At 41.5% G+C, this 113,432-nt stretch overlaps 1 protein-coding gene across 6 annotated transcripts; it reads left to right on the top strand.

The window, feature by feature from the left end:
- The first annotated feature begins 4,658 nt into the window (after positions 1-4,658).
- On the top strand, positions 4,659-93,057 carry LOC101485350 (transcription factor COE1). 6 transcript variants are annotated; one of them, XM_023152443.3, is made up of 17 exons: positions 4,659-5,461; positions 6,261-6,417; positions 7,128-7,191; positions 8,348-8,403; positions 13,499-13,572; positions 17,651-17,719; positions 61,212-61,293; positions 62,783-62,924; positions 64,183-64,316; positions 68,065-68,191; positions 76,459-76,547; positions 84,782-84,847; positions 84,932-85,094; positions 85,992-86,174; positions 86,906-87,103; positions 89,143-89,211; positions 90,595-93,057. In XM_023152443.3, exons 1-16 carry the CDS (start codon positions 5,334-5,336, stop codon positions 89,208-89,210), a joined length of 1,800 nt encoding a protein of 599 aa, XP_023008211.1. In that variant the 5' UTR covers positions 4,659-5,333; the 3' UTR covers position 89,211; positions 90,595-93,057. The 6 variants fall into 6 exon arrangements, with proteins under 6 accessions (XP_023008211.1, XP_023008210.1, XP_023008209.1 ...); XM_023152442.3 differs by having other exon boundaries at positions 85,989-86,174; positions 90,598-93,057; XM_023152441.3 differs by having other exon boundaries at positions 85,989-86,174.
- Positions 93,058-113,432: the final 20,375 nt, after the last annotated feature.

Raw genomic sequence — 113,432 nt, 5'->3', positions numbered from 1 at the left:
GAAAACAAACGCTGTTGTGACAGTGATGTACACTGTTCTGATGGTATATATGTATCAATCTATCAATTGTTTGTTGTAAGATTCAGATAATTATTTTTTTAAAGCTAGACATTTTAAATGAGAATAAGAAAGAAAAGTATTTCTTTGTGCCCCCCATTCCCTGTGTCTTTTTTATTCTAGCTGAAGTACGGGGACAAACTGTGTTCCTTTTCACCTCAATACGAAATGCGTAATAATTTCTCTGAATACGGGACGATTCCGTTTTTTATGGGATGGTTGGAAACTCTACTAACTAACCTTATGAACAAAAAAAAGTTCAACATCAGTAACATAGCACCACCCAGCTGTATAGAAACTCGGTCAGGCTAGCTAGTACGCAGTACGAAAAAGTCAACATAACGAAAATAAACTACACCTAAACTTGGTTTATAGGTCATATAAACCAATACTGCTGTTATTTTTAGCTTGTACAGTCCCGATCAGAAGTTTAAGACCACTTGAAAAATGGCAAAAAAAATCATATTTTGCATGTTTGGGTCTTAACAAGGTTCCAAGTAGAGCTTCAACATGCAACAAGAAGAAATGGGAACATTTTTTGATCATGCAATTTATTGAAAACAACACTTGAGCTGGACTCCCTCAAGGTGGTGTCGGAGAGGCGGATGCTGTCCAAGATAAAGACAATGTTGGATAACACCCCCCACCCACTCCATGACATGCTGGTCAGTCACAGGAGCACGTTCAGTGAGAGACTGAGATTACCGAAAAGCACCACTGAACGACACAGGAAATCTTTCCTGCCTGTGGCCATCTCCCTGTACAACGCATCCACTTAACACACTGTTTGCTGCTATAACTACACATGTTTCTTTTTCAGCTATTTATTTATGAGTGACTTATGTATGTATAAGTCACTCATAAACTGCTTGCTTGCAGTGACCTATTGACCTATTGTATTAAATTCTCTGCTATCTTTCCATTATTGGTGTCTTTTATCATGGTGGTACAGTCTTACCTTGCTATAACCTATGTGCTGCAGTTTACTCTTATTGGTGGCTTTTATCTGTGAACATAATTCGTTACCTTTATGTATTTGATGTTAATGTGTGAACTGTTTTATTTTTTATTGTTTTATGTAAAGCACTTTGGTATGCCCAAGGCTTTTAAATGTGCTCTATAAATAAAGATTGTTGTTGTTGTTGTTGTTGTTGTTGTTGTATGTATGTATGTATATATATGTGTATATTGTACTATTCTTAGTTAGTGTATTGTCTGTCTTGTCTTAATGTTGGTTTATAATGGAGCACTGTAACAAAAAATAATTTCCCCCAGGGATCAATAAAGTATTCTGATTCTGATTTGTAGGACCTTAATTTTTTCGGGGACATTCTGGCTACAACAGTTATTGTATGTAAATATGAACTTTTAAATAAAAAAATGTATTGTATTATACAGCTCTTCTGTACTTTTTCAATAGGAGACTGTAATCAAGCTTATTAAAAGTGTATATTGACAACAGATTTACATCATATTACTTTTTTATTTCAATGTAATTGTTGTACAAAAAACAACAGTTCACTGTTTACATTTATCAACAAAGTATACCATTATGTATTCTGCACTTAATTTCCACAGTAACATTCAGGTAAACAACGGCTGCCAGTAATTTACTGTAATATTGAACTTTTTAATATTTATTTTATACAGTTTCACTGTATTTAACAATGTAAGACTGTAATCAGGTTAATGGAGTGTATGTTGTTTTTACATGAATTACCCATAAAGAATTTTATAATTTATTTTTAAATTCATAGTTATTTACTGTAAAAAATAAAAAATACAAAAAAAAAAATATAAAACTCTTTACTGTGAAATTCAAGGTTACCAGAATAGTATACCGTTTCGTGTTCTACATTTACAATTGATTTTTCAGGTTGAAATTCTGGCAACCACAGCTGCCAGTAATTTACCATAAAGTCTACATTTTTTTACAGTGTTATTACAACCAAGTAATGCAGAAGAGCATCTCTGAACAAACCACACATCAAACCTTGAAGCAGAAGACCACACTGGGTGCCACTGCTGTCAGCTAAGACCTGGAAACTGAGGCTACAATTCACACACGGTCACCAAATTCTTACTCAAAATTACTCCTTCATGTTCAAGAATCATTTTACCCCTCAGCCACGAAAGCCTGGAAAGGTATGGTCAGGGGACACCCAAGTTTATGACTGCGATAACTCAAGAAGGAAGTCACCTAGGATTTTCACATTTGTACCACACGTGCATCTAGTAGGAGGCTGAGGGCTGACAAAGGTGGCTGCCGGGATGTTGTTTTGAGCGTAGGATGAGAGGCGGCACAAAGCCTGAACACGTCACCAATCTGTCGCAAGACAGGTGTACCTAATAAAATGGCTGGTGAGTGTATGTAAAGCAGTTTTGTACTTTTGTGAAGGCAGGGTCATTCTTGCTAGTAAAATAATGTTAACATTTAATTGTACTTTGTGCATTAGCGTTCTTACACAGGACACTGAGTATTTCTACTTTAACAGACTAAATAGAGTAAAAAGACTGTTAAAGTGAAAACAAACTGACGGCTCAAAGAATTTAGTGATTGTGATGTCGGCTTAAGGAGATGTTGCACCATAATCACAGGTTGCACTACATCCGTTTAATTTTGGCGTTACAACTTTTGGGTTATTTCTGCAATTGCACGATGTGAACACATGATGGCGCAGTTGTGTTAGTTTTTAGATTAGCTGGGCTCTAATCTAAGGCCACAGCGCTGCTGGACGCACACACACACACACACACACACACACACACACACACACACACACACACACACACACACACATTCCTTGGGCTACTTGTGTCCCCGCACTGTTGGGAATCACTGCGCGCACTAAGTTAGTACCGGTGTTTTCTCTGAGCGTTTTTCTTTAATCTGACATCTCCCGCAGTGCTCATGAACATTCCTGCATTAACTCAAAAATGTCTATTTCTGAATGCGTTTTATTAAACACCGAATTTTGCCTCAGAAATCTTAAATACTTTAACACTTCCGTATTAAAAGCCCCACCTGTGATGCCCAATTACACCTCCGTGGCCTTTTGATACCGTATTTCCTTTATAGTCCCTCGAGAGCAAATATACCAAACCTGACTTTAATGACCTGAAATTTAAAGAGTCCTTTTTTTAAATCGATATTTCTTCCTGAAACCTCACCAATCATATCTGATATTTTGAAAATTGAAAAAGTGACTAACCAACACTGTTTGATTACATTCACAAGCATTTATTTCCTCCACAGTTTAGCTGTGGGCCTACATGAGCTGACACGCGGTGATAAATATGTTCGTTATTATTTTTGGATAATCTGTTCCTGTTACACGTGTTTGATTTCTTCCCGATCGATCCAAACACCTCTCACACCTCTCAATTTTTGATTCATTCCATTATATTATTATTATTTTCTCCTCAGCTATGAAATTCTTTATATCCCACACGGGTTCATCCGCCACCGTCTCCTTCTTCCTCTATAAGCAAGAAAACTGAAGCATAAAAGACTCTTATTCTCCATAATCAAGGTCAAGAGCGTTTTTCAATAACCTTTGGGAATAAAAGCCTGGAACGGCGCCAGTGCGCCCTGCCAGTCATTTTCACAGCCAGCCGAACACCGCTAAAGTTGTTGACCTTTTGCACCTAAACAGATCAATACGCCGCAGTTTATTCTATTAAAAAAATAGTCCACCGAATTATCTATTAATATTTGTATTTAGTTTAAATCCCCCCTCGGCGGCGTGATAAATTGTTTCAAATAACAGATGGTGCTAAAGGGAGAAACAAAGCGGGGAAATCTGGTAGCAATTATCCTCAATTATGTTCATTGTTATTTTGAGCTAATTATTGTTATTGTCACTTTTGTTTGTGTGTCTTGCGGCGCTAGGCTGCAATAAGCAGGCCCGAGGAAGACAATGGGGGGAACAGGGATATGTTGTGACGAGGAAATGTGGCTTTTATAATTGAGCCTAACCAGCTGGTGTAAATAAAACTTTGATCTAAATGTAGAGGCTGCGGGTCTGCCTCGAGAAATAGACTAATAGGATGTGGACTCGGGACTATGGTCGAACATACCTTATTTTTCTTCTTCTTTTCTTCGTGGGGGTGTGGGGTCGCTACATTATTTAATTACTATGATTTTAAACAAAAACTAAATCTGCGACTAAGGTTTGAGTCATGGAGACAGAAAGATTAAAATCGTGTTTTGGGGCGTTTGTTCTGTTCTTAGATAGACTAGAACGAAACTGCCCACGCTGGTTAAATGTCTGAGATTGCCCTGTGATGTCCACTCTGCTGAAGTGCCGTTGCCCCCCCCCCCCCCCCCCCTTTTTCAGCTCCTCTATCTGAACTTTCAGCACGGATTCGCGCAGGACTTCATCTCCACATTTACAGAAAACCTTCTAAACGTTTATTAGAAATCCTCCCCTCAAAAAACGAGGAGAAAGCGGACCGGAGGAGGACAGCGGGAGAAGGAGTTCCGTGGCCACTGCACGCGGGGCAGACCTAACTCCTCTCTATTCTTTGTTTGGGGGCGTCTCCTCGCTTCTCTTCCCGTGCTGTCCCCTCCCCTCATTCCCTTTCCATCCCAGCTCTCTCTCTCTCTCTCTCCCCCCGGGGCGGGAGAAGCCGTGTTTGGTTCAGAGAGGGTCCTTTGGGAAGAGTCACAAAGCGGTTTCCTCTGAGAGAGAGGGAGAGCGAGCGAGAGAGAGAGAGCGGAGTGGCGAGAGCTCGGGAGTCTTCCGCGGGAAGCAGCGCAGCTCTGGACATCACCGACGCCAGCGCGTCCCGGACCACTGAGCTGAGGCAGAGACGAGAGCGAGAGCAAAAAAAAGAGGAAGAAAGAAGTGTCAGAAAATGATGACATCTGATCCGGGTACTAGCTGATCTCTCTGTTTTTTTCTCTGTGACAGCCCAAAGCGGTGGGTTTCCACGCGCACCAGGAGTGACTTTTTCCACCCTACACACATATTTTACGCACAGGGCGTGCGATTTTTAACCCTTTTTTTAAGTGCTTGGATGTTCTGGATTTTATGACTTATTATGATTCGCCTACCGTTTTAGCACCAACTCCCTCCTCAGGACAAGAGAAAGTGGAATAAAGGGTGCACGCTGGATTGAGGTCTTTCTAAGCGCACGCAGCACCAGCAGCAAGAGTGCGTCTCAAGGTTCCTCCGCTCGAGTCACTGAAAGGGATCCCCCAGAGAACAAGTGCAAAGCCGGGAGGAGAGAGGCAAACGGAGGGACTTGCATCGAGCTCAGGAGGTTTGTTAATGTTTGGAATCCAGGAGAGCATCCAGAGAAGCGGCAGCAGCCTGAAAGAGGAGCCGCTGGGAGGAATGAACGTCCGGAGCTGGATGCAGGGGGGCGGCGTGCTGGACGCCAACACGGCCGCCCAAAGGTGAGCTGTGCCTAAGTGAGGAGCACTTCCACCATCACTCATTTACCGAAAGATGGAATCAGCCTGCGTGTTCTCCTCCAGGATACTGCAGCTGTACAAGAATTGAGACTTTGGGAATGGAAGTGCAGCAGTCCGAAAAAAAATCTGTCCATTCAACTGCTGATAAAATCATCTGTAGAATTAATAATCTCATTCAGAACAATTCTACCACACAAGCTGTCATTAACTAAACAGTTGTAAGCAGCATGTGCTTGGTCTAGAGATTATTTTTTCCGCATATGTTTCAGATGCGATTTATTAAGGATTAAAACAAAGAACAAATACATAAATGCAGTCCTGTGCTAGAGAAAAATAAATCCTGTACTTCCCCCCATTTTCAAACTTACTCGTTGTTTTATTAGAAGGGAATAAAATTCTCCAACTGAACCACAGCCAGTCACAGTAAACGTGGATCTATCACGATCTCCCCTTTACGCGAACAGCAAGTTTGTGCTTCAAGTTGGTTTACAGATTCAGGAGATAATTAAATAAAACAGGCAGCTTTCATAATCACAATCTTTAAAATAAGAGGAAAATCTGCCAAAAAAAAAAAAGAGCACAAGCTAGATTTTATACTTTCAGTGCTTGTAGGCCCTTTAGGTTTGTTTTTATTTATTTATTTTAGGTTAACTTTACATAATTATTACTATTTAATTTGCTTTCCTTCTTATATTAATTTTGAATTTTTCTAATTTTTACAACATAAAAACTTTACATCCTCTGACTGCTTCTAACACCCCCTCCGTCTGTGTGTCTGCAGTGGAGTGGGTCTGGCTCGGGCTCACTTTGAGAAGCAGCCGCCCTCCAACCTGCGGAAGTCCAACTTCTTCCACTTCGTCCTAGCTCTGTACGACCGGCAGGGCCAGCCGGTGGAGATCGAGAGGACGAGCTTCGTGGACTTCATCGAAAAAGAGAAGGTCGGTTCAGAAATACACGTTGGTCTTAAGAGTTTTTAGATGAAGGAAGATTACTGAGATTTTGTGAAGGCCTCGAATATTAAATTTGGTTTCTGACATTATTGAATGAATTTTTAACGTCCCATTTTAATGAACTACCTGTCCTTTAATTGTTTGTATTATTATTCTTATTATTTATATTATTATTATTATTAAAAACTAAAAATACAATATTATAAGCATTATAAATTTACTGTAAGGCACAAACCTCCTTAAACCCTCGTGTGTATTTGATAAATTAAAAAAAATGCCTTTTGGAGTTTAAATTGTTTTAATTTACAGCTCCATTCAACCCAACCACTTGTTCTATATAAACAACGGCGCTGCAGCCCGGGCTTCTCATCAATTATGACTTGGCTTAAATTAGATGAAATGTATCGGGAGAATTCCGTGTTGGATTTATTGGCCCTCCGAACACAACTAGTAATTACGCAGGAATTAAAAATCCACAATAACACCACGATTACACACGGAGAAATTACAGGGCTGCACTCCTCTGAGCATAAATCAGCTTTTATTTAATGCAAGACCGCTGTAAAGAATTCATTAAGTTGGATGTATGCTTCACTAGCCTACATGTGAAAAGAGGAAAAAATTAATTTCTTGCTATTTTTTAAAAATGGTGTTAAATTTTCCATAAACAGCTGTGTGTTTGTTGTGTGTGTGTCAAGGAGACCAGCGGAGAGAAGACCAATAACGGGATTCATTACAGGCTACAGCTTCTTTACAGTAATGGTGAGCAGACTGGCACACTCACACACACACTCACATATATATATGCATGCATAGTTAGAGTCAGCTTTGCCAGATCAGCTTCATGTCTTATTTTATCAGACACTTAATGATATTCACACAGGCAGCAGCTGATTCTTGAGGGGGGGGGGGTCCTGTCCTCAAAGTAGTAAAAAAAAATGTTGCAATGGGTTATCAAGGCTTCCAGAATTTATGTCAACGAAATTGCAGGGCAGAGATTCACGATTGTGTAACGTGACCGACTTCTATTAGTCAAATTTCAAGGCAGCTGTTACAGGATGTGACCCAGCTTTGTGGCTTCATTGCTGTCACTGTCCCTAAATTAGTTTGTCCAGTTTTATGTGCTCTTTATTTTTCTTTTTCTTTTTTTTTTTTTAAATAATTTTTTGACAGTGTGAGCTGCACTCTAACCCAAGCAGGGACATCACAGCACCAGCCTCCTGTGTAATAAACAATAGCTACAATTCGTGTCTCGCATGTGTTGATATTTGGGAGTCAGAATAGGCACAAGCAATTTATCAGATAAGTCAACAAACAAGGTGTTTGAATCTATTTACCACCTTAACACGGGGCTGAACGCCCAAGGTCTCGTGTTGTGTAAACTATGCCGAGTTAAACGTGTGATTTTCGTGTGATTTGGGAGCTATATGGATACAGCCGGCTTGGCGTAAGGCTTGCATCGCAGCAGAGAGAAATGCAGAAGCTGAACAACATTTATTTTCACACTGAACTGATGAGCAGCTGCTGGCTGATCTTTAATAAGCCTCTCACCTTCTTCACAACCCCTTTCTGCCTCGTTAAAAAGGAGCCACTGTGTGTCAAGTCGCAAGTGTGAGCGTTTAAAGCGTTCTGCTCTCAGACTGTTCTCCACTGACTCATATTTCAGGCCTAAATAGGAAACATTAATAAAAGCTTTAAGAAGAAAGAATTTGCAGTCAGAATTACGTTTGCCCCGCTCCTTTGTTTATTTATTGCGAGCTTATTGCTGTAAATGACGTTAATCTCGTTTCCTTGTTCCCGCTGCTGCCACTTTGCTAACCTAATTCCACGTATTTTAAATGCCCTGCAACGTGCTGCACTGTGTGTTAAAATATGTGTAAAGTTTACAATATTTCTCCCTTCCTCTGGATCCCAACAGGCATCAGAACAGAGCAGGACTTTTATGTTCGACTCATAGACTCCATGACTAAACAGGTAAACACACACCCTAACACACTCTCAGAGCGGTCTGTCACCTCTCCTGTTACCTCTCTGACAAAGAGCTGCTCCACTGATCCTCTTGTTCTCCGCCGCCCTCCTCTATTTCACACAGAAATGAGTGTTTATGCGTGTATGATTCAATGGGTGGGTGTTTCCACAGTGTATGTGGGTGGGGGCACACACACACACACACACACACACACACACACACACACACACACACACACACACACACACACACACACACATACGGCATGGCTCCAGGCGTTTTTGCCTGTGCTCCTCTCGCTGTGATTAGAGTGAGGAGGCAGCGAGCGGGTGTTGAGGAACAGGAGCGTAATTCTGCTGCTCGCAGTAGGAAGTGGAAAGATATAAGGGCACCTCTGGGATTTGGTCTGCTGCGTATCAAGCATTCCGATCAGATCCAATTTTTCTGGTAATGCTCTTGTTTTTGTTTATGTGTACATTTATAAGAGGGAGGGAGAGCGAGAGAGAGAGAGGGGGGGAGACAGAGAGAGGAGCAGGTAGAGTTTGAGGAGAGAGGCGGGAAGACAGGGATGCATTTTCAGTTTGTGCGCTCCTGGTCCCGCAGGTAAAGTCAGGATGAAAACTGATTGTTTTTGTTCATGAAGAAAGTGCGAGTGAGAGTTATCTGCCTGATGGAATTCAAAATGTGTGTGTGTGTGTTGTGAAAGCCAAGGTATGAGGAGCCAAGAAGCCCACCATGCACTGAATACTTACTAATGTGACTCCAGGCTCTGACAGTCTCACATTACTGCTGCCACGTTGCACCACATACTGTGTGTGTGTGTGTGCACGCTGGCAGGCCTAAGAGACCACACTGTTTCCTAATAACACTCTTTAGGTTCGGCTTGGTGGGGTGACAACCAGCTACACACACACACACACACACACACACACACACACACACACACACACGCACACGCATACACACAGTTGGGACTTTCTCCTGTAGAGTTTGAAAAAATTAAATACATGCACACTTTTTCATGCTGAAAAAATTAATGGCTTTTTAGAATTTCAATATTTGAAAAGGGGGGGAAAAAAGGATGGAGGCAGGTGTGCTGCACCTGTGGTGCCTTCCTTGCACTGTGTGAGTGCTGCTCTGTGGCTGTGTGGATGGGGAAGGGGAGCAGGTGTTTAGTGCTGTATGTATACAGTAAATGTGCAAAGGTGCTTTGGAGAAGGCGTAAAGCATGCTCGCTTCAGTTTGTGTGTGTGTGTGTGTGTGTGTGTGTGTGTGTGTGTGTGTGTTATTCCCAGTAGTGGAGGAATGGAACTTTAACAGGTGGTCAAACCAAAACAGTCGCGAGGTTGGCTTAGCTGGTCAGTGATGTCATGGCCGCTGTCTCTAACCGCACACACAGGCATTTGTTCGCACCCACTGTTGTCTTGCCAGGCGGGGGAAAAAAGAAAAAAAGAAAAGAAGAAGAAGCCACACAGAAGACCAGAGGTTGCACTGGTGTCGCTCTTATTTCACTGGTTGTTAACAAGATGTGGCTTCATCCACCAAAATTGAAAACACACGACCCGAGCCCAGCATGCCCAAACACATTTTTGACAGGAACACACAAAATAAAGAGCTGCTGAGTTTGTAACCGTGATAATGAAACAGGCTTTCTGTTTTACAACTTAGGAAATAATCATCAATAGTTACATTTGTCATGATGCAAATGCTCGAAAATCCAGCCTTATTCTAGTCTCGTTAATCTCTCTTGGTGCCGTAGTAGCATACCTTTCACACATTTCACTGTTTAAAAGCCCAGAAACAGAAGACGATAAAAACAAGAAAGCAAGAGGGTCATTTCTCTAAGATTATTCAGAGTAAACCATAGAAACATAGATTTGTTTTTAGTATGAATTTCTCAGTTTTAGTAGTTGATCAGCGGTGTAAAGTATTAATTTTAGTTTTACTTAAATATTCGACTCTGTAATTCAGAGTATGTGCAACACACTATAATGAGGCAAACGGCTTTTATTCTGTTTTTTTCCACCCTTCTCACTGTGATTTAACAGCCAGTAAAGGAAAAGCCTACTCCAACATTTGGCATTTAAAAGCTGCTGCCTGTTTCTGTTCTATTTCTGTAAGTCTACCTGTTCTGTGTTTGTGCGCTGAGGGCCAGAACTGATTGTGTTAAACGGAGAAGGAGAGCACCTCCTAGTCTTCAGAAGCAGAGCGTGGAGCTCGTTGATCACGACTCTGTCCCGGAGAATAAAGCGTCTGTCACTGCGGCCCTGTCGGATCACTAGCTCGCTAGTCGACCTGACACTAACGCAGGAGGAAGTGTGTTCCCCTGCTTAACGGATCCTTGTTTACATGCCGCACATATCACGCCACTTCAAAGGTGGGGAACAGAGAAGCAAAGATGCTGTGTGAAAGGCCTGCTGAGGTGGAGAGAGGAAGGAGACAGAGGAGGGAAAAGCAGATGAAAGAGAGGAGCAGAGCAGGCAAAGTGGCAAACGTGGGCCGTGGCGGTAGAGGAAGGTACACACTAACACAAGAGGCTGTCACAGAGGGTGGATGAAGTATCTTTGCATTGTCACTTTTTCCTCTTTGGAGCTCCAGAGGTCTCCAGCTGCCATGAGGGCAGACCAATTAGAAACTTTAGACCTTAGTTTCATGCAGTTCTGCTGTAAATACTAATGTTTTGTTTTATCTTCCGTAACGCAAGACCTCTCTCGAAAACCAAACTGGTTTAAAAAAGAAAGATTGTTGGCACAGGGCGAGCAGCAATCAGTCAGGTGGGAAAGAACTGGATGTCTTTTACAGTTACAAACTTTTACTTTTGCTGCATGACCCAGACTGTAGCTCATCTATGCTGTTGACCCGATCGCCTTAAATAAAGGAGGTGGGCTGTTATGTGGTGGTACGTGTCACGGGCGACACGGCTGTTCTGTTTAGAAAGATCAATGCATTCACCCAGCCAAAGGTTTAATGGTTTACTTGTGTGTTTGCGTGTGGGCGTAAGACAAGAAAATAGCAAAGTGCAAAAAAAAAAAGGGAAGAGATGATGGTGATGCGCGCTCGGCGAGGTTAGGGAGCAAGCTCATTGCTTTCTCCTGGCCCACTCTTTTCCCATGGCGCGAGGAGCAGGACTAATCACAGACACAACTGTGGTTTATAAAACACGTTTCCTCTTCAGATTTGCTCTGTCAGAATTCTGTCCTTCTCTGCATTTCCCCACACTTAGATTTGGCTTTCATTAAAGGGCAATCAGGGGGATTTTACGGTTCAAATGTTGATGAGTGAGCGTTTCCAGAAAGAGTTTCAGATGTTGGATGTCGGATCAACCTCAGTAGTGTGTTAATGGGAGCGTTTTTTTTTCTTCTTTGTCTGAGGTCATTTAAAATATTTACAATCTGAACAAACGCTTATTTTCTTTCCTGCGTATTTGAACTTGCGTCAGACGCTTTGACAGCTTTTGGTCAGATTGGCTTTTCTTGGAGAATGTCAGCTTAGCCTGGTGCAGATTCCTCCATGAGCTCATTTTTGTTTCATATTTTCACCCCGTGCTTGAATCGACTGTGGGTGCACATCCCTGGAATCCTGGACCACCAGGAGCTTTTCGGTCTCCAGGTTCACATATCGATAGATTTCCTGCAGGCGTGGGGAGGAGGGGTTCAAATGGAATATGCACATGCATGGAAAATTGTAACTGACAAGGGCCTCGGGGCCTGAAACACATGGGGGCTCCAATTCCAGAAAACACAGCTAGCTATTAGTATGAAATGCTTTAGGCTACAATACTGGGGCCCTCAGACAGTACAGCCTCTGTCACTGCTTTCCATTAAGTTTCACATAGTTGGTACAAATGAGAGGTTCAGCCTACACCCTTTGCTCATCTTGAGGCCCCAATAAGAAGCCACTGGGAGGTTCAGAGCCTCTCCACTGTGCCCCTGAATCCTGTTTTATGCAACCAGCAAAGTGTGCCCCTGTTAATTTCACTTCATGGAGAATGACAAGGAATCACAGGTGAAATAAAAGCACTGATTATTCTTCTTAGAGGGTTTGCATTTGAGTTTTGGGCCATGTGTAGTATATCTGACAGTCCATAAGCTTTAAAGCTACTTAGACATAACATAGGTATGCATTAACATGTGAATATACATGTCTCATTTTCCAAGTATGGCGGTGTCAGTGTGGCCTTGTTAAGTGGTCTTAAAATCAGCTTTATTCATTCATCATTGTTCACTTGATGGCAGCAGGCAGTCTAAACATGAGCCAGAGATGATTTTAAAGGGCAGAGAAACTTCCTGGCTGCTCATGAGGAAAGCGATCTTGTCACTCAGTCAGGCTCGCCGCAGTTTTCGGTACGACACATCAAACCAGCTTTTGCAGACCAAAGACTGACAGGGCGTGCGTATTGATTGATAGGTAGCTTAGTGGTGTGTGACTTATGCCGGTTTATTCTGCTTCCATAGCAGCGCGGGAGTGTTGTGTAACAGAAGCAGGTGAAGCCTCGGCAGCAGAGGCAGAAAATGTGAGGACCATTCTCCGGAGCCGATGAGATGATGGTTGTTATTTTGAGGATTTTCTAAAACAATGAGTGTGAATCAGCTCCGTGTGTGCGTATGTGTGCATGTGTGTGTGTGTAAGGAGGGGTGTGAGACACAATGGGTGTGAGTGTATGTGAAGTAGAGGTGCTACTGATGAAGGATGCGTTCATGGAGGTGAAGTGGGACCTAACCTATTATCTCAATAACACTTTGGCGCTATTCTTAGTGTACGGTGCAGTTACGTTACAGAAAAACTACAAGTCAAGGTGCAGCTTCATGCTCGTTATGATATAAATCTACTATTAAGATAGTAATTTCCTCAAAGCTTTTTTTTGAAAATGAAGGTTTAAAGTTCCCACAAAAACAATTCACTGATCCCATTAACAAATCTCATCGGTCCAACTTCTGATGATTGCTCTGTTGTTGTATTACATATCAGTTAAATGGATCTCTGTGAGCCACTCACACACCGTAAATAAAAACAGTAAGAGGCTTTGGTGTGCTGTGAAATGAGCACGCTGGAGCCTGCGAGTTTAACTCTCCGCTTTCTTCTTCTCCTCTTTCTTTTCAGCCGATTGTTTACGAAGGCCAGGACAAGAACCCAGAGATGTGCAGAGTGCTACTGACACATGAGATCATGTGCAGGTGAGAACAGATGCATCACATCTCTCCTCTCTCCTCCAGCATACTTTGCCTGTGAAGTTCTCACCAATCACCGCTATGTACATTTCTTATTTTGTCACCCTCATTAACCCCCCCGACACGCACATACGCACACACACCTGAAGCCCTATCTGTTGAGGAAGATGAGTTTTGGCTATCATAGTTGTTGCTTTAATTATAAGCTTAAGATGAATTTCTTTGGAAGTAGGTTGGGAGGAAAGTTCTATTTATAGGGACGTTTTGCCGACCTATCCTATACAATAGGAAACGTGCGCGCGAGAACATGTGTATTTTGTGTGCGCATGTGTCTCTGACGCCTGGTTAATTAGGACACAGAGAAACTCATTAGTCAATCTGAACCCTTCTGTTGTTTCATGGCTAACAAATGGGCCTTGCTCTTCAATCTGACTATAAAAAATAGGCAGGAACTCGCGCACACACACACACACTCGCACACACACATAGATCCGTAGACACAAAGAAGTATGCTTGTGTATTCAGAGCCCTGCACAGCGCAGTTATAAAAATTCAGATTTAGCACATGAATTACGTTGTTCTTTTTCCTTGACCTTGTCACTGAAAAACTTTAACTGTACCAATATAAATTGGGGTTCATCTACATGCGCACACAGGGACTTTAGTTGTGAAATCAGGCCCACTAATACTTCATCGTATAGCTTGGTGAATATTCCTCAGGCAGTTCAGCTGGAGAGGCTCATGATAGACCAATTGAAATTCGGATTTACAGTGAATATATAAATAAACAATTTGGCAACAGATTTTATTGTAAATTATTGCCGTTCATCAAGTGGAGGATAATTGCGGACCTGAATCAAATGTGCTTGCGTAACCTGTACGGTATGACTCTCGTACAGTAGAAGGTGCTCGTTCTGTCCTGCAGGATTTTGTTTTAAATACTTCCTTTGGGGGAGCAACAGTGCAGAAAGTATGGCTTCTGCAGCGAGTGTAAACAGTCGCTTGTCTTCAACAGCCGCTGAGGTCAAAGTTACGGCTGTTGCCTCATGTTCTCACATGCTGATTCTGCAGCGGGGGCTTTGCACACAACACAACACGCACACACACACACAAAGAGCTCAGGGCGTCCATTAATCAGTGTGGCTTATTGTCACGGCAGTGCTATTAGCCATATGCTCCCAGCCAATCTGCCACCACAAAGACCTGCGTTGCAAAATTGGCTGGAGCGCTGGCACGAATACGTGAGTGATTTCACTCTAAAATTGGACAATAGATGCTTCAATGAACGCGCTTAATACAAATGTTGGTCGTGCTCAGTGTATTTTAACATTTGCCCTCTTTCAAATCAAGAAGCTTTATGGCATTGTAGATATTTTATTTCACTCTGTCTGACAGAGCAGCCTCGGTATAGCTGGTTGAAATTGCTTTTATTTTTAAGGTGAGTTTAATTTATTGTGGACATTTTAGCATAATAGTTTTCATTTCTTTGGAAACTCCAGGACATGAAATATACTTTTAGACAAATTTCTGTGAATTTGGAAAATCCTTGGCTGCTCAGCTTCTGTGTAAGCAGACGTTTATCTGTTATTATTTGTATCTTTTTTTTTAAACAGACATTTGAATGAAACATATCTCTCCAGGAATAGAATTATGGATTAGTGATGAGCCTGTCACTTATGTTTTTAAGTTATTATGTTTGCTAAACTAATCAAAATCTAAGGCTAATCTCTTGACTTTATTTATATCATGTGATCACTGACATGTTAACATAGCTGCTAATCATTCTGACTATTAAAATTAAAGTTAAACACCCATTATCTAATTAGCTTTGATTGGCCAACAGTCAATATCCAAAGATTTTTCATTTACAGAGACAAAAAACAAAGTTTGTAAGTTGTGAATTTATTTTGGCATTTTCCCTCCCAACACATGTAAATTGCAAGTAAGAGACATTGCATCGATTTGGACTCATTGTTTCAGTGATTAAAGCACAAAGATCAGGTGAAAATCATGTCTTACGTGTGTTTGGTGGGAGATGCATGTTAGAGCAGATGATTAGCTCACCAGCATCTACAGATATAGGTCCTGCATTACTCCCATCCCACCCCTTCCTTCTCCTTTCATAGCATAAAACACTCTTCTCCTTCCTCCACTTCCTCTTCTGTCCCTTAAGTTTCCTTCACATCTATTCCATCCCCTCTGTTTCCCACGCCATCACCCAACCTTCCCTCTACCTCTCCCTCATCTGGTTTAGCTTTCCTTTTTCACCCCCCACCCCGGTCCCTGATCTCCTGCTTGATTCCTCTCTCTAACCTCTCTCTGTTGCTGCGCTCTGCTCTCCAAAGTTACAGTGTAATGACCCAGTTCATAGAGCGGCAGAGAGCAAACGACAGCGAGAGCAGAAAGAGCGGCAGATAGCGGAGACAATGAGAAAGGTGTAACGTATCAGTCGCTTTCTTTCTACCTCTGCCATCTGTGACAGCGGGAAACCCGAGATGTCTCCCCTTCCTCTTCTTCCCACCCAGACCCCTCCTCTCCCCTCCCTCCCCTTCTCACCCTCTTCGTTTAGCTCTCCATCCCACGCACACCCTCTCACTCTTTACCCCCCCCCCCTCCCCACCCATAGCCATCTTTATCCTCCGCCCTCCTGCTTACACCTTTATTCATAATTGATGCATGGAAGAAAGCCTTTTTGACACACTTGTAGTACACGTGTGAATTTCGGTAACCATGTCAGGTGTTTTGTTTTTTTTCTCACATATGTGCGTGCGTGCGTGCGTGTGCGTATACCACCCACATGTTTTTGGAGCCTCGGGCTTCTTTTTTGTTTCCATCTCCACTTTACCTGATGGTTCATCAGTACAATTAGGATGGACTTTTCGCGCTCGATTTCCAGACGATTATGCTGTTGGTTATGTTGCCTTTGGAAAAAACTTGACTATAAGCATCTAAATGATCTCAGCTTGTTAATTACGTACTCATGAAACATTTTCTTGCAACACATGTGGAGGGGATTTTAACTAATTAACCTTTCATAACCCCAACAGTATCATATTGACACCAGGAGAGGTTATTATTCTGAGACTTTACAAAACCCCAGAGTTACAATCATATTATGCAGTCACCTTCATGGGCTATGAAAATAGGTGTAATGCCCCATTACAATCTAGTTTCATAGGAAAAAGTGTTGTGGCTCTCCACAGGTGTTTTACAATAAACGCTGTAAAATTGTGACCTAGCATGTAATGTTAGTATATGCGTGTGTAATGTAGGGGCAGGAGTCCTGGCAATCTTGCAAAATGGAAAATGGAGCTTTGCAACATCTGGTTAAGGTTGTTAAAAGATCAGTTTTAAGCCAAAACACGATCTTGGTGCCTGGAGCTCTGGAACTTATCTTTATATTATTTTGATATTCAGCTAAATTACTACCTGCGTAGTTCTTATAATGTGCTGTGCAAAATTAAATCATCTATTTGAGCCCAATCCTAAAAACCTGAATGTTTGAGAGGTTGTTGGGATTCGGATGAAACTACTATCTTAATAGTTGATTGTTTGAGCCAGATGGGCAAACTGTGGTTAAAGGTGCACCTTATACTGGGAACACTGGTAATGAATATCAACCAGCTCAGCAGTAAAAAGTGGAGAAAATGGAAAAAAGAAATGCTAGGCAGTGACCACAGCAACAAATTACCCACTAGTGAGACAAACCACGACCAACAATAAATCCGGCAGTGTCTTTTTTAATGTATTTGTTAAAGCAGCGATCCCACAGTGTATTTCCTTCAGATCCTGCTATACAGTCACTTTCCTTGTCTTGCAGGTCTATTTTTATCCTTGCTTTCAGGGCAGATTTCTCTGAAAGACTTTCAGTAAAATTCACTATGGCCTGTTTTCGACAGATTGGGACAAATTCTGCAGATGTTGTAATAAATTTGTTTTATCAGTGCAGACGAAAGGCACGCACTGCAACACTCCCACTTAAACCTCTAATCTGGAAATTCCATAAAATGTACCCTATGCCCAAATTTCCCCCCACTTTGCCCTGTGTCTTCTTCCCTGACGGTCTTCTTTTCTCTTCCCGTAGTCGGTGCTGTGACAAGAAGAGCTGTGGAAACCGTAATGAGACACCCTCAGACCCTGTTATCATCGACAGGTACTGTCTCTCACTTTGCCTCTTCTCTCTCTCTCCTTACGCACACACTTGCGCACACCCACAGACACACAGTGGACGAGGGTTTGTGCGCTGACCCGTTTGAACGGCGCGGTGGGACAGGATGTTTGTGTGTTTGGATGAGCTGCTGTCACTCCTCGATAGAATCAGCGGCCTCAGATGCACGGGAAGCATTTGAGAAACCAATTTTGCTTTTATAAGTCAAACAGCAGGACTCATGAGTGGGTGGTGACAGTGTGGAATTACACTTGCAGACACACACACACACAGGTTTTATCTGCATGTACATGCGCACTCTAGTAACGTAATCATCGATCTTTGCAGAGGGGACACAAATACACATCAGCTGCTCTGTTACATCCCAAAGGCGCACTTTCAGACTTGAGTGCTCAGATGAATGTGTGTTTCCTCTACGTCAAGCGAAACACAAAGCAGCTCACTAGCAGGAGTCGTCTGTTGTTTTCCTGCCGCTCGTCTCTGTCTGTCTGTCGCTCTCTTTCTTCCCTTCTGTCTGTCACAGGAGAGGACTGAAGTTATCCCTCCCTTAACATCCACCCCACCCCTCTTTCTGTCTCTCCTGCAGCAGCACAGAAAAGTGGGTCATGAGCGAAGAAGAACAAAAAAAAAGTGACAGAGAAAAACTGAAATAAGATCCAACCTCATTTTAATCTGATTTCTCCTTGGCAGTTGTTTTAACCCTGTGCGAGCAGTTCTGTCGGTCTGTCTGCATGTGTTTGAGTAATTCACAGGAAGAGGAGTGAAATATTCTACTCCCTGTCACCACATTGTTACACAACTTAAATCACTGTACAAAATATCATATTCCTGCAGATTTGTACCAAGTGTTTCTTTTTTTTCTTACTTCACCATGACCAGATGTTTAAGTTTCAGTTTGTGAAAGATTTTTGGCAATTATAATATAAGCTGATCATCTGCAACATTAAAAGCACTGACAGATGAGGTAAATACCTCAGATCTTCTTGTTGCAGTGCAGCGGGTGCCGGCATTCATGTGGATATTACTTTCACAGCATCTAGACACTGTTGCAGTCCAAGCACACTCCCTGAGGCACTAGTACTCTTGCAAAGACTTCTCTGGAATGGCTCAAGAAACACGACAAAGAGTTCGGGGTTTTGACCCTGCCTCGGGATATCCAGATTTCCAGATTCCAGTCCAATCATACTGCATGTAAGATGTGCTAGACCAAGTGAGATATACGGAGGAAACACTCCACAACTTACAGGACCCAGACGATCCACTGACAGTGTTCCCATGCCCTACCCTAAGCATACCCCCATTGTGTGGCGTGAGGAACCACACAATTGAAACTGAGGTTTAAATATTGTGGCTTATGAGCGTCTGATGAACAGTAATCACACCATAGACTCTCAGCTTTGTATCTACAGACTGTCCTTCAGTGCTTCTTCACTAAAGGTTCATAAAGACAAACATCAGTGTGATCAGCGCCGCAAACAGAGGTCATAAAGGTTATTACAGGGATAATTTGGCATGAATGAGATTCTTTATTCTCGCCACTTTGGAGGGGATGTACAAGGTTTCGCTCTATACGGTGCAAAACTCCTCTTTCCTCTTTTTCTTTGTGTTTGGAGAAATCTTATTAAGTGCACAAACGTGTGCGTGTGTCATACGCTATACGTGCATTTGTGTGTTCGTGAAGGATATTATAAGTATTGCCACACCACCGCCCAATTCTCCTGTTTTGTCGGCTATCTCAAACGTCTCAGCTTACAGCCTTTTATATATTTGCCTAGAAAGTGTGTATGTAATCTGCGTGTGTGGATTCATGGCTAAGGCTTGGGTTTGGCCCCTAAAAGAATAGCTGATATATTAGACACAAACTGACAAAGTAATAGCTGCATAATCATAATACGTGTGTCACTGTTTGTTACATTGATGCTTGATGACTATTGAAGTGTGTGTGTGTGTGTGCGCGCACACACAGGGGGTGTACGTCTCATTTTCCACGGCAGGAGGAGAAAAGCGGAGTGAATTGTGGGAGATGTCAGGGAACTTGGTCAAGATGGAATGTCAAGGTTACCGTGGATACCGTGGGATACTTCCTGTTGCCCCCTCCACTTTGCAGTGGTTCACAGCCTCTTGGTGTAACATCTGGAGCTCTGCTGTTTGACGCAAACATGTGGAGAGAGAATGAGGCAAAGTCAAAATGACAGCTTAAAGTGTCATTGATTGTAAACAGAAGTAGAGCTCGAATTAACTCACCCACTCCAAAGAAATGTTCAAAATGTAACTTTAATAGTTATTTTAAACAGTTACAATGAAAACATTAAGGGCTTAGCAGATATATCCCCCTGCATCTGTGGTTATACATACTCAAGTGTATGCTGCATTTAGTTATAATAGTTACAAAGGTACAATCCGGATTGGTTGACAATTTGGCTTGAACTGAAAGGTAATGCCAATGTTTCGGGATGAAGAAGAAATGAAACAAAAAATGGCGTCTTCGCTACAAAGATGTCTGTGATAAATTCCTTCTTTTTAACGGCTCAACTAAAAGACCAAAAACAGCACAAACATAAACAAGAGTATCCCACATTCTTGTCTGTGATCTGTTTTTTTTACACTGCCCTCTGGTGATAGTATGAAGCTACAACATGCAGATGTGCACGTGCCAAGCTCCGCATTGGATTTATAGTTATGTGAAAATGTGGGATGATGGACGCTAATGCACTTAACTGACCGTCAGCAGATGTGAGCGCCTCTATAGAAGAAGACGTTTTGGCAGTTTGGTGGTCTGGGGCGTTTATTCACGGCTTGGGTTTGCAAAGTTGCATCTGAACAAACCACAAAACCTCTGTAACAATGTCCTTTGGACATATGAGACCAAATTGGAGATGTTTGGTTGTAATGCACAGCAGCCAAGCCTGACAGCTAAAGCTTTGCTGAAAATGGATCATGCAACAGGACAATGATCTCAAACAGAGCAGAAAATCTACAGTAGAATGGCTGAAAAAGAAAAGAATGAAGGTGTTGCAATGGTCAAGTCAAAGTCCAAACCTCAACCTGACTGAAATACTGTGGTGGGACCTTAAGCGAGCTGTGCAAAAACCTCAGTGAACTGAAGCAATGCTGTAAGGAAGAGTGGGCTGATTTTCCTCCACAATTAAGTCCTTCACAATGCAAAAGGCTGACAAAGTCATACAGACATACGACAATTTAGTTTTTCAAAGGAATACATAGAGTCCTGTAGAAACTTTCTTTTCCACGTGAATGTATGGACCACCAGTCCACATACTTTGCCAGGCACTTTAAGTAAGTGTGCTATTAAAACAGCTTGAAACCTTGCTCACTAGCGTTAGAAGCCTGTGATGAGCTAATCAGCATCATCAGAGTCAGTGCGATGTGTGTCTTGGCCCCTTTGCTTGACATCATGGGAAAACCAAAGGAAACTGCCCCGACACTGGAAAAAAATTGTGACGTTCCAGAAGCCTTGTTCATCCTCGTGAGCAATTTCCTGAAAGATACCATGTTCATCTGTACAAACAATAGTATGTAAGTATAAATACCATGGGATCGGGCAACAGTCGTAATACTTAGGAAGGAGATGCATTCTGTTTCCGTGAAACTAATGTGTGAACAGTGCAAACGAATCCCAGAACAACAGCAAAGGCTTTTGTGGAGATGCTGGAGGAAAGAAGAGTATCTGCACTCACATTAAAACGAGCCCCATATCAGCATAAAATTGGAAAGAAAGCTCTCAGAAAGAAAAGAAACCACTGCCCTAAGACCTGGATACTGTTGCATGGTATAAATGCTGCCCAACGCTTCTGCAGGGATGGTTTCAGCCAAGTGAAACTGATATTACATTATAGCATATACAGCGCACAGTAGAGAGAAAAGGCTCCAAAATGTTGCTACAGCCAAGTCTGCAGTGGGTTACTGGCAGATGAAGAGATATGCATAAGCACACTTATTTACATACCATTTAAACATTACATCGACATGTGAACAGAGTTAAGGCTCACGCTCATTTAAACACATTACTCATGCTTTAACAAATTCAAACATTTGTCTGTGCGAACCATTAAAGAGAGTGACTGACAGCTCATTGCGTGTCTCTCAGTCCTTGTGCGCACATGTGTGTGACTGACAGCTAGCCCATCGTACCATGTACGTATGAGTGTATCTGTGAGTGTGTGTGGCCCAGTTAATCCTTGTTATAGCACACTGAGCATCCCACTGCCTCTCAGGGTTAATATAGGGTTAACGACATGCAACGCTATCCTATCATACGCCTGCTTGACTCCTAAAGAGCCACAACCACTCTTCTCCTCTGGGTGTGTGTGTCTATGTGTGTGTGACTGCCATTCAGTTTCTACTTGTAACTCTTACTGTCTTTTTTTTAATCACTCAGCATCCTCATCATCCCCTTTTCTCTTACTTTCCTCCATCACTTCCACTTCCCCCTTTCTCGCTTCCTCCTTTTCCTCCCTTTTTTCTGTGCCTCTGCTTCACCTCACCCTCTCTCTCCACACCCCTCTGCTTTGCTCCCTCTCCCAACCTCCTTTTTTCTTTCTTTGACTCTGTTTTCGTCTCCGTGGCCCTGAGGGGTTACCTACCTCACTGCTCAGCTTTGTGCCTGTTTAGACTGCTACAATTGGCTTAATAGGCTCAGACTGTGCGTGTGTGAGCAGTTTGAGGGGGTTATAGTCTCAGGTGGTGTGTGTTCAGGGCTTAGACGAGTGTCGCGGCGCGAGGAAGGCAGTTTGAGTGTGTGTTTTTCTGTGTGTAGGGGTGCTACAGATACCAGTGTGTGTGAATGTGTGTGTCCTCTCAAAGTCTAAAGGGGCCCACATAAGCCTCGGGGTTTAAGGGGTTCCCTGTGTGTGTGTGTGTGTGTGTGTGTGTGTGTGTGTGTGTGTGTGTGTGTGTGTGTGTGTGTGTGTGTGTGTGTGTGTGTGTGTGTAATCTATAGGGTTAAGAGGGGTCAGAGCTTGAGCAAGAGATGATGGGAAAGAGGAAGGGATGGAGGGATGACAGAAAGAGGAGGTGAAGATGATAAGATGGCATTTAGAGGGAGCAGAAGGAAGAAAGGAGGAGTAAGGGGGGGGAAGGGGGGGGAGAGTGGGAGCTTGTCTAGGCAGACAGAAGAGAGAAAGGAGGAGGAGCAGAGCCAGGTTTGTTTCAGGGGGATAAGAGCCTCAGTCTGGGGAGTCCTGTCAATCAAAGAGCACAGGGTGGGTGAGGAGGGGGCGCTGTCAATCAGATAGAAGAGGAGAGAGGAGGAGGCGGAGGAGGAGGGGTGAGGTGAAGAAAGGCGACAGAAAGTGAGAGGGATCTTCTAAACGATCTCTTCATCTTTTCCGCCTCTGTCTTCCTCACTATTGCTCTCTCCCTCTCACTCTCACTTGTCCTAGTTACCAAAATATCTCTGCCAACCTGGTATGTCACTGTTCGCTCAACTGTCACTGTCTGACATGTAGCCCACACACACACACACACACACACACACACACACACACACACACACACACACACACACACATCTAAAATAGACTGTGAGAGAATATGCCTCCTCCTTTCTTGACCCGTCCTCATCGCTCTTTTCTGTCTTTGCCCTGGTTTCCTTCAGATCTTCATCCTCTCAAATTCTAATTTGCTTTGCTTGGCATCAGCATAATTAGGTACAGGTACAATAATGAACTGTACAATGTAAGAAAATTGCATTAACAGCACATTGGATTTCTTTTTCTTTTTTTTTAAATTGAAGAGGCAGCTGAAAATCACAGATGCTATTTTTAAGGCATAATCCAAAAATTAAAGGTTCCAATGTCAGCTATTGATTTTTTTTCCTGGAAAAACGCCAATGCTTGGTTGTATATATACTGAATAAGACACAAATGACTAAAGAAACTTTATATATAAGCCAACATGACAGTGCAGTGCAGTATCATGGTTTTACACTGTCGATGGTGAAGAAGACATTCAAAGTGGTGGTTTTTCACTTCTTCTAGTTCTTCTGTTTCTCTGAGATAAATCCCGAGAGTTGTTTTGGTCTGACAGAGTTAAATTTCTTTGATTTTACTTTCATCTTGTTCTAAGAATTTGCTGTTTTTTTGTATCTTTACGAAAGATGTAGTGTTGTCTCGTTTTTTGGGGGGAGAAGTGGCATCATTTGCCTTTGGGTTGCCAGGTTTGTCTGCTTCCATCAGTTTCACTGGCTCGGTTATGGTTACTTAATTTGAATTTTCTTAATTTCCTATTTTTTTCTATTTTTATTGTCACTGCCATTAGAAATGGTCAGTTTAGTAAACACGCTTCCATGAAGTTAACCTTTTTGGTGCCATAAGTCCTGTGAGATGTTCTCTTTGTGACATTATTTACCGATACAGATTGCATCAACAAATATAGTCATTTTTAGGTGGTTATAAAGTTTATTGCACTTTTTTGGGAGGATAATGTAAATGAATTTAACCAGATAAACTTCTTCATCATTTATTCTCGGTGTTTCCGTGAGTGTGGAGGATGACATTGAGGTTCTTTGGCTGGTTTGTGAAGATGTCTCGCACTTCATAAACACACACTTATTTAATTATTTGAGGCTGATTCTTTCTTTTCAGCTCACGCTCTGCAGTATCACTTCCTGTGTTAAAGGTCATCGGTGCTGGGAATTATTCATACTATTGACATAATGCCACTGTTCACTTCTCTCTCTCTGTCTGTGTTTGTGTGTGTGTGTATTTAACAGTGTATAAGAGAGAGGGAGAAAGAGGCAGAGAGGACTATGTTTTATTCATTTCTCTCATTTAGCCTCTCAGTCTGCACCTGTCCCAGCATTTAGAAGCTCGGCATTCACATTACTTGCTGATTTAGTTTGACTGCTTGTTTTAATGGACACACACACACACACATGCATGCACACACATTTTCATTTCCTCTAACTGTCTAAACTAACGCAGAGGAGCTTGTTTAGGTTTAGAGATGGAGATATGTGTTGTTGTCTTTGTCTATCTACTTTTTCTTCTTCTTTTCATTTTCCCCCCGAACATTTTCCTTTGTATTGTCTGTAAATTGGAATAATTCTAATTCCAACTTATTTTTAAGAGCCAAGTTTCTCCATCAGGCTTGTGTGTGTGAATGGGTGGATGACTGGAAGTGTAAAGCGCTTTGGGGTCCTTAGGGACTAGTAAAGCACTATACAAATACAGGCCATTTACCATTTACCATTTCTGTATCATTTGAATCGGGCGTGGAGTATCAGGAAGAAAACTGCCAAAGGGCAAAACTGAAGAGAGTCCACACAGATGTGTAATATGTACCCCCCCACACACACATACACCTTTTTCCTTTTTCTTTTCTCCCCATTTCCTCCTTTTTCACCTCTCTCATCCTCCCCTTCCTGCTCCTGTCTCCCGGTACTCCCCACCCCCCACCCCAGTGCACATAACCACCCTTAGGCAGGGATCACGTTACCCTAAAAGCTACAAACACGACACGAGGGTCTCAAAGATTTTCCCATCTGTTCCTTTCAAAGCTGTTGTGATGCCTCGATTACTTTAGGTGTCTGCTTGTTGTCAAAAACTACAACTGTTTTCAGCAGCGGGTGAGTGGTGCACTGGATTTTTTTTTTTTTTTTTGTCCAGTAATAAATATTTGACTACTAAACTGCACAATGAAAAATGTGCCCATTGAGGATGTAAAAAACCAAGTGTTCAAATATTTCAATCTCTGACATAGTAAACGTATAAATATTTAAAGAGGAGTTTAATTGAATTTTTACCCAAATTCATGTTCAGCTCTGCAAAGGCGATGAGGGCATGGATTTAAGCTACTAAAAAAATTTTTTTTACGTAGGCACGTAAAAGACTTTTGAATCTGTAGAGTCGACACATTGTCTCAGAAATTAGTTCAAGCCTCACAGTGCACTGTATAGACGCCATAGTGTGTTATCACATCAGGTAAGGGGAAAAAATCCCGACGTGGAACAGAAGGCACGCCTTTTCATTTAGTTAACTGACAAATTAGCTGAATGACTAATTAACTTGGCTGATTGATCAACAAACTTACTGATTAATTAAGTCAGAGAGTGATTATGTAACCTACCAATGGACTGACTTCTGTGGCTCTCTGGCAGGCTAACAAAAGACTAGCTGTCGTGTGAGCGCGTGCATTGGTGTGGTATGTGGATAACCTCCAGGTGGGCGATGAGACTGTGGCTAAAGGCCTCTGGGCTCCTACACAGAGATCTCTCTTAGCATGCTCCTATTACTGGACAGCGATTAGTCTCTCTTCCACACACACACACACGCACACACACACACACACACACACACACACACACACACACACACATGGAATTGAGGTAAGCATACAGAGTGGCTCATTCATGATAGGTGGTTGGCGGTGGCGTGTGTGCATGTGTGTGTGAATATCTTAAGCTCTGTCATTAAAAAGCAAACACATTTAGTTTATCTGGAAACTCCCTGCAGATTACACACACATACATATATATACTTGTTAACTGACACACTGATGAGACGTGGAATTTTTTCCCCCCCTTTACCACAAAGTGAACTTGTGGTTGATGTGTTTTGGGAGGCTGAGCAGGAGTGTGTTTACCTACTGTATGAGAGTTTGTACAACTGTAAGAAGGAATTTGTAGAAGAGAAGAGAGGAGAGGAAAGGGGAGGAGAGTACGAATGTGCCAGCCATGCATCATTTCATTATTAATAGCCGTGTCGGAATAAAAACGCTAACCTTGTCTCATCTAACGGACGGCTGAGTCTGCAAGCTCTACACTCTCCTCTATTTGTGTGTGTGTGTGTGTTTTGAAGGGACACTGGTTTGCTGTTGTTTCCCTTTGTTTGGCTGTGCAGGGCGAGCTGGTGAAGTCATTGCAACCCATACAGGTATAAATATCTGTGTGTGCCTCTGTGTGTGTCTGTGTGTGTGTGTTGGGGCAGTGTTTCCCGTGTAAAGCAAACCAGGAAGAGAGCACCAGTGTCCTGCCGAGAGGGGCATTGTTATCTACCTCCTAACACACACACACACACACATGAACACACACACACATCACCCCTCCCAGTCTGAGCTGCCTGATCTGCGCACCGTCTGTGTCACCACAGTAACACATAGCACACGCCCAAACAACAACAAACACTATGTTTTGCGCTGCTATTGACAAGAAAAAAAAAAAAAAGAAAATTCCTTGACTCACATAATCACACATTTACTGTACATGCAAGTTCACGCATGTGGGGATTATGAGATGGACCACCCTGCTTTGAGAGATGTTTCTGTTATTTTTGTTCCATTGTGGAGACAAAAAAAATAACGAAAACCCAAAACCACACACACACAAAACGAGGCAGGCGAATGCAGTCCTATGGAACTGCGGAGGTGTAATCTGTCAGACAGGAAGCTAGTGAGGTCAGAGGTCACCAAGCACTAATTGATTAGCCGTCAGTTAGTGCTGCGCTCATGAGGAGAGCGCAGCTGTGGCCAGCTCTTCTTCCACTGTGCCTGTGTGTGTGTGTGTTACAGTGAAGTGTTTAGGTTTTTTTAGCTTGTGTGCGCTTATTAGGGATGGCTCATGTGTATCTGAGTGCTGATGCTCATGGGTGTCCTCCGTGGCAGCACTGTGTGGGTGTGTGCATTTCTTGGACATATTGATCACAGAGAATTTCAGCTGCTTTTTTATTTTTTCAGTCTGACCCTCTGAGGTTAAATGCTGCTCTCTCCCTCTCTCTCCCTCTGCGTCTGTATCTTTCTCGGAGCGAGAGAAAGAGAGATAGAAACACTTGAACTCGGGTCAGGCTGCGTAGGTGTTTGCAGGCTTGAGTCTCAAATCCGCCTCTATCATCCGGGTGTTTATTTAAAATGAAAGAAGTTTTCTTTTATTTTTCTCTAAATCTGCATTTCTTCTCTGTGACCTGTGGGTCTGGCATAAACTTAACTGGTCTTCTCATAGTATTTATAATGCTGGCTTTTATGAGAAACTGCCCCTAAAGCCGAAAGGTGGCAAAAACTTGGTTCCTTGCGTTAACAGACAGAAAAACAACATTCAAACACCTTAGTCATATTAACTTCCACAAAATTATGTCCAAAACTATAATTCAGATAATGATGGCCACATGTAATGTTTTTATGATGGACCCATTTTTATTCTTGTTTCTATGTTAAGCATCACAGTCTTTTTATTGGCTAAAAATACCACCTGTTATGTGAGTTTTATGCTGCAAACGCCATATTTCTGTCATGACGCTGTGATACTTATACATAAAAAGGAGAAATTGTTTCTAATTTTTTGCCTGTAAAATTAAAATTGATCATTTAATTAATAACAAAAGCCTAGAGGGTATAAAATAATATGACTTTCCTTTGAGATAACAGAGAAATACATGGTAACATAGTAATTGAGAACTAGGAAGTAGGAAGTAATTACTAAGTTACTCAGTAGCACGTATTTACTCAGAAATAGGGATGTACTGGTAATTACAGCCTCTTTTTCCCTTTTATGTAAAGTGAGGCATCATAGTCATAGTTTTTTATGATTCATAAGTAACTACTATGTATGATGTTTCCCTCCTCTAGGCAGCAGAAAAACAGCACCTTATCATGGAGTGATGAGTAATTAATGAGCAATTACAGTTTTAATCGCAAACGACACAAGAAGAAGAAGAAAGTGTTGAGTTAAATCGGTTTGTTTAATTATGAATGCATAATTACCTGGTGATAACTCACTAATATGACATCTCCTGTGTGGTTCTTTAGTAAATAAACATCAACTATGTAGTCGTGGATAAGGAGATGTTAGAAGAGCACTGGTGAATGTCTCACTGTCTTCCATGTTAGTTCTGATGCCTTCGTCACGTGTCTTTATGGAAACAAGATCCTCCTGGAAGCACTTTCAGCTGGCAACATGTGATATTTCTCGGCAGGGAGCAGTCACCACTAATTCTTACCCACAAACCTCACTGCTGACAGTTCTTGCTGAACGTATTTTTTTTACAGACGTTTACCATAAAAACTGAAAACCCGAGTGATGTCATCTCATTAGAAATATAGTGTCCTGTGCTACAGTCACACTAGGGAGACCACGGCACAACCAAAATTACTGCGACCGTGTGCGATGAACTTGAGCTCTTGTTGCTTTTGAAATGGTTGCTTAAAAGATGGGCACCAGTTGTTGCCTTCAAAATAATAAAATAAATCAATTTTGTGCAATCAGTTTACAACAAATTGGTGAAAATCACAAATCTGTTGCCGTCTACACATGCAGAAATTAACACTAATTACTTACATTCAGAATCCAGCCAGAACCTCACAGATGTGAAACAGAAAATCAGAAGTTCTTCCACAAATATTGTCAAGGTGCAGCTGCAGAACGGTGACATAGGGGCTCAGCAACCTTGCTTCAATACTGGGATATGACCAGAAACCAAGCAGGTGGCAACTGGCTGAGTCGAGTCCCCTACTGCAGGAGACGCGTCGCAGTTGCACTCATCAGCACAGACTGACTCAGATTTCACACCTTTGCCAGTCTGTCTGAGAGTGACTGGAGTCAGTCTGAGTTGGACCTTAGTCGTATGGAGAGGTTGCCTCCCATGAGGCGACCTGTGCAATCGAAAGCAGTTGCCGCAACTACTTGCAACTGGTTCTGAGTGTGAAAAAATTCAGCGTGTAACCTGCAATTTTTCCCAGCTACTTGGAGGTTACAGTCGTATTTGTTCTCTAGTCATTTGCTAATGATGCAACATGATGCATCAAAAGATTAAAGGACGAGAATTTGTTAGACTGAACTTCAATGACAATCTAATGAAAAGAACTCCCATGATGCTCATTTCCTCAAAAGTCAGAGTTCGGAGTGACGTCATTGCTGAGATGAGAATGTTCCAGTGGTAAAGTAGAAAACGTAAGGCAAAAGAGGATTTGTTTGGAGCCATTCAAACAACACTAGCAAGACAGGACAATGCTTGTGATTTCAAAGCACAGCTGTGGCATGTTCATGGTCAGTGCGCTGTGCATGGCTTATTTTGCGAGTCATAAATAGACAATAGTGGCTGCAAAGATTCACAGTTTTACTACTATTTACATGCACTGCTGCCATGTTGGATTGTGAAGCCGGGGATACTCCAGTTGAAAACTCCGATTGGAATCTGAGAAATTCCGACTTCTGACTTCAAATGGAACACACTGATAGATAGCCTAACTGTTTACCTGATAGTTTAGTTGACTCACAGGAGTGTCTGTCCTAACTTTTTACATTAAGTATTGTCTAAATGTGGTCCATAGTCTTCATTCAGTGCTGAATGAGTCTGTATTTCCCATATCCGTGTCCCTGTGTCTAATTATGAGACCCCTGCAGTCGGCGGGTCTCATGGGAGGCTGGTAGGTGAGAGTGTGAGAAAGAGGCATCAGGGGATTAGTTTTTAGAAGGTTTAGAAGGTGACCAGCTCATTATAAGACTACATGTTATAATGATTTGTGGTATGTGGTGTCTGTGTATGTGGGGGGTTATAATGATGCTCAGAGCGGGAGCAGCAGTATTTGTAGTGTTTCTCCAGGGAGTCGAGCTCATGACCTTTCACCCTTCAGCTACACCTAAACCCTAAGATTCCCCTGCTTTGAGTTTCCTCTAACCTTCCCCCATACGGAAAAACACAAATTCTCTCTCATGACTTGGAAGCAGTTTCAGAGCAATTGCAGGTTCTCAGCAGCTGAAAGTCAGATTTATCCCCATCAACGACTATATGTGTGTGTGTGCGGTGTCTGTGCCTGCGTGCGTGCGTGTGTGGCGGCTGTTAAGCAGTAACAGATAGCCTGAGCGCACTGCGTGGCGATGCTGTCATTACCGTTGTGCTTCTCCACTGATGTGTCACGGCTGATGTCACACGCTCAATTGGCCCCGCCGACAGCCGCCATCACTCAGACTGTTTACTACACTTTTACTACAGTTATCACTCACTCGCTGTCGCCACCACCGCTGTGAGGACCAGACGCCCCGCACCGCTGCTGAAACCACGCGCTGAGATAACAACAGAGGCACACAAGCCTTCACACATACATACACACACACGCATTGGTTACTGCATGGGCTCTTTGTCTTGCCCATCAACACACGGAAACACTCATTTAGGCAGGAGTGTGTGTGTGTGTGTGTGTGTGTGTGTGTGTGTGTGTGTGTGTGTGTGTGTGTGTGTGTGTGTGTGTGTGTGTGTGTGTGTGTGTGTGTGCGTGTGTTGGCAGGAGGTAGAGGAAGAGAGGGAAGGTGAGGGAGGTGCCTAAAACAAAACATCTGTGCTTAGATTCTGTGTTGCATTGTTTTTAATTTTGTGATTACTTTGTTTTGTTTGTGTTTGTTTATATAATATATTGTTTTTTCAAGCATGTGTGTATGTGAGTGTGTATCTGGAAAAGTGTGTATTCAGAAAGGTTTACGATGTGTTTTATTGGTGTGTATGTGTGTCTGCGAATCTAGGTTATGCTTCTTATTTCCACATGATTAACTAACTCGCATCCCCGGGACTGTTCCCTCCACCTCGGCCCGTGCCTACCCATAAGGCCGTGTGTCAGTTGGGGAACGCTTGATTTATGCTGGTTGAATATGTAACGAGAGGTTGTAAATTCAGCAGCCGGGGCCACATGCATCACTATTCTGCACCGTCGTAATTTAGATGCCACCTTCATATCTGAGATGCTAATTGGTTAAATTACTGGGTTAGTTCTGGAGATTTATACCCGGCTAACGAGAGGGGTGCGAGGAGAGAGAAATGGGGGGATGCAGAGAAGGAATAACTGAGGGTTGAGGAAGGGGAGTCATGCTGAAAAAGCGGGAGAGGGCTGAAAAATGCGAAGGCTTGAGTTCAGCGGGAGGAGAGGAGAAGTGCAAAGTGCACAGACAGTAAGAGAAATAACTCAACTACAGCCGAGGTTTAGACTAAAGGAGGGCACCAGAGCCTGAAAACAGCACACAGATTTAATTATTCCAAAGAGACGCTTTGTTACATTTAGATACAGGAAAAGTTAGTTTGAGTGTTTTATTGTCTTTTTCAGGGGTTTTTTTTCCTCTGCAGCAGCATTAAATATTTTGACTTGACTTGTAGGAATAATTCAAGTATTAACAATTGTTCTGCTCTAAGCAAGTGTCTCCATTCATCGCCTTTATTGCTTATCTGTACCCTGTATGCTTATTGTTACAGGGTCACCGTTTAGGCCTCAGTCACTGGAGAAAAAGGTGTATTTCCCAATTGGTTGGTGAGTTGTTGCTGGAAGTTTCTGGCAGTTGACAGGTGACATTGGTTGTAAAGAGGGCACTGGCACAAAAAACCTCCTTGCATTGCTTTGGTTGGGAGGTTATCACAGTCACTTCTAGTTTGCATGGAAGCTGCAGATTTGTAAGCAAACCGTCCCTGACTAATTACCAAATGGCAGTGACACTTGGAAAATGTGTGACTTAAACCAGAAAAGTAGAACTATTGCCTCAGAATAACAGTTGTGCCTCACTGCGGCAACACATTTCAAATAGCACAACTTTATAGTTTACAATCACACTACTGCTTAGAAACTAGTTGGTGAGTGTTTGCAAACAAGCCAGCATCTTCCATGCAAACTACAGGAGCCAATATTCAAGAGACCAAAGCAACTGCAAAGAAGTTTAGGTGGAGAACCGAATACTTCTTTGTGACTGATCAGCAACTGGTTGGGGAATATATATATATATTAGTCCAGTGAAGGGTGGATGGCAGGGGGTTTGCCAAGTTGTCTCTAGGCCTGCGTGACTGGAGCCTTAGCTTGACTGAGAGGTGGGATACACTGGGCTGGTTGCCAGTCTTTCGCAGTGAAACAGAAAGACCACTGAAACCGACATGACACATACAACCAATTTAGAATAATGAATTAACCTAACAGGCAAGTCTTTGGACTGTGGGAGGAAACCGGAGCACCCAAGGAAAATCCAAGCAGACGCAGGAAAACATGCAAACTAAACAGTAAAGCTCCAGCCAGCGAGCATGTTCACAGCCCGAGGCACCGGTGCTAACGACTGCATTACCGTACTGCCCATAAGAGAACCACTTATTCACATTTATCAATAGACAACAAGCAGACTTCCCACTGATTTTTTTTATTTTTATTAAGCAAGATGTTTATTGATAAAATAAAGTTCCAGTTTGGATACACCACCTACTCTTGAAATGACCAACACATCTCCCAAACACACAGTGTTAGTGGTGGTGTATCTTACTACTTTCAGTGTTTCTGAAACAGTGTTTCCAGTCTTAAAAGAGTGAAACAGTATGAAAACGGTAGAATGCTGGGAGAACACTCTGAACATTTGACCAGGAGAAAGTTAAATAAAGTTAAAGTTTCCCTTTCATTTTGTAAACTCTGTTTAGTTTCAGTTCACTTTATTATTTGGCTAGCTTTCAGCACTTTGTTAGGGTTAGTGAAAAGTTATGATTTGTCTCATTTGTTGCTCTATTTTGTTGGTTTCTTAGCACAGAATTTCCAATCTAATAGTGACATAAAGATATATATGCCACACATTATATATGCACGTATTCACACAGCCACTAGGGGCTGCAATAGCTGGCACATAGTGCCTATGAGGTCATTTTCTTGAACTAGTGCATTCTGACAACCGGTCAACCTAAACACCAACATATTATCAACTTTAGTTAGCGTGAAGTTTCATATGACTGTAGTTCACAATACTCATGACTTAGCTTGGTGTGCACCAACACCTGATGGTGATATCTGGCTTTTAGCTGCTAAATTCTTTACCGTGTTCGAAAACTACTTGGAAACCCTGCTAGTCTGCTAATCTAGTCGTTGTTTAGTTCCAGACAATGGCACTAAATGGTGACATTTCAGAAAGTACCTGAAATGTATGGCTGAAAAGTATGGTACATGTGTTGCTTGCTGATGTGAGAAAAAATGCTTGCATGCTTTGTTTTTTCAGAGGGGGGAGGAGGAAACGGCGTACAGTTTAGCTTTCTATTCACAGAGACATGAAAGAAACAACAAAGGAGTAATCTACTGCTCTGACATTGTTGCAGAAGACGAATGGAGTTGGCATCAGACATCAGTTAGTAATGTTTAGGCAGTCCTTTTGTCTGCTGCAGGGTGGATGATAATTATTGACGCAAATTAGCTTATGTACACCAACTCACACACTCACGTATACACTTGAGCGACAAAATATATCTTCTCTCTGCCTCCCTGTGTACTCCTTCTCCACCTCTCTCTCTCTCTACCATCTGTCTACACTCAGTGCCAGCTGGTAATTAGTCCTTGTAAAGTCAGTGTAGTGAGGAGTCCCTGTGTTTGGATACTGCTGTCTAGTCAAACACTGGGGAGAGGGGGGTAAGGGTGTGGGTGTGTGTGTGTGGAGGGTGCTAACAGCCTGTGTTTTATCTGTCAAGTTTGTTGCTGTTATGCAACACTCTCCAGGGTTAAGGTTAAATCTCCGGAGATTCAGCCAGAGTGTTGTGACTTTATTTACTAGTTAAATCAGTCTGTTTGCCTCGGCGAACAAGCAGCCGCACATAAATGGCGAGGAGTTTAATTTCTTTGTTTTATTTTATGCTAATTCTCATCTTTGAACATCTTGCGTTTTGTGCTGTAGCTGTTTATTTATGTGCGGCGTGTATTCTGCTCAAATGTGTTACTGACGTCATTAAACACACGGGCTTTGTGTGGTTTTGGGGCCACTTAAAGCATAAATAAAAGGCCTGTGCAACTGAGTAAATGCTTGGCATCAAGTTGAGAAAAAAAAAAACCCTGAAATTTTCACAGATTTCTCAAGTTTTTATCTAAAGGTTTCTTTTAATGGAAATTGAACATTACATAATATAAATTTCAGCCGCTGGGTGATTACAGGAGCTAAATCAGATCAACAAAGCTCCATGCAGTCACCTTCTTCCCTCCAAAGTGCCGCTTATTTTGACATTATGGCTCAGAAAGATTACTCTGTGTCATCATCTCTTCATTACGCCAATTTAGTCTGTTTACAAACAGTTTGTTTTTAAGCAGCTTTCTTCAGATTACAAATAGGTGAAAAGTCTTTAATTAGTCTCACAGGAAAACTCTGAAGCTTGTGCCCTGACCTTTATTTTCATAATTTTTGGCATTACTGTCTTTATTTGCACTTTTAATGTAGATGATAATATAACAATGCTTGTTCCTAATGTGCATATTTTAATCATTAATTTGATTTTACAGAAAAAACTTATATAATGCATATATGCATGCATGTTTACTGCAGCTGACAAGTGGTTGATCTCACTGTCATCTCCAGATTTTTGGTTTTACTAGAGTAAGCAGACTGAGATCTTGTTTAAAGCTGGCTGGTGTAGTTCTCTCATCATTTGTCACAGTCACTACCTTCAGTCAATGGTTTTCCCCCTACTGGTTCATGAGTGGTTGCTGGCTGTGGAATTTGCATTGAAGATGCCAACATGTCTGCAAACACTCCATGCAAACCACCAGCAATCTTGTAGGATCCAAAGCAACCACAAGGAGCTTTTTGGTGCAGCGCCATATATCTCCTAGCAACCAGTTTCACAGCAACCACTCCCCAACTGGTTGGGGAATACACTTTGTCGCTAGCAAACTGAGGTTTCCAAGGTGTGCCTGGGTTATTACCCTACTGTGCTCCAACACGCATTTGCTCCCACATTAGTAAAATCTTGTGATAATTCCACAATAAATAGGTGGAACTTGTTGGTAAAACATACCACACCTACCACACACTTATTCCTACCAGGACTACAAATAACATTTATTAATAGTGGTGTCGGCTTATAAGAAGAGCACAAACTCGCACACACACAAAGAAAAAGCCCCCTAAGCAGTGCTGGGCCGAGAACAAAGAGTTTGTATTTACTGTAGGCTCAGGTGACAATACATGACAAACTGAAATAGACTGGGTGTTGGTTTGTGCTGTGTGTGCGTGCGTGTGTGTTTTGCTCTTCCATATATTTGGGCTCCAGTGCGTATGTGTGGTAACACCCTGGGCAGCCTGCCCTGCAGATGAGATTTCCAGCTGAACAGGAAGTGGATTGCTGCCACTTCCTGTGCAGAACATTCAGGACATGAATACTGTTTCACACACAGACACAAAAACACATCTGCGGAGCGCAAACGCCTCGCGCGGTCATTCTTACCGAGATGACTGATCACACCCAAAGCGTCTGTGTATGTGTAAATGTGACATGACATTTCCTGAATTCTAAGACACACAGACAATAGGAGGTGATGATTCAGACCGATGTTTGCATCTTTTCACTGTCTGACCTTTTGCCTTTAAGCCCCTCTCTCCATTGTGTTCAGTCTGCTCTCTACATCTCCTTCTGTTTGTGGTATAAGCAGTTTGTGTCCACTGGTATTGACTCAACAACTTGATAAACATTAAATTTCTGATCGTAGCTAAACAGACAGTCAGTCCCACTGGCAGGGTGACACAGTACAGTACAGAAAGACAGACAGACAGACAGGCGGGCTAACAGGGTGTGTGAGTTACTGTTGTTGCCTTTTATAATTATTTCAGGAAGCTTCGACAATCGTCTGTCAGTAACAAGAGGCGGTATCAATCTCCGTCTGACAATAGCAGGAAAGACAAACACACACACACACACAGGTCTGCATTCTACCACATTCCACCCTGTGTATGTGTGTGTTAATGTGTGTGTGAGCAAATACAGTATAGGCCAGGATACCAGCGTATTTACCGTTTGCCCACACCGATGACGGCACTCACTTCTGTATACGCAGTTTCTCAAGCACTTAAGTGAAAAAAAGCGCCTCTGAATGTCAAAGAGCAAAGGCTCTCCCTCTCTGAGATCAAATTAAACTTTAATGATGCCCACAGATAAGCTTGATTACACTTCAACACTGCAGTAAACAATGATGGAACAAACCACCAAAAAGAAACCAAATGTACACTAGGATAGTGCATCTGTATGATGGACTGGGAGCAGATGGCATTAGGCATTGTTAGGCTATGAAAAATGTAAACATCAGTGTTGAGGTTGTAATGTATTTGACACAAAGTATGACACTATTCAACCATCAAGCATGTATATAATCAAAATAACCTGTCCCACAACCACCTCTGAGCCAGTTGCTAACAAAACTCATCATTCCCACAGCTTTTTATGAAAAACATTAGTCATATGTTGTTAAAGCTAACAATGTGGCTCTGTGAAACAATCGGTGTAGCATTTCGAATCCTGCAGAGTTGAATCATCAGCTGCCAAATCAGGACAGTTGTAAATGAAACAGATAGACTGACCTGCTTCAATCCACACAAAACCTTAAGAACAAAATAAAATACATTTGAATGAGAAAGAAAAATAAGATTAAACCAGTACGAGAGGAAATCATCAGTATTCATTTCTAATTTGTAAAAATGCAGGGGGGTACCTCCACAGAAATCTGGGTGTTATTATTAAATTAAAAAAAAAAACTGTTCATGTCAGCACTACCTTAAATTCATTCATCTCAGAGAGATTAAATGTACACAATCTGCAGATTTGATCTCCTCCCTTTCGTTTCTCTCCCACCAGAGCCAAGCTCCTGCACTTAGACAATAAAGTGCAAATGTGTTTTTTAGGAACTGCTTAACAGCGATCCCATGCTGTGTTTATGACTCCTCTTGCCCAGGAGGAAAAAAGTTGAGCCAACCCAGCAAGGAGGCAAAAACACAATCCAGGAAGCAGCTGAACTCACACGAAAAGTAAAGGAGGAGCAGTTCTCTGCTTCCTTATCGCCCTGCTAATAGTTACATTCTTTACATGCAATCTGTTTGTATGTGATAAATCGGCAAAAATTGCAAATCCTTTGCTGCCTGTATATACACATAAATTCACATCAAACAGAAATCCACATTATCTACATACATTCAGAGGCCAGTTAGTCCTTCATAGATTTGCAACAGAAATTCCTGCACAAAAAGTGACATAGGTGGTGCAGGATAGCAATTTTACCACAAACTGACATACAGTATGTGTTTGGACAACCGGTTAGCAATCAGCTGAGTCGAGTCCCCAGACAAGTTGCACTAATCTGTGCAAACTGACTCAGATTGCTCCACGTTCGCAATCTGTCTGCATTTATAAATTAGAAAGAGATTATTTGCAAACCTTCATCCATCTGTCTCAGAATGACTGCAGTCACTTCAAGTCGGACAGCAACTGCACCTGTGCAATCAAAAGTCATTGCCCAGAGGTTGTCGGTACCACATGCTCAACCTCTGGGCCCAGTTGATTGTTGCAGTCCCTTGCAACTGATCACTTAATGCAAAAAAAAAAAAAAAGTAATCAGAATCAGAATCAGAATCAGAAAGGGTTTTATTGCCAAATGTTGAGCAGGTTTACAACATTAGGAAATTGCTGCGGTGCTTCAGTGCAAACATACTGTCATAAATTACGCTTAAATAGACATGAAAATAAAAATAAGAATAAGAATTAAAAGTGCTAAGTAGATAGATATATACATGAGTGCAGGTGGTGATCAGTGCCAAACATGGAATGATGCAGTGAACACAGCGTAGGGTCATGTGTTAGTGGTGGGAACAGGCGACCACCAATTTTTCCTATCTGGAAGGATGTTGCCGTCCCGTTCTTTGCTCTAGACTGACTGAGCCATATCCTCCTGAGACCCAGCCTGTTCATGTATGTCCTATGCAATGGACATTTGTTTCTGATATATATATTTTGATCTGATATCTCATGTGTTTGGTCAGCCACTTTTAGCTCCAAAGAGGCAGGAAATCACAAAACCAGCAACAGTGAAATAATATTTTTTTCCTCAGTTCTCAGGAGGATAAGAGGACAAGCAGGTCCAATCCATGCCAGTAAAATGTCACCTGTTTAACCTGTTTTATCATGCACCAAAGACTTGTCAAGACAGTCTCAAATCATAGAAGAACCTGGTAGCTCGACACCGCACTAAAGTCTAAAGCTGAACTGTTTTAAACATTACAGAGGTCTTTACTTGCCAGGTTCAGGTGGCCAGTTGTGCACAAACGAGTGTCCAGTGAAGCCACAGTGAGGGAGTTGATGTCACATCCTGCCTCCAGTATCCACTCACTAGATGGACACTCAGCTCAAATGGAGCGAGAACACATCTGAAGTGGACCATAACCTGCAGAGTTCATGTTTGCAAACAGCTCGGGGTTTGTATAGTTTTATTTCTTTAATTTGTATATATCTGCCTCCATGTATGTGTATGGGAGCTTGTAGGCGCTCAGTGAAGGTATTCATCTCATCTCAACAGGGAGTTCAGCATCCTCAGCTTCTCCTAAACACAGGAGGGAGGATAGATACATCTGCTTTGGTCTAGTACGACAGTTCCAAGCCTCTCATCCTCCCTCTCCTCTCCCACCACCTCCCTCACATTAATTCAGAGAGGTACTAAATATTTCTTTTAGTAGAAAAAGCTATTTCCCCCCATGGCCGCTGCAATCACCAGCGCTTTCACTCTCTTCACACACACCTCACCCCTGCACACATGGGAAGTGCTGTTTTCTTTTTTTTATGTACTAGCTAGAATTATAAATGTTCAGCTGTGTTTATGGCTTATTAGGCAGTTACAGGAAAGAGGGAAGCATGTGTTTTATTGGCTTAATTGGGAAAGAACAGCTTCCTTGCTGCATTAGCACTATTTTCCTCTCATCAACGGCCTTGGCTGGTGAGGCAGCGCTCTGTGCAGTCAAAGGGGCCCTCGCCGTGCCACTCTTTCTGCTGAGGACGACGAAAGGGCTCCCGCGTGTGCACGTGCATTTGTGTGTGTGCGAGTGTGAAGGGGAAGGTGTGAGTCATGTGAATGTGAGCTAAATGTGTTTATGTTTTTGCTTCTTTTTTTTAAAGTCTAAGAGTATAAGTGTGCGCACATTCATGCACGCGTGTGTGTTTGCAAGTAGGCATGCGTCCTGGTACTTGACTGTGAAGCTGCTCCTTTCATTAGTCGAGAGGAGAGACGATCCCGGATACTCCTTTGAGCCTGACAACGGAGAGCGATCTTGTAATGTGTTTTATCTCCTTCTCCATCCCTCCTTCCCTTCTTCTACCACTTCACCCCTCCCCAATTCCCTTTAATTCTCCTCCCCTCCACACACACCCTCTCACCTCCCTCCCTCTCCGTCGTGTGTTGCGCTCCGTTGCTCTCCCAGCATCTGAGGTGGAGACTAAACAGCCGAGTTATTTATTGTGATGTTTTCGTGGCCGCCTGGTTTAAATAACAGTTTGGTCTCTCTGCAATCCTCCTTCTCATCTCTCTGCCTTTATCCTCTCTCTTTTTTTTAGCTGCCGCTCTCCTCCTCGCCCTCTCCTTCTTTTTCTCCGCTCTCTCCACATGTACCCCTCCTTCCATCATGCTCCAGATAATGGTACATTGTTAACGGGCTGTCTATTGTTTGTGTTGTGCACTTGGCTAAGTGGAGGCTGAATAGTTTTTAGATGACAAACATGTAAGTTTGCTGCCAGCCATTCTGATCTGCTGGGCTGGAGCTAGTTATACACAAGAGCCGTCTGAAGCTTGCTTACCCTCAATCAGCGGGGATTTGCAGTGTGTCACAGCGAAACTTTAGTGCGTGTGTTGGTCTTTGTGTTTTGTGTGACACTGTTAAGACTACAAGTTTGAAATACAGACTTGGCCCCCGCTGATTGGCGTTTAAAAGCGATAGCGTTGTTTAGAGTCTCGATTTGCAGATGGGTATAACTCATCGCTCTCATCTCCGGGGACAAAGAGCCGAGACAAGAGCCCAGTTTCATTCAGTTCAGCCCCCTCGTAAAAGATGACACAATTACATTAGTCACAGCAAGCAGGTTACCAACTCTTATTTACACTCTCACTGGTCATCTGCAAGTTTTTATGCAAGAAAGATTCCAAAAATCCTGTTGAGTTATAACTTTTCCATCAGTTTGGATCAGGTTCAAATCCAGGCTGGAGCCTTTCTGCATGTTCTCCTATGCTGTCTCCCTGGGTACACCAGCTTCCTTGCAAGACATGCTTGAGGTCTGGCTAATTGGTGATTCTAAATTGGCTGTAGGTGTGAGTGTCTATGTATGACAGACTGGCGACCTGTCCAGGGTCATCTCTTGCCCTTTGGCAGCTCAGGCTCTGGCACCCCCACTCCCACAATGCTGATTTGGATAAGCAAGAGCAAGAGGACAGATGGATGCATAGTTCATGAGCTCGAAATAATCAGCCTAGTAAATTCATCAAATTGTGGTTACTTGCTTGTAATTTGTATAATTAACCATTAGTAAGTATATGCTATCATCTTCTTTCATCTGCTCTCTTATATACAAGGGCTAACCACAGCAGATGGGTCCACTTACTTGATTTGGTGCAGATTTTTATACCGTTTGAGGTTCATGACACCTCTCATGAACCATTGACCTTTCTCATGTTAGGTAAATGTGTTAACCACTACAGTAGACGCTATCCTAATTATTGTTTGAATTGTGTTTTCAGGCCTTCTATCCATACTGACACTACACAGAGTGTGGAAGGTGCAGTTAGTCTTTATTTTTGTCCTTTTGTTTTCATGAAGGCTATCAATCAGGTCTTTACGCCATTTTATTATGTTTGAAGCCGACCGTAGAGGAATAGTGCATGGAAACCTTTGTTGAAATTCACCCGTGGGAAGTCTAAAATTGAGCAAATTATTAGGTTTAGCTCTGAAAATTAGTTTTATGGAAACATATTTCACATGTTCTATAAAAGAGGGGAATTCTTATCGCAATCGTTAACTGGTGTATTCACTTTATAGCATCATTCCCGGCTGTCCAGGGTAAATCTTATGCATCATTCACGTCACATTCAATTCTTCACTGTCACACACTAACGCTTGATGATCAAATATAAATTCATACAAAAATGTGACACAATTCCAACAAAGGGACACCGCACTTGCCATTTACACACGCACACAGTATGCAATAAAGTGACCCACCACAAACCTCCAGCCTCCGTCTCTTTATGCCTGTAGATCTAACATAGCTGAGTAAATGTGTGTGTGCACACGCACACGCACAATAACACACACATACACAGCATTTATAGCAGCAGCTCCACCATGGATGTGATGGAGGGTGTGAAGCTGCATTTTAATGGATGATTATGTTTTATGTTTTCTCGACAATGACCTGAACTGGCAGACCGGTATTATTCCCCTCCCATCCTATCCCAGCCCTCACACACACACACACACACACACATTTCTGCCTCTCTGTAATATCCATTTTGCCCCTCACCCCAACCGTTGTGCTTCACCCAGGGCTGTGTTGGAGTGACATGAGGTGCTCTCCTCTCTCTTTGGGCCAGAGAGGAGCGTGACTTAACATCCAGCCTTTATAGTAAAGGACATTCTCCTCTCGATTACCTACTGATGGAAAGGTCAACCAGCATGAATAGAAAGGTTGGGACCACTCATAATGTAAAACGCATGCTCTTCTCTTCTCTTCTCTTCTTTTCTCTTCTCTTCTCCTACATGTCCTGTCAGCACTCTCGACTCCTTACCGCCGTTAATCTGACACACAGAATAAGTGTGATAGACCGACAGACTGACAGGACTCTGTCAAAGTCATATTCTTTGAGAATGAAGGCAAAGGAAGAGGAAGAGACAGAGATACCACTTCTCTATCAGTGCTGAGTGGCAGAGCAGGACAAAGAAGAAATTATTTTGAATTCTGAGAACCATTAGCATGACTATAGATGCATTAAAATGCTAGATAACAGGAGCATGGAGAGGAGGTGGGTATGGATAAGGTGGGGAAAGTGGTAGGAGGAGCTTGAGTGTATTGTAGTAACTTGACTCCATCCTTGGATGCTTACTCAGTTTATTCCACTTTTTTTAAACTATAGAGTTGATATAGCGATTTGATTTTGCAGGAGAAACCTAATTGTTCAGATTGCATTTAGTTCTGCCTACAGACAGTTCATAAGTGACATTTCTGGAGGTTGGGGGCTTACAGCATCTAAGAAAAGCTGACAGGAGGCAGCTGATATGAAATAATATCTAATCACATTGACAAAAGCATGTTATGCTACCATAAGTACAGTGTTGGGTGCAACACGTTACAAAGTAATGGCAATCTTCGCATAGACAGATGTATAGCAAGCATCTACACAGACAACATGCTAACACAAAGCTAGCCAAGTGTCCAGCCCAGCAGCCAGACCCTGATATTCAACAGGTAACAAAGGCAATGAGGAGCAGTCAGGCCTGTAGGTGCAGTGTAAAAAACTTTAAGTTAAAGGTTTTTTTGTGTTGCAGCGTGAAATACCTCCAAAATTGCTGTCTCTCTGCTGTTAGCTCCCTCCATGGTACATTAGCTCTGGTGCTAACTGCTGCTGCTGTGTTGAAGTAACCACAGAACAACATAGAACTGGGGTCATTGTCTAATCCAGCGTTTTGGGCCAGATATGTGATCGAAATTCCAAAAAGGTTCATGGTTTGAATCCCCCAGAAGACCAGGAGCTTTCTCTGTGGTTTGAATGTTCTCCCTATGTCTAAAGACTTACATGCTAGGCTAACTGGTAATTCAGTATTGCCTGTCGGTATAAATGTGAGTTTGAATAGCTGCCCCTCTCTCTGTGTTAGCCTGGCAACCTGCAGGGTGTAGCCCACATCATGCTCTATGACATCTGTGATAGGCTCCAGCCCCCTCTAGTGACCCTGAACGGGGTAAGAGGTCCAGAAATTGGATAGGTGTGTGGAAACCATCAGATCCTAAATCCACGTAACAACAATCTTCTTGTTTACGCAGCTCTAATCTTTACCTGAAAATATTTGCAAGTTTAGCTCCTCTGCCTGGCTTTCTCCACCAGCTAGTTGCTATCTTTAGCCATCTGCTGTTTAGTGCTGGGAAGAGCTCACAGTGGGTTTATATTTAGATGTTGTTTATGATTGCACTGGCTAAAGAGGACTGTAAATGAAACAATGAGCTTAAAAAAAGGCTGAATACCATTGTTCAGAGTTATATTTTTCTGCTGATTTGCTGAGACCAATGAACATGTGACCTTCTGATTTGGTGCTAATATAAAATACCAGTTGGTGTAACAAAGTTTCTTGAGTGGAAAAAAAGAGCATCCACCTTTCTGCCAAAACAGCTGGTGCAGCAGAGTGAAGGTAGAAAGCCTCTGTGTACTTTCATTACATTACATGTGTGTGTGTCTTTGCGGACAGATTCTTTCTCCTGCATCTGCTGTTAGCCTCTGCTGTTGTCTGTGTCATAGCTGTGAGCTTTAATCTAATGAAGTGTGTGTGTTTGTGCACGCGTGTGTCTTTCTCTGTGTGTGCAAATCAATAGTGATATATAATTCACTGCATCCCAGCCCCACCACTCTTTATACCCACACATACTGACTATTTAATATTGCATGAGGACACACACGTACTGAGCTGGGTGCAGGGGGAGGGAATATATGTGCGATATGCGTGTGTGCAGCCCCTTAGGATAGTAAAAGAGGGTCTTTTACAGCCCTCTAACCTCCTCTCCTTATGCGATCACAGGGCAGTTTTACCTCTTTTCTCACTTTTCCTTCTTTCTTAGGATTTTCCTCATTTTCTTTCTCTCTTTCCTTCTCTCTTTCTACTTCACTTTTCCTCTCGTATCTTTATTCATCCCCCCTTGTTCTCTCCCTCTCTTGCTCTCCTCCTGTATTGTTTTGAACCTTACCCTTGGGGTCTTCACGTTCACTCCTTTTCTGTGTGAATAAATAAGAATTCATCTCCACATTTAAATAGCTCCGGGGGGTTTGCAGGACACACACTCGCACGCATAGTGCACACATTTCTCAGTCGTGTTTATAAATCATTAGAGTCCGGGGTCACCGGGGGTCACGCCTCTCTCTCTGGCCACCACGCTCCATCCTGATTGGTTGTTGACACTGCGGGCCACTCACTATGCCTGTTAGCTTAGCTGCGCTTTTTACCCTCACCTTGCCTCCAGTGTGTGTTTGTGTATGCTGAATTATTTAACAGTTACTGCCTCTGTGTATGTATTTCCATATACGTATTTGTGTGTACGTATGTGGGTGTGTGTGTGCAGGAAAAACTCAAAGGCTCAGATGCCCCCCGTCCTCCTCATCTTTTTTGTTAGCTTGGAGTTTCGTCAGATTTAAACTAATTTTATTCCCACTCAGTCTCGTAGACACACACACACACACACACACACACATGAATCTTTACACAAACACGCATACACACAAACACACACACACTTTCTCCTCATCTTTGGAGCCTCTGCATTCATATTTCATCGCCTTATGACTCCCTATGAGTTGCTTCAGTGTGTTTTATTGCAACATGAAAGAGCCGCTCCATAAACATGTTAATGGCTTTGATCACATAATGAGTTGAACAAATAGGAAACAACAGTGAGATTAAACAGAGAAGGATAAAAAACCTGTATGCACACAGCCTGTACAATCTTGGTTTGTCTGACTGAGAGATAATTAGTAGTTTACACTCTGTCATTCTTTTACACTGCAAGGCTCGGCATAACAGAGAGAAGCAGTGGCAGCAGACTGAGAGTCAGCTGTATCGCAGACACTTATAACATGGAAACGCACACACACACACACACACACAAGCACTCGTTAGTGTGTCTGTGACTTCCACCAGGACTTGCATTAATTTCCTGGACACTAAAAATTGAAAGATTTGTATCACAGGGACACACACACACAGGTATAGTGCAACACATACACACATGCCATCATGGTGTCTTCCACCCATGACAGAGAACAAAGGGGGAAACTGTTAATTGAACAAAGGGTCTAATTAAATTGGTTCATGTGGGTTTTTTTTAATTATTAATTGTCTGTAGTTTAATTGGTTGAAAGAAAGAAAGAAAGAAAGAAAGAAAGAAAGAAAGAAAGAAAGAAAGAAAGACTTAGTATTTTGTTTGGTCATTGTTCATTTACAATAAGTAACAATAAAACCAACCACGCCATGTTAAAATCCCATGTCCTTGAGCAAGATAAGCTCAAGTTGCCCCCTCTGGATACATGTAAGTGTGTGAGCATTAGGTTAAAAGTGCTTAAGCACAGAATAAAGCTCACAGTAAGAAAGTGCCTTGAGTGCTCAAATAGAGTAGAAAAGTGCTAAATAAGTACCAGTCCATTTACACTCAGTGGTTTCAGGAAATTTATAGACATTTGTTTGTGGTAAACTCAAAAAGCATCAAAGGCTTTCTTGTGAAAAGTCTCACCACTCGTTCCGAATCTTGGTAAAACCTTGAGGCAGTTATTTTGGGTTAACATGATCAAGCGGGCAGCACGGTTGGTAGCACAGCAAGAAAGTCATGGGTTTGAATCCAGTCTGGGACCTTTTTTTGTGCGGAGTTTGCATGTTCTCTCCGAGTTCACAAACAAGCCCAGAATTTTTATTAAGCAAAGGTGTAAATGTGAGCATGAATGGTTGCAACAGATTGGCTACCTGTCCAGGGTGTATCCTGCATCTCACACCATGATGACTGTGACAGGACAAAGACCCCTACAGCTCAGACTTGGATAAGCAAAGGGACATGGATGGATGGATGGATGGATGGATGGATGGAAGGAAGAAAGACCAAGCAGCTTGTTCAACATGTTATGGTTTCGGGTTTTATTTCTATCATGCATGTGCAAAGTTTCATAACATTACATCTTAGGCAACTGCCCAAACTAGAGTGCCAACATGATCCATCTCTCTAGCTACGTCAAGGAAAACAATGTTTACAACCATAACAAGCGCATACATAGGATCAGGATTGTCAGCTGAGCTCTTCTTTCTTATATTTATCCATGTTGCGCTGTTATAACGCAAATTATTGGCTGACTCTTTACATTTCTGTTTAGAACGCTTTGAGCTAAGAGCTTCAGTACGTATGGATTTTCTTTTTTCAGGAGTAGAACAAGAAGTTGTGCTGTGTTTCTTACAGACTGCCAAACCATGATCTTTTCCTGAGTCTGCTCTAAACTTCAACCACGAGAAACAAGATGTTAGTTGTCCTGAAACAACACTTTTTGTCACTTTTTCTCTAAATCGTGCCAGATGAGTCTTTTATTAATTAAAAAATCTGATTCTATTATTGAAGCTGTTGATCTTATTAGCAGTCAGAGTAAATTTAATAATTTGTTATTGATTGTGTGACACTTTTAATGGTGGATTTAAAGTTCCCTCGTTATTGTTAATGTAAAGAAAACATAGTAAGGAGATGAGTGATGTAGATGAGTAGAGGAGTGCAGATTTGTTTCTATTTTCATCATTACCCAGTCCTCTGTACTCCTGAGTGGAGCTCCTTGTTTAGAAGTGTGCGCTTGTTTTGTAGTCAGAACGTCTCTTTTCTTCTCGTCTCTTTTTCATGTTTTTGTCGTGAGTCTACCTTGTATTTCTTCTTCTGTGTTCTTGATCCTTGAGGTGTTGTGAGTTGTTTTGTCTGGTTAATTACCTACACCCCAGTCGGGAGGTGAGTGTTTGACAGTTGTCACTGCAGTGTGTGTGTGTGTGTGTGTGTGAGTGTGTGAGTGGAGGTGCAAGTCTGACTGTATTGCAAGACCTCACTTATGTGACAGCATGTAGACATGATGGCTTTGCTGTTGTTCAGGTACTAGACAACATTGTTCTCGTTCTCCTACTTCTCTCTCCTGCACGCGCACACAGACACAAAGACACACACACACAGTGAGGAGTCTCCCATTGTACTCCATCTCTTGCTGTCTCTTTCAGTGGAGGTGGTATTTCTTTGATCACAGCAGCGACACTGATTAAAAGGAATGATGCCTGTCGTGAAGGCAGCCGTATTTATAAGACTAAAGGAGGAGACAAGGATGCATCCCTCCCTCCTTCTCTATCCCTCTCACACATCATCTTCACCTTTTTGTCTCCTTTTCTCCTTCCTTCGTTCTCTGGGTTGACTTTATTACTCTTGTACTTATTTATAGTTCACACTCATACTTATTGCCCAGTTAATATCTGCACTGTTGGTGATGCAGCAACTCGTTCAGTTTTCATTGTGAACATGTCGGTGTGTGTGTGTGTGTGTGTGTGTGTGTGTGTGTGTGTGTGTGTGTGTGTGTGTGTGTGTGTGTTCCTGCATGCTAAGTGTGCCAGATCAGGTAGTTTTAAACAGGACAGCAGAACCTGTCTACTTCTTCCCCTTCATCTCTCTTTAACAAGTTCATTTATTCATGAGTGTGAACACACACACACACTTACACATGCTTGTGCACACACACTCTGGTTGTGTGGCAGGAGGATAGACTGCTGGCAGATAAAAGAAAGAGTTCCTGAGCTGTTGTTAAATAGTCTGTCAGCATGACGTGTGCACAGACACACAAACACACACACCAACACACACACACACCAACATACACACACGTAAGCACACAGAAGGTGAAAATGAGCCTCTTTGTTTTCAGATTTATAGATTTTAATTATTAAAAATTTAAAAGGGAGAAAATAATAAGTATTAATTATTCATACACAGCATGTTAATTGGTTCTTGAATATTCAAAACAAAACAATCTCATGAATATTCAGATGTATAAAGAGAGGATTAGAGAGCTCAAATGAAGAAAAACATGTTCCTGTAATGAAAGGAAAGGAAGGAAAGGAGGAGGAAAGGAAAGGGTCAGCGAAGCCAGGAGAAGAGGATGAAGTGATTGTAGGGGGAAAAGGGGGGAAGGAAAATCAGTAAAAATGAATATAGAGCAGAAGAGGTGCTGTGGAGGAAAGAAAATAAGAATAAAAAGCAAAAAAGAAAGAAAAACAGCAGAGAGTCAGGGGCGTCTTTTGTGTTCTCACCATGATGGATGACAGTGTTGACTAAACGAGCTAAATTAGAAGCTTTTTCCTGCAACTCTGTTGAAATATTATTAACACGCAGCAACTTTAGTGAAACATATGATTCAGCTGCACATAATGACCTTGGCTATTGATTTGGGAGTAGAGGGAGCAGCGGTGTTTTTGTACTGAGAGAGCGGGGGGGCGTGTCAGATGGTTTGTTGCAATGCAGGTCTCTGTTATAGACTGTCATTATAGCATTAACTCATGAGATGCCTTAATATACATACTCTCCTCTACACACACACACACACACACACATAGGGACACACACTTAATAGCTTTAATTAGCTGGGCATGTGTCCAGTCTTGTAATTAGCTAATAACAGCAACATGGATGTGGTTAATTAGTGGTGGTAGGAGGTGCTTGTGAATTAGAAAGCTAACGACACCATTACTGTGGCAGGAATAACACAGCTATATGAAACACATGAGCATTATTAAATTAAAAATTATATAGGTTCTTTTCAGTGCGTCTTGTTGACTGAACATTCATAATGATAAAAACTGTGGCTCTGACCACCTCCGCTCTCTTTCGCCTCTCATTTTTTTGTTTTAATGCTCCCTTCCCTCAAAGGTAAGGGAAGTTCCCTGTTAGTTTTCCCGCTTTGTAGCTTTAAAGGAACGCTGAGAGATTTCGGCTTAATCTCTCATTACACATGAAAAGGAAGCGATTATCTGAAGAGCTTGTCGCCTTTCTTCTCTTCATCCTCCTCTCTGCTCCTCCTCATCCTCTACTTAATTGGAGCCCCATCAACCCGTTAATCAAATTACTTCTGAACCAAAATTGACAGTTTTCATTAATTATAAAGGATTATTCTAATTGCAATTCAAATTTATTCATTCACAACAGACGGCGCTCAGTAATATTTCAGTGAATTAGCATATTAAATGGAGTGGTTCGAACATCAGTTATGGTAATGTATGCATATTTCCTTATTTGGACCAGGGTGAGCCATATGCGTGCCACACGGGCAGTTTATATATATGTGTGTGTGTGTGTCTGTGTGTGTCTGTGTGTGTGTGTGTGTGTGTGTGTGTGTGGGTGGGTGCACGCACAGGTGAGGAACCTTGACAGTATTTAATTTGTTTGACAAACGTAGCGGGAGTTAAATGCTCTAACTTGCCCTAAACATTTCCCTCACCTTCTCCTTTTTCTTTCTCGTCCTCATTTCTCTCTTCTGTATCTTTTCTCGCATCCTTTCTTTCACCCTTCACTGCTCACTTTTCTCAGAAAAGTCCCAAAGTAATCTTTAGGCTGTTGTCCCGCCAAAGTAAAAGCTCTCACAGTCAAAACTTTAGGTGAATACCATGAAAAATAATGATCTCAATCCTTTATATGAAAGGAGTAACCAAGTGAAGGACACCGATATTAGTGGTAACACCCTCATATTGGGAATTCGGGTGTTTTTCTTGTGTTTTTCACCCAGAAGTTCTTTTTGTGAGGTTATTTTTTTATAGATTTTCACTTGCTTTTTACTTTCGCTTTTGGTCGTGGTTAGGTGTAGGCACAAAAGAACTGCTTGGTTAGGTTTAGAAAAAGATGTGGTTTGGATTTAAATATACCCTTTCACAACATTAGCATGACTGGAATGAGCTGTGACTTTTTGTTTTGTTTCCTTGCCTCTCTGTATATTTAGAGCCAAAGGCATTATTAAAGGAGACACCAGATGCAAAGACAGAAGCTGACGCAATTTGTAGCACATAATGTTAAAGTGGCAGCCCGAGTGGACAGTGAGTGCTCAGATCAGACTCCAGCCAGAGAGATAGCAACTTAAATTAAATAATAATTCCAAGATGTTGTGACTAAATAAAAAAAAACATCCCTTTAAATATACTAAATATCTAAAAAAAAAAAACAAAAAAAAAACACATACATGTGCATAAGTGCTGAAGCGGCACAAGAATATACCAAGTGGCACTTAACGAGTTAAAGATTATTTTATATTTTATTTACAGTACTGTACATCTTATACAACATGCTTCTTTTATATACAGTTGTATACAGTTGAAGGAATGTTTTGCAGTATTTTCCTGAATCTGAGGAGAGAGCACAGCCCTGTATGCTTCACAGTTCATCCTCCTACTACTATCAGCAGTCACATCATCAATAAATGCCAGTGCTTCCACCGCATCCACCATGGTTGACAGATGATGTGGTATACTTCATATCAAGATCCTTTTTTTTTTGCTCCTTCTCCATACTTTCTTCCTCTAATTATTCTGGTCCAAGTTCATCTTGGTGTCATCTTCCCAAAAATTATTTCCAGAAATGTTCAAGCTCTAATCCAGCCTTCTTGTTCCTGAGTGTAACCAGTGGTTTGCACATTGTTGTAAACCTTCTGTATTTTCATGTATGAAGGCATCTCTCACTTGGACACTTGTACAATGACACTCCTACCTTGAGAGTGTTAAATGTTAGAAGGTTTCTTAACCCTGGAAATGGATCTACCATCCTGCACTCTATGTGTCTTCTGTGGCCTCTCAGATCTTTTTATGCTGCTAAGCTGGCCAGTGTATTCTTTTTTTTTAAAGAATGAACCAAATTGTTGATGTTGGCTGCTTTTATATGTCTCTGATAGGCTCGAAAACAAAATAAACCTAAGTAGAAGTGAGGCCTCTGTCAATTGCAGAGAAGACTTTGTATTTTGAGTGCTACCAAATAGATGTCAGTCAATTGTCTGATTACTTTTGATCCTCTCAAAATGGGGATCTATGCATTTAAATGGGTGTAAATCATAAAAGTTAATGCAGTACTTTTGTAACACCACTTGAATTGAAGCTGAGGTTCGACACTTTAGTCACATCTCGATCAGAAAAACTGTGATTCCCCCAAAACGTATGGACCTAACTCTATCACCCTCATTCCTCCTGATATTAAACAAATGATAATTCATAGTTTTTAATGAAATGTGTGCTCATGTTTGCCCACACCTGTACACAAAAAAGGTAAACACATACAGAAGGCTTAAGGTCTTTCAATCCATTAGAGCAAATTGAATAATTAAATAAAGAATCACTTCATGCAAGTGTTTTCTGGTTCTTTATCTACTGTACATGAAAGGTTTGAGTTTAAACTATGGCAACTTTGTAACACTTTACCTTGCTGAGTTCCCATTTGTGTGAAAACAAGAGGTCATGAAACATAAATGTTGAATTTATTGAAGACGGACCAAGCAAGTCCAGCTTGGAGCAACACATGCATGCATCATACATCTGCGTGGAGAAGAAACTTATCAACGTCCCCTCAATCATTACCATCATATCTCAGAAATCTCTAAGTAGGCAAGAGATGCATTTTTACTGACAGTGAAGCTGTGTGTGTGTTTGAGTGACTGACTGATGGAGAGAGGAGGAGACAGGAGGAGAGAGGAAGAAGAGGTTCCTGTCAATATCACTTCCTTCATCGCTCTCTTCCTGCCCTCTGTTCCTTTTCGTACCCCCCACCCACAATCCCAGCCCCCCTCCGACACAATCCATGAATTATTTCTAAGAGCAATGACAAAGGAACAGACGCTCACTCAAAAACAGCCCCACAAGTTTAGTTCATCTGCTGAAACCCCCGCGGCACACTGGCGCTGTTGTCTTGTTAGTAGGTAATCACCGAACGGAGGGTGTATCTACGTGTGTGTTTTTCTTTGGTGGTGCTGATAAACTTTATGTGTGTGTGTCTGTGTGAGAGAAAAAAGAGTAAAAAGAGTAAAAAGCACAGAGAGCCTGAGCTTCAGTTCGATTTGAGGTAAGCTGTCTGTGCCTGCGCTCCCGCGCACGCATGTGTGTGTTTGTGTGTGCATACTGTACATGTTTGGCCCAGAGCGAGCGATCCTTTAGCTGCTTGCTCCCCACAACTCTTGCCTCCCCCCTTCTCCTCTGTCCCTCCTTCCACCTTTTTCTCTCCTTTTTTTCCCCCTCCTCCTCTGCCTCTCACAAATCAATCTCACTCATCTATAATTCAACAGTTTGCCTTCAGCCTTTAAAATATACACCACAGTAACCTCCTCCCTCTGTCTGTCTAGCCCCTCATCTTTGCCTTTACCTCTTTGCTGTTCTCCCTTGTTTCTCCCCTCTTTTCTCTCCCTCTGGTGAGTCGGACCTCTGACGGCATTTGTAATGATGTTGTAATTTAATCTTATCATGGCCTCTAACTGTAGAGCAGCATCAGAGAGCCAGTAGCGTCGTTTTTGTTCAAGTATTTAACAAAGTTAATAACACCAAAAGCCACTAATCTCTTCAAGTGCATACAAGTAACCCCGGCAATGAATGTCTGGGATCATTTTTATATCAGTGAGGTTTTCAAAACGGCCGCGGCCTCAGTCGTTAAAGAAATCTTAAGATGCTGAAATGTTAAAGATTTTTTCACACAGCACAGCTTGTTTTTTTATGCGGCAGAGTATATTGTATTTATGTAGCTCCTCAGACTGTGTTTATGTAGTACTAATCTCACACTCTTATGGGGCCATAGTCAACACACACATAGAAAAACAAGACAAATTGCTGACTTTGAAGCATAAACCCTGATAATTTCAATATGTTTGCCTAATTTTGGTATCGAATTCATATTCTTATTAAATATCTCTCCAGTGATAATAAACTGTTGTCATCTAAGTAGCGTCATACAGGTTCATCATACAGAATGCAGTATCATCACCAACAGGTTTCCTGACTGAGAGCAGATCCTGTGTGTGTTTGAAACACATGACATCATTTTTCCTTCCACCTATCTGATTCAGGGTCAGCTGGACTCTATCTTAACTGTCAAAGGCCAAGAAGTGGAGTGCACCCTAGGCAGGATGGCAGTTTTGGACTAAGACAGAGAGACATGGAGAGAACATGCTTGCATGGACCTTAGATCTGATCGTGACCACTTTCCGTTGTTAGACTCCAAATGAAGCAGTTTCACTTTCATGTAGCTTATCAGTTGGCCTGTTTACAACTTGTCTGGCTGACCGGTCATGAATGTCTCATCTTCTGCCATTTGTCTGAACAGGATTTGCAGTTTATGAGTCGTCTTCTCTTCTCAGTCGTTCACTGACTCAGAGACACAAACACACTGGAGGTTCTCCTAAACCTCTGTATAATTTTGACCGTTAACCTCCAGTAAACCGGCGCTGGATCGACGTATCGCAGCATTTGTAATGCATTACTGGGCTGTGCATCGCTCTGCGCTGCCTTGTCATAAACTGATGACATCAGTGTCACCCTTACATGCAACAATGATGTAATGACACTTATACAGGTCTGAATGAGTGCAAAGTAAGTACGCCGTGCAAGTTATTAATTCTCAGTCTATCTCAGCCCTGCAGACATTACAAGCCCTTTCTCACAGACATCATGCACACTGGCTATCACCACTCTGGCCTGTGCTGTCATTTAAATATGCAGAGATGACAACAATGACAGCATTAATAGTAATGATAGCAATATGAAGCTAAGCCCTCATCATCATCATCATTAGCATATCTCCAGGGAGATGAGCCGTGATTGACAGCTAGCTGGGTGTTTTTTGGGCTGCAGCTCAGCTATCAATTACCTCTGTGCATATCAACCATCATTATGTAAAATAACTCTGCTTCGCTCGGCTCTCTTAAGTCTTGTTCCCTCGCATAACTCTCTTTCCCTCTCCCATGCATTTCCTCCCTCCTCCCCAGCCCCCTCGCTCCCTCCTCCGCTGCCTTTTTTCTTTCTTCCGCACTCCATTTTGCTCTTCTCCCACCCACCCCTGCACCCGCCCCACACGTTTTGAATGTTGCTCAGCCGCTCTGCTCTTTTTCCTCCACTCTCACACTGGAGTTACGTTCAGCACCGCTCACCCATGGCCCTGAGTGTTTTGCATTTGGACATCTTAGCTACAAAAGTTACTTAATACGGTAAATGTGCCTGACGTGTATAGAGAGATGCACAGTGCGTTGTTGCAAAGCAAATGGAAACACACATTAGCCCTCTGTTGTTCATTTTCAACCAGGTTCCTGTTTCGTTATCTTCAATAAGAGATGTCTTCAGTTTGTGTGAAAATCAGCAGAAACGCTCTTTGCACTTCGTGGACAAATTATTAAACTTTGCTTGTTAGATTTTGTAACTGCATGTAGAAAGCACAATATGAAGATTATCAGCTTTGTGTTAGGCAAGACTTCACAAAACTCACATATTAGTGAACCAACCAAAATACATCTTCCCTCCAACTCAGATCCTTCTGATTTCCTTACATTTCTGCATCATATTAGTCTCTCTAATCCATTTAAGACAACTTATCAGCATTTAAAATACTAACTGCCTTTAATTACCACTCCTCCGACCTGTAAGTCAAAGTGGATGTAAACATTTAAAGAGATTTGAACTGAAATCTGTGGATTATAGCACTGAGCCCTGTATCAGCACCTGTTTAATCTGCTGAAGTGCCCCTGAGCAAGATAAAACCACAGCAAAGTAAAACAAGCATTCCTCCAACAGGAAGCAATATATTATCACATTATGACTGCAGTAACAGCCGAACAGATTGCCTAATAGGATTTTATGTCCTTGTTTTTCCTACCGAATACTCAGATAGCAGGCACGGGGCCCAGCAGTGCTATCTGATGTCATCACATTAAACAATAACAAACTCACAATGTAAACAGGAAACAGGAAGTTGATCTCTGTGAAAGATCAACAGACTGAGAGGGAAACTCTCACTACTCATATTAGCTGCAGATTAGCTACTGACAAATGAGAATAAAGCACATTTAAAGGCCGGTCACTAATGCGCCGCATATAGCGATAGCATGAACTTGTGCTTCATTTTTTTGTATTTTTTGCAACTGGTCCCTCACTTTGTGCAGAAAATGATCAATTATTTGGCTGTTACGATCGGTACACATACATTTACGAGTTGCTTCGCACACACACGCAGACGGAGAAAGTGAATATCATTCTGTCAGAAAGCTTTGCCAGGAAACTTGGCAGCTAGGTAAAACAAGATATCTAAAGAAAGCAGTGAGACAGAGAAGAGACACAGGAGGCAGGAGAAGCTAAAGCACTGATCTGTTGTTCAGTTTGTCTGCACAAACTGACTCACTGCAATTTCTCCACCTGTCAGCAACAACTCAGAATACCGTGTGTGTGTCTGTGTGTGTGTCTGTTTTCTTTCTCTTCCAAGGCAGCATCGTTATTCTTGGCTCGGTAGCACACCAGGTCTTCTGGGAATAAAACGGACACAGAGATTCAGTCTTAGACGCTCACGATCTTCTTCACACATACACACAAAGCTGGAATTCCCCCAGATGTCACCCTTGCCCCGTTGGTATTGTAACTATTTAAATGATGGGAGAGTGGTCGAAACAAACTCCCATAATCCTCTTTCCCGATTCTCTTTTCCATTTGTTTCCCCTTCACACACTCCTCCCCTCCTCCTCCTCCTCTTCCTCCTCATCATCACTGTTTCTCTCTCTCTCTCTGCATTCAGCCATCTCTCCATCCCCTCTCTCTGTCACTTCCTGTCTCTCTGTTCAGGTCTGTGTTAGCCCTACATATTAAATATTAATGTCAGTTGTGCTCTGAGCCATAATTGCCATCTCAGTCCCTGAATAATGGATGCTGCTGTGCTGTTCACCACTACACTATAGCTAACAAAAAATAACAGCATCCAACTGTTGTTTGCTATATTACTACAACCAACGCAGTACAGTGCAGTAGTGATAAACCTGTCCACCCTCAGATAACTTCCCAACAGTGCTGGTACGAGCAGCTGTAGTTACCTTTTCACATTAAATGATTCGTTTTTTTTAACAGTCTAAAAGGGTGCATTTTAACCCTAACTTAACAGTTTTTTGCTAACCAAACAGGAAGTGAAAGAAAAAAAAACAACTGAAAATGAGACCATCTGCCTGCTTGTGCTCGTTTTATGTGTCCGTTTGGACGTTAGGTTCCTGTGCAGTCCTTCAAAAACCCAGCAGCAACAGCTCGACTGTGTGTTGTTCCAACGCTGATCAGTGGACCGCAAAAGAGAAGAGAGCTTCAGCTTTTCATTTTGTATGTTATAACTTCATTCTTTTCTGCAGCTGGCTGACAGAACAACAACAGCACAAGCTAGAGCAGCCCACAGACAGGTCGCACCACATACATTGGAAACTGCCTCCAACAGGCAGCAGACGTTCTCTGCAGGTAGACGGGCTGTCTATAGCACCCTGCCAATGCACTGCCAAAGGAGAACCATATTCTACCCATTATTCACACTTTGACGTCTCATAATATTGAAAATAATTCTTACAAGGGTAATTTAAGCTGGCAAAAATAGAGATAGTTGATTGTTTATATAATCTGGCTGATTATATTTTACGGTTGCCTAGCACTTTGTTTTAGTAGCATCAGTATTAACAATATAGCATGCTAACAACCCAGCAACATCTTTTATATTTAAGTTTATAAAACAAACACACTAAAAAAAGTGCTCTCCTGTTGCAGAGTCTTGCATGGTTAAGAATACCTTAGTAAAGCTAGCATTCAGCTGCGAGCTCTCCCTGAATACTGAAGATGAGAAACACAGAGATTATCCTGTATACACTGGATATTGTAGTCTTTTGCACCTATGTCTTCATCCACACTCTGACTCTATAATGAAAAATCACAAGTGTATAAGACAGTATTACTTTTGCATGTTAATGTTTTTGTCTTTCTTCTTTTATTAGTTTAAATTACTGCTCCCCCTGACTCCAACACTGAAGAGCTGTGTGTGCATGTGTGTGCATGTGTGTGTGTGTGTGTGTGTGTGTAGCAGGCAGGACTGGTGTCAGGTCAACTCTGTGAGTGTGGTACTCACAATATAGCAGCAAAGGTCAACAGCGCCGTTATCACTTGAACATGATCGGGCCTCAAAGAGGGAGAGCAGTAGCGGAGGGAAGGGGAGCGCTCTCCCCTCCCCCACAATCACTCAGACCCTTATAATTGCCCATTTTAATTGGAGGCCTCTTAACGACCAGCGACTGGACCAGCCAATCAATTCACACAAGGTGTCTCTGTGCGTGTGTGTGTGTGCGTGTTGCTGCAGGGTCTCTTTGTAGCACAGTTGATTAGGCCAGATGGGGTCAAGTGAAGGGGAGAGAGGATCGCTCCCATACTGCATTAAAATGTAGAATATGTACTTTTGACAGTCAATGAGAGAAAACACTCACACCGGAAAAGGACAGAGTCGAGTGGAAGATGGAAATATGAAAAATAATGAGATCACCAATAAGCTGAGCCAGTGATAGAAGGAATGCACTGAGAGGGGGGAATTATTGCTGTAATACTGATGTGGTGATTATTAAGGTGATGTTTAAACCGTTCCTATCTTTCTCAGTAGAGCAGCAACAGAGAAAGCAGCAAGAAGAGCCTGCAGCAGAAATATTGTTACAGTAGCTGCAGAGCAGAAATAGAAATAAAGAAGTTCATTTACTCAGAGCACCTAAAGGAGTCCTGTTGCGCTGTAGAGGAGTGCCTTGCTGAGGTTTTATTTCTGTCTTCCATTTTATCGATGCAACATACAAGTGCGCCAACGGCTTGTTGTAAAAGTCAGCTGCAAAAGTCAGCTAAGTCCCAGTTTACTAACGATTTAATGAACTGGGACATATAACATAGCAGAGTCTCAGCAATGGCAGGATGATAGGAGGTTTGTTAGGACACTGTGGAGACTAGTTGCTGGTGATGGCAGCTCTCTCACCGACCAGTGTGAGGTGGAGATGGAGGAGGCAGGATGCAAGAGTCTAAAAGGCAGAATGACAGGAGAGTATATGAAACAGCCTGATTGGCTCACAGAGGCTGGGTAAGAAGATGACTGAACTTGAGTAATGATGACAGAATTGAGCTGGACACTGTGGGAAAGTGAAAGAGTAGACTAGAAGCCCAAACCCTCAGGAATACACACCTTCCTCAGTGAACTTCTAGGGCTCATTTATAAAATGGTTCCATATTCATACTTGGAAGTCTTCTGATCGTTCCCAACAGCCTGCTTATGTTTTATTCATTAAGGAAAAAACATACGCTTACGAAAGAAGGCTGTAAGGTCCGCGATAAATTTATTTAATATATAAAATCAACTTAATTCGACAGACCCTGCCTTGTTATTTATTCTCGACTAATGCCAGCTTGAATGAGAGATTATGTCAAGAGCGAGAAAAAGAAAAGAGGAAGTCAAACATGGAGCACGAAAATGCATTGATTGAGATGGGACACATAGTCAGAACTGTAAAGTTCACTGCCAGCTTGGATGCATACGTGTAGCAAAGTGTAATACCCTTCACACCAGCAGTGGGAAAATCACTCATGGTGTCTAAACTTTACACAGAGATAACATTGAGGTCAAAGCAAGGTTTATTTTTACATTTAAAGCAATTTAAACAATGTTGTTTGTGGTTATGGTTATAGATGAGACCACAGTGACAGTGCATGTAAAATCCATTCAGTTTGTTTTAACTATCAGAGTAAGACACATGCATTTGATTATGAGAATCCAAACTTGTGTTGTGTCTCCCGAATTCATTGTATCTGCTTTTCTATTGTCTGAAACTCTTAAAAACTTATAAATAATTCATATCACTTATATATTTGTGTTGACTAAAAACCAAGACAGCATTAAAACTAGATGTGTAGAGATGATATTCTTGGTAAGATCTGCGTTATATACTCTTCCATCAGATCAGTGCTTTTGAACAACTCCACAGTCTTTATTTTAATATTTTGTCCTTTATTATACTTTTTATCTTATATGTATGTTATACAACATTGTAGAAGCAAATTATGTTTAAATTACCGTTTCCAGAAGCAGACGTTTCAATTACAGCATCATTTGCAAGAGTTACATTAATAAAATGCTTATAGTTTTACACTATAAAGATGAATTTTTTTCTCTTTCCCATTGGGTTTGTTTTTTGTTTGAATCCATATTATTTTCAGTCTTTGAAATTTAGGTCTTTTACTTGTAAATTATTGCGTTTTTTTTTTTTTTTTTTTAGTATATCAGACAGATGAGCGGGGAAGTGTGTAAGCCTCCCAGTCGCCTCCTTTACGCAGAGATCTACAGCACAGGGTCAGCTGAGGCGCTCATGTTAACGCTATGCTAGTGTTGTGAGAAGGACTAGACAGTGGGAGGTCAGCAGGGGTCACCGTGGCTGTCCTCCGCTGTGATAGGCTGTCACCCGGAGGTTAAGGGTCAAGATAATTAGGTATGCAGAATCCCAGCGCCGGTGTTCTAATGAAGCTTGAGCTCGTTAATGCAGAGTTCTACACTCAGACCTGCCACTAGGCTGTGCTGCACCGTCACACACACACACTCGCATGTGGACTACATGTTTGCGCGCACACACACTCATGCCTCTGCTTTGTTCTGGTGGTCCAATTCAAGGGCTGTCACCTCTTGAACAGCAGAGCTTCGGGCTCAGCCACCAGGGAATGGAGATAATACAGACATATTTTCATGAAATCTAACATAATGCAATAGCTCTGCAATCTTAATGTTATAATGGAGTTATAGTATAGGATAGTATAGTATTATATTCAATAATTTTCTGAGATATAGAGGTGTCTTTTTCAATCTTATCTTTAAATATCTTGTGTTGGAGGGCTGTAGTTTGTGTAAATAGTCCTGTAGACCTTTGAAATGGCAAATATGGTTAATGTAAAAAATATTGTATTGGATTGTGTTACAATTTTCATGTGGTGCTTTAGGTTTTCATCCTAGGCTAGTAACGCTGTTTGATCTCATTTCTTTGTTTCTGTAAAGAAATTCCTCCCGGATTAAAGTGAAACTGAAGACAATCATCTGCTGTTTATTAACACAAAATATATTTGCAAAGTAAAAGGTTTTGCATGAGTGCAGAGGAAGGGAAGTGGCGGTCTTCTTTGTGTTTGAGGCTGTGTGATGGGGTATTGCTTTTGTTGAGCTGTGAGGAGCACAGATGTAACACAAATACACATGCAAACATGAACATGTGTGGGTGTTTGTGTTTTTCTGTGCAAGTGTGCCTTGTTGCTTCTGCCAGGCTGGCCAGCTGGCTCACAACAAAACACAACCTGGATGTGTTTGTTTGCCGTTGATGGCCATCTGTGTGTTTGATTTATTCTGTAATATAGATTCATGACATATGGTCCCATTTCAAACACCTAATGTCAACATAGCTCCACTTTTTAATGGCTTGACATCAGGGTTAATGTTAAGAAAGTAGATCCTGAATCTTAAGTTTTGCAGAAATATACAGTTGCTTATTATCTTTAACACTAACTGGATTTATGCTTTTTCGTGACTTATGGAAAGACAGAAACAGCGGGAATTTTGAGAGCCGAAATTCACAAAAAGTGTAAAACTTAAGGTCAAACTTATGATTTCCTCACAGTCACGTAGTTTCTGCAGTTTTGCTACAATACTATAAAACTTCCCTTCTCATGTGCTCATCCGCTGTCTTTTTGTGGACTTTTCAAAGAAGCTGCTGTGGATTTAGGAACAAAAAAAGTTCCTTACATCTGCAAGCAAATTCCACAAGGAAATTCATTTTGACTTTCACACAGTATGAAATATTAATTTCTCTCTCTGTTTATGTGGATGTGTCTGCACTGGGCCTGAGCTCGCATTCTGGAGGAAAGCAGTCTTCACTCTGGTCTATTGTCAAGCTGTTAACCTCAAATATGGCCTTATCCTCTTTGTCTCCACAGATTTTTCCTCAAGTTTTTCCTCAAGTGCAACCAGAACTGTTTGAAGAATGCAGGAAACCCGAGAGACATGAGGAGGTTCCAGGTACAAACCGCAAGATTTTCTTCACTCTCGTAATTCATTCCTCATTTTCTTTTGTCGAGGCTTCTCTCTATACCTCGCTGTCTTTTTTCTCTCATTCTCGCCCTTCCCTTTGTCTCCTGTGGACATACCACATAATGACACAAATGCATGGCTGCTGCAACACATATACGCAGGAATGTGTGTATGCGTGTGTTTCTGTGTAAGTAAATAAGCTATCAGCGCCTGTACAGGAAACATGAGATCCTGACCCTGAGTAGTTGGAGCATAAATATACACACAATGCAGGGGTATAGAGGGGAGAGGGTAAGAGAGCCAAGCAGTGTGTGTGTGTAAGAGAGAGGGAGAGATAGGCCACAAATTGGCAATGATAAAAGAAAGATGCTAAAAAAAAAAATCATGGCAACCAAAAAGAAAGAGATTATGCAGTCTGACAGGTGAGGCTGGGACAGAGATGGGGGTCCAGGGTGTCCCCCACCTCTCACCCTGTGTCAGCTGGGATAGCTCCAGCTGCCCAGGACCATAAGCTGGGTAAGCAGTGAGAAAAATGGGTGTATAAATAGAATATGGAAGAAGCAACTGAAAAATCCCATTTTTATTATCAGTCTAACATTCCCAGTATGCATCGGCATACTGCAAACCTGAGGGACCACGAGTGACAGAGACACAGCACGCAAATGCATTGCCTGTGACACTGTATCAAGAGAGAAAGAAAGAAGGTTGTGAATAAGATTTCAGGCAGTGCACTCAGTATTATTTCCTTATCTAAAGGCCACAACACAATCAGGAAGACACCACTTGAGCATGAATAGAGAAACTGGACGCCCAGGAGATACTGATAGATTTATTACCGTGGCACATGAGTATGGGAGTGTGTGTGTGTGTGTGTGTGTGTGTGTGTGTGTGTGTGTGTGTGTGTGTGTGTGTGTGGCGTGCTCTCTTGTGTACAGACTTGTGTGTGTGAGAGTGAGATGGGATGGAGAGAGTCATCCAGCACCAAGTGTGTGACGGTATCTGTGCCTCTAATTGTGCAGCTCTATTGTAGTGGAACCAGAAAAGACAGCTCTGTTTCCCTGGGAGATAATTAAGGGCCGGACCCATCAGGAACTATTGGACAGAGGAGGACACACACACACACACACACACACAGAGTGTACAGTGACTTAGTGTGTGTTGAGGGTGCTGGTAATAGCAGTGATAACAGGTTACATTTAAAGAGCTTTTCACAGTTTCATGCTTTTAACTCCTCCCTGCGATGATCCCTCGACCCCCGACTTTATAATTCCTCATTTTTTCTTTTCTTTTTTCTTTTTCTTTTCTTTCTCTTTCCCTGCTCCCTCCCTCCCTCCCTGCCTACCTCCTTTCCCACCCCTACCCATTTTTTATGTCCACCTTTTCCACCTTGTTCCCCAATCCTCTCCTTGTTAATCACCTTATTTTCTCAATTGTCCACCCAACTCTCTCTGCCACTCACCCCCTTACCTCTCTCCAGGTGGTCGTATCAACGACAGTGAGCGTGGAGGGACACGTCCTGTCGGTCTCTGATAACATGTTCGTTCACAACAACTCCAAACACGGTCGACGGGCCCGCAGGCTCGATCCTGTGGAGGGGACGCCGTCTTACCTAGAACACGGTAAGGAGTGTGTGTGCATGCATGCAAGCACGTGTGTGTGTGTGTCTGAGAGCATAAGCAGCATGGCCACCAGATGGTTGATGGTTTAATCCTATCAGGTGATTCCTGCCCCTCCATCTGGCTAATCCAACTCACTACACACACACATTGCATGGTGTGGTGCTTTCTGTGTGTGTCAGTGTGTGTGTATCGGTCTAATATCATTATGCTTTTTTTCATACTCAAACCCAGACTAAGGGGTGTTGTTGTAATTCAGCTGCATACTGATAATCACACACAAACACTTACACTGAGATGAGAGCTGGTTTTTGACAGACGGGTTTTTGTTGTTATGATATAGGATTAGATCACATGAGCTTAAACACACAATACTCTGTCATATTGAAGTGACATAAGCTGACTGTATCCATTATGTTTGAAGTCATGTGATGTACACCAAACCGTCTGTGTGTGCTTTTATCCATGTAAGATCATTAGTTTCAGAAATGAACTGTCCTAATCTCGTGCCAGTCAAGCTTTGGGATCAACAAACTGTAAACACACCAATACAGATTGCGTCCAAATGATGCTTTTAAACTACCTTCAATCAACGATAATGGAAAATTACACAGTGAAACAAGAAGTGAGCTTCTGTTTTTGGGGTTTTTTGTACAAGTCATTTAAATAAATCTCTTTTTTACCAGGAGTAAATAGTAAACTAACTGCTGTTGGTTCAGAGCTTTCAGTGATTTCTTTTAAAATTTTGGTTAAATTCTATTATTATGACAGTCTATTCTTTCCCACTCAAACACTTCTCAGAAACATAAATAATGGTTGAAACTGAAGTGAAGAGAACCCAAAGACTTTACTTGATACTTCAGCACTCGTTTCCTGTGTTTATCATTTTACTCAGCAGAATTATTTACAAGGGGAAACCCTTCTTTTTTGCACAAGGACCCATTGAAAAAGGACTCAGTCTTTGAATCTGCAGTGTTTTCAGTGAATAAGTGTGATGATCTGGAACACAGCCAGAATCCGCGGGTGCAGCAGGATGAATTATGAGGTGCAGATGCAACAGGGATGAAAACGCTTCAAGCCAGATTTCCCCTCCAGTTTGCAGACTGATTTGTGTTTTTTTACAATAGCAATATAGTTAATATTTCATGTCTTTTTCAGCTGCAGTTTATTGTGGATGCATGTTAAATACCAAAAGTACCTAATTCTTTTTTTTCACCCTTTTACTCATGGATCTAATCATGCTCTCATCTATATGCTCCAGGAGCAGCGCCCTGCATTAAAGCCATTAGTCCCAGTGAGGGCTGGACTACGGGAGGTGCTACTGTCATCATCATAGGAGACAATTTCTTCGACGGTCTCCAAGTAATCTTCGGTACCATGCTGGTTTGGAGCGAGGTCAGTTTACCAGCCGTCCTGCCCCAGTGTTGTTTCAACCCCTCAACTGTGTGTTTTTGCCTTCGGAGCTTTGGAAGTAATTCAATATGAAAACACACTTTTCGTCATGGTCAGGCTCTTAACTGTGCGTGATCAAGTGCATGTTTGTGTGTACGTGTGTGTTTATGTGTGTTAATGTTTGTCTAAATGAGGTTTGGCTCTCTAATGAGTCCCCACCAACGAGCGACCACCGCCCCTCACTACCTTCCTCACCCACACTCCCTCTGTCTCTTTCTCTCTGGAATACTGATCAAATCAGCAGATTTTGATAGCCATCAGCTTAATGCTCACAAAAACACTCCCTCTCTCTCACACACACACATACAGCTCACTATCATACTTTTCCCCAGCTCCACTCCTCGACTGAATGTTTATTTGTCTTTTGACTCCACTCACCGTGTGTGCCGAGCGACCGTGGCTCTTTTCCAACAACAACAGCGACAGTGTTTCTGTGTGTGTGTGTGTGTGTGCGTGTGTGTGTGTGTGTGTGTGTGTGTGTGTGTGTGTGTGTGTACACACACACTGGCAAACATGGATGGGTGTTTGTGTGTCTGTGTTAAGAGCTGAGGGGTTTGTTTACAGTGTTGAGAGCCACACTTACACTCACTAACATGTGTACAGAGTCTCAGTTCAGTTCAAACTGACTCAGCTCTCTTGGCGTTCCTCATTCCATCCTTCGAATGGATTTTAGCCAACCAAATGCTTCATTTGCACTCAACCTGATTATTGATTTCGAAGCAAGAAAACACAGTTTGAAAAAGGTCCGTCGGTGGAAAGTCATTACATGTTTGCCAAGTGGGGTTTGTCTGTATCTCTCCATCCTGTCTACTTTTTTTTCAAAACCCTTAACAGATATTTTGAAAATCATCCATAAATATGTTATAACTGGTTCAAGTGTGTCTCGAATATGGCTCAAAAACAATGATTTATCTTCCTCCTGGTATAAACAGAGATGCTGGAAGGTCAGGATTTAGTTCATTTCTATTTTCTTTTTATTTACCCTAAACTTGTGGTCCATTTCAAACTAAGTCATGTAACATACTGTCATCATTGTGGAGCAATTCTGTCATCGTCATTTATTGAGGTTTACCACAATTAGTTCATGTCACAGCTCCATTAAGGTCTCGCCACAGCATTTGAACCGAGTTGAGGTCTGCACTTTGACTAGGGCCATTTCAGCACCGTTGTTCTGTCCATCGTCTTCTACTGGAACAGATCCCAGCTGTCAGTGGGCGATAGGTGGGTTACACCTTGGACAGGTCGCCAGTCTACCACAAGCTATACACAAAGAGACAGGCAATAAATCACACTCACATTCACAGCTACGGACGGTTTAGAACAGGGGTGGGCAACTCCAGGCCTCGAGGGCCGGTGTCCCTGCAGGTTTTAGATGTGTCCTTGAACCAACACAGCTGATTTAAATGGCTAAATTAGCTCCTCGACATGTCCTGAAGTGCTCCAGAGGCCTGGTAACAAACTAATCATGTGATTCAGGTGTGTTCACCCAAGGTGAGATCTAAAACCTGCAGGACACCGGCCTTCGAGGCCTGGAATTGCCCACCCCTGGTTTAGAATCACCCGTTTATGTAACATGCATGTCTTTGGACTGTGGGAAAACCCAGAGTATGCAAACTCCACATGGAAAGGCCACATCATGTGCATTCAAATCCAAGCCTTTCTTGCTGTGAAGTGAGGGTGCTAACTAATGCACCACTTCACAAGCGCATGGCACAACACAGAAGAGCCACCTCCACAGGACAAGACTCAGCAGTCCATCTGCATCTTAAGGATAAAGGACACTCTTTCGAGGATGCCAATGTTCACATTTTGGACAGAGAGGACAGATGGTTTGAAAGAGGAGTGAAAGAAGCCATCTATGTCCACTGTGAGCGACCATCTTTGAACAGAGGCGGTGGTTTACGACACCAACTCTCTGCCATCTATAATCCAGTTTTGAGTTCCCTTCCCAGACGCCTTAATGCCCACTCACATCCTGGGCCATCTGACCTCAGGAATTCGCATGATAAGGTGGGGCCAGGTTTCACAATGAACACACCCGAAACTCTGTCTGATTGGGGCCCACACCCAGTTTCACACCTTGGCTCAGGCGATTAGAGGATCATCAGGGGGTCCTTTTGTCCCTCTGTGGGGGGAAACTCCCACTAGGTTATATCTGGGACTCTCCACCATTTGACCTTAGAACTGAAGAAGCTTCTCGGATGAGAGGTGAAACGTCTTCAAGCTACTTAAAGAAGTCCAGACGCTTTTCTTTGCAAGCTCCTTTGACTACGATGACGTGGATGACTGAGAACCTTCACAGACATAACTAATGCACCATTTTGCCACCCCCATCATTGTTCTGTTGCATGACCCAACTGGGCCAAAACTTAGCTGTTGGACGAATGTCCCCACATCTTACTCTAGAACAGCGGTCCCCAACCTTTTTTGCGCCACGGACTGGTTTATGCCCGACAATATTTTCACGGACCGGCCTTTAAGGTGTCGCGGATAAATACAACAAAATAAAACTAGTACCGGTACCGAAAAAAGAAGATTTATTCATAACACACGTGAAAAGACCAAGGAAAACCGAGTTAACGATAAAAACGATAACAAAATAACGCTGAAAACCGATAAAAACCCTGAAAACTATACATTTCACACCTGAGCCTCAACTCTCGCGGCCCGGTACCAAGCGACTCACGGACCGGTACCGGTCTGAGGCCCGGGGATTGGGGACCGCTGCTCTAGAACGTTTGGTATACAGAGGAGTTCGTGGTCGACTCAATGATTGTAAGGTGTCCAGGTCCTGTGGCTGCAAGAAAAGCCCAAGTCATCACCCCTGCACTACTGTGTTTGACAGTTGGTATTTCTGCATTATGGCCAAACATCTCCATTATGGTCTTGTCGGTCTAAGGGACATTGTTCCAGAAGTCTTGTGGTTTGTTCAGATGCAACTTTGTAAACCTAAGCCATGTTGCCATGTTCTTTTTAGACAGAGGCTTTTAGAAAGAGGCAAACAAGCCACACTTTTTATTTCTTTTTCTGTGTGTTTTTCTGATCATGTTGTTGTGAACTTCAACATTTAACATGCTAACTGAGGGCTGTAGAGTCTTGGGCGCACTTTCACAATTTCCCAAGCATTGCATGGTCTGACCTTGGGGTGACTTTGCTGAGACCACTCCTGGCAAGATTGTGGCATTGTGTTAACACACACCTGAACGCTCCGGACCAGTAAACCTGCCAAAACCTCTGCTTTTATAGAGGTGCTCACACTTGCTGATGACGACTCTATGACTCATTTTAAATCTTAGCTAATAATGAAAAAAGGAATCAGTGGTTTTGCTCCAAATGCCACCTTCAAATTCAGACTAATGCAAAAATGCATTAAATTCAAATATAAAACCAGGTCAGCTAGAGATCAATTTCACATCATTAACAAGCGATCAATCTCCAACCCAACAACTAAAATAAAGTTTAGAGCAAAGCTTCAGTATGCAGGTTTATTTAAATCTGCGACTGAATTACTAGATTTAAAGGAAACATCTTTTTTTTTTTTAATCAGTGGAGATATTTTTCATGAATAGAGAAAACCTAGCTGCACAACATTAAGAACTAAAGGTGCTGTGGTGTCCCGATGTTTAATACTTCATTCTTCTTGATTCTTCGGGTGATTTGACTCTTGGTACTCTGTTCCTTGCTTTTCTAGCTGATTACACCACATGCCATCCGGGTGCAGACGCCTCCCAGACACATCCCTGGGGTTGTAGAGGTCACTCTGTCTTACAAGTCTAAACAGTTCTGCAAAGGCACACCAGGGAGGTTCATATACACAGGTAGGTTCAAAGAACACAGTTACACACACATACAATTTACTGTATTGTCTTAATTAAAATATGTTTTTCTTCTTCTAATATGAAAACTGTCTAATTTGTCATTGTAGGTTAGTGAAAAGGTGTGTTTGCATATATAAGCTTTTGTATGTGCATTTGTGTGTTTGTACATGTTTCAGAGAGACTGTGTCTGAATGTGCGTGTGTGTGTGTGTGTGTGAATAACATCTATGAGTTGTAGTTCACTCTCAGGCCAGACAGTGTTGAACTAATGACTGTAGATTAGTCAACATTAACGACCCACACTCGTTAGAATGTTGCCATAATCAGAGGCTCGTTAAAACCAGCTACAATTAAACAGTCTGCTCTTTATAGCCCTCCATACTGAAACTATTAGTGAAATCATCCAGAACACCCAGTTTACTAACGCACATTAAACGCACACACACAAACACACACGTTTCTGACCGGATTGTTGACTTTGAGTGAGCATTTTCCTGCTAAACGGAGTAGTGCAGGAAAAGGAGAAAGCATGCGTGTGTGTGTTACTTTGCACATACATGTGGAAATGGATGGAGGTGATGTGATGTCTGGTATTGATCCGCTCAACATGGCTCCATCACACCATAACGATGACGTCATTCACAGATTCACAGACAAGGGGGGGGGGGGGGAATTGTAGCTGCCATAGAAATTCTTGGAGTCTTGAGACATTTAATGACGCCAACATTACAAGAGGATTTAAACATGATCAATGAAGATGGAAAAAAAAACTTACAATGAATAAATGTGAGTTTTACTCTTGGGGACAAGTACATAAAATCTCTAATATTTCCTGCTCAAGAGGTGAGAAGAAAGTGATGAAGTCTGCATTTCAGCTTTGCGTGCTTTATTTGATTAAATTAAGCTCGATGTGTATTCCATGATAATGCCCAACAAAAAGTCATAGAGGAAGAACAGTATTAGGGAAGTAACTGAAAAAGGAAGGACAAATGCAAGCACTTCACTGCTTTAAACCAGTCGGGATTGTACAATTTAAGAAAAATGGGCTTCTGTGTGAAATCGCAGCTATCACCACAAAAAAAAAGCAGCAATTATAAGCTTAAATGGCAGACCCACAATCAGGATTTTGTTAGATGATGGCTGTACAAAATTTTGAGGAGTAAAATGTCAGGCGATGTGAGTTTCTTTTAAAGGTAGTTCCTTTGTAAAAGATCTCCAGCTTGCTTCAGTGTTCTTCAGACGCAACATCTTTGTGACCCTGAGGCTAGCCGGCTGGTAATTGGTCCGTCTGGCATCTAACTGCTGCTCCTATTGGGCGCAGATGACCCACTCGTGACCTTGCGATTGGCTAATGGCTTCAACATGTGACCCAGGAAACGCGATCCGTTAGTGCGGTTGCCTGATCCCGCCTCGAAGTTGACTCCTTGCTAGAAGTCACTGGTGAAAGGTCAGGGTGGTGAAAGCTGATTGGCTGTGGTGGTTTTTCAGCGCTTAAGCTGTGGTTGCCTCTGGGTGTAAGGGCTGCGCAATTAAACATACTCACGAGCACACATGTGCAAAAAAACGCGCACGCACACACCACACGTAAAAACGCACGCAAAGCCACACTTACATGGGGTCATGTCTTACACAACTTACCACACACACTTTCAAACAGGGGCAGGAGTTTAAAGTAATTGTAAATCAGAGTGATATGAGGGAAAGATGGTGACTAGTCTGGTAAACAGATGGTCTACCACATATGTATACACACACACACACGCACACACACATACAAACACACGCACACACATACAAACACACGCACACACATACAAACACACACACACACACCCTACATGCACACATGGTGCCGTATGGCTGCCTCATCTGCCCGATGGGAAAAATTAACATTCTCCACATCACACACCATAAACTATAAACACACAAAGGTACAAAGTGACAATCAATAAATGCTGGCATTATGAACGCATGTGTGGACACACACTCGTATAAAGAGCTGATTTATTATCAACAGCTGAAGAAAAAACAAACTCAGAAAGCTCAGAAACTTTTAGAGAAATTTGAAAAATGGTGACAATTTTACACTTTTTTTCTTCACTTTTCCAAACAACCTCGCTTGGAGACGGGAGAAGTGAGAAATAGAGAGATTAAAAACAGAAAGCTGGAGATGCATAAAAAGGGGGGGGGGGGGGGGGGGTGCATAGGAAGAAAGGTGGATTTTTAAAACCAGATTGTAAAGTATCGATCCGCTCATAAGTGGATCACATATACTGATACACACATGCAGATACACTCATCGTACATAGACACATATACAAACACACGGAAAGTCACAGAGAGAAGACGAGCTCGGGAGAAAGAGATCTCATCTCATAAGGAGAAGAATGAAGCAATAATTCAGTGGTATTGAACTGCTGGCTGGCCAGAGAATCAATATCACCACACCTCCTCTTCTCCTCCTCCTTTTCTTCTTCTTTTTCTCCTTTTACATCAGTCCCCTCTGTCCTTTCACCCACCCAATTTCACTCGCTTCCCTCCCCTCCTGCTCTTTACCCCATTGTTTTTCCTCTTTCTGCACATTCTTTTGTTTCAACACCACCCAAAGATAACTAGAAAAACATCGCCATTTTACAATAAATGCACATGAGAAATCCTAGACATACACCACCCCCACGTCTTCTCTTCTGTCTCCCTCCTCTGTTCACATTTTATTGTGAAACAGGAGTGGATGGCCTGTCCTCATGAAACTTCAATGAGTATTGATCTGATGGCAGCTCTGGACTCTGGAGGAAGAACTAGGCTGGAGGATGGAGGGGCGGTGGAAGAATGGATGGACGGATAAAAGTGGCAGAAGGTGTAGTTAAGAAAAAAGGAAGGAGGTGAAGCGGAAGAGAGTAGGAGGAGGGGAGAGGAGGGAGTCATGCAGTGATGATTTCACAGGCAGAAGGGTGGCAGGATTTGTCGAGATGAAACAGGTTCAAGCTTCAGTGTCACCAAATCGTCCACCGTCTTGAAGCTGTTTATCTTTTTTTAGACTCATCATTGACACAACTCATATCATTGGATTAACACGGTGCTATGAAATGTATTTGCCCCCTTCCTGATTCCTTTTTGCATATTTATCACATTTTCAGATATTGTTGACAAATTTGAACATTAAACAAATAATAAACCAAGCAGAAAGGGAAAAGCGCCGAAAGGTGATCTCCTCTCAAAGACCAACACATCATGCAACAATGTAAAGAAACAACTGAGAAACAAAGTCAGTGGCATGTATTAGTCTGGAAAGGGTTACTAGCGAGTTCTAAGTCTTTGGGACTCCAGTCAGAGCCATTATCCACAAATGGAGAAAACTTGGAACGATGAAACTTCCCAGGAGTGGCCGGCCTGCCGAAGTCACTCCAAGAGCGCATCAACAACTTATCCAGGAGGTCACAAAAGAACCTAAAAAAACATCTAAAGACCTGCAGGTCTCACTTGCTTCAGGGTGTAGAAGACTTGCCATAAAAGATGGAACCATGAATTCTGCTCTACCAAAAAACCCTGAAGGTGAATGTCTGGCCATCAGTTCTTGCCCTTAAACTGAAACACACTTACATTACACAGCAGGACAATAATCTGATACCCACCAGCAAGTCCGCCTCTGAACACCTCAAAAAACTAAATAAAGGTTCTGCAGTGGCTTAGTCAAAGCCTGGACTTAAATCTAGTGCTGTGGTCTGACCTTAAACAGGTCATTCCTACTCGGATATCTTTGAGTATGGATGAATTAAAACAATTCTGTTAAGAAGAGCGGGCCAAAACCCCTCCACAGCAACTTGAAACACTCATTGCCAGTTTTTGCAAACACTTGATTGCAGTTCTTGTTGCTAAGGTTGGCACAACCAATTAATAGCCTTAAGGGGCAGTTATGTTTTCACACAGGGACAGGTAAGCTTGGATAACTTTTTTCCCTTAATAAGTGAAATCATCATTTAAAAACGTCATTTTGCATTTACCCAGTTACCCAGTAAGTGTGAAAAATATGCAAAAAACTAAGAAGCCATGAAGAAGGCAAATACTTTTTCACACCACTGTACTCTATGTCCTTATGTCAAAACTGGCATCTGGAGACCCCCCAACTGATTGTAGTTGTCAGCATTTCTATGGTAAGTGAACCTAATCTGATACTACTAATGCCTTTTATAGCTGATGTGTAACCACTGGAGTGAGTTCTGTTGGGTGATCATTATTGTATTTTGCACAACTCTGTTGCTTGTGAAGCTCGCACACAAGAATTTCACTCACATGTGCTGTACCAATGTACCTGCACATGTGATGTGACAATAAAAGTGATTTGATTTGATTTGATTTGATGTTGTTGCTTCTGTGCATTAAGAAACTGCTAAATCTTTTGGGAAACCTGAACTTTTTGCTTCAAAATTCACACAAACTGTACATGTAACTACGCAAATCCATAAATACGCAAACATTCCCACCTTTAAAAAACATTTAGTTCTATTAATAAAGAGTCAGTTGGAGATACTTGAGGCCTAAGGTACTGAAACCGCTCAAAGTCATGCTTTTGTATATTTGTACATGAATGTGTGTGTGTGTGTGTGTGTGTGTGTGTGTGTGTGTGTGTGTGTGTGTGTGTGTGTGTGTGTGTGCGTGTGTGTGTGTGTGTGTGATATTACAGTTGGCATCGTCTCTAGAGATGTACAGGGAGCGTGGATCTGACACTGGCAGTTAATTTTGGCAGTTGATATCCCGCTGACTGTTAGGCAGCTGTTTTTCAAATTTTTGTTTTTCTCAACTATGACTAAGTTTAGTTTTCGGCTTTGTTTGTTTTTATTGCTTGAACACAAGCTCTCTTCACTCCTTTCGCCACCTCTCACCTGATTCTATTCTTTTCTGCTTTCATTTCTTCTTGCTCTTCTGCTCCTCCTTGACCTACTTCCTTCCAGACCACTCCATCATGTTCACATAATTATCCTATGTGGATCTTAAAAATCATAATTTGTCCAAAAACTTTCCTTGGAGCAGGGAGAAGTACTGTCCATGACAGTTTAACATCTGGTGTTTTTATAGCTCTGCAATTTATGAAGTTATCTTGCTAACAAATTGCGGTTCAGGACATAACAGAAACCAGAAACTTGGGTGTGATGTGATAATAAAACAGACATATATCTAAAACACACACACACACACACACACAGAAACTAGAAAACAACACAAGATATTCAGCTGCAACTAATTTAATAGTGCTGGATGTGGAAAGTACCCGATATCACTGCAGCTGCACACTTGGACATCACACACGTGCAGACACACCCTCTGCAGCCCACACCTACTGTGCATCCATTCATGTGTCCATTTGTCTTTGTCTTTTTTTCTACACTTATTCTTTAACTCAACTTAAGCATACATGGGTCGAAAAATGGGGTGAAGACACATGTTCAGCACATATAAATAAACACAGAAAATCCTTTAAAGCCGTCATCCTGACTGACAGAGCTTTCATGTCTCTACTTGAGTGACATATTGATTGTGTAAAGACTGCAGAGGGCTGTAATTGGGACATTAAAGTGAACACTAAACGCTCTTTAAAACCCTTTAGATTATACACCTGCAGTGTTATTATCATACAAGTGCTTTTGACACCATTAGCGACTGCACCAGGTTTATCCATCTCTGCACATATTTGCATTAACCGCCTGCACTCTATCAGGTCTGCTACCATTAATAATGGCAGTGTAATATCAGTTAGACTGGGCCGCCTCCCCAGAGTTAATGCTTATGTTTTAAGGTATGTATGTATTTATTGTAGATTATATTTATGTAGCTCTGCAGAGGTAAAACCTTAATAAATAAAGCTAAAACTATGCAAGGCAACTGTAGATGTCTCAAATAGTGGTGCAGAAATATACTCACTGCCATCAGGGACATATGTTCAATTGCTCATTAAAGTAAATATCTGATCAGCCAAACACATGGAAGCACCTTAATGCCTTAAGGATTGTAGATGTGGTCAAGACGACCTGCTGAAGTTTAGCTGTTCATGGCGGCTGTGGTAATGTAAAGGCTTAGGGGACACTATGACAACTGAGCATTGTCACAGCCTCATGTCCATCCCTTTATGACCACAGTGTACCCATCTTCAGATGGCTTTTTCTTTGCACAATAGCACGCCATGTTGCAAAGTTCAAAACATCTCAAACTACTTTCTTGAATATAATAATAAGTTGACTGTACTCAAATGGCATTCACGGTCAACAGATTTCAATCCAGTAAAACACCTTTGGGATGTGATGGAACAGGGAGATTGAAATCATGGATGAAACTGCAGCAACTGTTTGATGCTGTCATGTCAATATGGACCAAAATCTCTCAGAAATGTTTCCAGCACCTTGTTAAATCTGTGCCGTGAAGACTTAAAGCAGTTCAGAAGACACAAGGGAGTCATACCTGATATTAGTGTGTCTGATAAAGTGACCGGTGATCTTAAACTTGAATTTGATGTTGCTACTCAGTGACGTTATAGTCCCATGTGATGCCCAGAGTGTAGAATAAAGGCATAAAAGAAACAGGTCTGTTTGGCCTGTTTTTGTTCTCTTACATGCATCTGAAGAAACACAATTCAGCTTTAATTCATCACGTTTTCTTAACAGCTAGGCTTTCTTCAAGTTTTATAAATTTAAAATCTGAAGTCAAGCATTCAACATTGAACAGCGTTCTGCTTCGGGAGAATATCCACAGTAGTTGCTGAGAGATGTATTTTTCTCAGTTACAGTTTCCCAGCCCGATTTTGAACTGCCGACCTCTCAGTCACAAGCATTAAAGGTGCTACTCTAACTTGTTGTTTTTGAGAAAAGGATAGCATCTTTTGACTTATCATTTATCCGCTGAACTACTAGGAGGTTGAGGCGATGAATGGGAAGGCCTTTGAATTTTTGGTTTATCGTAAATCACCATTAATTTACACAAATATGAGTTTATTGTCTGACTTTGCCCCCAAGAAACACACAGACATATTCTGCTAAATGTAAATCTTGTAGGAAAGTCATCTTCCTGATGACTTAAAGCAAGAGGTGAGAGTGAGCTCTGTTTTTATCTCTCAAGGTTCATGACCAGTCCCTAGTTGTACATTTTACAATATATGACACCAGTGGGATTTTGCTGCAAATCAGCAAAATTGCTTCAGACCGTAAAAGTGGTTAAAAGCACATGGAAAAAAGCAAAGCTGACATTTCTAGAAACAGCAGATGGTGGAACAAGAAGTGAAAGGCTGATGGAAAATCTTATCATACATGTGTAGCCTATAAAAAAAATGTGGTAAAGAAGCTACAATATTGTTGTTGTTGTGACAGGAAGCCTTTGGGATTGTGGTAAAGTGCTTTTTAAAGGATGCAATCTGTGTTTTTATATTAAGATATGAGTTACATGACTTGCATGTCTATCACATAATTTAGAGTAAAATAGATAAATACTACCTGTCTCTGAGACTCCCTTCAGGAACATATACAGAAGCAAGTAGCTACAGAGACCCACAATATCTATCTGAGGGCTAAAATGAATTAGGTCTGCCTTTACCAGATGAGTATTTTATTTTTAGCAAACCAAGTCTAAGGCCTAAAGACTAGTTGGGGCACCCCTTTTAGCCTCCAGTAGCTAGGGATAAAAATCTGTTTTCCCTGACTTGTTGGTGAGGGTTGATGGAGGTCGTTGGCTGTCGCTTGGTTGAATCAGTTCCAAAGAGACTCCTGCACCAAAAAAAACCTGAAATCTGAAAAAAGCATCCTCCTCCTCCGTACAGTAGTGGTAAGATCCAGTCGTGAAATTTGAAGGTAATAAAGAGCCATAAAGTGCTTTCCCCTCCTGTTAGCAGCTAAGTGATGGACATATTAGAGTGAGCCTGTAATATCCAGCAGGAGTTGGTGGAGGTCTAGCCTGAAAGATGGATTTAGATGGACACAAATATAATGTGTAAAGTGGCACTTTGTGCTGACAAGCTTGCAGCATGAATTTAACAGGTAGTGATTTAGAGTTGTGTCCACAGCTTGTTTCTGTAGCCACTGATTGGCTGAATAAACACTCAATGCAGGTGCAAAGTTGAAAGATTTAAACTCCCAGTTATTGAGTTATGGGTTTATGTCAGAAAACTTTCCAGCTACACCCACAAGTGCAGCATGATGTCAACACTGGAGATGGAGTGTTTCCAGTTGTTCTCAGGAAATTTCCATATTACTTATTCCCTCTGTTTCTGTTTCTCTTTGTCCTCTCCAGCGTTAAACGAACCTACCATCGACTACGGCTTCCAGAGGCTACAGAAGGTCATTCCTCGGCACCCTGGTGACCCTGAGAGGCTGCCAAAGGTACCGAAACAGTTCACATTCACAACTTGCCCATTTGTACCACAGCTTGTTGGACTTAGAATAAAACAAGAACTTGTCTTTTGTTTAGGGATATTTCAAAAAGGACAGAAACTGTAGCTTTACAAAGATGTGAATGAAAGAACTTTGTGCTTATATTTTTATTTGCTTTGTATATGCTTGTTTTTTATATTTCTGACGAGAATATGTGTTTTTAAATCTCCTGTGGGCTGTTCTTTTACCTCTTTGTGAACCCTTTGTGTGTCAGTTTCTTAGCTCCACATTTACAGGGTGAGTGCTTGAGTCTCTTCCAGATCAGAGAGTCATATCTGATTATTTGTTTATCAGCTGGAGATCAAGCAGCGTGTTTAAAGGTTCAGCAGATGTAAACAATTAGCACCAAACGATGAGCTCCGCTTTGATACCAAACTCTGTCATCTTGCTCTGTACATGCAGGATGACTTCTCTCAAAGTGTGTGTGTGTGTGTGTGTGTGTGTGTGTGTGTGTGTGTGTGTGTGTGTGTGTGTGTGTGTGTGTGTGTGTGTGTGTGTGTTCACAAGTCGACCTGTTTCAAGTCTGAAATTGTGTATCTGTGAAGGCAGAGGTCATGCCCTTGTAAACAGCTGCTGTTGATTGGTTCGCCATTCCTGCTGGAACTAGTCCATGATTGGCTGTCTTTGCTGTGACATCATCAAAGAGTGGGCGCTGGTCACGATGTGATGGATGTGGTGATACAGCTGTGTCATCACGGTCATGGTGACACCCTGGATCAACCACATGTGTTATCAATCAGATGTAATGTCCACCATCACCGTGGGAACGTGTTCAATACGTTACGCAATAAACATAACTGGTGGATTTGTTGCTTTCACTTATGGTAAACAGTAATGAGCTCACTGTTGCTTAAAAGCTAATAAACCTACAGTACGGTCAAATTTAGAAATGAGATGATGAGGATCAAAACATCAACCTTCTTTATAGTAGGTGACCTGCTCTACTACCTACAGCCTGCTCTACAGCCACCCTGGATGGGGTCCTGGATGTCATAGTGAACATGTAGCTGAGTGTAATTATCATTTTTTCTTATTCTTAAGGTTTACAGTGCTCTGCTGAGATGAGCCAGAGACACAGATAATATCTGCGCATTAAATTAAGGTGTAAAATAGTTTTTAAAAAAAATGGTCACATGTACAGTACAAAATGTGACCTTTAAGGCGGGAAAACTTTTAAAACCTTATTTGTGGCAAAGTCAGTAACTTTTCTCAGATATCAGCAATAGTTCCATACATGCATTTTGATATAACTGATCATTAAGATTAAAGTTGTAGCTTTCTCCTTTTTCAATGAGATAAAAGTTTGTCCTTGTTGCTGATAACTCCCCAGGGGCTTTTTAAGATGACTGCCAAGTGGAAAGACTTTCTCCTAAAAGTTCTGCTTTAGTTTGGTGATAACACCCCCAGGAGCTGCTCGAACATGGAAACCCATGTCATGAAGCTCCTAGACCACGTTATTTGTGCTGATTTTAATGCTGAAGGGGGTTTGTAGCTTATCAGCTTTTGAATCAGCAGAGCGTTAGCAGTTTTTATGCACTGGAGCTCAGCACTCAGCAGCCCCACTCTGTAACTTTACCCGGTCTGTCACTTTGTGTCTGAGTTTCTGTGGAAACTTCCCAAACTGACTTGTTGCATTGGTGGCATCCTACTACAGTACCACTCTGAAACTCAGTGAGCTCTTTAGAACATGCTTGATTTTATACAGCAGTGACAATGGACCGAAAAACATCTAAAATTAAATGTAATTCAGATGTAGGATCTAAGAGGTGCAGCCCAGTACTTTTGTCCATGTAATCTACGGTAGCAACAATCTGTTCTTAACATTGCCGCCTAACTCTATCTTCGCTTTATCCCATAACCATGCTATTTCCCTACTCAAACCTATACTATATTCACCGTGCACAAATATTCATAGTCTTGTCTGAGGATGGATCGCAGCTGTAGGGGTATGACCATCAACATTTTGTCTTAACCATTTAATCATGGGTGATATAGTAGTATGATTGTTATTTGGACAAGTTTTTCAAGTCACTGCTTTAAAGAATACATTTAAATCAATTTACAACCCAAACAATGGGATATTATGCAGCTCACTGTTGTGAGTTGTGAGTTGTGAGTCACTCTCCTGGTCCATGACGCCAATGGTTCAATACTTCTCAAGAATAGGAACAGTTAATTTCAGTATATTTTTGCACTGGTTAAACAGGCACCTCTTTAATGGTCTGCGTATGCAGGCAATTCTAAGATAGTTCAGTGTAACTCATTACCTATGGTCCATTTGTTGTTTGTTGTGTTGCACTGGGCAGATTGAAAATGTGTTTTGCATTTTTAAGGCTTAACATAAATACAGCATACATTGTGCAAAAAGTTATCGCAGTCAGGGATGGATATGAGGAATGAAGCCAGCCCATCAGAGAAGATTTAACTCTTTTAAAAGCTTTTCTGAGCAGGCCTGTCCTGTTTCAGCTTACTATAAATGCAATAAGTGCTGCAGAAAAATCTGTGCAGGAAATGAGGTTCGCAACCTGAAGCGTGCAATACCATAAGTGATGTTAGTAGGAGCTTCTGGTAAAGGCTGAGTCAGAGAAGTGACTGACTCACTTTTTCAAGCATAATCGGACTTTCTGCTTAATTTGTGAGCAAGAGACACGCCCTGCTAACATGTAATACATAATGCTTCCAGCTTGTTTTGTTGTGTTTCACATGAAATCGAAAAGGGGGGGAATAATAAACTTAGACCACACTGAAAAATCTGCTGTGTTTGAGTTGAAGCTTTCTGCAAAATATGCTGGTAATGTGACAAAATTGCCACTTAACTAACTGGCAACACTGGATGCTAATTAAGTTTTTTCTTCTGTTTCTTCTTCTTGCACATAGCAGGTGTGCATTCCTTAATCCAAAAAACTCTTCATGAGAAAAGTGATGAAAAGTGAAATATTTAAAGGGGGAGTTGAACAATCTTGCCTTATCTCGGCCTTAGTTGACATATTTTCTTTTTTTGGCTTAAGTTTGTCAGTTAAAAAAAAAACAAATGAGCACGCCGAGCAAATAAATGTATCCATAAATACCTTTAGAACCAAATATTATCACATCTGACCCCAAAGCACTATAAAGTATTTTTTTCTTGGCCTGTTTATTTCATTTTATTTTATTTTTTTACTCCCATCAAAACTGGTCAGGCTCATTATTGAAGCCATGGAAAATATTTTTATATAAAGCTACAATCAGAGCAACCAAAGTAATGCCATGCATTGATCAGGTGTCACACTGAAGCAACAGATGATAAAGAATTAATCAAAGCCAAACATGAAGCATCTCCCAGAGATTTTCAGTCATGGTGAGATCAAGATGAAGTTCTTCGGGAGCATGAGAAGTGAGGTTTAAGATAATAAGCGTCTGTTCACCAAGGGACATGTCACAGTTTCTTCAGGCACAGGGTAAAGGGTGAAAAACATGGCAAATGAGTTCAGATCACTTTTGAAATTAGACAATGATTGACAAAAGTCTGAGAAAAACAAGTGTACAATCCCATCTCCCCCTCACCTCTGTTCATGCATTTCTCTGAGGCTTACAGCACTGTGGAGCCAATTTACAAAAAAAAGAAAGAGATCATTCTGATGACAGAAAGCTTTTAAAGCCAGACTTTATTTGAATACAGTCTGTACTTTCTTTGTTATTAACTGTGTTATACCGTCAGTGCTCCCACTTTAGATCAAGGTTCATCGCACATGCTTGTATCTGCTTCTGTGTGTGAGTGTGTCTTTGTGCGTGTGATGCATGTGTGTGGCCGTCGCTGGGTAATTCATCATTTTGTAGCCGTGTGGTCGATCAAACTGAGACTTCATTATTGCTGCTCACCAAAGAGAGAGGGAGAGAGAGAGAGAGGGAGGGACTGCATGGGGATTTGTCTTATCTGTTAGTGCGATGCTGGATACATAAGAGAACAATATAAAAATGGTTATAATGATGGCGAGTATGTGCATGTGAGCAGGTGAGCGAAATAAGTTTGGGCGATGGAATATAGTGGGGGTGTTTCGGTTGGCGCCAGAGCCACACACATGCAGACACACACACGTGTACACACACCACAGTCTTGGCTGCTCATCCTGAGAATCGATCAGCCCATTTATCGAAGTTATAGGAGTTTGTTTCCAGGCCTAAAAAGAAGACAGACGGACAGACGGACAGACAAACAGACGGGGCAGTGGAGTGTGTGAGAGGATTACCAGTGGACAGCCGATTCGATAATTGTTCAGTGAACATTCAGGGGATTTTGTTGGCTACACACACACAAACACACACAAACACACAGCAATATTCAGCTGCCAGTTTGTGTCACTGTGATCTCTTCAACATCCAGCCATATGTACGTGCACGTACACTTTCTGTACACAGCGACGCACATATGGACCGTTACGCCTGAAGACACATACAGTAGGCTGTGTTTTCAACATCACGAGTGTCATTTTATTTTGAAAAGTCAGCGACTTTTCTATAGTGGTTTCCATCGTTTTTAACATTAACCTGGTTTTAATTCATAAAACCTGAAGAATAGTTATGAGAATTCCCCATCAGATCGCCATTTTAAGGTTATATTTGTTCAGATAATAATCTTGCTTCTTATCTGGGGTAAAGATACATTTTGTAAAATCAAGGGCCAAATTTTGCATGTGCACATCACCCACCCACTGCTCGTCATCTGTGTGAGTGATTGCTCAGTCCTCACTCGATGTTTTACCTCAGTAAAAACTTTTCTATTAAGTTTCATTAAGTTCATTTTGAAAATTATCCTCCCTGCTAGAGTAAAAAAGATGATAAGTCTGGGTTTGCTTTAGGGTGGACCCGAGAATGCAGTGTTTCTGCCTCTTCCTCCCTCATGGTGTGACGCGACGCTCAACTCGAGGCTTCAAAAGTAAAGTCCACAAATTCACTTCAATTCAGTCTTACTTAGAGCCAAATCACAACAACAGTCACCTCAATGATGGTGGTATATGTTATAAGGTAGAGACATGAACAGGTGATGCTTCAGTGTCGTAATGGAAGTGAATTGGTGCAGTTCACACATTTCTTTTCTTGGTAAACGGTTATTTGGGAAGCATATTTTCCTTTTGTTGGATCATTCGACACAGACACGTCTCTCTCTTTTCCTTAAGTTCAGGTTTTGGGTGTTCATGGTTTTAAAGGTTGACCAGTATGTGTCACCCTTGTAAGAGTGGTGACTTCCTCTGGTGACTCACTCAGCTGACATTGCTATGCAACTCCTTTTGATGATGTCGTACATAACTGAGGTCATGTCATCAGCATCACCATTATGAGTAATTGTGGTGATGCATGAACACACATATTTGAAACTACTCTAAATCCGTGTGTGTGTCACACATATCTTTGTTGACACCTCACCACCCATGAGAAGAAATAAAATCTGAAGCCTCAAGTACTAACACTATCTGGCAGCGTTTTTAGCAAGAGAAGAAACGCTCCCTAAAGGACGTGTGTATGAGTGAACACGTCAGTACCTCTGTATCTGTGTGTAATCGGACCTGATATCTCCCGTGAGTCCACATGTAAAGTATGACATCATCTCACTGCGAGGTGTGACCCTGCATGTACGGCATCCCTAATGGCGCATTAGAAGCGGATCGGGCAGCTAATGTGCCAGCATTAGGGAGGAATAAGTCATGTGTGTGCCGTGTCTGTGCCGGCCTGGCACACGCACGTTACACACACATCTGACCCCGCAGAGACTCGGCTCAGCATTTCCTGGTCCTAATGCATACAACATGTGTGTGTCTGCGTGTGTGTGTAATGTATGGTTATCGCATTAGTGCTGGTCATAACTCAGACAGTAAAAGCACCTAGACACCTCCTGTTATTCTTTCTCTTTGCCAGCAGATCTGCCTTCCCTTTAGCTCACCTCCCGCCTCTCTCTCTCTCTCTGTGAGTCTGGCAGACGAACTGTTTGTCTGCATTTTTACCCGAAACAGACAGGAATAGATTATGCTAAAGGTTACAAAAGTCTGGAGAAGCAGTTATATAAACTCAATCAAGGACTTGCATCCTTTATTCGATCCAATGTTGAGTTGGAAAAGTGACAAAACACAAACACACAAAATTGAAATGACAAATGAGTGCTTGTCAGGTATATATTCCATAAATACCTGACAATAGATGAAATGTGGCATGATCAAGAAAGAATCAAGCAGAGATAAAAAGCTGTAAAATTGGACTTTATTGCAGCAATTAAAGTAAACAAAAGGATTCATGGTTAACAAGTAAACATTTCAGAGATGGTTTCCATCACTTGTCATAATTCATCATTATCCGCAGTAAGCCGAGACAGCAGTTGATGGGCAGAAACACGAAGGAGGTGGTTGATCCAAAAACACCCCAGTGAGTTTTGATTTGGTGATTTGCATGTCAAAAACATCCATGCAAACATCTAAACTTGGACAGGATTATGGAAATAAGTAATAAAGTCCACTCTCTGTACCTAAACTTTTACATGTAAATCACCAGATGAGCAGTTTTTAAACGGAAACCTGGAATATTTAGACATGTGCAACTTTTTAAGCAAATTTGAACTTTTTACCTAGTTTCTGAAGCGGCTGCAGGCTGTCGAGGCCCATAGGACGTCAAAACTGGATCGTTGGGCTTTTTGACAACCCGTTAAGTCTCATTCACGTCAGCTAAACGTAGCTGGAAGTGTTACTTATCTGTATTAGCCAGGAGGTAATCTGACGAACATACTTTCCTATTTACGGACAAGCACAACCTGAAAGATTAATTAGGTGATGTATGTGTGCGTCTAAATATGAACAAAGTATTCAGAGTGCATCAATTCCAGACACTTGAATCACGTAGCAGCCAAAGCCTGCAGACCTGATAATGATGATGTTAAGAGGATCATCTTTCCTTCCCGTTTATCAGCTACTGGCCTTACTGGAACCACTCGAACAGTCAGGATCAGATTTCTGTGTGTGTGTGTGTGTGTGCGTGCGTGCGTGCGTGCGTGTGTGTGTGTGTGTCTCAGCTCACCAGTCTAATAATGAGAGGTTAACAGAGAGGCAGCCAGACCATAATAATGTGTAAGAGATTGAATTTAGCACCGTGGACAGGCACACTAAAACTGCTGACTGGCTCTGTGACCTCACACACGCACACACAGACACACACTGATGGAGAGGCAATATGTTCCACCAGGCACAAACTCGCAGGAGAGCACACATGCAGCCAACTGTAAGTACATGTGTGAGCGTGTCACGCGGTGCAAGTTAATACTGTGAAGCACAGAGTAATTTTCTCTCTGTCACCGGGCAGCCTCACGCTGTGGAAACGACAACACATTAACTGTTAAACAAGACACCTTAGACCCCGGGGTGGGCGCAGAGAGAAAGAGGAAGAAACCAAGAGGGCGGGCGGGTGAGGAAGCAAGGAGAAACAATAAAGAGGCTTGGCAAAAGAGCAAAAGGGAGTGGAAGACGGAGGAGACGATTCCCAGCATGTGTGCAAAATGGCAAAAAGGAAGTGGAGGAGAAACACTTGAAGCTGGACCAGGAAAGCAGAGGAAGGGGAGGGTGTGGGGAGGACTGACATGAACAAGTGGGGGAGGGGAAGGCATCAAATCCTTAAATAACTGATTGCACTTTCCATCACAAGATCCAGAAAATGTGAATGAAAACTAGCTTAATCTGGCTTTATTGGTCACCTGGCCTGTTAAACAAATAGAGCAGCACGAGACCAAAACTACTCACACTGTGGTCTATTTTGAACAGAGATGCACAGCAGAAGAGCCTGCAGCACTTTAGATTGACTTCAGAGTATATTTTAAATACCTGTCACCTTAAGATGTCATTAAGATGCACAGGCACATAAAAGCACTTGACTTGACAGCAGGTAATCTGCCTTTAAAAGGACTGAGGAGCAATTTGTTTATCGTGAGTAGATGGTAAAATGGATGTGAAGTAAGGGGAAAGGGAATGCACATGTGTATCATTTAGCAACTATTATAAGTGGAAATTATGGGTGTGCCTTCATGTGTGTGAAGCTCAATTTTACTTTATGGATTCAAGGTTTTTCATACTTCCCGTCTCTTAAGGAAATGTAAGTAGAAAGAAGGAGACAGTTACAGGTGATTAACTGTAATACGTGCTGCTGTCTTCAACTTTTCTCTCTCTTTGTGTCAGGAGGTCATTCTGAAGAGAGCAGCAGACCTGGTGGAAGCCCTCTATGGTTTGCCTCATAATAACCAGGTACACATACACACACCGCATGGAAAGAGGGAAATCAGTACTTTGCCATTGTGTTTATTCTAAAGCGCTTTCTTCTTCCTGCAGGAGATCATCCTCAAACGTGCAGCAGACATCGCAGAAGCTCTTTACAGCGTTCCTCGAGGTCACACCCAGCTTTCCAGTTCAACTCACAGTGGCATGATGGGAGTCAACTCTTTCACCGGGCAGCTGTCCGTCAACGTATCCGAACCCTCACAAGCCAATCAGGGTAAGAATTTGTCATCATGCTGTTTAGTAATTGCCATTAAATACTTAACATCGCTACAGCGCAGCCTAAAAACACCATATGAGCTCATTTTATTACATATTTGCAGGGACATGTTTAAAATTGGTTTACAGGGAACTTTGTAATTTTTGGTTTTAAATCAAAGGCAGGATATTTGTTTCTTTATCAGCCATCCCATAGTATTTAATCTCTATAAACATATATATTTATTATATATATTTATATACAGAATCTGAAGGCAAGACTCAAAATCTCTGGTCTCTGTTTGGAGCTACCTGACCTACTGACCAATCATGTTTAAACAGGCTTCAGCTACATCTTCTTCCTCTTTAGGCTGCTCCATTTAGAGGTCACCACAGTGGATCATCCCAAGCATCCTCCTCTGTCACACCAAACCTCTGCATGTCACTACATCCACAAACCTCCTCTGAGGTCTTCCTCTTTTCTTCCTGCCTGGCAACTCCATATTCAACATCCTATGTCCATTATATCCACTTTCCCTCCTCTGCACATGTCCAAACCATGTCAATCTTCCTCTTGGCAAGGACAAAAAATCACTGTGCAAAGCAAAAGAGGGGTTTCATTTTCTGAAATTCTACCTCAGGCCCATTGCCAATTTAGTTTTGTTTATTCACTATTTTAAATTTTAATTTATAAAAAAAGAACAATACATGGAACGGGAAGTCTGTTCTTTGGCTACACTGGAAGCCCTGGAAATCTTCAATGTCCACACACTCCATGCTTCCACTGTTCCACTTTCTGTGGAGTTCTGTTCTGCAACCAGGAAAATGCTAAATTGAAACTTCCCGTGTGTGGAGATGTGTATTATAAATTATTTTAATTAGCATCACTTCAGTCCTTTTTCCGTATTTCCAGCAGGTTTTGTGCGCAGCAGCAGTAGTGTGTCACCCCACGGTTATGTGCCCAGCTCCACACCTCAGCAGACCAGTTACACCTCAGTCACCAGCACCATGAATGGCTACGCCAACAACACCGGCATGACCAACCTGGGAGGCTCGCCCACTTTCCTCAATGGCTCTGCAGCCAACTCGCCTTATGCTAGTGAGTGGATCTGTGCACCTTTACAATGTGTTTGCACCGCTGCCATTTAATTTCAGGTCCTCCACACTGCCCACATACACCATCAGTACCTTCAGACTCACAGATGAAAGCAGCACCATGCACTCACATACAAACGCATACTGAACCGCGCACGCGCAAAATGCCTGTGGACAGAAAGTGAAAGTCTCAGATGTGCTGTGTGGAGATTCCCCCATGGGGCTTTCTGTCACAGCGTCTTCAAAAACAATCACCAACTCACGGCTCATCGCTCCATTTTGTCCTCCGTCCATCTCTTCCCTCCTTCCCAGAGTGCCTTTTATCTGACAGCCACACCTCTTCTCCCTCTGTTGGTTAATTGCATCCCATTTCCATTTAGCAGAAAGGAAAGACCAAAAAAAAAGCAGAGAGGGAGGGAAGAGTGGAGCCACGTAGAGAGAAGCGAGATTTTTTTGTTTGAGAAGAGTAAACTGGAAGACTGGAACCATCTGGTGACACTTCCCATGAAGTTCATTTTAAGCCACATGCAATAGATGGACATCTGACAACTCTGGAACCTGATTTGTTTACAATGAAAAGCAAATTTTGCCTGTATTTGCACACCATGAGCACACTTTATATCTCAAATAGGGAAGAAGGTGCTCCCATTTCATTCAAAAGAGAATCAACTATTAGTTTCTGAAGCTTTAATCATTTTTATTTTAATTTCTGTCTGCTCTCTCCTGTCTCTCCAGTTGTTCCATCCAGTCCTACTATGGCCTCCTCCACCTCTCTTCCCTCCAACTGCTCCTCCTCTTCTGGTGTCTTCTCCTTCTCTCCAGCCAACATGGTGTCAGCAGCAGTTAAACAAAAGTCCGCCTTTGCTCCGGTAGTCAGGCCCTCGTCGTCCCCTCCACCCTCCTGCACCAGTGCCAACGGCAACGGGCTTCAAGGTAATTTAGCATGTTAGTCTATCATATTGTGCTTCGAGGTAGGATTTTCCCCAGCACATGAGTTTAGGATGATTTTGTTCCTGTTTTTTCAACTAGTCTGTCACATCATCCTCTAACTCCTCTCAGATCCTTACTGCATTGTGAGCACATGCACACACTGTTTTAGGGTTAAATATTTTAGATTAATGAGTTTCTTTGGTCCAAACTGGTCCCAACATCCCCTGTGGCGTTCCTGTTTATTAGTGAAATAACGGAAGAGCTATTGACTGGATTGTAATGAAAATGGGTACAATGCTATTCCAAATAGATTCAATTCAAAGTCAGAGTCTCGAGAGTCTGCATGCTTATGGTAATAAGGTGATTCTGGGCTAAAATGACTTTCACTCATTAGTATTAATTTTCTCTTTTCTACGCTACAGGCCTGAAACACTACAGGCAACAATATCTGTGGTGTAATGAGGCTTATCCAACTTAAAAAATGCTAAACTAATTCTCCTCTCTTAACTTTGCCACTTTTGAATAATAAAAATATCCCTTCCAAAGCTTTAAGTTGAATCTGGAAAGTTCTCGTCCCTTGCCACTTAGAATAGCCCTTATACACCAACATAAGTTTATGACTGGAAAAGGAAGGAAAATGTAAACGCGGAACTTTAATTCAGTGTTATAAAAGTGCAGTTAATGGGTCAGTGGCAGCATTTTATGAAGCTGCAAGTGCAACAAGAAAATAATCCAATGCTGTATTTCTTTCAGTCCTAGCTCATGTCACATTGTGCTATATAGCAGCTCAGAATGAGACCAAGGCAACATTTCTCTTCTGTTTCATAGCAGACTAAACATTATCCACCACTTACAAATACAGCTGCTATTAAGAAATGTTGCAGTCTCTATAAAGGTTAAAACGCCATAAACAACCACAAAGATGACAGCCACCTTCCCCTAAATCAGACAAACGCTAAATAACTGTGTTGGATGTTAACATTTGCAGCCCTCAGAATATTTTTGGTTCCCCAAGGCCTCAGCCATACAGGCCTAGAGACTAGTTGGCAAACTGATGCCAGCTTGCCATTGCTATGGAAAGGTATGTGCTACCTAACCAGCTGGTTTAACGTTTCTGGAGGTTGCTGCCTGTTCCTAGTTGAAATCAGTCACATAGACTGATTTCATGAACTAGACGTGTCCTTGATTCAACACAGCTGACTTAAATGGCTAAATTACCTCCTCAACATGTCTTGAAGTTCTCCAGAGGCCTTGTAATGAACTAATCATTTGATTCAGGTGTGTTAACCCAGGGTGGGATCTAAAACCTGCAGGACACCAGCACTTGAGGCCTGGAGTTGCCTACCCCTGCTGTAGACGGTCTTGTCTACAAACACCGTCCAGCTACTTTCCAAACTGTAGCAAAACTGTGAAAAGTGTAACGCAAACTGGAAATGGCGATTGTTTGACTTTAAAGTAAATGTCACGTGTTTTGAACCATATTGGTTACAGGTATAACCTTTACTTTGAAGGCAAACCTTCTTTTACCATTTTGTGTTGCACTTTTTCACGTTGTACTCCCACTCGGCAAGTAGTTAGCAAGTATTTGCAGACAAACGTGAAAAACTACCGACAACAACAATAACTTTGGTGATTTGTGAGAGTCACCAACCTCCAGCAACCACTGCTAGCCATTTGAAGAATGTATCATGTCCAATATGGCAGACAAAGTGCGCATTTGTCACATCTGGAAACCTTAATACCTCTTTGGGAGCAGCGCCATGGTTGCCAACAGGCTGTCTCTAGGCCTGTGTAACTAAGAGTAAATTGGCAAGCAGTGACCAAAACTTTGAGAACGCCACGTTTAAACTATTTAAATAGCTTTTTTTTTTAAACTTTAAACTATTGTATCTAAGTTTTATTTTTGTTTTGCTTAATAGTTTGGATTAAAACATTTTCAGTTCTTTTTCCTGTCTTTTCTTTTTACTTCTAACCTCCCCTCTTTATTATTCCTCTGAACTGCCACCCTTCCCTTATCATTTCTCCCTTCCTCTCTCTACCAGATCAAACATTTGTGGACTCTAGCAAGTACTCAACAGCCAGCTCTCTACAAGGCCTGGCCTTCACCTGAAGTATGTTCCTCTACTGATTCTTCCTTCAGCTCTGTTAACTCATTACATTGGAACATTTACTCAACTAATTTCACTGAAGCAACCATTGCCGTGTTTCACATCTTCCACTGAACGATTGCTCAAACACTTTCCTGCTTTTTCACCCTTGTACGGCTTTTCTTTCCCTCTCTCCCGCCTCATCGCCAACTCTTCATTCTTCTCGTGTACAGATCAAGAAATTTGTTTTGCTGGGTAACTCCTCCCTGTCTTCCTATTGGCTGGGAAGAAAGATGGGAAGTTAGATATTTACAAAGACCCCCACCCAAAAAAGACATTTGGAGTGGAAAATTTATTGCTCAACATCACTGGCTTTGTGTAGCTGTATGTGAGCGTGTGTGTAGAGTGAGCATGTGCGGGGGTGTGGGAACTCAAAGCGTAGCCTCAAAGCACAGCTGAAATAAACACATCCCACTTACAGCTCCACACACACACACACACACACACTTTCCTCTGTCACAGACACTGGGTGATCACACACTAGCAGCTTACTAGGGAGCGATCAACAATGACAGCTGTTCGACTCTCTTGACAGTTTTTACAGTCAGTCTACCTGCTCCATGGTGTGTGTGTGTGTGTGTGTGTGTGTGTGTGTGTGTGTGTGTGTGTGTGTGTGTGTGTGTGACTGAAAGGAAAAAACTGGAGGTTTTACTGAAACAATTTTGTCATGCTGGTACTAAAACAAATTAATCCTTTCTTTCTTGATAGTTTTCACTCACTGTGAAATAAAAAACTGTTCACTTAATAATTTCTCCAGTTTGCTGTGCACATTTCATGGGAACATACCTCTGTATTCAAAGCAACAGGGGCCCACCAAGGATAATGTGCAGGGCAAAGGTAGGGGTCAGGCAAGCAGTAGTTGTGGTTACGGTTGGGGTAATTCTCCAGGAAGTGAACACAATGTCCAAAGTAATGTCCTCTGAAGTGATGTAAACGCGGCTCTGTGTGTGCGACATGTATGTGTGTGTCACTTTTGGGCTGAGCTCTGCTTCTCACATGTTGACACCCATCCCTCGGGTTTAAAGGCAGCACATGCCATGATGCAATCTGTCAGGCACACGTACAAACATACAGTTAAAATATGCCAACTGTTGCTGCGCATAATTAAATGTGTGTGAGCTTAAAAGATGCGTCCCCGCACCACTTTACTGATTTATTTGTCTATTGATGTTTTAAATGTCGCTTCAGTCACACAGCTGCGCAGATGGGAAAACATATTGATGTATTTAAAGGGGGGATTTTTTATGATGATGAAATATTTGGCTGTGTTTTTAACAGTTAATTTTTCCTTCTCTTCACCTCCTTCCTCTCCCTCTTTTCTCTTTTTTTTCTCTTTCTCCCACCCAGCAGCAATCCCGGGAATGATCGTCCCACCCATGTAAAAGTGTGTGTGCATGATTTTGTGTGTGTGTGTGTGTGAGTGAGAGAGAGTGAGTTGAACCAAGCACACTCTCACTGATCGTGGTGGAGGCTTCAGTGTGAGTCTGACTCCGGTCGGCGATGGAAGGAGTTGTCCCGATTTGAAGGAACAAACCCAACTCAGGCCCTTTCTAACACAACAAAACAACTTCGAGAGAAAAAGAAGAAGAACAAAAAACAAACTGTTTGCAAGAAAATAAGTTGTTTAGACTTTGTACACCTTGATGCTTTTTATAGGAGAACGGCCACGCCTCTTACAACTCTCCAAGGACACAGGAAGTGTATTTATTTTGGAGAGAATCCACTTCCTCCCATGAGTGTTTGTTGACTTTTTTTTTCTTTTCACGCAACAGTTTATGTGTGATAATCATCTTCTAACTGTAACCTACACGAGGTGGTTTCTATTTAAGAAGTTTTGTCTTTAATGAAGGAGTAAAATGTGAAGCATACCTGATAATGATGAAGTGATGATGAGTCAAAATGATGATGAAGTCACAGGGTCAAATCCAGCCAACACAGACAAGCCAAACCAGACACACACTCACACACGCTTTCACTTCTCTTTGCCAAATCCTTGCCACGCCAAGAGGAAAAAAGAGGAAGCTTCTTATCCGCATCTGATGCTCCAGTTTTAGCCATTTAAGAAGTTTACTTTGAGCCTCCTCTACATACATCTGTCCTGCATCTTCAGTCTTTCAGCCAACAGACTTGCTTCACTTGTAGTAGAAGATAGATTTGACAGTAGATGCATGTAAAAAGGAAACAAATGATCACAGATCCTTTCCCACACAGTAGTACATTATTTTTGTGTGCCAATAGCAGCTTCACTGCTCAGGATTTGACCCCTACCCTCAATTATCCCTGTTACAGCAACTGGTTGAGACGCATACAGCCGCAGAGACCTCTATGAGAGGGAGGACATGTCTTAAAAGACTGCTGCAATTTAGACTTTTATTTAGATGTGTGAGATTTGTTTTCTTGAGTTTTGTCATAATTGAAAAATATTTCTTTGGTTTTTTTGGTTTGCTGTGTTTGTTATTTTGTTTTTTGTTTTTTTATCAGCCGGCCAATCAGATTGTGCTTCTTTTTTCCTTGCCTGCTTTCTCATCTAGTTTGATTTGAAACTTGAGTGGGAAAAGTGCTGCGCTGCAACAAATGTCAAGTTCAAAACATTGCAACTGAGGATTAAGAACAATCGTTTTTTTCAAAAAGTGTTTGTGAAAACAAATGCCAACGAGTCCTTGCAAGAAGAACAGCAACATTAGACCTTTCAGCAGCTGCGCTCAAATGAAGAAAGCTTACGTTTTTGTAGTGACTGCAGTAATACAAGTGTGATTCTAGGATAGGTCAAGAAAACATGCAATACTAACAAAGAAATGCTCTTCATTCCACCTGAACCAAGTTGTATTTGTGCTTAATCGTTACTTTAATTCAGTTTTTTATTTTTATTTATATAGCATCAAATCACAGCAGTATTCGCTTCAAGGGGCTTTAGATTGTAAAGAAACCTCAACTATAAGACAGGCCCCTATGTATAAGCACTTGGCGACAGTGGGAAGGAAAAACTCCCTTTAACAGGAAGAAACCTCCAGCCGAACCATGCTTAAGGAGTGGCAGCCGACTGCTGCAATATGTTAGTGGTGAGGGAAGGAGGAGAGGACAAAACACACAGGAGAGCAAGAAATTAACAATAACTAATGATTAAAAAGTTGTGCATGCACATATAGAGAATGAAAGGATCGCCGACATCACTAACCTGTAATTCATAGTTTTGTTACATCATTTAAAAAAAAACCTGATATATTGTGTAATCCTGATAGGGACGTCATATTGTAATTCTGATGTTTATGTTTCATTCAGATGACTCATCGGTTCAGTATTTTGCACTATTTGTGACCTGAGGTATAAAAAAATGGCATTTTTTGCAGCGCAGAACAAATAGCCAGCAACATGTCTTAAATGCCCGCTGTGTAAAAACTAGCTGCAGTGTGTGTGTTTTTTACAGTCTTGAAGTCTTAAAATATGTTATTTTTGCCAAAGCCCTTTTTGAGACATTTATGCTTAAACAGTCTTACGCCACAATTATTAATATGATGTTTCTTGTCACACATCATAAAAAATGAAAATGCCATTTTAAGTTATCTGTCTGTGCTTAACACACAAGCACATCTTTAAGCCAGGTTTATGCTTTATGGTCCCTGCACTGGTTGTGTAACATGTCAAATGTGATGTCACAACGGCCCAGTCACTGTTTATATTGGTGCTCGTCCTGAATGATAGGTCCCGCCATTTGCAAAAAGCCATGACGTAGGTATCCAGTCGTTAAGTCTGACGCAGTGTTGCCAACTTAGCGACTTTATTGCTATATTTAGCGAGTTTTCAGACCCCTTAGCGACTTTTTTTCTAAAAAAAAGTCGCTAAAAAAAGACGTGAAAGCGCGTATCTCTTTTACTCTGAACAAGCAGCGGGTGCTGTAATGCAGTCAGTTCTTCTTTTACTCTTTTACTCTTATGCTGTTTTGTGGATCACAAGGTTTAAAACTACTTATAAACACACACACACAAAGTAACTCCACCAGAGTGCCTATTTCCGGTCACTTGCCGGTCCAAGCCCGGGTAAAGGAGCAGGGTTGGAATTGTGACATTAAGAAAAAACAATAATTGCTAAAAGAAATTTAATTTGTAGTTCTAAATAAACTCTAAATGCATTTAGGACGTTTTTTACTCACTTTATGTCTCTTCCACGATGTTATTTCTCTCTCCAACAACATAGGTTACAATTAGATTAGCATGACCATATATGCAAATTAGGCGATGATGTCATTTAGCGACTTCTAGCGACTTTTAGGACAACCAATAGCGATTTTCCTTACTGAGGAGTTGGCAACACTGGTCTGACGTCACTAGCCGTGTCTGGGCCTAAACTCCGCTGCAGGTCCATATATCAAACGATCACTATGGCATTACTGAGAGTTGAAAAATTGTCTAAAGTCTTTTATCTTTAATAAAATGATCAGTGTTCTGCTCTACCAGGTGTAACAACCGAGTTTAACATCCAGGCATCCATGAAAACGGAATTTATGACATTTAACGGAGTCAGAAGTTAGCAGGAAGTTAGCTCGCTAGCTTCTATCTAAATACAATATAGCATGTCCTGACTGTGGAGTTTTGGAAACAAATTAAAACGTACAGCTCTGTTATCACTTCCAAAATAAATGAAGACAGAAAACTAAACAGCAGTGACGTTTGTAGGGTTACTGAAGTTTGGCTAGCTGGTATATAATGATGTGATACGTGACCGCTAGCGACACAGCTATGTTAGCATAATATAAACAAGCTAACTTTTTTTTCCACTCGATAAAAGTTAACGTGAGTGTTCTGGGTGGTCAGGAACAAATGTAATCGCATGGCAGGATGCTGTAAAAGGACCCAACTTCAGCCAGGAGAACAACTGAGATAATCCATCCACAATATGAGGTTAGTCATTCATATACTGCTGCATGGGCTGGGCTGTAGTTACATCCTAAGGTTTTAAAAACTGAGCTTAAATAAATGATTAGCGGTAATAAAAGCCGAGGGAGATCAACAGTGATCACTGACTGTTTTAGGAGCTTTTTGAAATTAAATAGAAGAAAATACATAACATTAAACATGTTAACAACACAAAAGCCATATTAAATGCAGACTACTTTAGGCCCGGAAGTAGGATTCGTCATGTCATCACTTAACGACCGGATAGGTTTTCTCTGGAAAGTCTCATCTTTTCAAGCTCATTCTTCTCTTCGTCTGGGAATCTCTCACTCATATCTTCAACCTGCTCCCATCCCCTCCCTTGGGTACAAAAATCGACAAGTGTATGACAAGCTGAAATGACACTAAAAGAGTGCTCCAGCAGTTGTGACATCACTTTTGGCAATTGCCTCAAACAGAAAGCTGAAAATGAATTTGATTCTGAACTGAACAGAAAATCACTTATTTAATATACAGATGTCATCTGTAATTATAGCCTGGGGTGATGTGGACCTAGAATGCCATAATGTTACTACCAAAAACAGGGAAGAACATACTTAAAACGCTTCAATTCTTACATTCACCTCCTCAGCCAAGGGGCAGTAACCAGTAAGTCAGTAAAGCAAAACCCGACAACTGGGATTAAAAACACTTAAAAAAAATCTAGTAGAATGTCTTAAAATTTAACCTTTGAGATGTCAGGAAGCAAAAGAAAAATCCCTGAAAAAATGAAGGAAAATCCTGAAAATCGCCTCTGTAGAGCCGCAGATGTGTTCCTTATTTTATTTGTCTCGTGTCACGATTAAAATGTTATAAATTAATCTTATTTGTTTTTGTATTATAGTGTCTGTTGTTAAAAGCCATACTTCCACTGCTAATTTCAATCAAACTAAAGCAAGCCATGGTGTACTTTTATATTGCGTTAGGAGGCGGATGTTTTTCTTTTTGTCATGTCGTTTGCACCATTCTTGTTACAGTTAGCACCATTTTTTGTTGCATTATGTAGATGTAGTGTTTATGAATATGTCCTTATGATTATTCGTGTTTGTCTTCCATTTGATGGATTTTAGGATTGAACAAAGTTGCTCAATGAAGGCTGAAAGGGATAAAGGAAAATTCTCCTGCTTTAGCGGGTTTTATGTCCTCTCTTTGCTTCCTTCCTCTGTTCATTCACCCTCCCCCTGCAATATTAAATCTGTATGTTTGCCCTCTTTTTCTTCTTTCCCTTCACTTACCCTTTAAATCAAATGAGCCACCTATTTATTTTATCTCAAATATGGGTCTGGTGACCACTGTTCTGTTTCTGGAGTGCCTGTGAGTGCGTGTGACTGTCTGTCATCTTTTTCCTCTGAAAGAAAAGTGACGTTCAAAAGCCGAGGAATGTTTTTTTTGTTGCTTTTTTTAATAGTACATATATAAATACCTGTACAGGAAGGTCTAAATAGAGCGTTTTGTCAAAGGAAGTAAGATCCAAAGCACTTGTCTAACAAAAGTAACACCATTTATCATGGCTTGTCTGCGTTCGGGCTTAGAGTGGTGGGCATCTTCTACACACACGTTATCAGCAGTATCAGTATGGAGGGGAAGAGTACAGAGGAAACTACTGTAAAGATGATAATGATGATTTTTTTCTCATTATTTTGAACTTTGAAGTGTAAAATAACTTTTTGACTCTCACTATATTTAATTAAAGTTCTTTCTTCTCTGTGAAAAGGTGTCGGTTACTGTCTCTAAAGTGCCACATAGAATGCAACACGCAACACACACATGCAAGGAAATTATGCAGTATAATTATTTCCTGAAAAAAACCACAGTACTTACTATTACTTACGGTATAATTATTTCTTCTTTGGGTAAAACTTAACTATAATAATGATAATTAACCATTTATTCTAGTACTGTATATTTACCCATAAGTCTTTGTAGGCCAATTTAATCGCAATCATGAACATAATCATAATTTCAAATAAAATACGTTTAAATTCTATTTGAGTCTAGGGGAATTAAACATTTTGTCATGGGCCATATTATAAAGTGATACCATTAGATTCTGTGTGTTTTTCCTTATGGATCCACCTGCATTAAAGGTGCAGTGTGAATTAACTTTTGTCTGATTCTGCATCCTACATTTGGGTCCTAAATCCACACTTCATAACGGGCTGTCATGTGACAGTAAACCACCAAACACACAGGTCTCCACCGGTTATCTGAAAACACTCAGTATTAATGCAACTGATGAATGCTGGACATTGTTATTACTCTGTCTCTGATATGACCTTTTACACTATCACTGAACAGAAACTTGACCAATATTGGCAATAGAGGGTGTCTTACAAAGGAAGCATGCATACATCCAGAAAGTCCAGGCTTTGCTCCCTCATTGTTTATTTATTTAAAGCAGAGCGATGGAAGCTTCAGAAATATATACCTAGACTTGTTTATCATGCCCCACGGCTGCATTTTAAATTTTATGTCCTTGGCCTTTGGCTAAAAGCAGTATTTCAGTCTGCTACACAAAAATAAACCAAAAAATCTCAGTGTTGCTTTGGACATAACCATAAAAGGAGAGATTGTGTGCATAATGAGATTTGTATGCCATCAGTTTTCTTTTATATGGTCAAATCACTCTTCTGATTAGGGAAAAACATATGATCATCCTCTTAGTGTTTAGGTATGAACACAAAACCAGCAGCAGAAAGCAAATATGAAAACCAACACAAAGAGACTTTAACGCGATCGCCACAGTGATTCTACTTTAAGATTATGAAGAGGAAGAAATGGAAGCTGTAGCCTGACTGCTCATCACTGCCTTTGTTACCTGTTGAAGTTCAGGCTCTGCCTGCTGGGCTGGGGTCAGCATTCACTCAGCTTTAAAATCACTTTCAATCTTAGCTAGCTTAGCGTTAGCATGCAGTCTGTGCAGATGAAGTTGTGTTAGCAGCATAATGAGGTTGTTTCCATTCCGGATGCAGTTTAAACTTTACTATTGTGCTCTCTTCCTTTGGTACAATGAAAATGAAAGTTATGTCCATATCCACACTGTAGTGTGTAGTCTTTCTGCTGGGAAGCAGTTGTCTGAAAAAACAGTTCTTGATTCCCATCCCTAGCAGCCACTCGTGTTTTGACTTTATGTTGCTTCCTCTATATATTTTCAATAAAATGAAGGAAAATTAGTAGCCTGGGAGTATTCTAGTATTCATATGAACTCTCTGGTGTTAGATGTAATATGTTCTTTTGTAACTTTACATTGCTATAATCTCATCACATAACACAGTTATGTAATAATGTAATATACTACTGTGCTAAATTCAGTAATCACATTATAGTTAGTTACAGTGGTTCCTCTTCCTGCACTACAATCAGCTGGTTTCAGCTTGTGTTCACCAGGGAGGAAAATGATGGAGTGATCTGCAATTTTTGAAGAGAGGAGATATGGACATGACTTCTGTTTTTATTGCATGACTAGATAACAGGGTAATGATGAATTGCAAACTACATCCAGGACAGAAACTTCTCCACTGGTGCTAACATAACATCTGCTCTTTGCAGGGACACAAAGCTATCCAAAAACTGACTGACATTAAAGCTGAGTGTGTGCTGAAATAGGCCCAGCAGCCAGAACCTGATATTCAGCAGGTAACAAAGACAGTGAGTGAGCAGTCAGACTTGGAGCACTGTAGCCTCAACTTCTCCCTGTATCTATTTCTACAGCAGAATCACAATCGCAATCACTTTGAAGTCTCTCTGGGCTGGGTTTCAGTTTTGTGTTGTTGGCTTTGAGTTCAGACTCAAACACTGAAAGAAAGCGTGTATGTGTGTCATCATTAGGATAGGAATATTTGTCAGGGCTGTAAGATTTATATTTATAACTTGAATTATGTGTTAATGCATGAAATGTAGCAAGTAGTGTAACTAACTGCTTTGGCCAGGGAGTAGTTAACATAATATCACATACATAGGCACATATTATCATTCACACTCAAGTTTTACACACAGCCAATTTTGAACCACCAATAATTGTTTTGGACTGGGTAAGAAAGCTGGAGTAAACTACACAGCCAACGCAAAATCGTGGAAAATCCACACAAAACAGCCCCAATGCAGAACCTTCTCACTAGAAACAATACAACCATCAGCTAACCAGTGCACCACTGTGCAGCCTCAAAAATAAAAATAATCTTTACTGTATTTCATTATATATGAAATGTGAAATATTTGAATGCTACAACTATACTGAAAGTTGAATGTCACCTTCTACACAGTAATCCTTTTCCTACTGACTGTGAAGAGAAGAACAAAGCACAATTTCACTGCTGAGTCATAATAAACAGTTCCATGCCAAAATATTTGTCTCTGATACTGACAGACGAAGTGTCCTGGTGTAGTCAGTGAGTATTATTGATGAAGGGTCCGATGTGTAGTTTCTCATCATTTTCAGGCATGTCATAGTCTTATGTAACTTACCATGAAGAAAATATCAAAATATCAGCTCAGCTGGTGCATTTTGGAACTTTCCACTCAAATAAACACACTTAAGATATAATAATTTTGGTTCTCTCTCAACTACACCATACTACACAGCAGACTGTGCAAATTTTGCAGACGTTTTTGCAGAAAATCAATCTAACCGCACGCTTCTTGCTGATTTCAGTGCATGAACTGTAACCAAACTAAAAATGTATCAACTTTTGGTATGTGTTTTAATATGATTACATCAGAGAATTCAAAACAAATAATATGATACAAAAATTTTGACCACACAGTTCTCGCTAATCAGGTTTTGTTGATCAGAAATGGTGATTGTCCTGTTCTTTCCAACATTTTGCAAATTACAATTCGTCAAGCCTCTGGCTAAGCAGTGAAGGCCACCTAGCAACGGCCATCAGTTTGGGAATGGTTGCTTGAGGTTGCAGAGAGTGCTAAGTGAAATTATTTGCAAAAAAGCTGCTGCATCCTAAACCTCCTTGTGATTGGTTTGGTCACTAGCAGAGTGCTGTGGTCACGCAGCTACTACACTCCAACTAAGATGTTTTAATCAACATGTTTCGAAAGGTTCAACTTGTACTTTGATTTCCTTTTCCAGTTAGCGCAAATAGTTTCCTAAAAGTGTTAGCAGACAGGTCTGTGTCTTCCACGAGCAAACAATGGGAGAGCTCCCCAAGTGATTGCCAGCAATCTCTAATCAAGACGATCGAGGAGTACACATTTTTCCCAAGCTAGTGAAAAAAGCGTCTAGGCCTGTGTGAATGTGGCCTAATACAGAATTTTTGTAACGTAAAAACCATTTAGCACAGATAAACTCAATGCTGAGACACATTTGATTTCAATGTTTGATTAAAAAAATAAATAAATCATGCACTTGTGATGAGCATTTCCATTATAGTTGAACTGGTCTGACTGTGAAAGTGCTCACTCATTCGCCAGTGACTTAGACCCCCCCAGCACAAACACATCCTCCAACCACCAGTGACGGGAATAACGGCGTTACTTTTTTCAGCGTCATTCAAAATGAATGACGTTACACCATAAACTCATCGGGAAAGTGTTCACAGAGGTCAAGTCAGAAAGTCGTTTTTTCATTGACCTACAGAAGCTTTTCTGTAACCATAACCACGGCCATCACATGGTGATAGTTTCAGATAGGATGGAGGTGTAAGGCATTTCATTTATTTTTTCTTGTCGCAGAAGCATCCATGTTTTTTACCATGTATCAATTTAAAAAAAAAAAATTATGAACACCCTTTTGAGAACATGTAGTTCAAAGCACTCAAAGAGTGTCTTGCTGTCTGTCCTCAAGTGTCAAATTCACAACACTTTCAGCAGCCAATAATAGACTATTGTTTCAACCAACATTTATCTGTAACATTCATGTTTCATAGTGCTGAAGACTGAAAGGTTTAAAAAACAATGACATGCATCAAAACACTCATAAAGCAAAACCAAAGGAGAAGAGTGAAATAATATAGCTGAAATATGATTTACACAAGATTCTTTTTTAAATGTCCTGCTCCGTGCCAGTAAAAACATACAGCCAGTGAGGTCCTCCTGGGTTAAATTATTACACAACTTGTTGTAAAACTCACAAACAGAAGAAGGAATTCACTTAGTGGGTATATTCATTTCATTATTTATTTTTTTCTTTTATTTCTTCACCATTTTTCTGTAACTTCAAGGTTTTTCTGTCTCCAGCAGCTCTGATGTTGAGCAAGGCTCCCCAGCACTGCCAATAATGTGGTCATAGACATTGTGCGTGTGTGTGTGTGTGTGTGTGTGTGTGTGTGTGTGTGTGTGTGTGTGTGTGTGTGTGTATTCATAAACAATACAAATTCTCTAGTGAGACCCGTTTCTGTAATGAGACAGATGGGCCCTGCCTGGAGTTAGCTATCAGCATGACCGCAGGCTGTGAGTGTGGGAAAAGGGGAAAAAGAGTGTGAGGTGTTTTCTCCTATTCCTTGCCTGTAGGCTTAATCAAAGAGGAGCCACAGATGTCTTATTGACACCAATTAGTTTCTGTCTCATGGCACACATACATGTATGCACACGCCCCCACACACACACAGACACAGACACACACAATGATAGATATTTAAAGTGTGGACACATACTTTAAAATATGTGTTTTTTTATCTCATAGATTGCATGTGAGTTGAATTTGAGATTATTTGTGGTCTCGCTTTCATAACATGAGGAGTGCAGTTGATTTGTCTGAGCGCTAACTGCACTCGTAATGCACAAGAACATACCGGTTTGATGGTGTGTGTGTCTTTGTGTGTGTGCGTGCGTGTGTGTGTGTGTCTGTGTGATAATACCAAGTCTGACAAGACAGAACTGAAGACATCCATTAGCTAATGGATTTCTCCTCTCATTTTTTTCTCTTTCTTTTATCCCTCTCATCCTCCCTCCATCACTACATCACACTCCGGGTGCACTTAACCCCATCATGAAGAAACACACAGACACACACTCCCTAAAACCTAAGCACTCCTCTTCTTTCACTCTGTTTCCCTGCTTCCTTCCTCAGCTGATTTGAAACCTTTATTTACACAGCATGTAAAGGACGACAGTAAGCCGTCCTTTGAGGTTTATTTTTTGTCAAAAAGAATTGTTTAAAAAAATCAGTTTTACATCAAAAATCAGTTTTACACCAAAACCAGGACTGTTAGCAGCACACAGAGAAACGTTATTGCCCACAAATGATGATGGTGAAAAGTGCCCGTATGTGTAGAAATAAAAAATTCATGTATGCTTTATTTTTTTCTGAATCTGGACTAAAGAATGTGAACTGTGAATTAGTCAAATTTACTCATTCACAAGTACTGATTCAAGTTTAGTGAAAAGCCACAGATGTCTTCCATTCACTGAAATGCATATTTTAATGTATCTTTGAGGTATAAATCTTCACTTTTGGACAGGTGATAGTTGACAGTTGCAGCACCATGAATACACAGACTGTTGCTGACTCACTTATGTAAAAAACTGAGAAAGGCAACCAGCTTCATCCTACACATGCCAGACCAGACCAAACTTGAGGAGAATAGTTCATAACACCAGCCCAGCCTTATCTAAATCCTCGGCTATATCTTGAACAACAAAGTCATATGTCTTTGTTTGAACTGCAAATGGTCAAGGGAGCAACTCGGGTGACTAAAAGGTGAGACTTGCAGCAAATACCTGGAGGGCATGATAAAGATGAAGAAAAGTAATTAAATATTAAGAGGGCTTATTTACAATAACTCTCTGTAACCTAATGGGTGGTTAATTTTATTGTATTGCAGTACAAAAGTTAATAAATTATTTACAATTGCATTTGCATTACTGGAACCTATTTGAAATTCCTGTTTGAAGACCACGTTGTTCTCTCGCATCCAGCATCTTTGGGTGATGGAAACTGATAGTCCACAAGAAATCATCAGTGCTTAAGTCTTTGTACATGGCTAGTGCAGTACTTTAATAATGACTAATACAATATTGTTGGGAAGATGCTATGCTGTTTAAGTAAGTATTGATACATGAATACTGACTGGGCTCCCAAAAACGCTCAGGTTCTGCTCTACTGTTAAAAAATTATTTTAGTGTCATTATTACGTGGTTGCCAGGCAACATATTGGCATCATAAGATATCATCCAGTGGTCGATATAAATTAGATGTTCTCATCATTAAATTCAAATTATATGATGCTATGGTGTTATACGTGCATACATTTTAGCTGATTGACAGGTGGTTGCTTGGTAACATGATCATAATATTTGATATAGATAAGAACCTTCATGGGCCTAAGATGTACCTTGTGCTGACTGGTTTGCTCAACTCTTGATGATAAAGTTTGTGGACAGACAGATAAAGGCACTGTTGGGATTTGGAAAACGAGAATGTGTATTAGGTGCGAAGTCAGACCTTTTTCTGTGAGTGACCCTGTTACATATGTCTTTGTGGTAGGCCCATTGTCAAGGTAAAAATTAAAGGGAGAAGAAAATTTTAAGTCAAGCATACAAACTGAATTACTAATGTTTGAAGCAAGCAATTTACTGTTAATAGCTCTGATATTTAACAATAACTTTTTGGGGGTGGCACTTGATTTTGAAATTAGCTGGCTATGCCTGTGTTTAGAAAACACCACAATGTTTGTGAATCACCCTTAAAAACATGCAGACAAGCTTGTGTGCAATCCTTCAAAAGACTGAATGCACGTATACGCTGACTGGCTGAAAAACTAGCCTGAAGAGGAAAGGAATGGAGTTCTCCATGAAGGGATGAAAAGTGAAAATGAATCCAGCAAAGATTTTTTAAAAAGAAGAAAAAGAAACACAGACAGTGGCTTTGGAGGACACTTTTCATTGTTTTTCTCCTTTGTTTGTTTGTATGTCTGTTTGTTAGCCGATGTCATTTTCAGATTTTGTGTGATTTTTGATATTAATAACAGTTTGAGCTGATTTAATTTTGAACAAAATCAGGTCAAGGTCACACCAAATGTGAAAATCAGTAAAAACCGAGTAAAAACTATATTACCCACAACAAGCATTTAACCTTGACCTTCATAGTTATGGTCCAAGGTCAAAGTTTACCTTAAAAAAAACATTGAAGAAACCATATCAAGTAATATCTCATATGAAAGGGCATGGACAGAGCCTTTGCCCTTTGGGGGGAATTATGCTCTCTGAGTGCTCTTGTTAACGCTCTGTTTCAGGTCATTGTAAGTTATGATTCTGGTCTTGCCCACAGGTTGGAGGACCAACAAGAGACAAGCAGGCAGAACCCACAGACGGGATTTGTTTAGAAGTTTTCATCATGATCTTCCCTAAAAAATAAAAGTTTGTTAAAGAAAATAGAATTGTGAGAGGTATTTTTTCACTTGCCTACTGGTGTTGGCCAGAGGGGCCGATGGCGCGATATGGCAGCCTCGCTTCTGTCAGTCTGCCCCAGGGCAGCTGTGGCTACAACTGTAGCTGCCTCCACCAGTGTATGAATGTGAGAGTGAATGAATAGTGGTATTGTAAAGCGCTTTGGGTGCCTTGAAAAGCGCTATATAAATCCAATCCATTATTATTATTATTATTATTATGATAGCCAAGGTTCCTCTGGAGTATGAACCTTCTAGTTGTACATCTACATGTTTAGTAGTATATTTATTGTTTTTAACTTCTTTTTTAACACTGCAGTAAAAGTAATCTAATCTTTATTTCAATAACATACAGATAAAGAAAGAGGAGAGGTATGGAGCAGAGGATGAATAGCAGATGAAGAAGAGAAGAGGAGGTACTGGAAGGAAGGGTGATTAGCAATCGATTCGATGCAGATAGAAAAGCGATGTTGTTGTATGTTTTAGCAATGCAGACCAGAAGAACAATAAAACAGCAGTGTGTGTTAATGGTTTGTCGTGTGCATTTGAATGATGGATGCTAAAGCTAAGTACAGGTGATGGCACTCTTCACTGATGCCACTCCAAAACCACTTGTAACACACAGTTTCACACTTAATGAAACACACACATACACACACACTTATACCCACTCACTTAAGTGGAGGGTTTGAAATTGAGCTGGGACTTGAAACGAATACTCAAAACAATTATCTTTCTCTCCTGCGCCTAGTACTCCATTTCCTGTGAATATATTCACATTTGCCTCTTTTATCTATTCCCGCTATTGCCTCCTTCTCATCACTGACACATTTTCACCTCCCTCTCCTCCCCTCCCTCACAGGCAGTGGTATCTCTCCCATGAGCTTTGGACAAAATGTGACAGTATAGCGACCATAACTTGCGATGACTGATTTATGGCTTCAGATGTCTCGGATATGATGTCCAGACTGTGGTTACTGTTGGCAAAATGTGAATGACTATATTTTGTAATTGTAAAGAAGAGGAAACGATTTTCTTGATCCTTCTTCATTCAGTTCTCACCGTAGACTCCAAACCTCTGAAGACACAGGCAGCAGTCCTCGAAACTGTGAGGTGTATCTTTGGCGGGTCAGACTTGTTTTTCCAGCACATGTCACAGGTGTTCAATAAGTCAAGTGAAGGTGGAAGCGAGGTCAGTGCCTGTGAGATATTTATTACGCATTTCAAGCCATTTCTGTAGGCTGTAGGTAGTTTTTAGGCCAGCCACTTCTGCGTTTGTCCTCCAGTTCTTTGGAAAACAGCATGTCTGTTACATGTAGACACGGCACAGGTTCATTCCTTGAATGAGGTGCTCTTTATTGTGCTGTGTCAGTGTGCCTGATTGACTTAACAAAAAAGATCATGATAATGATCAGATACAAAGACTGGATTAAAAATCTGTCAAAAATCAGCCAATGTCCAAATATAAACTTTGGTTCAAGACCTCTTTATAAATGACAAGAAAGTCAGTTTGTTTGGAAGTGAAACGTGTGACTCTGGCACAGTACTGTATTTACAGTACAACTTTACAAATATGAATTATCAGTTTATAGTTTAGAGATTTGAAAACTTGGCGTGATTGCAGATAAAAGTATCAAGTTTTAAAAACATCTACTTTTTAAATTCAATCTATGGGCAAAATATTTTTTCGGCTGCTTTTGTATTTTTTTAGATCTGCTGCATCATCACTCAGTGTGAAGTGATATCATCACCCACTTTCAGGAAGTTGAGATGAGCTGATGCCTAAAACTGTGTGGAAATGGACGAGGATGAGTAAGAATGAGTTCACTGTAATAATCACCATAAAACCAAGGAAATTCTTTTAGCTTTTCATGGTGATGACTCTGTCTGCATGTGTGTGTGTGTGTGTGTGTGTCGGTCAGTCTACAGTGACGTCATCTCAACCCCTTGGGGGTAACACAGAACACATAGACACATGCTTGGACCACCCACAGCGCACTGTTCGTCCAGTAAATGTGCTAAAGACTGGATGTAAAAGTAAAATGCTACAGTCATGAGTTAATGTTCACCTTACAGAAAAAACAGACGAATGAAGGCTGTAGGATAAACTCACATCTGTACATCCACTCACACCAAGTGTGCCGGAACAGATTCAACCAGCAGCTGAAGAAACTTTTAATGATGTAATGTTGATGTAACATATTTCTAAAGACTTTGTCTTCATTCCAATGACGTTTTTTTTCTGTTGGAAAAGTTTGCCTTAGTGTTTGGACTTAAAAGAAAACAATGGACCAGCATTACAGTAGCAGCAATTGGTGATTTGAGCCTAGTCATCACTGGCTGTATGTCAGCAGCACAACAGGATTGGCTGCAATCTAGAGCCACATTGGATCTATTGCATATATCAGTGTGCAATTGTGCAAATGAAAAGGAATGAAACAGATTATAAAATCCACTTTTGCATCACAGGTCCATACTAGACTTACAAAAATCACCTGTCACTATTTCTGGATTTTAAGAGCTTTAAAATGAAGACAGTGTTCAGTGTTCTTAGCCTTCCTACAACAACAAGTGATGTAGCTGCATTACTTGAGCAAGGAATGACTGCATGGGCTGAAAGATGGCACGACATAGCCACACTTTTACATTCAGACCAACAGGACCAGTTGTGGTCCATGGCACAAATTTCAGTCAATGTGGTGAAAAGTCCCTGAATCATCATCCTGACACGTCCAAAGTTGATGCAAGCTTGTGCAAGCGCCAGCCATTCATTCAGGACGCGCTGTGTTCTTTCACATTTGTTGTATGGGAACAGCGAAGCAGTGTGAAACAGTTTACATACAATTTGCCTGTAACAAACACACTTTGACATTATTCGATGACCTGCTCTACCTCTTGACTGGAAATTTACAAATTTATTTCAAATAAAGTGCTTTTCCTGTTACAGGATACCTTCAACCACATCGGTTATGGTGCCTCTGTATAGTTTTATCTCAACATTCACACTAAATAAGGATTTTTGACCTGAGCCTACTTTGAATTACGATTACGGTATATTATTCAACCCACATTTTTAAAAAAGTAGCAAAACAAACATTTATTTGCAAGCTGCGTTCATCACTCTAACCTCTCAGGGCAGAGCTCACTCCTCCATAATCCTCTCTATCTCTCCGAGTGTTGGTGTTGAACCGGAGCCAACTGAATAATGCCTCTGCCCAGTCGACATGGGATGTGTGGGTGTATGTGTGTGTGTGCGTGTGTGGCACATGTGTGTAACCTAACTCCTGATATTAGCTAATGTGTGAATGTTTGAGCATAGGGAGCTCAGAGCACACACACACACACATTCCTAGTGTTTTTAGTTTCTCAACACATCCCCAGTGTAGCCTTCTGAAAAGCTCGCTGCTGCCAGCTGAGTGCTCATGCAGGAGGTCTGCAGCCTCCCCTGACCCCCACAGCGGCCTCTGGGAGCCTCTTTCAGAGCACCATGGCTCAAGTGTGTTACACCAAGCACTGTGCAAGGTTAAATCTCCTGCTGCTCTCCTGCTACAGCAAACACAGAACAATATATCACCAGGGACTGAACGGTTCATCTGCTGTCTTAGACTTTAACCCGTCAGTGCAGAGCTACACTCTTATAGACATGCACCCCCTTCTTAATGTAACTTAATTTGTTATTATCATTATCTGTTTTTTTCTTTTTCTCAGTGGCGCTTCAGTTAAATATTTAAACAAGTTTTTTTAATCCAAACTGCTCGAATTAGTTTGCAATGTTTAACAGGCAACAGATGTAGAAATCCTGGTCAAAAGTCATAGAATCGGAGTCAAAAGAAGCACAAGTCATTCAATGTGCAATGCTTTTAATGCAGAGATATAATGAAATATGTTTTTGTTTTCCATGTGGAAGTGATGTGAAGCTTCATCCTCTAAAGGGCGCGTCGGTTCTGGTTCAAGGGGGCAAGATTATTTTTCAATGTAGTGTCCAATATCCTGTTGCTTTGCTCATATCGTTGCATAAAATTGTGGGGAAAAAAGTTCAAAACAAATAAAGCTCATCATCGCCATCATTAGGAATATTAAAAATCTTGTTTATACAGCGACAACTTTACACACACATATACCAAATCCATTCTGTCTGCAAAACCGCATACACACATATCTGAATAGCATACGATGTGCACTCTCACTCTAGCGGACACATACACACAGACTCACACAGTAACGTCCAACTCGGTTGTTTTTCTAAGGGGTGTTTATGTAAAGGAAGTTGGATCCTGAAACTCGCTGCATACTTCAAATTTATGAAGCCTGACTGCTGATATGATTGCAGCAAGAAGCAAGGAGGAAAAAGCTTTGACATTCTCATATGGAAGCTATTATCTGCATCACTTTCTTTCTGTATTTATCTTCACCTCTTCCTCTAACCCTCCCCTCTCTCATTCTGACTTTCTCCTCCATGTTTTCCAGTCTTTTAATTTCTCTTCTAAGTTTCTTCCATGCTGTTTTTGTTTGAGTGTTTGCTTGCACAAGCAGCATGCGTGTGTATCTGACGCCCGCTGTAAACTGTGTTTGTGTAGACACAGGAATCACAAATGAGGTGAGCAAAACACACACACACACATAAGGGAACATTTATAGTTGGGTTTGATTAACAGCTAGCTGGCCTGACTTTTCTTTCTGGATCAGCCACAGTGTTAGGCATTAAAAACTCATAATTTGTTATTAACACCCCACCAGATCTGTGTGTGTGAGACAGAGTATGTGTGTGTGCAGGTGTTTGTGTGTGTGTGTGTGTGTGTGTGTGTGTGTGTGTGTGTGTGTGTGTGTGTGTGTGTGTGTGTGTGTGTGTGTGTGTATCTGTCCTCCTCTGCCCATCAATCCACTCCCAAATGACATCAGAAGACTGAGAAGTGAAAGCGGAGTGCATGACTGACAGAGACCAGGACAAGAGGAAACTGAGCGTATGTGTGTGCGCGCGCACTTTTACCTCGCATCCTCTGAATGCCGTAATGACATAATCATTTCTGGCTGAACAGAGCTGGTGAAGACAGAAGACATAGACACTGCACACACATACTGTTACACACCACACATGCACACACGCACAAACTGAAAGTGAGATCCACCCTGCCTGACTGCAGCCTGATTTCCAAACATTGCATCAATTTCCCAGAAATATGACAACAGAAACCTGAGAGGCCAGAGAAAGTCTGTCACTGACCTAAACTGCTCCACACACTGAGGAATCTCCACTCAATGAGCTAGAAACTCATTTTAAACTAATTTTTCACTTTATTAATGCACGACACAAACCACAGCCTCCCAACAACAACACCTATAACAGACTGTAACCAATCATTTCAGCAGTTCTTTTCTTATTATTTCATATTTCTGGTTTACAGCGTCTGTTTTGTTTTCATGCTTCTGGTCACTGTGTCTACCAGTGGTGGAAACTACCATGCAATGAGCAGTACTTGATTGCATGGTAGTTTCCACCACTGATTGCATGCAACCCAGGATTCAAATCATGAATACATAATGGGCTTGGATTTACATCATTATGAATGAAATGTGCTCTATCTGGAAGCAGCCGGCCCCCCTCCCCTTTTTAAATCAGCAAACTGTAAATTATAAATTTTAAATTGTTATTGGTCCCTTTACTCCTGGTCCTAAAATGTATATTTATTTTCTTACTCTTCTTATATTTATTGTTTGTTTACTTGCACTGCTGTGGAGCCCCGTCGTCTCGTCTCTCTGTATACTGGACTGTATGTAGCGGAGATGACAAAGTTTACTTTGACTTCGCGCTCACTTTTCGTGTATAGAATTTCGAAAAAACATCGGCGCAAATTATGAGTCTGTATCATAATGTCTGGTGTTTTCGTGTTTGTTAGTTTGTTTTCATTTTTGTTTTATTTTGCGAGTTGGTTATTAGACGCTGCTCCAGCCAGCCAGAGAATCCGCCGCCGCCCCGCCCCCTCCTCCCTGTGCCTCAAGCAGCAGGCGCACCTCGCAAACGGAGGGTGCCCTTAATCCCAGCAAATGGGCGATAGAAAACCGATCGGTGGCTCTCCTATTCCCAATATGCGCTGGCTGATGTAGATATGATCAATAAAGACAAGTTATTTTTATGTGCTCATCACTCTATGTGGTGTGTTGATAATGCTTTATAGGTTGCATAACACAGCACACAGCACCGTTTAGAATCTGTAGAGAAACAAAAGTTATCTATTGTAGGTTTAATCAATCTTGCGATCAATATTTTTTTTTACTATGTAAAAGAAAAACCATTCTACTACTTGGCATATGTTACAACTTTATCAAAAAAAAATAGTGACATCTGAGAAATGATTAAATGGAAGAAAACAACAACAACAAACAAGCATCTTAACTGCAGGACACGTAGTTAGCAAATATCAAAATGATCCATCTGACTTTTTCTGGGGGTAAATCAAAAGTGATTGTATCAAAATGCCAACCAAAAGACAAAATTCATTACAACTGGCCTCCTGGCAAATAGGTTTTGGGGTTAGATGGGGCCCTTCTGCACAGACTTTGCATGACTTTACACCCACCACTTTGGGTCCACCCCACACTGCAAAGATATGCATGTTTGGTATATCTGTGATTCTAAATTGGCCGTGAATGTGAGACAGATAAAGTGCATGGAATAAAGACTTGTAGTCAAAAATGCTTTAGGTGGTCGGTAAGATTAGAAAAGCACTTTATTCAGTAATTTTCATTTCCTTTCCATTCTAATGACGCCAATTCTCCACTTCTCAGCAGCAGTTACTGTAACTTGTAAGTTAAATTGCATTGAGGAGAATAACTCTGGCTCAAACTGAGAAAACAAGAAAGTTACAATATGCTAAATAATCCGTTAAATTACTAGTTTAAAAGTTCAAAAAGAGTACACATTATTTTACTTTGCTACAGTTGCTGGTCAACAAAAATAGAGAAATGAGCAAAACCCTGGTCACAGAATAAAAGGCAGATGTGAATGTAATCTGCATGTTAGGAAAAACATGCTGCGGCCTGCTCGTCTCCCATAAATAGAATAGACTGGGGTCTATTTAGAAAAACTTTCATTTTTGCAACACAATAGTCTGAGGTCTACCACACATCACCACCACTGAGGAGCACAAGGTACAGAAAGACAAACTACGAGAGCGGAGTAACACAAAGACTAAATAAAATCAAATCTGGCGAAGACAGAAGGGTCATATGCCTCCTGGACTTGTGGGGGTCCCTGAAGTCTTACATTGTTTTTCTCCTGTGGTTGCAGCCTCAGCATCAGGTTCTGGTTTGGGTTAGGTCTGATATGTTACTCTACCGAAAACATTGGCATTGCAGTGGGACAGCCTGAGAATGCGGCGGGGAAAGCACAGGAAAAATGAGCTGAGAAATGTCTGTTTGTTTGTTGCGGGGGAAGAAAAAGGAGCGCGAAATTGTGAGTTCATCTTAGGAGAAAGTTGTGTGTTTCATTTACTTTGAGTCCGCATTCTTTCTCTTCGAGTTGATTTAAATCTGTGAGCCTCGCTCGTACAGAGTTTGTGTCTGAGTATCCAGCTAGAAAGAGGGCAGATCTTTGCTCCACCCTGCAGTGTGATTGGTGGTCGGCTGTCTCTGCTGATGGATTGATGAGGTCTGCTCTCCTGCGGTTGGTTGAAGGGTTAATTCATCATTCACCTGTCCAGGTGCAGTGCAGACATTTACGCTCATCTCACACATGCCCTCCTTTTATCTTCCCTTTCTTAAGTCTCAAATCCTTCAGGCTGTCTTATCCGATTTAAATCAGGCAGTCAGAACACTATAATAATCTGTCTTCAGGTCTAGCAGGAAGAAATACTGACACTTTGCAACCTCTAAGTGGCCTCACATCAGCAGACTTTTCAGGTTTATACACATTCCTGGAGCCCATCAAAATATACTGTAATTGTATTTATTTTGGAGGTGATATGGGGTTCTGCTTGCTGACTCAAATAATGCAAGAATCATAGCTATTCTCTCTCAAGATTGCTTGTTTGAATCACATATTACTCCAGTAATTGTGTGTTTTCTGCACAACCACAAGCATGCCATTCATTTGTTTTTAAATTAATATTAACATGTGCTTTAAACCAGGTATGTCAAATATTATCGGTCTCCCTTTCATGAAAATACATTGAGTTGTTTCTGTAATGAAATATGCTATGCAAATCAAACTGAACTGTGCACATGCTATACATATTTTGTGGCCATGTAAGTCGAGTGTGGTAGTATGGCTGCCGGCAGACAGCCACACTAAAAATACTCACGGTACTGAAAAAGTGTTTCGGGCAGTATTTCTACATGATGCTCTCTGGCAGATCATATAAAATAATTGCCTTCTTATGCCATTCTGTGGGGAGAAAGTTTCAACACACACAGTTCGTGCAGCAGCTGCATGTCAGCGCTCACTATCGCACACGTTGCTGTGCTCGATCAGCTTTTCAAGGTGTTTCTTTGGCCTCCCTTGGATTCCAGCATTTCTGATCAGCACCTGCAGTGAACTGTGATTGTCTGGCACCTCTGTTACGGTTGATGTTCGTGCTGAAATGGAAGTGCGTGTTCCAGAGGTGGATTTTTTCCCATCTGGATAGTTGGCAATGTAATTCCTCTCTGACTGGCAGCACTGTGTTTGAATGCAACATGAACAAATTTTTAATGCATTGCTGCCATGTTTACAAAAACTGAGAAAAAGCTAAGCTCAGCTTATGTTTTCGATTTAATACCAACAGACTTTAATTCTATCGTAAAAACACACAAATCACAAGCAGACCTGCAACATGCCTTCCCCCCTATTTGTGCATGAGATTTGTCCACTTCAGAATATGTTGTAGTAGAGTGCACTGAATACACTGGTAGCTGTACTGATGGCGGTAAAAAGGAAAGTACCTACCACACTCGCTGTGAGGGTGGTAGTCCCACTTTCTGTGAACCATGTGGAAGCTATTGCACAGTAATCTGTCGTAATTGTGTTGTATTTTAGAGAGAGCTGGACTGCATTACCTACTTCATTACCAGTTTGTGTGCGTGTGCATGTTTGTGTGTGTGTGTGTGTGTTGTTGGAAGACACAAGGAAAGGAAAGATAAACAGAAAGAGAAGATTGATTTTAAAAAATTATTGTTGTGCATTATGAAATTCTATTCATATTTGGCCATTACATTGCATTCTAACAAAACATTTGTTTAAAACTAAAACGTCAGGCCAGGACACACTCACATGCAAACACAAACCCATACACCATTACACATATAGACTGCATAATTATACATAATGGAATGAGGGCTGCTAGCACTCGCAACGTAAGTCTAGCGTGCATGTAGACCTGACTCTGTGTAGTTTACCTGTAAATAATCTGAAATAAGCCATGTAATTTGGCCGAACTGATATCCCCAAAGAAAAGTGGTACATTGTGAGTCTAGTGAGCCAGTTCTACAAATATGCAGCTTACAACATGTCTGTGGTCACAGAGCAGGATGTGTCAATCAGTTAGATATAGCTTGCAATAACCTCCATCATGATTAACATTAAGGGAAATATGCAGATCTGTTTTCTTGCTGAAAGCTTAATGAGAAACTGACTAGACTTGTGATACGTCCATTTTCTGTCAGTTATCCAGGTTCAGGTTGTGGGGGAAGCAGTTTAAGCAAAGAAGGCCTGACCTCCCTCTTAGTAAGCCAGCTCCCCCAAGTTCTTCTGGCCGGGCACATCGAAGCGTTCCCAAACCAGTCTAGAGATGTAATCTCTCCACGTGTCCTGTGTCTACCCCAGGGCCTCCTCAAGAGTTGGACATGCAAGAAACACCTCACTTCAGAAGCACTCAGGAGGCAAAACTTATCAATTGTCTTCTTTCAATGTGGAGAAGTAGTGGTGCTACTCTGAGAGCTTCCTGAA

The sequence above is a fragment of the Maylandia zebra genome, linkage group LG10 (genome assembly GCF_041146795.1).
Source record: "Maylandia zebra isolate NMK-2024a linkage group LG10, Mzebra_GT3a, whole genome shotgun sequence".
Lineage (NCBI taxonomy): Eukaryota > Metazoa > Chordata > Actinopteri > Cichliformes > Cichlidae > Maylandia > Maylandia zebra.
Note: the sequence above shows the minus strand (reverse complement) of the source record. Positions and strands in the feature narration are given on the sequence as shown.

Coding starts and splice junctions, on each gene's coding strand:
- LOC101485350 (XM_023152442.3), top strand. CDS start 5,334: ATGTTTGGAATCCAGGAGAGCATCCAGAGAAGCGGCAGCAGCCTGAAA. Junction 7,192..8,347: donor ACAGCTTCTTTACAGTAATG/GTGAGCAGACTG, acceptor GGATCCCAACAG/GCATCAGAACAGAGCAGGAC. Junction 86,175..86,905: donor AGCCAACTCGCCTTATGCTA/GTGAGTGGATCT, acceptor CTGTCTCTCCAG/TTGTTCCATCCAGTCCTACT.